We start from the raw sequence: 142,157 nt of genomic DNA on the forward strand, positions 1-142,157 counted from the left end.
GGAAGCCCTCATATGTTTCTTTATGCCAATTAGTTGGTTTCTTTTTTCAAAAAAATAATATTTGATGGATTGCTGTACAGGAGATTCGCAGCTTCCTTGGCAAACCAATCACACCAGGTCCTTTCAATTGATAAATTGAGAATGTAGTAGTATAATTTGTTACTGATCATGGATTGTGGATCCCTTAGTCGGATGATTTATATTGATATAGGTTTCTAGTGCAAGGCTTCGGCCAATTGGGAGTGAGAGACAGAGGAAACCGGTGTCATCATCTCCCAGTTCTAGTGCCTTAAATGCATCAACTGCAGTACATGTGGAGGATTTCAAGTCAGCTAATGACTTAACTCTGCCTATGGTTGAGGAGATGGAAGAAGTGGTTCGTGTTCACTTGTCATATTTTGAGATAAATCTTCTAATTTTTTTGAAGTCTCTTATGTTTGATGATAGATTAATCTGATTGCGCATAAACTATTTCTAGGAAAATTGTGAGTTCAAGGAGGTAGAAATGGAGGATCTAGAGGAGGAGCCTATTCCAGATATTGATAGCTGTGATGCCAAAAATCCTTTGGCAGTTGTTGAGTATGTGGAGGACATCTACAACTTCTATAGACAGACTGAGGTGAACTTTGACCCCTTCTGGATTCCTATTATGATGTTGGATGGACTGAATTACTAGTATTTCAAAATTTTCTTGTCCATTTTATGTTTAACACATGTTTTGGCATGAAAAAAAGGGTTGATATGATTAAATCCAATCATCTTAAGCTCCCTAATGTTTATACAACCAAGTTGAATCCATTTTTTTCTTCATAAGACAACCCATTATCTTGGGTGTAACCCAAGTTTATTGTTTGACAGAATGGCAAGTTTGCAAAAGCTATGAAAAGTTTAAAACTCATGAAGTTGCAGCTGAAGTGATTGTTAACTTGATTACCTAGTTTAACCAGAAGAACAGCTTAATATTTGTTAGACTGATTCTGGGAATTTCTGAAACCATCCCTTATGAAGTAACAGAAACGTTTCCTCATCATGTGTTGTGCAGGATTTAGGTTGTGTCTGCCCTAACTATATGTCAAATCAGTTTGACATCAATGAGAAGATGCGTGCTATTTTGATTGACTGGCTTATAGAGGTTAGATGCCTTTTCCTTATCATCAAATTCTCTTTTCACCTTTGAGTCAGTGAATTCTCCAGCTTATGAGATTCTTAATTTGCTGTTTTTTCCCCCTCTCTCACAGGTGCACTACAAATTTGAACTTATGGATGAGACGTTATTTCTGACTGTCAACATCATTGACAGATTTTTAGCACGTCAAACAGTTGTAAGGAAAAAACTCCAGTTGGTAGGAGTGACAGCCATGCTACTTGCATGCAAATATGAAGAAGTCTGTGTTCCTGTTGTGGAGGATCTAATCCTAATTTCAGACCGTGCATACACAAGGCAAGAGGTTCTGGAAATGGTAATGACTTTGAAATTAAATATAAATTATGCATGCGTTGGCTTGATGAAACTATATATCCTATGTTTCCCATGTCCTGCCTTTCTTAATTTATGGGATTACCTAATATTTGGAGTTTGCTTTCTTTTTGTTTATTACATACATCTACTGTAAATGTTTATGGATCTCTAGCCTTGTGCATATTGGTTCTGATTTCATCTCATTTTAATTCTTTTCATATTGGTAAATGCAACAGGAGAGGTTGATAGTCAACACCTTGCAATTCAGCATGTCTGTGCCAACTCCTTATGCTTTCATGAGGAGGTTCCTCAAAGCAGCTGAGTCCGACAAGAAGGTATACTTTGTTGGATAAACGACCCTCATGAAAAGGAAAATTTTCTGAATTTAGTGACAGTTCCTGACTCATAGTTTCTTTGCATTGAAACAGCAAGAATTTCTATCTTTTTTCATTATCGAGCTCTGCCTTGTCGAGTATCAAATGCTCAAGTTCCGCCCTTCATTGTTAGCTGCTGCTGCTGTCTACACTGCTCAGTGTACTCTCAAAGGGTTCAAGCACTGGAATAGAGCTTGTAAGCACCATACAAATTACTCAGAAGACCAGCTTTTGTGAGCTCTCTTTTTCCACTGTGTTCTGCCAGTGAATATATTAAACTTCAGTATTTTCTGTTTAATGTGCTACAACACTCTGCTGACATTTGTATGCTTTGGTTCCCATTGCAGAGAGTGCTCCAAGATGATGGTGGAATTCCATCAGAAGGCAGGACATGGGAAGCTTACTGGAGTATACCGGAAATATAGCACGTTTAAGTTTGGGTGTGCAGCAAAATCCGAACCAGCCCTTTTTCTGATGGATACAGGACCCTGGAACTGCTGATATCATCGGGGAGATTAATGACGATTAACAATATAGTTTAACTTCATGAAGTGATGTGCAATGGATGACTGCTTGAGTATGTGCAACATAAGTTGCTAAATTTTGCAACAGATGTTGCAGTAGAAAGCTGGAGCGGGTGTAATGTGTGTTTGATATTTTACCATGACATCTTTTTGCTGATGTGTGTTCCATAATTTAGAGAATTTACTGAATCAATTTACCAGATTTAAGTGGTAAAGCCTGATGTAGAGATACTTCATTGCATATTTCACCATGCCCAAGTGGCAAATAAAAAAAAAAAAATTCTTCTCTGGTTAAAATTACTTTTTTCTGAGGTAAATCTTCCGACTGCTGGTGTATATGCATGACAATTTGTCAATAGACAGCCAGAGTGAGTGTTATTTGTGTTTGATATTTTATCATGACATCTTTTTACTGATGTGTGTTCCATAATTTAGAGAATTTACTGATTCAATTTATCAGATTTAAGTGTTAAAAGTTGACGTAGAGATAATCCATTGCCATATGTCACCATTTCCAAGTCGCAGATAAAAAGATTTCTTTTCTGGTGTTCAATATGTCTAAAATTACTTTCTCTGAGGTAAATCTTCCGACTGTTGGTATATTCTTGACAATTTATCAATTTAGTATAGTGAGCAGATCTTACATTTCAATTCAGTTGACTTGTTGATTGTGTTCATTGAATCTTAATAAACATTATTACAAGAATATTAAGAATCGAACATCAATCACTCAGAGCTAACGCGCTATGGCAGAGCGGATACTTGAGCTATCAAAGCATCCAAATAGGCTACTTCACCAAATCAAGCTACCAATCTCAACTCGATCAAAGAAGTGGAGGGTAGGTGATGTGGCAAAAACAAACCTAATATAGCACAATCGTTTGTCCAAACCATAGCTGACATGGCAACCCTGCAATAGCCTAGTCAACCCTAATTGATCTGAGAGCTAGGCTAAGCTGACAAGATGCAACTTGCTTCTGAGGTCATACATTGCTTCGCATTCTGGATAAAGTCCCACGATTGGGCTAGACAGCCATCTAGCTCAGCAACTATTCCAAGGCAGCTTAAGCCCTCTTACCTCGAACAGCTTTCTTCCCTCCTTCTGCAGAAACGTACTCCTTTTATCACGTCCAGAGTAAAGATTATCATAAAGGCCCTAAGTAGTTATGTCATATCTTCAAGCTACTACAGTGCAATCCCAGATGGTTACAACACATCCCTCCATAGTTAAGATATGATCCTAGTCAATTATGATATGATCTCTGAAAGACTCCAAGGGGGTGTTTGATTCGTACTTGAAATCGAAATGAGAATGAAAATCTTAATAATTTGGAATCAGAATCGGAATGATCAAATCCTTCGAAGCGTTTGGTTCGTGATCAAAATCAGAATTGAAATGAAAATTTGAATCCATAAAAGAGAGTACGAATTGAATTTTATATAGATTGAGCCATTCTTATTTCACTTTGAAATTAGAACGAGACTCCTCCCAATCAAACAGTTGGAATGGGAGTCACCCATTCCAATTTCGATTCTGATTCCAGACCTCCATTCCCCCCAACCAAACACTCTTCAAATTCAAATATCTCTATTTATACCACCAAAACCTCTATATTAACGGTAAGAGAATAGAAGACTCCCATTCTCCAATTATTGCTGCCAAATTCCTTCTCCTTCCCATTTTTTTATAATTTAACCATGGAGGGTCCGGCCGAAGCCTGCTTTGACAAGTTCTCTTACCTATTGGTGTCTTGCAAATCAACAAAGGTGATCAACATCGGTGATTCAAAGATCTTTTGGTATTTGATTTGAATTTAGGTTTTTTCATATCACATTTTTTTTCTGAAAAGAAAGATGGTTTAATATATTGCATGAAATTTCCTCAAGAAAATGCATGGAAAAAGAAATATCATAGAGAACATGTTTAATTAACTTAACATATGGCCATGTTGCACATACACTTGCAACTCTTCAGCATCTTATATTTCATTTTTGGATAATTAAGTCAACTTTGAGATCTAAGAAAAAGATCATATCATTTTAGTAATGGGAATTTCGTGAAAACGTGGACAAAATATGCTAGAGATTCTACCATAAATTGAAGACTTCAATAAGATTTGGCAACTTTAATTCAAGAAAGCCACCCAATGAGATTTATTGAGTGCGGCGGTTCAATATACACAACGAGTACCTAATTTAAATATAAAGTGAAATACCAAGGAAATAATTTGTAAACAGAAAAGAATAATATGTACTTTTTTCATATATATGGAAAATTAACAATTCTTTTTTTTCTTTTCTTTGCTTTTTTTTTATTTGTTATACTGCCATAGAGTAAATTCAACCAACAAAGTTTAAACACAAGAGATCACAAAGCTGTGTTGGGATGGACATACATAGTTGACTGCTTAAGAAGTCATGGAGTCTACAGTATTATTAACATCTCTTTAACTATGAATAGTTTCAAAGTTCCCTGGGGATAAACCAACTCTCTAGATATCCAACAGAAGGGAATGACCATAACAATCGAGAATCTCATCCAAAAAAATTAGTCAGAAGGTATTTTTTGAATTTTTTGATCTTATATAAGTACTTAAATTTTTTCTAATAAATAATCTATGTGGGACTAAATATACATCCATGTGGGTCCTCACATACTCCTCCCATTTAAATTCCATCATTCTAGTCAGACAAAGGGTCCAAATCCATATATCTATTCATAAACAATATGATCGATCTATGGTTAGCTCCAATGAATCATGCTGCAATTTCTCCTCATCCATATACGCTATGGGCTTGGCCGATTCTAATACCATTTGTAACAACTTAAGTCCTCATCCAAAAAATCTAGCTAGAAGATATTATTTACGTTCTTTAGTCCTATATAAGTATCTAAGATTTTTTTAGTGAATAACCAATGTGGGACTAAATACGCATCCGCATGTGGCCTCTCATACTCTCCTGTTTAAGCCATATTATCTTTGTCAAACTAAGAGTTCAAATCTATATATCTATTCATAAGTACTATGATTGGCCTATGGTCAGCTCCTATGAACATGTGCTACAGTACCTCCAAGTCCACATGACTATGGGCTATGTTGGTTCTTATATCATTTGTAACAATCTAGGACCTCTCTCAGAAAAATTAATCAGAAGGTATTATTTGGATTCCTTGGTCCCGTATAAGTATACAAGATCTTCTCAGTAAATAATCAATATAAAACTAAATACACGTCCGCATAGTTCCTCACATATTTCTCTCATTTAAATCCTAGCATCTACTTCAGACTAAGGGTCCAAATCCATACATTCATTTATAAATACCATGATCGACCTGTGGATAGTCCTAATGAGCCCATGCTATCGTATCCCTTAGTTCACATAGGCTATAGGCTAAATCGGCTTTAATACTATTTGTAATAACTTAAAATCTCATCTGAGAAGACTAGATTGAAGGTATTATTTAGATTTCTTGGTCCTGTATAAATATACAAGATCTTTCTAGTAAATAATCGATATGGAACTAAATATACAGTCATATGGAACCTTACAATGACCATAGTCTATTTTGGTCATCGAGCTCATAATGCAGAAGATTACTATCTTTGAGCCTCCTTCCAATATGATATTAGTAATCGTTAATGTAGTAGTAGCATATACAATGTTGAGATTCATTGTCAAATCTCAATCCAATTAAGATTCTATTTTTAGTTGATCATTAATTTTAATGATTTTACAATTTTATTTCTAGTGTTATGCTATTTAATTATTTTGTTCTAAAGATTGTCAGAGTGTATGTTCTGATGAGTCTTTGATTTTTGAGTCAAGATAGGAGTCCAACTCCCACCTACATGGTGCTCTATTTAAAGAACACTTTTGTGTCTCTTTTAGCTATGGAAGACTGTGGAATCATATGTGAAAAATTATGGTGGAAAGGAAGAGAGATGAGAGATTATTTGTACGTGTGGAGACTCTTTCAAGAGACATCTTTATAAAATTTTAATCTTTATTCTTTTATGAATAAATTTATTTTTTTCTTTCAATTTTTTTCATAATTTTTTATAAATATTTTTTTGGAGTTTATTTTGGATTTGGGCTGGCACGATCAATTTACATCATATAGCATATCATTCTACATGATATCAGAGCTATAGATTTTAAGATTGATAGCTCCTACATTTATGGCTCTATGTGGTATTAGAACCATAGACTTGAACAGTGGTTGAGTGGTTCGTGACTTCCATCATATTTATTCGAAGCATAATTTTATTGAAGTGGTAACTTGATTGTTGATGATTCTTATGTTCATAACTTAGCATAGTTGAAGAACTTTCAGTAATTTATTTTATGGCAGTGTAAGCCTATGGACTCTTATTTGATAATTTAAGAGATAAATCATCATGGTCGATACTATTACTATCTCAAATTTAGTTATGAGATGTTTGATCTTACTAATATTAATAAAACTACTTTTACTACCATCACTTTTCTTCGTAAGTTGAATGATACTTGTTATACATATTAAAAGGCTCTTGTCAAATCTTATTTGATAGGCTAAGATTTATAAGATATTTTGAATGAGTCAAAGACAATGTCAATAGATGAGATTGCGAGAAGACAATAGATTTGAAACCTCAAAGGTAATGTGGATTCTTCAAATTTCAATTGATAAAAAAAATTTTCTCCATATTTAGGATGCAAAGGAACCGAAGAAAGCATGGGATATTTTTACGGCTGTCTACTCAAATTTTGATAATAGGAGAAATCATAAATGAAAATTATATGAAGCGTGGATTCTGGTTCCATGCTTCTTCAAAATTCTCAAAGAGGAACAAAATTGGTTTGAAGATGAAAATTTGAAATAGGGGCGACTTGATCGGTTACAGATGGAATCAATTTCTAAAAACTTAGAGTATGACAAGGTTGATTAGCTTGAGGATGAATCAAGTCTAAAAGAAAATTTGGAGCAAGAGTAGATTGATCAAATGCCTACTATATCAAGTTCAAAAAAAAATCATGATTAAAAGAATTCGTTAATTTTGAAATTATTCAAAAAGAGTCAAAGGATGATATAATTGATCCGGTTATAAAGATCCATATTGAAGAATCAAATCAAACGAAAGATTTTATATTGAAGCTATCCAAAATTTGAATGTTTCTTGTAGAGATTTAGTCAACTATGAAGATGAAAAACTAATTGATTTTAAAGTAGCTTTAGAAATTAAGGAATAAAAAGATATGTTTAGTGGAGATGATTCTTGTTATACCTTAGTACTAGTTGAATTTGAAGATACTCCAATGTTCGAGCTGCTAGAAGATTCTATGCATAAGGATTTGATTCTATATTCAAAAAAAGTCAATTATGGATAAATATTTGAAGCTTTCCGACCAAAGATATATGACTATGGCCAAAGGTTTGTTTTTTATTTTACTTGTATGCAAGTAATGTTCAATGCATCTCTGGTACATAATGAATGTAATTAGTAACTTAATGTTTGTTGAAATAAGTTAGATACTTGAAAAAATCTCAACATTATAACCATGTAGTCAATATCGAGAGAAAGTATTGTAAAATATCATCGATTTTCATATATGCATCAAAAAGGACGAGCTAGTGAAAAAATTATTATTAGAGCCAATAAAGTTTCATTTCTTAATTATTGGTTTGATAAATTATTACATATTATTATATCTGCGGTAATGATGGCTATGGCCACAACGACGTTTCATGACATCGACAACTTTTCAGCATCATCGGCATGGACTTCATAGTGAAGAAGAGTGTTGAGATTTATTACTAAGTCTCAATCCAATTAGGATTCTATTTTTAGTTGATTATTAATTTTAATAAATTTTCAATTTTATTTTTAATATTATTCTATTGAATTATTTTTTTTAAAGGTTATTAGATTTTATATTTTAGTGAATCTTGGATTTGTTGAGTCCAGATATAAGTTAAATTTTTACCTATATAGTGCTCTATTTAAAGGAACCTTTAATATTTTCTTCTACTATAGAAGATGCTGGAATTGTGTGTGAAAAATTGTGGTGTGAAGAAAGAAAGATAAAAGATTATTTACATGCGTAAAAGTTCTTTCATGAAATGTCTTTATAAGGCTTTGGACTTTATTCTTCTTCAAATAAATTTATTTTTTTTTATAATTATTTTTTTATAATTCTCCTTAAATGGATCTTGGACCGATATGATCAACTTATTCTATATAACGTGCTATTCTACGCACAAAGTCCTCCTGTATCGGTATGCTATACTATAATATGCTGAAGAATAATTCTTGTTAACCCTTTTTGACCACTGGTACAGGTTTGCTGAGACCCAAGAACAGATAATTTAGAAATTGGAGTTCTTTTTCTAATTAATATAAAAAAAATTTATTTACCTAAATAATCTAGTTTTTTACTTATTTATCAAATTAATGCAAAACCGATAAAATATCATTTTGAATGACGTTCTATCATCGCCACGTCACCCCCTATTTTTCACGTAAACGACGTCAAAAAAAAATTAAAAAATATCAAAAAATATGATATTTTTAAAAACATCATTTAGAATGATGTTTTTAAAAACACCATCCCAAATGGCATTTTTTCATTTTTTCTCCAAAAAAAATGATAAAAAATAAAAAAAAAATAAAAAAATTAAATTTATAAAAAAATAAAAATTTTAATTTTGATAAAAATAAAAATTATCATTTCAAATTAGTATCCCCATTTCAAATTATCTTTTTAAAAAAATATCTGAAAAAAATTATTGTAAATAAAAAATTAAAAATACCATAAAAAATCAAAAAAATAAAAATTATAATTTAAAATTTTAAAAAAATAAAAATTTTAATTTTAATTCAAATAAAAATTATCATTTCAAATTACAATCTATTTTTCAAATTAATTTTTTTAAAAAAATATCATAAAAGAAGAAAAAATTGAGAAAAAAATAAAAATTATAATTTTGAATAAATTTTAAAAAATAAAAATTCAAATTTTAATTCAAATAAAAAAGATAACTTTAAATTATTTTCTCCCTTGAAAATTAATTTTTTAAAAAAATATCTAAAAAAAATCTTAGAAAATTTTAAAATAAAGAATACCATAAAAAATGAAAAAATGAGAAAGAAATGAGAAAAACATAAAAATTATAATTTTGAACTTTAAAAAATTAAAATTTTAATTTTAATTCAAATAAAAACCATCATTTCAAATTAGTTTTCTCATTTCAAATTAATTTTTTAAAAAAAAGATGTTCAAAAAAATAAAAAATAAAAAAATAAAAGTGCCATAAAAAAATCAAAAATTTAAAAAAATAAAAAAATAAAAATTATAATTTTAAATTTAAAAAAATAAATTTTTTAATTTTAATTAAAATAAAAGACATCATTTCAAATTACTTTCTCCATTTCAAATTAATTTATTTAAAAAATATTTCAAATAAATAAAAAAAATATCTTAAAAAATTTTATAAAAATAGAAACAATGGTAAAAATCAGAAAAAATGAAAATAATAATTTTAAATTATAAAAAAAATAAAATTTTAATTTGAATTCTAGAAAAATAAAAGAAAAAAATGCCATAAAAAAGTGGAAAAAATGAAAAAAATAAAAATCATAAATTAAAATTTTTAAAAAAATAAAAAATTTAACTTTAATTAAAATAAAAATAACATTTGAAATTACTTTCCCCATTTCAAATTATTTTTTAAAAAAAATCTAAAAAAAGAAAAAAATTGGTGTAAAAAAACACCATAAAAAAAGAAAAAAGGGAAAAGAATTGAATTAAAAAAATAGAAATTGTAATTCTAATTTAAAAATAAAAATTATAGTTTTAAATTTAAAAAATTAAAAATTATAATTATAATTCAAATAAAAAATGGTAAAAAAATAAAATTTATAATTATTAATTTAAAAAAAATTAACTTTAATTTGAATAAAAAATTATTATTTCAAATTACTATGCCCATTTTAAATTAATTTTATTTATTTAAAAATCATATAAAAATAAATTAAAAAAATTAAAAAAACCATAAAATAAAAAAATGGTGAAAAATGCTAAAGAGAATGGTATTTTTGAAAACACCATTCTCTTTGGTATTTTTGAAGCATAAAATCCAAAAAAAAAAACCCCCTCTCTCTCTCTTCTCCCTCTTCTCCGGCATTTTCTTCTCTATAGGGAATTTGACTTTTAACAATGAAATTTTAGCGATGAAATTTATTTCATCGTAAATAATTAAACTTTTGCAACGAAATTTAAATTTCGTCCTCAAAAATCAAGTATTTGTGATGAAAAAAATTTTGTTACAAAACGTTATATCTTTTGCAATAAAAATTTTATTTTTATTGCTAGAAATTGATTTTTAGCAATGAAATTTTTTTTTTCATTGTAAAAAATAATATATTTTGTGATGAAATATTTTTTTGTAGTAAAAAAATATTTTTTTGTGATGAAAAAAAATTATCGCAAAAAAATTACATTGCTTGCGATGAAATTGATATTTCGTTGCAAAAAATAAGAGCTTTTTTGATCAATTTCATTTATATTTAGCGATGAAATAGTTTTGTCACTAAAATTTATTTTGTTAAAAAAATTTAAATATTTTGAAATAAAATTTTAATTTTCATTGCTAGAAATTGATCTTTAGCGATGAAAGTTTTTTTTATTACAAAAAATTATTTTTTTTATGATGAAAAATTTTTTCATTGCTAATTTTTTTTTTGCGATGAAAATAATTACATCGCAAAAAATTTGATTTTTTACGATGAAATATTTTTTTCGTTACAAAAAACTTGATTTTTACGATAATTTTTTTATATTTACGATGAAATTAAATTTTTATTGTAAAAAATTAATCATTTGCGATGAAAAAATTTTTATTATAAAAAATATATTTTTTTGTGATAAAATATTTACTTTTTGCAATAAATTTATTTCATCGCTAAATATTTTTTAATTAAAAAAATACTTTTGAATAGGGCAAAAATTTGCCCTAATCAAAAATTTGCCCATGCTGCTGCGGTCGTCAAAGCTCTTTCTCCCTCCCCGATCTCCGGCGACAGTCCTCCCTCCCCGATCGTCGGTCATCTTTCCCGATAAGTGTTCTCCCTCCCCGCCACCATCCTCTCTCTCTCTCCCTCCCGGCCACCATCCTCTCTCTCTCCCTCCCTGCTGCCATCGAGCCCTCCCTCCCCGCCACCGTCGCCGCTCGAGCCCGCCCCCCATCGCCGATCGAGCCCACCCCCCAGTGCACCGTCTCCCTCCTGCCTCGCCACCCTCTCCTCCGCGCACCGTCCTGTTTCTTTCTCTCCCTCTCGGTCTCCACTGTGTCACTGTCGGTCGAGTCCTCCCTCCCCACCACCGTCACCGGTCGAGGCCTCTCCTCCGCCGCCTCCACCTCCGAGAAGAAGAGTAGGCCCTCTCCCAGTCCCCCCTTCAGCGCAGAGGACCTCACGCCTGTCCTCTCCCTCCTCGCCTCTGCCGTCTCCCTCTCCCTCCGCTTCCTCTCCGACTCCGACCTCCTCCTCTTCCCCTCCCAAACCTTGTCCCTCGAATCCTCCCTTTTCTCCGCCTCCTTCTCCCTCTCTCACCTACTCTCCCTCCTTCCCTCCAGTTCCCTCTAATCCCTCGAAACCCTAACCCTAGAGCCCTCTCCATCTTCTTCCTCCTCTTCTTCTTGGTTCCTTCGCTTCCTCTCCTCCTCCTCCTCCCATGGCTTTGATCCTCGCTGGATCGAAGTTTTTCGCATGTCCAAGCCTTCCTTCTACCTCCTCCTCCAGCATCTCTCCCTGTCCTCAGTGGCTTCGCCCGGTTCTCCATTGAGGGAGAGTTGAAAGGGGGGTCGGTAATCGCCCAGGGGTTGGTGGATTCGGAAGAGAGGTTCCTTGATGTCTCACTCTCCCTCCCTCTCTTTCTCACACTTTCTCCCTCCCCGACGTCGATCGATCCCTCCCTCCCCGTCGTCGATCGACCCCTCCCTCCCCTGTCTCCCTCTCTCATTTTCTTTCTCAGTCTCCCTCCCTTACTTTCTCTATCACTCTCCCTGTCTCCCTCTCTTACACCTGGCTTGTCTGGTTTCATAGGGCCACCGCCGCCGCCACCGTCGGGCCGCCACCACCATCGTCGGTTGCCGTCACCGTCACTGCATAGCTATCGAATTCACGGAAGAGTTGAAGGTGAGAACAATTTTTTTAATTTATATATATATTAAATTTTTTTTCAATTAATTTTAGCCATTAGAAGTAATTATTTATTATTTTAGTAATTAGATATAATGTTAGATATAATTATTTGTTTGATATAATTAATTTTTATCATGATTTAAAAATATTTTAAAAATAAAAATAATTATAATAATAATATATTAATTGTAGCATAATAAATTTATAAGCCTTAGAATTTTCGTTCAAGGATAGCGTGCATAAACCAATATTTTTTTTATAAAAAAAATATTGGTGCTTTACACACTATTCTCGAATTATCCTCGTAGACAGTTTGGGCACATAAATGAATTTAATATTGCAACACATGTGCTTCTACATCGTAGAGTTTTATCGGTATTTTCGATCATGTTCTCTGGATACATAGCACAACTTTAATGCTTGTGTATCTGGAGAACTGCGTCGAAATGCTGCAGAAATTTTTTGATATAGAAGACATGTATTACAATATTAAATTCTTACGTTCTTGAATGGGATAGGACCATCATCCTATAGGTAGGAGATATAAGGCGTTAGTCAACTATTATTACATAAAATTGATTGTATAGTTTGCATCATAAATATGTAGGTATGGATCGTGGTTGGATGTCATTGCGTGTTAAGTTCTGTCCCGAATATATTACGGATGTGATGTCTTTTATGAATGTGGCGTCCAATCATACTAGAGAAGATGGAAAAGCTCATTGTCCATATTGTCAATGTAGGAATTTATTTTGGTGTACTTTATCGGACATTCAGAATCATTTATACGAATACGATATAGATGTGACTTACAAGAGATGGACTTGTCATGGTGAAGATTTGCCAACTAGCTCGAGCATGTTGTTCAGGAGTCCCATAAATCTGTCGTCAGTCGATGGATCATGCAGTCGTGAAAGACAAACACTCGATGCAGAAGATAGAAAAATTTTAGAGGATCTCCATCCGAAATTATTTGAAGTAAATGTAGAAGCGAGAGTAAAACATCAGCATCTCATTTCGAGACAAGAAGCTGAAGAGGACAGTAACATATCTATAAATGATAGATTCGAGCGTCTATTAAGAGATGCACAAAGTGATGTTTATCCTGGTTGTAAGAAGTACTCTCTGTTGTCCGCTGTAATAAAGTTATTACACATGAAGACACTTGGTAAGTGGTCAAACAACTTGTTTAATTGGTTGCTCAAATTTTTGAAGGACCTACTGCCAGAGGGAGAGTTACTTCCATCAAGTCATTATGAAGCCAAAAAATTATTGAAAGGACTCGGTTTGGGAGTCGATGACTGGGGCCTACGCTATGAAAAGATACATGCTTGTCCGAATGATTGTGTTCTGTTTCGGAAGGATAAAAATGATCTACAAGCATGTCCAATTTGTCATTCAAGCAGATGGAAAGAAAGTCGTGGTAAGGATAAGAAGAAAAAGAAAATATCATGCAAGATTTTATGGTACTTTTCAATTACACCACGATTGCACCGATTGTTCATGTCGAGGTATACTGCTTGTGACATGCGATGGCATAAGAAGGAAAACAATATCGACGATGATGTCATGAGACATCCATCAGATGGAGATGCATGAAAATATTTTGATCATGAACATCCATAGTTTGCAGCTGATTCACGAAATATTAGGCTATGGTTGGCAGCAGACGGATTTAATCCATATGATAATCTTAGTACTACTTATAGTATGTGTCCTGTTATGGTATTTTTTTATAATTTACCACCATGAAAGTGCATGAAATCACCTTTTAATCTACTGGCCTTGTTGATCCCGGGTCCCCGTGCCCCTGGAAGAGACATAGGCATATTTTTAGAGCCGTTGATCGAAGAGTTACAATATTTGTGGGAAGAAGGATGCGAAACGTATGATCATGTGTAGGAGGCATCTTTCGCATGCATGCAGCACTGCTTTGGATAGTTAACGATTTTTCTGCATATGGTGATATTTCTGGATGGTGTACAAAAGGATATAAAGTATGCCCAACTTGTAACGATGATATTACATCGGACCGTATTCGTGGAAAGATTTATTTTATCGGCCATCGACGTTTCTTGCCAGATGATCATAAATGGAGGAGAAATCTTAAGTTTAATGGCAAGCATGAACGACGTGCACAGCCAAGATTCTGGTATATGGATAATATTTTAAATCAGTTACCCAACCCACAGGATATCATATTTGGTAAAGGTCTAGCCAGCCAAGTAGGGGTGCGAACAAGTATCGAAAATTGGAGAAAAAAGAGCAAGTTGTTTGATCTTCCATATTGAAAAATGCTTCTTCTTCGACATAATCTTGACGTCATGCATATTGAAAAGAACATATTTGATAATGTATTTTATACTATTCTCAATATCGAAAGAAGAACGAAGGATATTGTGAAGGCTCGTCTTGACTTAGAGGATATGCGGATTAGAAAAGAATTACATTTGATTCGACAAGGGGATAGGCTGGTGAAGCCATTGGCATGTTATATACTGAACCGAAGAGAGAAAAATCAATTTCTTTCATATTTGAGATCAGTGAGGTTTCCTGATGGATACGCCTCAAACTTGAAATGGTGCATCAAGTCGAAAGATGGGAAGATCGTCGGGATGAAAAGTCATGATTGTCATGTGCTTCTACAACATGTGCTCCCAGTTGGTTTGCACGGATTGTTGCCGGATAATGTGTGTGATGCATTACTTGATCTGAGAACTTATTTTCGAGACTTATGTGCGAAGATATTGAGACGAAGTCAGATCGATATATTGGAGAAGAAGATTATCATTACTCTCTGCAAGCTCAAGATGATATTCCCTCCCGCCTTCTTTGATATCATGGTGCATCTTTCTGTTCATCTTTCACATGAGGCTAGATTGGGTGGGCCAGTACATACAAGATGGATGTACCCAATTGAAAGGTAATTGCATGATATTGTAATATTTATTATTCATTATTGTATTCTTATTATATGTGATATCAATTGATAATTTATTGAATAGGGAGATGTGAGAATACAAGAGTGCCGTCACTAATAAAGCACGGCCTGAAGGTTCAATAGCAGAGGTACATGTTATGAATGAATGTCTGACATTCTGCTCTATGTACCTTCGAAGAGTGGAGACCAAATTTATAAGGCCACAACGGAATATCGATGTTGACGAGATTCTGACCGATGGATTGTCCGTGTTCTCCAATGTTGCCTGACCATATGGTAAAAAAGATTTTCGAATGTTGATACCACAAGAAACGGATGACATGCATTGGTATGTGCTAAACAATTATGAGGAGGTAGAAGCATACATGATGTGAGTATATACATTTAATTTTTATTTGTTGATATATCAATGAATGTACGTGAACTCTAAATTAAAATATATATGGTATTACTGTATCACTTTAGTGAGCACGAAAGTGAGCTCAGAAGAATCAATCCTACATTAGCAGCGGCACGACATAAGAATCAATTCGCATCATGGTTTGACGAACGGATAAATTATGTTAATGTTCATCCATGATTAAAAGTTTGTTTATATAGTATTTATTTTGTCAAATTTAACCTACTTATTGTTCTTTTAATTGTAGATAGCTCAGTTACGTATAGACAATCCTAACTGTATCAGTAATGACTTAACCGCACTTGCACAAAAATCTGACAGATGTGTATCAGTATATTCAGCATGCATAGTCAATGGTATGCGGTTCTTAATGAAAAATCGCGATCGCGATCGAACCACACAGAATTATAGAATAAGCGTGGAGGACGAGCACAAGGGTGAAATAATAGATTTTTTTGGTGTTCTGCATGAGGTTATAGAGTTAAGATATAGTGATCTTCGATGGATTATGTTATTCAAGTATCGATGGTATGACTTAGGATGACACAGGCCAATTGTTATAGATCCTCAACTCGTCAGTGTCCACACTGGTCATGTATGGTACGAAAGTGATCCTTATATTTTTGCAAAGCAAGCAAGACTAGTGTGGTATATTGATGATAACAAAATGAAAGAGCCTTGACGAGTTGCAATAAGGGCTCAGCATAGGCATTTGTTTGATCCCGCACTTTTCATATGCCCGAACGATAAAGATCTAGAGAATAAAGTCCGTGCAATTATTGAAAACGAAGCATATCAAATGCAAGCACCAGATAACATATTAGTGCCAGATGACACGATTGATATAGGACAATTACAAAGAGATGACTATGAACCTGAGGATATTTCTATTATTGGATCGTCAATAAGGGCACGGGCACGAGCACGATCCAATAATGACTTCATTAACAACGATGATGATAGCACTTCAGGGTCGAAGTCTTCTATGACTCCCGTTGAAGACGACTATATGGACACGAGTTCAGAATCTGAGAACAATAATTAATATGAATAAGTAATTCAATTTATTTTTTTTATTACATCATGTAATACTTGAGTTTTTTTTATTATGTGCTGATTTAAATTATTTTAATCATTGCAGCATCATGACTGGTCCTGTACGTAGACATTCACGGGATAGGCAGCAGGCTCCACTTGATGATACACATCCTCACTTTAGCATTTTGCATGATGAGTCAGAGGATTTAGATGAGACTCAGTTGTCCCGATCCATAAAGCAGACTAGTGCTCAGCCAGAGCTTGCCCAGTCGGAGGTCATAGCACCGCAGCATCATCCCCTTACAGGTACATCTCTATCAATTTATAAACCGTATATATATTTTTGTTATAGGCATTTAGTGATACATGATATATGTTTATTTCATCAATTTTTACATGCAGGAACACAGCATCGACGTGCAGTGCGTGGTCCTAATAGAGGTCTTGTTTTGAAAAAAATATGTGCATACGCACAATGAAAAATTGAAGGTACAGATATTTCGAGATCATCCAGTTGGCACAGAGGCTAGTATCATCGCAAATGAGATCAGTTTGTATATGTGGAATCATTTTTCATGGGCTGGTGAAAGTTTCAAGCATATAGCTCCTCGATACCGTGATGCTCTAATCTCTCACATCAAGATAAGAATTAAATTTGGATGTCTTGCATATCATTACATGATCCATATTATTTTTGGTTATATAAATAAATTTGTTATTATATGAATAATTTCATGTATTTGCTTTTTGGTATGATGACTGTGTAGGATAATATTGACTTCAAAGATTGCACTGACGAAAAAGTGACGGCATGTATTCTCAAAATGGCTGCAAATAGATACATAGATCAGCGATGTAGGCTTTATAAATACTGCAATGAGCTGCAGGCGAAGGAGATTGATCCTGTGACCCAGCCATACAGAAATTGGGCTGGGTCTAGTGATGATTGGCGGTGGTTATGTGAGCATTTTGAAAGTGAGCATTTCAGGTATGTCTAGTGTTTTAAGTTATTTTAATTTTGTTATGTCCTTTATTGGTTATAATTGTATGTATTTTGTAGCGACGATCAGAGGCAAATAAGATGAATAGAAGTAAGATTGATTCTATTCACATGCAAGGAAGTGCCTCTTTTGCACAGAGAATGAAGAGGATGATACGTAACTACATTTGCAATCATACTTTGTAACTTCTTATTAAATATTTATATTATTTTGATATCTTTTTTCTTCTTTTTTTTTGTTTGAATAGGGACTATCCGGAGTCGACGCCTATGCTAAATTCTATTAAAACAAGAGTGGCGAGTTTGTGATCGAGGAGGTGAGGCAGCGTTATGTAAGTATCATTACTTTATATTTTGAATACTTTTAAAGAGTTTGAAAAAAAATTATGATTTTATTTGATTTATTGTGAAAGAAAAAATGTTACAATTAAGAGAGCAAGCGACGAGGGAGGTTGGATCTGACGGTGATACTGGATCGCAGTAGATTTGTTTGATGACAGATGATACGATTTTGGATACCATCCTCGGGCAGCAGCTAGGATCTGGTCATAGCATGCGGTCCAAAAAATCACGCAGTTCGTCATCCGACCGGTTTGATGATGCATCGGTGCCAGAGACAGTTAGGACATCCATGAGCATGATGCAAGATCAGATTAGTTACTGGATGAATCGTAGTCAGACGCTCGAGAGGATAGTGATTGCGATGGCGGGATGGCTCGGTATTGATGCTTCTAAGTTAGCACCTCTACAGTCACATGACACCGCCTCTGCACCACCATCGCGACACATATCGAGTCAGGGATCGACGCCTGAAGAAGGGAACGAGGCCAACGAGTCAGATCATATCTAGTTTGTAGTTTTTTTAAATTTAAAATGATGTATGGACTTATATTTTTATATATGACAATGATGGTTATGAAACTTTTTGTTACTTGGAATTGGTATTTTGAATTACAATATTTCTATTGTATTAATATATTGTTATATAAAATATGTTTCATTTGAGAATTTATATTTGAGCAGATTTTTTTTGATAAAAAAATAAAAATTAATTTTTTTATCCAAAATTTAATTTAGCAGCGAAATATTAATTTCATCAAAAAAAAAATTATGAACCCAAAAAAATAAAATTTTTATTATACATTGTGACGAACAAATAATTTCGTCGCTAAAAGTATCAATTTTTTACGATGAAATTTTTATTTCATCGTCATTATCATGATAAAATTTTTATTTCGTCGCCATTATAGCGATGAAATTTTTATTTCATCGCAATTATAGCGACAAAATTTTTATTTCGTTGCAATTATCACGATAAAATTTTTGCGACAAATTTTTTTGCGATGACTTTTTGCGATGAATTTTGTCACCATTTTTTATGATGAATTTTTTTTTCATCGCAAAATATTATGACTAAAGAAAAATTTCGTTACAAAAAATAAGAAGATATTTTTTTTAATCACTATATTTAAAAAATAAAAAATTATTTTTTACGATGAAATTATTTTTCGTTGCAATTTTAGCGATGAAAATTTAAGCTCTTGCGATAAAATTTTTTCGTCACTAATACAGCGAATACTTCGTCATCTAGGTTGACTATTTTTCACGATGAAATAAAATCTTTTCATCGCTAAGGTCTTTTACTACGAGATTTTCTCTACAAACTTTTAGCGATGATATATTTCATCGTAAATACTTTTAGCGATGAAAATATGATTTTTAGTGATGAAAAAATTCCGACGGTACGGCGATGAGCTCCCGATGGTGGTGAACTCCTTCCTCTCTCTTTCCTCTCCCTCTTCTCTCTCCCTCTTCTCTCCCTCTTCCTCTCTCTCTCTCCCTCTTTTTCCTTGGCCGTCGGTGACAAAGGGCCGGCGGTGGGCCGACGCGCCCCGGCAACGACCCCCCACGGCGGGCCTCGGCCCTCCCCTTCCCTTGGCTGACCCCCTCCTCTCCCTCTTCCTCTCTCTCTCCCTCTTCCTCTCTCTCTTCCTCTTTTTCTTGGGCCGTCGGTGACAGACGGCCGGCGACGGGCCCACGCGCCCCCAGTGGTGGCCCCGACGATGGCCCCCGACGGTGGGCCCCGACCCTCCCCTTTCCTTGGCCGGCCCCCTCTTCTCTCCCTCTTCCTCTCTCTCTCTCCCTCTTTTTCCTTGGCCGCTAGCAACAGACGGCCGGCGGTGGGCCCGCGCGCCCCGACGGTGGCCCCTGATGGCAGTCCCCGACCCTCCCCTTCCCTTGGCCAGCCCCCTCTTCTCTCCCTCTTCCTCTCTCTCTCCCTCTTTTTCCTTGGCCGCCGGCGATAGAGGGCCCGCGCGGCCCAGCGGCGGCCCCCCGGTGGCCCCCCTGGCGGCAAACCCCCGACAACGGGCCCCGACGATGGGCCCCGACGGCCCTCCGACGGTGGGCTCGTGCGGCCCTACGGCGCCCTTCTTTTTCGATCCACAGCGGCGGCCCTCCGATGGCAGGCTCGTGCGGTCCTGCGGCACCCTTCTATTTCAATCTTTTTAATTTTTATTTTTATCTCATTATTTTTTATTTTTTATTTTTATCTCATTAGATTCAGATTTATTTTAAAATTTGATTCGATCATAATTTAAAAATTTTAAAATATATTACATTTCATGAAAATGTAGACTTGTCAGTTGACCAATGTAGGATATTCTACGATATCCGTATAAAATATATATTTGATTATATATTTTTGTACGGATACCGTAAAATATATACATTGGTAAATTGATTGTCCAGTTTAGACAGTTTGAAAATTATATTTAATTCTATAAGTAATTACATTATTCGAATGATATGTGGAGGGTTCGAGAGAAATTTCGGACAGTATTTTTCTTTAGTTCTCTTCACACATTTTCAGTCGTGTGGGGAGAACTAAGAGAAAATACTGTCGAAGTTTCTTTCGATCCTTTTTGCGTATCATTTGATTAATATAATTAACCTATAGAATTAATACAATTTTTGAATCGGATAGAATCTGTCTGTACCTCTTTGTTGATGATATGATGCATTTATCATATAAATCTTTTGAAACGATAAAATAATTAGTAATACTAAATATTTTGATTTTGATTTTATCATAGGTTTCTCCGAGAAAATGATCAGTATTCGAGTTCGTGTACTATTGTATTATGATGGCATAATACAGAATGATGAAACTGGTGTGTAGTACAATCACCCTGTAAATCGGATGATTAGAGTATCTTCATCATTATCACGTCAAGAATTATTGGACTATTTATACAGCAGTATTTCTGTAGACAAAGAAAAATATGAAATAAAATTGAAATAAAAATCTCTTAATCTGTCGAGACAGTTAATGCAGAGCAATTATATCTTAGTTTCAATTGATGACGATGAAGATGTCGAAGAAATGCTGATATTTTTTTTGAAATATTCAGAATATCGATTTTTAAAATTATATATTGAAAAGAAAAATGTACCGAGTTTTGGATACTATAGTCGGCTTTTAACTCAAGCGGACAATAATGTTGGGCCTTCCTCACCTTTCGTAACTCTTATGGTGCAAACCGATAGTGTTGAGGCCATATTTGTAGAACAACATTCTACTACTGCCGGCCCTAGTTATCCAATTATTCAGAGTCCTATGGTGACTTCTCCTGTGTCTTCTGCTATGGTGATTTCTCCTTTGTTAGAAGTAGTGGTAAGTACGAGAGACGACACCCATATAGGAAACGATGACTGGATAGTTGGTGGAATAAATTCTGATAATCTAGACTTTGAGTCAGATGAAAGTGGAGATGAAAATTATTGGATGGATGAGGATAGTAGCAGTAATGATGATGATGGTGAAGATGAGAATGATGATGAAGATGTTCAAGCTAATATTAATGTGGGAGAACCTCAATCTCGTTTGCACGAACCTCCATAATTTTTAAACGATATAAATTTAGATGATGGTGGTTGTGTTAGTACTGATCGAAGATTAAACTCTGACTATCAGTTTTGGGATTCCTCGATGACTGAATTTTTTAAAAGTCTAATGTTTGAGAATAAAGATTATATAAGGAGAGCTGTTGATTTTTATCATATTATGAAGCATCGGACATACAATGTAGTTTAGTCGCATTCGAAATTATGGTCCGTACGATGCGCATCATCAGATAATGTTCAAAATTGTAAATGGAGGCTTCGTGCTGCATTGTTGAAAAAATATGGATATTTTCAAATCACAAAATATGAGGGTCCTCACACTTGTTTGTTTACGGGATTGAGTCGAGACCACAAATATGTCAGTGGAAGGATGATTGGCACACTAGTCCGACATATTGTTGAGAAAGATCTCGGTGTCAAAGTTGAAGCTATTGTGGCAATCGTTAATGATCAATTTTAATATACAGTGTTATACAAGAAAGCATGGTGTGGAAAGCAGAAGGCATTGGTTGATATTTATGGAGAATGAGAGCCGTCTTATGCTAAATTACCCTATTATATGGCTGCACTTCAACATGCAAATTTCGGTACAGTTGTTTCATGGAATTTTTTTCAAACTGTGAATTCCAATGTCCAAGTTTTAAATTATATTTTTTGGACTTTCCAACCATCTATCCAGAGTTTTACGCACTGCCGTCTTGTAATCAGCATTGATGGCACGTATTTGTATGAAAAGTTTAAAGGTAAGATGTTAATTACAATAGAAATTGATGCAGAGAATGAGATATTTCTATTAGCATATGCAATTGTGGATGAGAAGATGACTGCAAGTTGGAGTTGGTTTCTTTTCCAGCTCAGAACACATATCGTCAAAAATAGAAATGGAATATGCTTAATTTCTGACAGGCATCCAGATATATTAAATGCCATCGCAGATGAGTCTATTGGATGGAGTCCACCACGTGCCTATCATCGATACTGCTTAAGACATATCTACAGTAATTTAAACACTCATTTTTAAAATATGCAGCTGAAAAGAACAGTATGGCGAGCAGAAAGCACTCATCAAGTTTGCAAGTTCAACTTTATTATGGGTAGGATCAGAACAGTGAATGAAGAGGCTTGGAGCTGGTTGTCCGAGATAGAAAAGGAGAAATAGACGTTGGCACATGATGATGGCCTGCGCTGTGGTGTCTTAACTACAAATTTATCGGAGGTTTTTAACAGTGTTTTACAAGGAGCTAGAAATATGCCAAGATCAAGTTAAAGCTAACCAGCACCGAGTAACAGCATTCAACCTTCAAAGAGGTATATATGAAGTACTTACGAGGAGAGCAAATGCAGGGTTACGGGGTGGAGAAAATTCTCATACTGTTACTTTAGCTGAAAAAAAATATTCTTGTGAAAAATGGAGCATGTACAAATATCCATGTTCACACGTTTTAGCTGTGTGTCAAAAAATTGCTGTACATTTTAGTGTTTTTATGGATGATGCATATATAATTACAGCATATATGAATGCTTAGAGTGGTGACTTTAATCCATTACCACATGAAGATTATTGGATGCATACACGTATGTTCAAATGTATTCCTGATCATCAACATTTGAGACCCAAGCAGAAAGGTAGATCAAAGTCAACAAGATTAAGAAATGAGATAGTGTATGATTTTTTTGAAATTTATAGATTTGGGTATGGGAGCGTATGCCGACTATCAGTCCATTACGATGACAGTTGCTCGAGATACCATCAGAGCAGCATGATCCTGATATTCCATTCAGACTGGATGGATTATTGGAATATAAGTATAAAAATATTATTTTTTTTATTTAAAATTTATTATTTTAAATTCGATAAAATTTATTTAACATGAGTAGATTGTGAAATAGATAGAACGTTGAATTCAACATTCATCACGTATCGACGAGAGTGGCACGGGTTTATAGATGTCAGTTGGATACATTAGTTGATACATATAGACGGATAAATTTTAAATTTTTTATAAATATTATTTTACAGTATTCATAATTTATTAAAATTTTAGCTTACTACATTTTTTTATTTTAACTCTATCAATTTTTGTGAGAGTTGTATACAGATAAGATATTGGCTATATTGTACAGTTAGACATGACATATGGACTGATAGGGTGTCACTTATTTATTTTAATGTGGTAGAGTGGCATCTTTTCGATCGTGTCCTGCAATAGTTTGGTCAGATTCAGGGTATCCCAGAGCAGTTTGATACCAGCTAGGGACTTCATCGTATTGATCGACGAGGGAGAGCTCGTATTAACTGACGTATCAGACATGCAGAGTACATCGATATTTGGGATGCACGTCGAGATCATATTATTCATGATGATCCTATTTTGAGAGGTCGTTCATATACCGATGACTACATGGCTTGATTTTTTAGCATTACAGTGCGAGTCATTGGACAGCCTCGGTATTCAGTTCTCGGATACGAGGGCGAGAGTTCTGCTGTGCGTCTTTTGGTAAGACTACAAAAATTAGTTTATATTGTTTGTGTTATATTTTTATTTTATATTTTACAGTATATTGACTGTTTTATTTTTATTTTATAGACTGATTCTATGTCGGATCTTCTGTTAGACGCTCGTCGTGCTTTATCTACGACTGATGAGGACGAACGGATTCGGATATTGTGTGAGATAGAGAAAATAAGTTTCGAAACATTGGGAGCGATTGGTGTTGATCCATATAGCTGTGCATCTTGGTATGGAATAGTCGATGCGCCAAATATGAGATATACGCCGTCACCATATATTTGACATATGCCATCACCACATATTCCGTAGATGTCATCAATAGATGCTGCACAGATGCCATCGCCTTTTGATCCACAGATGGCAGCACCTTCTTCTTCCTACATCCTCCAGATGACATCATCGGGTACCAGTTGGCCACATGAGTATGATACTTTCTTTTTAGGCCCATCTGTGTATCCAGATGAGAGGGTTGAGCGGGTCGCTCAGTCCGTAGATGATCCGACAGCATCCGTTATTCCTGAGCAACATGACCAGCAGACCTCCTCTACTGATATAAGGGAGGAACCATCACAGCAGGAGTAGAAGCAGCCGTTGAGGACCTTCCTGAGAAGGTCCAAGCGACCACGAGCATCACGACGTCCTTGTGGGACTTAGTCTTTTTTAGATTTGTACTTAGTATTTTTGAAACTTTTATTGTACTATTTTTTGTACGCTTGATATTTTTATTCTATTTAATATTATTAATTATTGATTTAATTTTATATTATTTAATTTTAAATGATCGAATATTATGCTTTGTAGATATGGTTACACATACTCTAATATATCTCAGAACATTAGGAGAGAAAAAGCTATGGTAAAAGGGCTATAGAAATTATAATATAAATAATAATAATATATCAGATAATTTAATTATGAGATGAATCGGATCGCACTGGTACATCTCGATCTGGCACGAGCACGAACAGCTATGTACGGTGTGGTATAGAAAAAAAATTTGAATTAAAATTTTTATTTTTTTAAATTTAAAATTATAATTTTATTTTTTTTTCTCATTTTTTTATTATTTTTTATGATATTTTTTATTTTTTAACCCCCATAATTTTTTTGGGATATTTTTTTAAAAAATTTAATTTTAAATAAAAAAATAATTTGAATTTATGTCTTTTATTTGAGTTAACATTTGAATTTTTATTTTTTTCTCATTTTTTACTTCTTTGTTTGGAATATTTTTTAAAAAAAATAATTTAAAATGGAGAAAGTAATTTGAAATGATATTTTTTATTTTAATTAAAATTAAAAATTTTATTTTTTAAATTAAAAATTATATTTTTTATTTTTTATTTTTTAAATATTTTGCTCTTTTATGGTACTTTTTTTATTTTTTATTTTTTTTGATATATTTTTTTTTAAAATTAATTTGAAATGAGAAAAGTAATTTGAAATGATAATTTTTATTTGAATTAAAATTAAAATTTCTATTTTTTTAAATTCAAAATTATAATTTTTATTTGGCTCTCCATTTTTTCTCATTTTTTATTTTTTATGATATTTTTTATTTTTTAAAATTTTTAAGATTTTTTTTGAGATATTTTTTTCAAAATTAATTTTAAATGGACAAAATAATTTAAAATTATCTTTTTTATTTGAATTAAAATTAAAATTTTTATTCTTTAAAATTCATTTAAAATTATTATTTTTATTTTTTTCTATTTTTTTATTTTTTTATGATATTTTTTAAAAAATTAATTTGAAAAGGAAATTATAATTTGAAAAGATGATTTTTATTTGAATTAAAATTAAAATTTTTATTTTTTTAAATTTTAGAATTATAATTTCTATTTCTTTTCGATTCTTTTTTTATGGTATTTTTATTTTTTTTACACCAATTTTTTTCAGATATTTTTTTAAAAAGATAATTTAAAATAAAGATACTAATTTTAAATGATATTTTTTATTTTTATCAAAATTAAAATTTTTATTTTTTTATAAATTTAATTTTTTTTATTTTTTTCTATTTTTACTATTTTTTTCTTTTCTTTGGGGGAAAAAATAAAAAACATCAAATAATATGATATTTTTAAAAACATCATATTATTTGATATTTTTTTTTTTTTTTTTTGACATCGTTTATGTGGAAAATAGGGGATGACGTGATAATGATAAAATTTTATTCAAATTGACGTTTTATCGATTTTGCATCAATCTGATAAATAAAATAAAAATTAAATTATTTAAATAATTAATTATTTTTATATTAATTAGAAAAAAAACTTTGCAAATTGCTCCCTTGGTCGCTCGAGAATCGAGTTGTATTATTGCTCGCGAGTTGATTGAATCGCATGAGACAGTACGTAATGCTTAGGTGCCTGTTCCATGTGTACAGTACGCTACACCGATCACCAACTCACACTGATGACCAAGTAAGCTAATAGTGGACAAGCTAGGTTTTATGGTGACATTGATTTCAAGAATAAATGCAAGGGTATAACAAATAATGCTGAGTAGATCGCTAGCAAAAAGTACTTGAAAATAAATGGTACTCCAGTAACTCAAAAAAAAAAAAAACTCAACATATTTCAGTTATTACTACTACATATAATTTTATTACTCTTCCGAGGTCATGATCTTCGTATCATCATCGTGTTATTATTACTACTACTATCACTGATGTCACTATTATTAATACTATTGTTATTATTTTTATTATTGTTATTACTATTATCAGGCCTGCACTATTTCTCTATTTAGCATTCATTCTTCATTCCATGCAAAACAGATAATATATGGGAAAAAAAAAAAAAAGGGGATAGAGCGGTATAATAGGACCATGTGAGGGAACAGGATGGTGGCGACTAATCCAAGGAGGCGGTGGAAAAAAATAAAGCTGACCCAACCTTAACCAAAGGCCCATGTAGCACCTCCCACCACCAAAGAATTTGAAAGCACATGCCAAGACATAGCCGTTAAAGCCCCCGTCGCCCATTCGCTAGCCGTTGGTTTTAAATAAAGTATCCCTTCACCCCATCCAACGGGTACCATTCACTAGCCGTTGGTTTTGAATGGATCATCTGCGGACAGCATCCGTTGTTTTCGTTCTTCCCCCCTTCACACATCGAATTCCTCCGTTCTTTTTCGTCTTTTAATCCCCCCTTCTCGCCTCCCCTAATCGAGCTTACAAAGAGAGAGAGGGAGAGGGAGGGAGAGGGGAGAGGGAGGGAGAGAGTTCCATTCCTGGGGATCTTGCTTCTTTGGCTCTCTTTCTCCTCAGTATCTTCCAGGGGGAATTCAAGGAAGGCTGGGCTCAAATTTGCCCGAGCCAAGGTGTTCATCAGAGGTTTTGATCGATCTCTTGGAATAGTTTCTGGGACAGTCTTTTGGTTGCTTTTTGTTGGATCCTTGGTTATCTTTTCAAAATTTTCGGATTTAGGTTTAAAGATTCGGGGCTTGGACAGGATTCTTGAATTTGAAATATCTTCACTCACTGTAGATTTTAGCAATGGACGCAGTTGGTGAGAATCATAGAGTCATGATAAAATCAGCCAGTGCCCGAGGTATGATCGCAGTTCTTCTGGATTCCATGGTTTCTTTTATGGGATCAGTTCAAGATTTGGACTTTAGCTCCAGGACCCTAGCTGGGGAATCCCAAATGGGTTCTTTTTTATTTTATTTGATTATAATTTGGGAAAAAATTGCAAAGGTGTTCCAATGGAGGGCGTGAAATTTGGTGCAGACGTGGGGAATAACAATAGAAGAGCACTGAGGGACATTAGAAACTTTGTGGGCGTTCCGCGCTATCCAAGTGCAGTGAGCAAGAGGGGGTTGCAGGAGTAATTCACCGAATCCTAATCCTTTTTTTGATCTATTTGAATGCATCAAAGTCTAATTACTAAGCTTTTTTGCTTGATACTTTCAGTACAAACATTGTTGATGATAAAAATGCGCAAAATTTTGTGGGCCGGCGGCCGATGACAAGGTTGGAAGCCCTTTCTTTATGCCAAATTTTTGGTTTCTCTCCTTCTAAAAAAAAAAAAATAAACCTTTGGACTGCCACACAGGAGATTCGCAGCTTCCTTGGCAAACCAATCACACCAGGTACTTTCAGTTGATAAAATGAGAATGTAGTAGCTTAATTTGTCATTGATCATGGATGATGGATCCCTTAGTTGGGTGATTTATATTGATGTAGGTTTCTGGTGCAAAGCTTCGGCCAATTGGGAGTGAGAGACAGAAGAAACCCTTGTCATCGACTCCCAGTTCTAGTGCCTTGGATGCTTCTACCGCCATAGATGTGGATGATTTCAAGTCAGTTAATGACTTACCTCTGCCTATGGTTGAGGAGATGGAAGAAGTGGTTTGTGTTCACCTGTCATATTCTGAGATAAATATCCTAATTTTTCTTTGATGACAGATTACTCTGATTGCGGATAAAACTATTTCTAGGGAAATTGTGAGCACAAGGAGGTAGAAATGGAGGATCTAGAGGAGGAGCCTGTTCCAGATATTGACAGTTGCGATGCCAAAAATCCTTTGGCAGTTGTTGAGTATGTGGAGGAGATCTACGACTTCTACAGACAGACTGAGGTGAACTTTAATCCCTTCTGGATTCCTATTGTGATATTGGATTGACTGAATTAATAGTATTTCAAAATTTCTTGTCTATTTTATTTTTAACACATGTTTTGGTATGAAAAAAGAGTTGATCTGATTAAATCCAATCATCTTAAGCTCCCTAATTTTTTTACGACCAAGTGAAATCTATTTTCTGATTCATATGACAACCCATTGTCTTGGGTGTAATCCATGTCTATTGTTTGATAGAATGCCAAGTTTGCAAAAGCTACCTAAAATTTAAAACTTATGAAATTTGCAGAAAGGTGATTGTTAACTTGATTACCTAGTTTCACTCAAAAAAAAAAAAAAAAAAGATTACCTAGTTCAGCAAAGAAGAACAGCTTAATATTTGTTTGACTCTGGAACTTTCTTAAACCATCCCTTGTGACATAACAGAAATGTTTCCTCGTGTTGTGCAGGATTTTGGTTGTGTCTGCCCTAACTATATGTCAAACCAGTTTGACATCAATGAGAGGATGCGTGCTATTTTGATTGACTGGCTCATAGAGGTTAGATGCCTTTTCCTTATCATCAAATTCTTTTTTTACATTTGAGTCAGGTCATTCTCCGGCTTTTGAGATTCCTAATCTGCTATAATTTTTTCTTCTCTCGCAGGTGCACTACAAATTTGAACTAATGGATGAGACATTATTTCTAACGGTCAACATCATTGACAGATTTTTAGCACGTCAAACAGTTGTAAGGAAGAAGCTCCAGTTGGTAGGAGTGACAGCCATGCTTCTTGCATGTAAATATGAAGAAGTCTGTGTTCCTGTTGTGGAGGACCTAATCCTAATTTCAGACCGTGCTTACACAAGGCAAGAGGTTCTAGAAATGGTAATGACTTTGAAATTAAATATGTAAGCTTGCATGCATTGGCTTGATGAAACTATATATCCTTTTTTTCACATCCATTGTGAAATTACTCTAAATACCACCTGTTGTCTAAATTCTAGAATGAAATTCTGTCTGATCAGCGACGGTCATGCCTTTCTTAACTTATGGGATTACCTAATATTTGGAGTTTGCATTCTTTTTGTTTATTACATACATCTACTGTAAATGCTAATGGATCTCTAGCCTTGTAGCCTTGTGCATATTGGGCTCTGATTTCATCTCATTTTAATTCTTTTCATATTGGTAAATGCAACAGGAGAGATTGATAGTCAACACCTTGCAATTCAGCATGTCTGCGCCAACTCCTTATGTTTTCATGAGGAGGTTCCTCAAAGCAGCTGAGTCCGACAAGAAGGTATACTTTGTTGGATAAACGACTAGCATGAAAGAAAATTTTCTGAATTTAGTGACAGTTCTTGACTAAGTGTTCCTTTGCATTTAAACAGCAAGAATTTCTATCTTTTTTCATTATTGAGCTCTGCCTTGTCGAGTACCGAATGCTCAAGTACTGCCCTTCATTGCTAGCTGCTGCTGCTGTCTACACTGCTCAGTGTACTCTTAAAGGGTTCAAGCACTGGAGTAGAGCTTGTGAGCAGCATACAAATTACTCAGAAGACCAGCTTTTGTAAGCTCTCTTTTTTCTCTGTGTGTTTGCCAGTGAATATGTTAAACTTCAGTATTTTCTGTTTAATGTGCTACAACATTCTGCTAAGATTTGATTTGTATGCTTTGGTTCCCATTGCAGAGAGTGCTCCAAGATGATGGTGGAATTCCATCAGAAGGCAGGACATGGGAAGCTTACTGGAGTATACCGGAAATACAGCACGTTTAGGTTTGGGTGTGCAGCAAAATCTGAGCCAGCCCTTTTTCTGATGGATACAAGGCTCTAGAACTGCTGATTAAGAACTCCATGCAGATGTTTTAGCAGATATCATTAAGGGGTTTAATGATGATTAACAATATAATCCAACTTCAAGAATTGATGTGCAATGGACCACTGCTTGAGTATATGCAACATAAGTTGCCAAATTTTGCAACATATGTTGCAATAGCTGGAGTGAGTGTTATGTGTGTTTGATATTTTAATATGACATCCTTTTGCTGATGTGTGTTCCATAATTTAGAGAATTTACTGATTCAATTTATGAGATTTATGTGTTAAAAGTTTATGTAGAGTTAATTCATTGCATATTTCGCTATTTCCAAGGGGCAAATAAAAAGGTTTCTTTTCTGGTTCAATGCCTCTAAAATTACTTTTATCTGAGGTAAATTTTCCAACTGTTGGTATGTACTCGACAATTCATCACTTTAGTACACTGAGCAGATCTTACATTTCAATTCAGTTGACTTTTGTTGACTGTTGTTCACTGAATCTTAATAAACATCATTACAAGAATATTGACTCACCACACTGGATGGAAATGCTGATGAATGTACAATATTCAGATTCTTGTACTAGATTATAGTGATTACAAAATCGGATATTTTGCTTGAAGATTTGCTACAGGATATACATTAATTATAATATTAAAAAGGTTTTTAGTCAAGTGTTATTTAGCTCACTGCTTACATCGAAAAGGTCCTGTTCTTGCAACATTGTACTAAAAAATTTCACACACCTATAATTTTTTGAATGGTTGTGAGCAGAATTAATGGTAACTTAACAAAGAGGTTCAAGCCTTTGCTAGAAATAGAGGGTCATGAAGGTGGTCCATCATACCTCTCGTATATTATTACTGGGTGGTTGTAGTTGTGGTAATGGTATGCATAATTTGACATGTTCGTGCCACATTGTACTAATGAATTTGGCTGCTCTGGGATTTTTCCAATGTTTAATTAGCTTGTGGGTGGAAATGAATGTGGTGGGTAACCTAGTGAAGGAGCCCTTAGCTTGAGATTGAGGGTGATGAAAGTGTTCCATGAGACCATAGACTGGGCTGTTGTCGTTATGATAATGGTGTACATAATGATAACAGTGTGCGTAATTATACTGAATATGAAGTCAAATTTGCTTAACCCTATCATCAACTCCTTTCTCTTTTTAATTACTTCAATTGAATATATTACGCATATCTTTGGTAGAAAATTATGAAATAAGTGTTCAAAATGACAAACATAGACTGAATCCATCGAAACAGACCATAAGGTTATGTGCAAATACTTGGACACTAATCTCAGAAAAGAAAATATTGGAATGACAGTAGCAATAGTTACTGAATTTATGGAGAATTTAGATCCCTGCAACAAGAAATACATGGTAATAGAAATTGCATGCATGTGAAATGGCAACATTTGTAGTTGCATTCAGCCGAAAATTTTTTGTTTGGATGCATGCAACTAAAGTTGTTGATTGAAAATTGTAAGCATAGAAAGACCTACATATTCCTCTCAGACATTTGATCAAGTAATTCCTACAAACAACTTACAAATAAGAATGTCAGAGCATGAACTTGAGTGGTGCGGACCCTCTTAGTATGGATTCAATAGTATTGATATTGCTTACCAAGGATTCTCCTAGGAATGGTCAGGCAGGTTCGTCGAGTAGCACGTTGATAGTGAGAGGGAGATAAATAAAGGATTTGGTAGTGCATGATCAAGATCCAAGCCTACAGAAAATGGTAAGGTGCGATGCTATCACTATAAGCAGTATGACCATATTAGGCAAGTGGGTCCATAGCATGTACAAAAGCAAAAGAACAGTAGTGATTCTTTGTTACAGCAATGGGATATATGCCTACTGATGATAGTGATATCGAAGAGGTTCTTACAGTCGAAGGTATGAGCACTTTTGATGATGCTAGGATTTTGGATTAAGATATTTTTTACCATGTTTGCTCCAAAAGAACCTTTTTTTTTTTTTTTTTTTGACTTCTTTGAGATAAAGAAAGGTGCTATTTAGATAATCAATGGTTCAGTTTGTGAGATCAGTGGTGTTGGGACATCAAAAATCTAGATGTTTGATAAAGCAGTGTGGATTCGGGTAGGATGTGGTATTTCTCTAAGATCTGCAATAATCTAATTCTCTTGGTACATTTGACTCCAAATGTTATAGATGTTTACGACAAGGTGTAAGTTTTGAAGGTGCTATGTGGCATCATAGTGTTGATTGAGGCTGAGAAGTGCAGGAACATATACTAGTTGATTGGACATAGCTGCAAGTGGAGTTTGGAGATGGTGCATACAATGAACTGGAGATGTGATGTTGGGTTGGTATAGTCTCAGTTATACGATCATCAAGGGCCATTTTTACCACGGTGACAGATTCAGCTTACCCATGGAGTTCTAGAAAAGCAATGCTATAGGTGGCAGGACCCAATGCTCGGATTCAAGGCAAGTTAGGAAGTGAGCTTGTTACCCTGAAGAGGGGGTGTTGTTTAAGAGATGGTAGATTGAGGGCTCTGCTAGATCTCCTGGTTGGCTTAACAATAGAAGCCAAGTTGAAGATTCTTGAGAAAAGTGGTTTCTTATTACTAGATCATCACATAGAGTATGAGAGAAAATCAGACTTTACACTGTAGTGAAATGGAGTCCATTTCAGACGATGTTATAGGGTTTGATTAGGAAAAGGGACACCAGGACAATGCCTCACTTATAAAAGGTGGGGTCACACAACATAAAAACAGAAGATGCAAATCACAATGGCTTCCACAGCTCCAGTGGCCATGGGTGAATTGGAAAAAAAAAAAATTGAAAGGAGGGAGTAGAAGAGCAGAAGAGACAAAAGAAGATAGAGGCATAAGGAGAAGCAAGAGAGAGAAAATTACAGATGACCAGGCCAAAACTTGATGGCTTAAGCTTTTAAGTTGAATTGAGTTTTGATTTTTATATCAAGACCCTCTCTCAGTCAGAATCAAACTCACTCCATATCTCCCTAAGATATGGTATCAAAGCCAATGGATGATCATCCTGGACAAATCTCTAAGTTGTAAATGAATTGGAATTGGTGACTCTTATGAAAAATATAAACATGCTGGCTACTAGAGTGGAGTCATGGTAGTTAAGTGCGGCAAAGGTACTAGATGGAGTAAAACTGGGTTTGAGTGCAACCTTGAGCAAGTTCTTGAAGAAATGGACTCTTATGAGGGTGCAGGAAACCATGACTCTTGAAGGGCCAATAACTCTTGGACTTGAGCAGTAACACACAATGTCGAAGTGTAGTTCTTGAAAAGTGGGCTTTTGGACTTGAGCAATGATTCATGATGCACTCACGAAGAGCAATTGGCCACAGAGCTTGATCATATAGTCATGGATTGGACTTGAGTGAAAATTGAGTCAGCACACATGAGAAGGGGAGATTATTGAGGATCATGTATGAAATCTAGTCCCATATGAAATAATTAGTGGGAGGTAGACCAGGTCTAAAACTTAGTAACTTAAGCTTTTAAATTAAGTTGGATTCCAATTTTTACATCAAGGTCTTCTCCTGGTCAAACTCAAACCTCCATTTCTTCCCAACAATATCCGCTCTCCATACTCTCCTACATACCCCGATCTATAATGAAATAAACCATCCTTATTTCTCATTATATGTATCAATCACAAACAAAAAATCATTTATCAAATAAATTCATATCAATAATGTTGTGTGTACGTGTCAAGGGTCGTCGGAGGCATCACCTCGGACCTCACGAAGTATTGTCCGCTCCCCCCAGGGACGTTGCCACTTTGGACGCACGTGCACCCGGAGTCACGGTTTTGTCCTTCGGCCTGATTGGCAGGCAAAAGGCGCCTCGTGAGGAAATGCGTGCTCGTATCCCCTTAAGCACATGACACTCCAGAGTTTGCCCGATGTGGAACTATTAAGGGGGGTCCCCCCACGACCTGCCCACAACACAACCCCCCACTCAGGAGGGTTACTGTGCGAGGACAGGGGGCGCTTTGGTGTCAAGGGTAATAGCTATGAATAGTTATCGACTCCCGAGAAAGGGTAGAAGAATGGGACCTATTATGGGACATACAATGCATTACAGACGTATGATCATTACGCTTCAACCGGGTTATTCTATTCCACCTCTTATAGAGAAATTAAAGCAAAATACTTAATAATACGGCGATACATTTATATGCCCCTTCCTGGCACACCACTGTTGTGTGCACGTGTCAAGGGTCGTCGGAGGTATCGCCAGGAGCAGATTTGCAGCAAAAGTGAAGTTTTGGATGTAAGTGGCCGCATATATATAAGGCCCTTCAACGATCGAGATGAAAGCGTGCCGAACGAGGGCTTCCCAGATGCCGACACGTGGCAGCGCCTGAGTACTTCCTCGGTCCGACGGTTCGACGCACCTGCCCCCAGATCGAGCCACGTCGCCTCCATCCGCGTGAACGGTTCCAGCACAATAGCCCCCTGACACGTGGCGGAAAAACCACATCTCGGGATTCATTAATCGACGGCAGTTCGTGTTCCCAAAGAGACGGCGGTTCGTGTTCCCAAAGAGACGGCGGTCCACATTCCCAAGGAGACGGCAGTTCATGTTCCCAAGGGGACGGCAATTCACATTCCCAATGGGACGTCTGACACCGGATCGTTCGTTGGTACGGTCGCTAGAGTCGGAGCATGACATGATGGATAACCACTCCTTGCGCCCGAAGCCGTCGCCCACGTGGAAACGCTGGCCAACACGACATCCGACTCAGGAGTGGGGGGGGCAACTGTTGGGATATACCGACCGGCCCCTCTACGCTGACTTACCCTCGGACCTGTCCGACCGACGCCCGACTGTACCGACCGACGACTGCCGACAATGGCTGCCGACAATATCCGACCGAAGGTATGAACAGACCCATACTGTTTCCGACCAGCCAAGCGGCCGAGCCCAAATCATCGACTCACTGTCGGGGGTGGCAGCCGACGTCCGACTTCCACCAGGCACCAGATCAGCCGACGGTGTCTCCGGATCATTACCCGACGTCCCGACAGCCGAATACCGACGTATAGTCGGTCAGCCCATCCAAACGCCGTACGACCGCTATGGGCAGTTGTCCTGTCAAGGACATACGGCATGGCCGCCCTGGGGCATTGTCCTGCTAAGGACACAGATTGATCCCAGTGACTTAATAGCCCACGGCGATTTGACAGCCTTCGATGATTTGACAACTCCCCAGTTGTCTGCACCATTAATGGCGGGTCCATACCGCGTTCTACTATAAAACGGGGTAAGGCAACAGTATTGGTAAGTCCTGAGTTCTAAGTTTCGAAAAGCGCCTCTAAGCTTTTGAACTCTCTTTCTCTCTCTCCCGCTGAGCCTCTGATTTTTCACTGTTGCCTAGTCTCCTCTCTGACTTGACCGTCGGAGGGTTCCCGTCGGAGGCATCTCCGATCTGTGAGGACTTTTCTTACATGTGCGCGACACCGGCGATCGGACGACGGAGGGATTGGCCGCAACAAATAACATTTAAAATCTTCAATAGTTACACACAAGGACATCTCCACTTGTTTGTTATGCAACCACCATAGATAATATATTGAGGCTATATACAAAAACAACTATAGTTGTGTAATAAGCTCAACATGCTTTAACAAAAAATAATGAAAATAGCATTAGCACCATTAAATGAGGTCAATATATAATTTAAGGTGCTTAAGCGACAAAAGTATCATCAGTTAAGATTGAAAGATTCCAATGCAACATAAAATTAAACATGTTCACGAAGAACCAAAAAAATCTCTTGCTTTAATGTGTTCGAGTCCTGTGGTTCATCTTTTGCACCATAGAGGGCCATGTATGTTTGGATGAGCGATATATTAGGTTCTGGTTGAGTCGCCCATCCAAACATACACAGCCCCGTGCAAAAGATCTGACTCTGGTTCTAATTAATTAATCCCAGATCAGCGGAAAGATAAAAAAGAACATCACCTAGGGTTTAGGGTTCCAGAAAGCAAAATCTCCTCAATTTACAAAGAGTGGAGTCCACGGCAAGATCCTCTGATGCTATGCGGAAGAAAACAATCGCTCCATCCCCCTCAAAATCCCCTGGTACTCCTCCGAGTCCTCCATCGCATCTCCCCCACTACCTATCGCCATCAGCGCATCCGCCATCGGCCGGAAGTCCGCCAATGCCGTCCCCTCCGCATCATCGACCGCCACCGCCGCCGCCGCCTCATCCGCCGCCTCCGCCTCCGTCGCCGCCGCCCCAGCCACCGAGACCCACGGCTCCCGCAGCCGGGCCACCCGCTTCTCAGCTTCGTGGCACGCTGCCGCCGCGAATCTCCTCAGAGACAGAACCTCGTCTCCGCAGCACCGTGCCATGCATCGCCTCCACCGCTGCTCCTCCAGGCGGCCCCGCCACGATGTGGCCATCAGTTTCAAACAGCGGAACCGCACACGGAGACGCCTGATCGCGGTGGCGTCCCGGCTGGCGGAGGCTGCCTCCGCCGCCGCCTCGAGGGAAGCAGCGGCGTCCTCGATCTTGCCGCGACAGCGGATCAAGACGTTCACGAGTTCGTCGAGGGCGGAGAAAGAGGAGGTGGAGATTTCGTTGCGGGCGGCGTCGATGGCCCACGTCATACCGACGATTGCCTCCACCATGGAGCGCGTTGCGGTCAGAGAGTTCATGGTGACGGTACCACCTCTCTCCGGTACCTTTGGCTTCGGAAATTAGGGAGATTGGAGGGAATAAAGGGGTTTATATATGGACAAAGATAATTCGTAGCATTCCGTACCGATCACGGAGTGATTTGGATATGATACGAATCCCGGTCGTTGTGGAAGTCCCTGCCAGTAATATCTTTCCCCTTGAATTGGGATTCGTCTTGTACCCAAAAAAAAAAAAATTAGGATTCGTCCCCGATTCACTGAGAAAATATTTTATTCATGATAGGAAATATCTTGCTCATGGCGTTACACAACTCCAGGATTAGAAGTTCAAGTAGGTGGCTAGGGTCGCAAAATTTTTATGAATTATTTAAAATTTATTTGGACGGTGAAATTCAAAATTTTATTGAATTTATAAATTAAACTAGTACAATCAGTTAAGTTTAGTTGGATTAAATTTATCTTTATAAAAATTTAAAGAATCGTTATAATGGACCGATCCGTATCCACGTACAGAAAAAAAAAAAATCTCAATCAATTTTCGGACTGTACAATCTAATGATTCTCTAAATTTTTATATAAATAAATCTATTTTAATTTAACTTAATTGATTGTATTGATTCAACTCATAAATTTTATAAAATTTTGAGTCTAACTATCCAAATAAAATCTTACTTACTCTCAAAGCAAATTCATCATGGACCGATTCAATGGTATCGAACCTTCTTCCCATAAGTTAGAAAATATAAGATAGCTTCGGCAAATAAAAAATCCAGCATATGCAACAACACTACTCTGATATAATAATACCAATGTAGCTTGAATGGTATTGAACCTTCTCCTAATTGGTTAAAGATTGTGTTGCATCAACAAGAATAGTAAATTCTCATTGGCCATAGGTGCCACATGCATCTTTGGAGATTTTGGAATGCATAATTGATGAATATAAATATTGTATTTTCATTTTAGATATCTTAATAGAGGCTTGATAATTTTGTGGAGCTAGTGTAACTTGCAGCCCAACCATAAAATAAAAAGGCATAGAGTTAATCTAGGCCTATAAATTGGGGGAAAAAGATAAAGTCACTTGTAATTGAATATGGTGTTGATTGTTCATCTATGAAAAATATGATTCCAATTCTGGAAGTGATGAATGAAGAAAAAGTTAGAAAAAAATACAGAACAATATTAATAAATTATTGAAAACACAATAAGTAATGGCAACAATGATATGATAGCTAGTTTCAAGTAATTGTTTGTTATGATAGTCAAGCGGGATTAATCTTGCATACCCGCCTTTTGAAGGTTTTGGGTTTGGGTTTTGAATGATATATCCAAAAGTATTTGAACTTAGATAATTATAATATGAACTAGTCTTCCCAATTCCTCTCTCTCTAAAAAAGAATGATAGAAAAACATGCACACAATTTATATGTAGTTTTACACATACATGGCTCGACAGCTACGCTTAGGTCTAGCTTAGTACATGGGGTGTCTATAGATCATAAATTGTTTGCTACTAGCACGATTCTTTTTAGAGACTAAGCACTAATAAATTAGAAAAATGGAACATTAACACCCCAAATTTTGGTGATACCTTCATTTTTGAATCTAATACCATCCTTATCACATCAAAATTTTATACACCTAGGCCATCAGTCAAGTTACTCTTCCACTCATTTAAATGGTTGGTTGGATGTTGATTAAGCAGAATTACTTTCTTTAAGCCTAGATTTAAAATAGAGGCATGTGCACAAAATGTAGATCCAAAATTTGTATTTTATTCTCTAACAATATCAGTAATGATCTAACATATCCATTTTATCTCTCTCTCTCTCTCCCTGTGTGTGTGTGTTGATGAAAGGTTAAAGTTAGGGTCCATTTAACCACAATATTCTCCATTAGTGTCGGGTATGTCAAAAATAAATCGATCTCTAAATACATCATAGAATATCTTTCTTAAATAGACTTATTTCACCCGAATAAAGAATTGTAGCTTGCCCTAATGGCCACATATCTCTAATCGGCAATTATAAATTTTAGGTTTGACTTTTCAGTTGTGCATTTCCAAAGATTTGAACCAGATAATACAACATGAATGAGTCTTTCTCCCCCTTTCTTTCATAAAAAGAAAAACAAAATTTTAACTTGGCAAAAATTTGGTAAAACAATAATACTTAGTTGTCCCTATAGTTTATGAATTTAATGTCCCATACTTAAAATCACCTTCAAAATAAAATGCAATCTTATTCTAATTGGATGAATAAAAAAAAAAAATCTTATGTATGATAAAAAAGAATACTGTTCCCCTTACATATTTTGAAAAAAACAATAAAATTATAAAAGAATTTTTAAAAAAAAGAAAGAAACAAAGTTCATTGTTGCCATGAGATCAACAAAATATTTTATGATATTTTAGAATTATTCTTTGCATGGCTTACCATAACCCACTAAAGTATACATTCTCATTCTTCAACTTGACAATATTATTTTTGGTATTGTTTTATCTTGATTTTAATATTCCTATTTTGTAAGTAAATCATATGGTCATTATCCATACAAAGTTGCTAATTTGCTAGCTATTATAATCATGATGGAAGTATGTAGATGGATGAAAGATTATCTTTTTTATCTCTATCACCCCTCCTCTCCTCGTATGTAAAAAAAATTATTGTATGCACTGTATGCACGATCATACTAATGCACACCATCAATCATCGAGATACGTTAGCATAGTTTCCATTCATTTTGTATTTGTCTAGGTAATTGGCCCATAGCAATATATTGCGGCAATTGATGGTACATATGCAATGATTTTTTCATATGTCATACTCTCCATATGTAACATATCAAGAGCTTGCATTCTCCCTAGTTTGCATAGGAACTACGGAGGGCAAGTTGTCTAATCATGATCATCCATAACCAGCATGATGGCCATGGCATGACCCCAGTCAATCACAATCGTAGTGTCAATCGTATATGATCATGATTGGACTACTAATCATCCCCATTTTGCATATAGATCAAGAGGATCCCAACTTATATACTGAGGCATCAAATATAGAATAGCAGCTCCTATCCACTGTACATGCCCTCATTTCTACAGTGGTACAACCCATTAACATTGCCAACCATATCCTACTTTCTATTATTTTACTCCTACGTAGGATGGTCATGAGCCGAACCTCGGCCTTAAATTTATTTATTTTTAATTCAATTTTGAAACAAGCTTATATAAAATTTAATAAAAATAAATTTTGTATACTATTCGTAGTATAGAAAATCCAACGTGGGGTACATCGTTTCACCTTATTATGTCACGTAGCCACCGCTTTCCAACACGTATTTAATGTCTACAATTCTATTTTTCGTTTGAAATTTTGAACGATGAAAATATTTTTTTTCTTTCAAAAAAATTATGGCATCCTGCATCGATATTATGGCATCTTGCATTGAAATTATAATTTTTTGTATAAAATATCATAATTTTTTTATAGGATGTCATAAAGAGAGGAAGATATTTTCATTATTGAAAGATAATTTTTTAGAAAAGAAGAAACATTTTCATCGTTCAAGATTTCAAACGAAAAAAATAGAACTGCGGATATTAAACGAGCATTGAATCCGTATTAGAAAGTGATTACTACATGATCCAATCGAAAGAGACAGTACGCCTTATATTGGATCGAATTTTCTACACCACAGATGATGTACAAAAAATTTTTCGATTTAATATTGATTCAGATCATGACGAAACTTTCTATCATGCATCAAATGCCTCTTTAGACCCAAAATTCAGTGTCTAATGAGTTCGAACCAAGGGCGACTGGGGCCACCGGCACATTCACCCACCTAAACGGCCCTCGTTCAGTCATTCTATTAGTCACAAAATAATAGTAAGTTGTCCAATGTATTCATTCAGAAGGAATTGATTAAATCACCATTTATATAACCAGGATAACACTAGGATTGAATTCTTCCAGCGAAGCGGCACCCAAAAGCATTTACGAATGGCAATCGGCATTCATTTCCTTAAGGAAAATAAACGGTCCAGATGAGTACAATCAGACCGCATCGCCTGCACCTTGACACGAAAAGCAACCATATGTACCCCATGACGCGGAGAAGCCAACCTGAACCACCCGTCAACGATGTAGAGGTTCTTTGTAATTAAATCAAACAGCAGGCCGACTTGCATCTTGAGCCCTTTGTATAACACCTCTTCACCGCTTTCAAGTCCTCCCGCTTTCGCGTCCCCTCCTCCTCGCCTCGCTGCCAGCCACCGACCGTCCACTCGCTAGGTCCTCGTTACTCTCCGCAGAAACCCTAGAAATTTGGAAGAAGGCCTTCCCCTCTTGCGCCGAAGAGCGCTTCGGCGGGAGATATCCGGCCGATTCGCGACTCGTTAGGAAGTATAAAGACCGGGAGGAGGTGAAATCCGTTTCTTCGTTTTCTTCGTCGTCTTCTTCTTCTTTCTTCTTCGCCTTCGTTGTGTTCTAGTCCTTTGAAGATCTTTGCGATGGGGGGTTTGAAGCCGGAGGCGAATTCCGAGACCATGGTATCGTTATCGAATTCCTCCGTTGATCCCATTTGGGATGCCATCAGGGAGGAAGCCAAGTCGGAGGTAATCACCCCATGTCTTCTTGATAAAAATTTCTTCTTTCTTTATTTTGTTGAATGTTTTTTTTTGTTACTTCTGTGCCTTCTTGGTTCAAAAAAATTGAATTTTTAAGCAAATTGAGTCGCCGAATTAGTTCTTATTTATTTATAGCTTAATTTTCGGCAAGCAGGAGCAGGTTTTCTTCCAAGAACAATGTGAAAACGGAGTAACTTCAGTTTCAAGTATGTTTGTGAATTTCTACAGCAATTGGTTTATTAAGATATAAAAAATGTCTTCTTTGACTTGGTAGTGAAGACCGGGACATGAGTAAATTCGTAGAAGCTTCTTGATGGGGAAACATAATACAAAATAGCATTAACGATTCTTTTTATAAGCTGCTTACTGAGTCCTTGTAAAATTTGAGCATTTCAAACGTCATTAACGCACCAACAAAAATCTATTTATTTATCTTCTGTCGGTCATTTCTTATTGAAGCCTTGCATTTTAGGTGTATGTTTAGTTTCGCTATTGAATTAGTGTGTCGCGCACAATTATTTTATCTTATTGTCATATGTTAATGCTTTTCTGACTGTTCTTGTGGTCTTAAGTATGGTTTTGGCAGTTTACTTGATGTTATGTTTATATTCCATCAAGGTCTTCATGTTTCCGATTCTCTTTTGACCCCGCTCCTCTGCAGCAAGGGATGCCAAATGGGTGATACAAGTTCAGTTGGCATTTTTCCAATTCTCTAATGGGAACATCTAAATTTCTTTCAGGCTGAGAAAGAGCCAGTTTTAAGCAGCTTCTTGTATGCTAGTGTTTTATCGCATGATTGTTTGGAGAGGGCATTGGCATTTGTGCTGGCTAATAGGCTCCAGGATCCAACACTGCTGGCAACTCAACTAATGGACATCTTTGACAATGTGATAATGAATGATGGAGGTATTCAATGCTCCATTCGCCTAGATATTCAGGTGACCTTGTTGTCATGTAAATGGGCATCCAATCTCCATAATTATACACTATTTGATTAACTGGAAAGAATGTTGATATGGAGGACTATATGACAAAATAGATGTCTCTTATATTTGTAGGCATTCAAAGATAGGGATCCTGCTTGTGCATCTTATAGTTGGGCACTGCTGTATCTTAAGGTATGCCATTCTTTTATCATATATGACTATTTAAAATATACGAAGTGCTATTCTAGATAAATGCGGTATTTTGTTGATTGTGTTTAAGGTTGAAATCAAGGACTTAAGTCTTGACGGGATGTCCTATGGGACATTGGGATGGGATACCATCCAATGCGTCGGGATAGAACCATCGCACCATCATCTTAGTATCCCGATCGGTACGTCTTAGGATATCCTTTATCCCAAATATCCGGACAGAGTGGGACGGCGGTGTGCCCCATTCTATAGGAGAAATGAGACAGCCTCATTCCATGGGATTTAAAAGCTTGATTGAAATATTATATTCATGCCTATTTATGGATGCCTATTACTTATAGTAGCTTTAGAGCCCATTTGGTTGACAAGAAAGTCAAAGATAAGAGGATTAGAGAGGAACCTTCTTTCCCATTTTTGGCAATGAAAATATGATTTCAAGATAAAAAGAAAAACATGATTGTCTTTTTCTCTAAATGTCTCCTTTCTACGTATTTGTTTTTATAGAATCACAAAATGCAAATCCACCATGGTAAATACTTATATTCTAACCACTGTTGCTCCAACTTCTTTTTCCATGCACTTTGTTCAAACACATAAGGGGTTTCAATGGAAGTAGTTATATTCTAACCACTTTTTTTGGAGGAAGCAGCAAGCTTGAGGTGGGGTTTCAATGGAAGTCACCAGTTCCGTGTGTTCAGAAGAAGTAGTAAGCCTGAAGTGGACAATGAACTACCAAGATTCCTCCAAATGTGCCGACCTAACTTTGCCATGTGGAGGGGGGTGTCTAAAGTCATCCTGGGGAAGGGGACACTGTCACTCTTGAGCTCTTATGTCTAACCAAAGATTGAAAGATGTCCTAAGAGAAATATCTTTTTTCTCTTAGTAAATTTTCTTATTTTATTTTTGTCAGCATGCAAAACATCTAATATTGTTTTTTCCCCTTTCTAGCTGAAAAGAAAATCTTGATTTTTATGTTTATCCAACCCATTATTATTGATTTACTATTATGTTCAATGCTTACTATGGTTTTTTTATAAATAAGTTTTTTTTTAATAAATATTATCATAAGTCAATACTTTTTTCATATAATCAACTTAGTATTGATTCAATGCAACATGTGACACTTATTTAATTTTCTTTTAAGGGTTATCACTCTTTGCAATCATACCGTGTGGCACATGCCTTGTGGAACCAAGGACGCAGAGTATTGGCCTTGGCATTGCAAAGTCGTATCAGCGAGGTGATTCTTGTACAACCATTAGTGTTATATGATGTTTATATGTAAATGTTTGCTAGAGTTATTATAACTAAATTTCCCTTACTTATTCAGTTTCATTGTTCTTTTTTTTTTTTTTTGTGTGTGTGTGTTTGTAGGTTTTTGCTGTGGATATACATCCAGGTTTTTTCTTTTATTTTTTTTATTTTCAATTTTAATTGTTTGAAATCCTTTAATGCAGTAAAACAAATTCTTGTTCTGTTATGAAGTTGCAACTTTCTTAATTATGCGTCTTGTAACCTTTTCATAAATATCACATATATTTGTTTCAGAAGTAATGTAACGATGGGATGATGGGTGATATTGATTATTTGTCCTTATTTTCATGGAGTGATGATGGTCTTTTGTCTCAGTCTTGGTATTCTGTGTCAAACTATGTTGGTTGATTTACATTTGAGTGACATTTCTTGACAACCTTATGTTCACTTATAATTTCTAATTTTAAAAATTTTATCTGGTCAATTTCTTTTCAACAAGCTCAAATATATATGTATGTGTGTATGTATGTATGTCTGCATATGTATATATATGTATACATGCATGTTTTTTTCTCATGCACAACATTGTAATAAAGCTTGAGCTGTTTGATATACACATGTCTAATTGATCAGTCAAAAGACCATCTTTTGACATTTGGTGGATGCTAATTATTATCAATAAAATTGTTTTATTTCATCTTGATTTTATCTGATTGGTTGGTTTTGTAGCCATTTTCTTGTTCATAACTTCATCATAAACTATCACTTTGAGCATGCAGCTATTACCTATAACATTACCAATAGCACAAAACGTAAAAGAAAAGGAGAGAGCTCTATTGGCTGCAACCAATATTTCAACATGTAAGGGTCTTACCTGATACATACAATCAAGATTTGTCATAATATCCCATACCGCCAGGTATGGGGCATACCGTATATACCGTACCATACCAACACTACCATACCGTACCATACCACGTATCGATACTATAATAGGATTGTATCAGTACAGGGTCTAGTACCGAGATGGCAAATCTTGCATACAATTATAATGGGCCAATCACCTCTCTCTATATATAGTATATAAGGGTGGTTTAAACATGAAAAATACAATATAGTCTACTAATGTTCTATGAATTTGTCTTTTGATTCATGTTAAATTGGTTATGTAATGTTTTTAATGTGGATTTTAAAGGTGCATGGATAAGTTATGCATTAACTTGATAGAAGTGCCAAATGGAATTTGAATTTAATTTAAGCATGCATTTGCTAGTAAAGAATCAGCTCATTGGCTTTTTGGATAATAATGCATTACAACAGAGAATCTGGTAGGAAATGTGTCATTAATATTGAAGACAATTAGAAGAAGCAAAATGGATAATTCCTTCCAAGATCATACATCTCCTCTTTGACTAAGCACTTTGCATTGTTTTTTTGTCCTATTTTTTTGGGGGTGTGGATGGTGGCAGTGGGGGACCATGGAAGGTTGTTCCGTGGTTGCATGAGCTCAAGATTCCATAGCAATAATTTGGGTATTTTTTTCTACTAATTGGCATTCTTGGTTTCTTGGGAGGTTCCTTTGCTCGAAGCATCTGTGTGGTCAGGAATATGGAACAAACCTTTGGAAGAATGATGTTAGGGTGCGAGCTGCTTGTAATGTACTCTTGAATTTTGGTGGTTATACTTTAATCCATTAAGCTAATCTCACTGAATGAGATACTTGCTTTTTTAGGATTGACATAACCTCAACATTAGAAAACTAAGCAATATTTTCAGAAGTCATCATTGTTATAGAAGTCTTACAAGACTCATCCTACCTTATGCCTTTAATGTGAGACTCTGGAAAATAACACCCAAAATGCTGTAGTTGAGGCTACTTGGAGTTAGAGAAAGCAAAAGGGGCAAAAGATTTAGTCTAGTTGAGATTTTTTGTGAAGAGGATGAGTTTCTTTTCTTTGAGATATTGATCTGATCATCAATTAATTTGTTTTTGCTTGACAGTGGTATTCAATCTAGATCTCAGACTCTATTGTTGGAGGATCCATTTTTATCTTGGGTGTTGCATGGATGCTGAAACATTGTAATATTAAAACACACCCCTCTGAAAAAAAAGAAACATGTGCTCATTATCGAAGATGTTGTGCACTTCTGGAGCATGTAATATTGAAGTGCTAAAGTCCTAGACCAAACCTTCCTCAAGTACCCTAGAATTTGATTTTGATTTCTGATATGGGTTTTTACATTCATGCTTGTGCTGAAAAACTTTTCAGCAGAAGGAAGGCAATCATGTTATGGAGGTAATTGATTGATCCCTGGTTGACAGGACCAGTATTTATTGTTGTTTGTAGGATTTGAAATTGCATCTCATTTTTCACTCCTCCAAATTCCAAAATCCCGAGGAAAATAATCCTTGTGTAGCCCTATAGATGTTGGTCCTTGCTGTAAATCTGGCTGTAGGGATAAAAGAGGGGGCAAAGAAAAACTTTGGATAGATAGACATGAAAGGAAAAGTGGGCAGTCAGCATGCTAGGGTAGGCTACCCTCTGTTTTATTCTCCTTCTCTTCTTTCTTTTTATCTTCATTCTTTCTTACCATTCTCTCTTCTCTCTACCCCTTTCTTTTAGGCACTGAGAGGGATAACATGCTGCTTTCCTTGCATGAGGAGAACGTCTCTTCTCTTCTATCTTAAGTCCAACATAGGTCGCCAGCCTCTTTTGGTAGCTGATATGGAGGAGTTGCAGCCACTCTCGGACCTTGTAATTGTGGATCATATCTACAAAAAGGGTTCAATATGATCTTTAATGATCCCTGTTGGACCAAAAACTCCCAAAACTTATAAATGAATCCTACAAACTCTTTAGGGAAATAATCTGGTTACTTATAAACCAAAAAAAAGAGGTAGCTAAGACTAAATTGATGAACTGCTTCGTCAAAACTTATCCTTCCTCACAAACAAATTGTGTTCTTCAACTTGTCTGCATCCAATATGCAAGGGAGCCCTCTGTATGAGGCGCCTTGCCCATTTTAATTTAGAAAACCTTTCCCCATTGAACTAGATCTCTTATATATTTTGTTTATCGCCATCTCAGGCTTTACCTAGTCCATGGACAATATTGGTTCCTTCTGCTTTCCTTTTTAGCCTGATTTTTTCCCCATTCTTCTGATGATTAATAAAGAAGTTTCCATAGTGCTTATGCTTTGTGCATAGAGGCTTATGCTTCATTTCATCAGGAATAAGGATTCCCTTTGAATTTTGATGGATCATACTTTGGTCCATTGACCTGATAAAGAAGGTATGAAGCTTGCAGGTTATAAAGACCAAGCTGTTGAATGTATTTGATTTTCTCAATACTAAGTAATATGTAATCAAAATTTATTGCTTTCTTGGTTGCTAGTTTAGATTATAAAGTATGTTTGCAAAAAATTGGAGCATCATAAGCTTTCCACCAAAGATACAGCATAATTGGTACCATATGATAAATCTCTAGTGAATAATGGTGGAGCATGGAATGAAGAATATTAGTGGTGATGAGTTTTCCTGTTATCACAACCTTTTCATACAATTCAACAAGGGGCTTTCTTATATCTCATTCCTTCATGCTCATACTTCATAAAATTCCTCTTTTGTTATTTCAACTCTTTCTTCGTTGCTCAGAAAGAACTCTAGTTTCATGCTGTCATTGACTTGTGGAATTCTGTTATCATGCCTTTGTTGCTGTAATGCAACACAGCTGCAAAAATTGGAGAGGGAATACTGTTGGACCACGGAACAGGTTTAGTTATTGGTGAAACTGCTGTTGTAGGAAACAAAGTTTCTTTAATGCAGGTAAGCATACAACTTCTCATTCTTGGGTAATGCATAAACATCAGTTCGTGGATATTTTGGCTTTCTATTAATCCTGCTAAACTAGTATGACATGTCTTTTAAGGTGCATTATGTGGTTATTATCATGCCTTTTTGGTCTACAAGGCTGTATTATCATGCCTTTTTGGTCTACAAGGCTGTATAGAGATTAACTGATTAGCTTTTTGTGTAACTTTGTATATGGATTGGAAAAATGAGGCTAGCTACTTCAAAATAAAGATTTCTGGTGCTTCATCTCAGCAACTGAATTTCTGTTGTAGAAAGTCCAGAAGTGGGTCTCCCTCATCCACTTGACTAGGTTTCGAAAACAAATGGAAACTTATGTGACATTTACGGCTGTATTGGGAAGTTCATCGAGTGGAATTTATAGATAAGTGCTGAATTTATGTGTTTATCATTCACACAGGCATGCACACAATTAGTGTAACCATAACTCTAACCACTGAGCCTTTTCCCAACAATTGGGGTTTGGCTTCACATATGGATGCATTCCATAGTTTTTGACAAATTTTTATGGCTGGTTGTCAACCAAACTTTAACCCTTCATCTTTCTCATCCAACCTTGGGGCTGGCCGTGGTGATATTATGCAATCAGATGTAAGGTATGCATATACACATGTATGTATGCATGTCTCCATATATATGTATGCATGTAAGTATATGTGTGCTAGGAGTTCGTGTGTATATGCATGCATGCGTGCGTGCATCTTCACCTAAATATATTATGTTGTATTTTGACAACTTATGTTTTAGAGAATGTACTATTTTCATCAAGTGAGGAAGCATCATCTCATAATTTAGCATTCAACTGCTTTAGTTTATCTCTCCAGCACCAGCATTTTTGACTTGTCAAATATAATTATTACACTGAAAATATTTGTTTCTGCTCCAAAATTTAAATGTTCTTTCAATTCAATATGTTGAGGAAAAACTTTCATGAGTTAGGGGTGGTATGAGGTTGGTTTTAATTTAGGTAACCATCAACCTGGTATATTGAACTGTAAGGGGTTTGTGTCTAAATTCTTTTTGTCCATGCCTTGTCCATCCATGTTTAGGGTATCTCCAATTCCAAGTTGGTGAAAATTAGAAGGCCCACTGGGTTTATGGGTCAGGTCTGTATATTTTACTCCCAGGGATTGGATTGGACCTGGGTCCTGAGCAAGACCACTAGTGCAAGGAAAATTAAGAGGTGCAGTTACATGAATATATAACCTATTAAAAAACAAAAAGGGCCTATAGTATGTATGCGTGAAAATTAATGATATGAATTCTAGAACATATCGAAACCTTTTCCTTTGTTTTCATCTATGTGCAGGAATGGGAAAATGATACAATTTGTTTCCACAAATTGTATACCTATGGTCCATGAATAGGTCTGTCAGCTCTGGATTGAGGATCGTCACCTATTGGATCCACACCCAACTAAAAGATCTTCAGGTGAGATTGGGTCCGGCGGTATCAAGGAAAACCTTACCTGAAATAAGCTTCAACAAAGCTATCCTATATTTGTAATGTCTTGGATGGAAAATGAAGTGAAGCAAGATACACCCATGCTAGAATAAAGAATGGTACCAAGAAGTGACCAAAAAGACAGTAGCACTAACAGGGAAATGGCATTAGCATTGGAGTTCTTGTAGTTCTTACCTGCATATTGCTTGATGTTTCTTGGTGTTTACATTCTTTGAGAGTACTATGGTTTAATCTCCTTGCCTTTCAATTTGAATGCTTTTTCTCTGTTTTGCTTTGATTTATTTGATGAAGTTCTTACTATAATCATCCTTGCTCATATCATGCATCCACTATGTATATAATTTATATCTATCTATCTATATATATTATGTATCTATCTATCTATATATATTATGTGGATATATATATATATATATGTATGTGTGTGTGTGTGTGTATGTGTGTGTGTGTGTAAAATATTCTATTCTATTGTTCTCCTATTTTTGATCCTTGTATTTATTAATTCTGAAGACCTGAAATGCAATTAACACTTATCTCAAGAACTAGAAAAGTGTCATTTGCTGACATCTGGGATATCTGATTAGGGTGTTACATTAGGAGGAACTGGTAAGGAAGTTGGAGATCGGCATCCTAAAATTGGTCAAGGCGCTCTTATTGGAGCAGGCGCCACAATTCTTGGTAATATTACTGTTGGTGAGGGTGCTATGGTTGCTGCTGGTTCCCTTGTATTGAAGAATATTCCTTCCCACAGGTTGGCAAAAACTTGTCTGGTATTTCTTGATTAAAGAACATGTTATTAATGAGTTCTCTTTTCTTTTTTTTTTTGTTTTTATTAATTGCCATTGTATTATAAATCTTTAAAAAATGGATAGGAATATATATATATATATATATATATATATATATATATATATATATATATATATATATATATAATGGTTGAATGTGTGAAAGCTGATGCATATATCAATGGTCATTGGCATGTGCCTTGACATAAATGCTGCAATTAGTTACTGTTCTTCCTTAGGTTAAATTATCTGTGGTTTTATTAACTTTAATGAATGGTAGCATGTTGATAATAGTTAAAATTTTGAGATGCCTTTATTTTTGTGATCTAAAGCATAGCTGCAGGAAATCCAGCTAAGGTAGTTGGACATGCAGAAGGGGAAGATCCATCTTTGACAATGAAACATGGTTAGTGTGTTATGTACTGAACACTTATAGTATATAATGTATATTACATCTTGTGCTCTTATAAATTTATTTCTAATTTCTTATCTTAATTTCTGTGTCTTCTCTTAAATTTCAGATGCTACGAAAGATTTATTTGAGCATTTGTCTATTAGCTCCAAAGAGAAGAGATCAAATGGTGAGTTTTGCCAGATGGCTGTTATAAGAGATTATTGTGAAAATTTAGTTTGACCAAGGGGAGTTTTAATGTTGATGTCCTGCTTTACATGATGCAAATTTTATGAAATTATTCACAAAGCACGAAAAAGGTTTTCGATAGAATTCATCATGAGGATGCAGTAAATTACCAAGTAGCTCTGCTAAAAACTAATCCTTGGTGATTTTATGGAAAACTATCAAAGATGTAGCACAACATACAGTCCTGCACTTGCAAGTTGATTCTTCGTTTTATGGTGTAAGAGTGTGCATGCTGCATTCAGTCTGCCTGTTGGTTTGGAGTTTCAGCATCCTAATAAGTTGTTGAGATTCCATTGCCTTGTCTATTAAAGGCAGATGCCGTTTGATGCAGATACTTCATAACTTTCTTCATTTCCATGCATCTTGATCCAACAACTGGATTTTTTAAGAGAAATCTGAATTATTTTGTTTAGGAGTACTGATAATCCCATGAAAATAAATTTAATTATTTTTAGAGTGATAATAGTTTTAAGTAATGGCTGTTCACTTTCCATTTGTCTTTTGTTTCTTCTTTCGCATGCTTTCTTTTTAATTTGTTTGTTTTGTATATGGTCTTAGGTGTCTAATAGAGGGATATCCTAAAATAGTTCCATGAAGGCCTTGAGAATGGAGAAACAAAATTTATGAAACCAATCCTATGATTAGAAGACACCTTTTTTTTTCTTTTCTTCAAATGAGGCTGGTTATTTACATGGTTATAATGTGTTAGTTTATCTGGGTGCAGTTTGACTTTTAAAATTTCATGCATCTTTAGTCTTTTTATAGTCACTAAGAAATAAGTAGTTGAAAAGGAAGTTGGATAGTTTTGCTGTCATGTGAACCCATGCGATGCATTTGTTTCAGGTCTCTGTTGTTGTATATAATGGTATGTTATCATTCTCAGCATTTTTTTTGGACATCTGGAACATACATATAATATTGTTAAGTTGGATGCCTTGTTCTAACGTTGATTATTGCTTTATCCGGATAAATGTTAGCTTATTGCATCATATTTTGCAGTTGCGTCTGTGTCGAATGATCAAGAATAACTCTCATAATCATTGGCAGGATTTTTGTTTATCTTGTTGACATTTTTTGTATTTCTTGCTGTAACTGTAGGTTGTATGCTAAATTATCTTAATGGAAGCTGAAAGACACGATTCACCATAGTCATCATCGTCCCAAGGAAAATACTTTTTTCAAAAATCACTGGACTATTTTCTTCATATGTTCATCCCTTTTGCCGAGCAGGGAGATCTCTCTGATTAATGACTTCAGCACTGATATGGGAGGAACAATATATGTAATTTAAGATATTATGTTTAGATTTTCTTTTTATATGACTTCTTAACGATGATTAGCTACATCAGGTTCAAAGGTGTATTTGTTGGAACTTGTATTGTTTATAAAAAAAGTTTGTATACACTCTAAAATGCGGATATACGCATTTGGATGTACATGGCCTACGTTGCGTCGGTTCTGCGTGAGATCGTGGCGACCATCCTATCTGTTTTGAGTAATGTTACGATGCCCAATCTTGGTATCAAAAAATTCCCACCGTTTGAACTCCTCCTTGTGTCTCCACCATCCCCACTCGGCGCTCTCATTGGCAAGCCCATCACGGAGGTGACAACTCCGGCGGCCACCTGCTTCCGATCGACGGTGTCTCCTCCCTGATTCCCTTCCCCCATCTCTCCCTGCACGCCGGCGTCGTCCCCGTCATGGACGTCGACGGTGGCGGCGACGGCCGTTGGTGACAAAGCAAGCCCCTGTCCGCCCAATGTCGACTGGGGCAGCGCTTGTGGTGGAGGTATCCTCATTAAGAAACGGGAAGGGGGGCAAAAAAAAAAAAAAAGAACTTGGCACGTGCGTATGCGCCTATAAAAATATCGCATGTACGTGCGGATGTGCCCACAATTTTTACGCGGAAGCATGTCCGCATGGATATGTATAGAATAGGCGAGTGCGGACGCGCTCATAAAAATATTATGCAGAAGCATGTCCTCACCAAAAAAATATTGTAGGCGGATGCGGACGTGCGCATACAATTCCTATGAGGAAGCATTTCCGCATAAAAAGATATAGGTTAGGCTGCTAACGATGCGCCCATAGAATTCTTATGCAGAAGAAAATCCGCATAGAAGAATTCAATGAGTATGTGCGAGTGCGCTCATAAAATTGCTATGCGGAAGCAAATCCATACCAAAAAAAATACAAGGGGCATGTGCGGGTGCGCTCATATAAACCTTTTGCGGAAGCAATTCCGCATAGAAAATCCAGCAGGCCCACCATGCGACGCACCCATAAAATTCTTATGCGTAAGAGATTCCACACGGGAAATTAGAATGGGGACGAACAAACGCGCTCATAAAATTCTTATGCGGAGGCAGATCCACATAGAAAAATATACAACGGTCCACCAGGAGGTGCTCATAAAATTCTTATGCGGAAGTTAATCCGCATAGAAAAAATATACGGACATAAGAGTGCACCAACGTCATGCGGGGGTAAATCGGCATAGAAAAACTTATGGGAAAGGGCGCTCACACGGTTCCAGCATAGGCAGCGCTTCCGCTCCCACCGACGCCGCCGCCTCCATCAAAATCCGGCGCGCACCGTCCGGCCTGAATGCCCGCGAGCTCCACCACGAGATCCTCATCTCTGCCATCCCCGCCGTCCTCAACGAGTCCACCCTCTATGATCGTCCCATCGTCACCTCCAATACCTCCACCACTTCTACGGTCATCAGCTACCTTTTGGATCCAATTTCAAGCCTCCTACCACCACCAACTCATACGACTCCCATGCTGCCGGCGAATCCTTCCTCCGCAGTTCCGGCTCCGTCACTCCATCAGAAACGGCTCGTCGGGTGGAGTCGTTTGATGGGAAGGCGATGCTGCCGATCGGCAGGGAGAGGTGGTGGTGGTGGTGGTGTTTTGCTGCTGGTGGTGGAGGGGAAGGGTGGTTAGCGATGTCCGCCTGCTGTTCGATTAAATGCTCGAAAAAAAGACGGCCGCTTGGACTTCAGCGGTCTGGGGTTTTGTATGGTGTGGCCTCTCTTGAAAGAGACGCCCGAAGTTCACGATGAAGTGGCTGGAAGGCGAGGTTGATGGCTCTCGAGCCAGCGGTGGTCCCGTAGACGCAACTCTACTCTTGATCCTATTTGGCCTGAGATGAAATCAAGCAGCTGGGACTCTGGCACCCTGGCTCAATTTGCTTGGGTGCCTTTAAATTAATTTTAAATCTAGTTAAATGATGATGATGATTGTTATTATTATTATTATTGCTATTATTATCCTGTGTTGCAATTCTTATCTTCATGATGAGAGCATTTTTTCAGTAGACTGGTTTTGCTTAGTAGCAAACATATAAACGTGCCAACTATCAGGATGCAATGGAGTCGAGATTCTTGTGTGCATGTTTTGCACTGCACAAAGACGATATAAAATTGGATAGCCATAACATCATCTATCTCAGAGATGGATCACTATTGCGATTGATTGAAGAGGGAGGTGATAAACCACCCATGAGATTTATCGGGGCTGAGTATATGTACAAGAAGATTTGTACAGAGAAAAAGCATCCAAGATGAAGGGACTGTTAGGTGCAGTCCAAGAAGTTGAAACTCAGCATCCTATTAAAATACTCTGTTTCAGTGCTTCTAATGATGCCTCTCATTTATTTTTCAGTCCTTTCTACAGTCGTGAGAAACATGAACAAAACATCCACGTATTTGCGATGCTTAGACATTAGTTTTCTTTCTCTCATTTGTTGACCATCTTCAGACTGCCTAAACAAAAATGGAAGTTAAAGTTTTGTTATCTCCTTGTAATTCCGCAATCAACTCAATTATTTGTGTTTTTAAACTTTCCTTTGTAGCTTGACGTCCAGCTATGGAGTAGATACAAAACCTATTGAAATACAATATCTCGTGGCAATCGTCCATCTCCAAAATAAATGGTATCTATCTAAAGTTATATAGCACTCTACAATACAACACATGCATGATAAGAACATCAAATTCTCTCTCTCTCTCACACGCACACACACTCACTCACTCTCGATGGAGTGAGAAATACTCAGCTTAGAAAGTATGTGAAAGGGTTTACAGAATACAGATGCTTTTAGAATATCTTACATGCGTCCCAAAACATGGTTTAAAATAATGGTCATTATAATATTATAGCTATTGCACAATGATAATAGAAAACATGATAGCGTACAAATAACCGTTGTTACCTGATAATTGTAATATTCTTCCAACTTTTCAGGAATTCTCATCCAAAATAGCTTGTATCATCTTTACATGTAGAAAACAACGACTTTCAGAGATACCTCTACCACTTTTACGTTATTATATGCTGTTTTACAGTTACAAAACAGCTATCACAGCCGTCATGATGGTTAATATGAATAATTCAAAATTATTTTGGATGAGGGAGGTAATGGTCATCATAAGATTCATAGCTGTTAATAGTGATTTTGATGGATGTCAGACTGGTACAACCATTGTTATTATAACAATCAAATTTCGTTGGGGGGCCGTTATAATCGAGTAACATGATTATCCTTGACCTTGATCTAAATTCCAAAGGGTTGGATACGTGCTATAAAAAAGGTACGAGCCCTCTGCAATTGCCAAGTTTGAAGGTGGATTTACCCCCTTGTCTCCATTTTTCTTGGCCTATGGCCAAGGGTGCAAATCGATCGGATCGGATTGGTTCATGAGTGATCCCGATCTGATCTGATTTTTTGATCGGATCTAAAAATTGAACTCAAATTCAGTTCAATAAAAGATCGGATCGGATCCAGAATCAAATTTTTTGACCCAACAAGTCATTCGGGTTGGATCTGGTCCACATATAACCCGATCTCGATCTATGAAATATGGATCCTGTTCGGGTCCGGATCTAAATCGGTTCGAATCTGGATCATAAATAATAAGATCAATAAGTAGAAGATTTATAAACAATCTTATTTGCATTACAATTTTTGATAATAATACATGAGACTATTAGAGCCCTCATGTCCTAGACTCTTCACTCAAAAATCTAAAAAACCTACCACATTTTTCTCACTAGTCACCACTATCTCTGACTTGGTTAATTCAAACTCAAAATATTCTAGCAAAATTTTAAAAGATAAAGATCTAAAAATCAATAGAATATACTTTCAAGAGTAACAAATATTAAAGCGGTCTTGATCAAAATTAACATTCATATAATATAGGAACAGAGAGAGAGGAAGGATGGATTTGGATTCAGCAGTTCAAGTGAGTATTCGAATCTCGTATTGGATTCAGGTTGGATCGAGCCATTTATCTCACTATCCAAATCAATCCAAAAATCTTCACGGATCAAATCAGATCGGATCAAAATTCAGTAAATCTGGATCCAACTCGAAAAATAGAATGGATCAAAGTTTAGAACCCGATCCGAATCTATGGATTCTTTAAAATGATTCGAATCGAGTCTATGCGGGTCAAATTAGATCGAGTCATAGGTTAACCCGGTCCATTTACCGCCTTTCCTATGGCCTTCCCCAAGCCTTATCCTTTATTATGTAACATTTAAATAATATGACTAATTGTTTTTGATCTTGATCTAAATTTCAAAGAATTGGAGGAGTTATTGTCTATTATTGGTATATAGAATTTTGCTATGATGCTTATTTATAGAATTTATACAAAATAATTTATATAATTTATATTATTATTTTTATATATTTATTTTTTTAAATATAATATTTTATTATTATTATTTCTCTCTTTGATGTCACCCCCTGTCTGGTGCCGTGGCTCTTCTGCCGTCAGCCTCTCCTCCTCGGCCTCGCGTGCGCCGACGATTCCCAACTTTCATCTCTGGCACTCGGGGCTTTTGTGGCCCCTCTCTCCCCCCATCTCCCTTCACACGGATCCACGATTCCCACTGCCACCACCCCCACCTCCCAAGCTCTCCTCTCCGAGATGTCTGCGGCTTCTGTGATCGCCCCCCCTCCCCGCCCTCTCCACCCCCCTGCACAAGCCCCTCTCTCCGAGATGCCCGTGATTTTCCTACTTTCTGGCACCGACAGCTTCTGCAAACCTCCACCCAACAAGCACCTACTCCGATCCATAGCTTTTTTACACCACCACTGTCCTACCCATCATTCCTCTATCTAAATAGTTGATGGTGAAATTTTTTTGAAAAAAATTAATGCGATTGTAGTATAAAATAATTTTTATTTTTAAAATATTTACTGTATCAATAATACATATGGATGCTATAATTGATTGTGGTATGGATGATCTATATTTAATATGATGATAAAAATTAAATAAATAATAAAAAAATTAAAATATTTATTGGAGCACCAGTAAAACCATCGGTAGCTACGATAGAATCCAACGAAGAGATCTGAGAGATGGTGATTTATCCTACGATGGATGTCAGTGGTTCGAGTCCGCCCATCTCCAACCCTAAGTGCTGCGTAAGAGCTAGAAGCCTCCACAGTTTCACACCGAAACGTCTAGAACAGTGCGACCGAGTCCAGGACAAACTCGACCAGACCAAGCGGAGCTAACCACAATGAGAAAGATCCTCCGTTGCGAGGTGGCAGCATACAATAGATCACTGTCCACGTATCAATCGGACAGCCCGCAGTTCCGTGCGATATAACGCCACATACTAATTTTATTTCATTTTATTAAACAAAAATCCTCAACAGCTGCAGGTGGAAATTAGGAAAGCCGAAGCCGGCGGCGGCGAGAGCGACGGGGGGTGGAATCGATCAAAGGTCTGATATGTGAGTAAACTAATGGCTATTTCTCGATCTAGATGTCCTCGAAATCCATTTTTTTTTTCCGGTCATCTTAGAACAACCGGATTGATTCGTTTTCTCGTCTCTAGCATCAAATCTGAGTAAAATTTGAGGTGGGCTCGCTTCCGGAGCTAATTTTTTTTTTTTCCATGTTGTTTATCTTTTCAGGAAGATTCTGAGAAGGAAAACGAAGTTTTGTGATGGAAGTGCAGCTTTTTTCTTTTTCTTTTTATTTATTGGGATGAGATCGGGCAAAATGGATGTCACAATTAGTGTTTTACACAATTTCTTGTAGATAATGGAAGTGCGGGACCCTAGATTGTGGGTTTTAATGGCCACAATTAAGGTAAAAATTGGATTTTTTGGGGCCAGGATGCGAGCAATTATGTGGTGGGGCTATCCTTGGAAATGTTTTTGTAAGGGAATCTGGAATTCTAGGTCATCTAATTTATAAATTTTAGGTGGATGTGGTTCCACATCCATTCGCTCTCATTTATTGATGCCTTTATGTGACAACTCTTTGGGTTCTTCCCCCTTTTACTTCCACTGGTTTCATTAGTTACAGGTTGAGAAGTCTTTAAGGTGGGATATCTCTCAGGTTCTGGTGTAATGTCAACAATTTTTTTTTAAAAAAAATTTAGAATTCGATTCATAGAACATTTCGGGCAGAGTTGAAATGAGAAAGGAGAATATTTGAGGTGAGTTTCTCGCAAAATGACATCCCTACGAAAAAAATCTGGGTGTATTTTTCTCAGAAATTGATATTTGCTTCAGTAGTGCCGTCGTTCATTGAATTTTCGTCTTTGCATCTCTTTCATTCGTTTTCTTGGCAACAAATAATGGAATTTTTTTGTCAGAAGAGAAAACAGAAGAATATGGTTTTTTTTTTCCTGTGGTGGCACTTTTTCCGAGGTTTATTTAAATCATATTTGCCCTAGATATTTTCTTTCTACGGATAAGATCGATGCTGTTCTTGACACTATATATATTGGTTTCGTCCGCTGGAAACTTATATAGACTTTGTTTAGTGGGACGATGCTCTAACTTATCTGTTTCTTGCTATTCCAATGTATGAAAGACTCTCTCTCTCTCTCTCTCTCTCTCTCTTCCTGAAGTTTAATAAACGAGTGGGATTACTCCTTCTCTCTCCATCAAAAAGAAAAACTCCTGCTCTGTCTATTGCATTCCTTGGTCATCTGCTCAACTTTTGTTGATAAAAAGATAATATAATTATCATTATATTAGAAAGCACCAGTGGTTTAAATGATTCAACTGTAATACAGCATGTTTCTATCTGGGTAAGTTATTGAATGGAATGGCTTGGTGCTTTTCCTGTTGTTTATTATGAATGTGTTCTTTTTTCTTTTCATTTTGTGCATTTGAAATATCTCTGAGATACTATTTAGGAGATGGTAAATCAAGTTTTAAGGGGTACTGATTCTTTCTTTCTGGATTTATCGAGCTCATATTTGTATTGATTTATGTTTCTTTCACTTTCTCAGTTTAAGCAGGGAAAATGGGTGTGGAAAAACAGAAGAAGTTTCTTACAGTTGCTCCTTTTGAATGTGCATGGCGCGAGGAGCTGAGATTTAGGGAGGCTGGGCGAGGGTGTGTTGCCTTTGAAGCTTTTGCTCAAAATGATGTCACCTTGGTGTTCAGGGAGCAAGTGGGAAGCCAACATTACCATTACAAAATGGATAATGGTCCAAATTACACTGTAATTCTGGGGAGCCATAGGAATCGAAGACTGAAGATTGAAGTGGATGGGAAGACTGCGGTGGATGTTGCTGGTATTGGACTGTGCTGTTCCTCGACATTTCAGAGCTATTGGATCAGCATATATGATGGCTTGATTAGTATTGGCAAAGGAAAATATCCTTTCCAGAATCCTGTCTTTGAGTGGCTTGACTCAAATCCCAATTATAATGTTCAATATGTTGGGCTAAGCAGCTGGGACAAACATGTGGGCTATAGAAATATCATTGTCTTGCCCTTGACACCAAATCACAACAGGCTCTGGAGCCATATTAACTACAAAGAATATGATGTGGGGGATGATGAGGATGGAAATTTGGAAGATGCTACTGACGGCTTTGAAAAATGGGGGCTTTGGAATTTTTTGGAGAGTTGGGATCTTTCTGATACATTGTTTGTAGTTGGTGATGAAAGTAAGGTTGTTCCTGCACACATGGTTATATTGGGTGCTTCTGGGGATTTCTTGTCTAGATCAGTTGATGGTAACACCATTGTACTTCCATCGACAACATATCCTGTTCTCCATGCTTTTCTGGAGTATATCTATACTGGTCGGACTCAAGTAAGTTAGACAATTTTCCTGTTCATCTTTTGTCTGCTGACTGCTGTTATATTTGTAGTTCAAGTATAATTTTGCTGATCTGCATTACTGCTATCTTTTAATGTGATACAGATTGTTGAGTCGCAGCTTAACTCTCTGAGGGATTTAAGCATACAATTTCAAGTCTCCCCATTGACTAGGCAGTGTGAAGAAATTATAGATCGTTTTAAAATGAACAAAAGATTATTCGATTTTGGTATGAAAGTGGAAATTGCAAATGCTAGCTCTGAAGTTAGGCAGTTTAGCACCTTGCCCTTCGAACTCCCTCTTGATGTACAGAAGCTCAAGCATTTTTTTGCAACTGGTGAGCACGGTGATGTAAACATATATATAGAGGGGCATGGTCTTGTTGCCCGGTCACACAAGCTCATTATTAGTTTATGGAGCATGCCATTTGCAAAGGTTTGTTTGTCTTTCTCTCCGTATCTTTTTATACACTTGTATGCCTTGTCCAATACCTTAAGATGGTGGAGAACTTTTTTGCTTTCTGTTTTGGTTGATTGTTCTTTAGTTAAAAATGGAATTATATTGTGTTATCTATCGTGACACCAAGGACTTTAGGCATCTGATTCTTGCTTGTTTGTTCATTTTCATGTATATATTGGTAAATTAAAAACTGCTTTGCCAACATCTTGTCCTGAATTTTTTGAAACTGTTTATAATGCAGATGTTCACAAATGGGATGATTGAAAGTAATTCTTCAGACATTTGGCTCAGGGATGTCTCTGCAGAAGCTTTTTCTGTCATGCTTCAATTTATGTACAGTGGGGAACTTGAGATGGATAGCATGGAAACAAGTTCCTTACTAATTCCACTGCTTCTGCTGGCAGACCAGTTCGGAGTTACAAACCTTCATAGAGAATGCTGTAGATGCCTTTTGGATTGTCTATCAGAGGTACTCAGTCATTAGTGATTTCTTTTTCTAATTATTTGGGGCCATTGTTTTATCTGATTACATGACATTTTTTCTTTTTCCTTCAATATTCAAATGCTTTGTCCATATGGCAAGAATTAGAAGAACAGCGAGGTAACTTGGCTTGTGCATTTAGATTGTGTAAATTATCGAAATATGCTAGTTTTGAATCTTAAAGATCCAAATCATGGAGGCAAAAATTTTCTTCTGTTGTTGCCTCATCAAACTAATCACATAATCGAATACTTTAATCCCTATCTTGTTAGCTGTAGACATGAGGATTTTCAGTGTCAAACTTTAATGGGACCTGAGACACTGATTCTGAAATGTTATTTTTAATATTATCAAAGTCTTTCTCATTTATTTATATGTATAATTTAATAAAGAAAGAGTTCTATTAGTGTATGCCATATAGGCGAACGTACATGATGGTGGGGAAGATTACAGATGGGGCCGTTGAATAACTGCCTCTGGTGAAGAATATTATGTATTAATACATTTCATGTACATATATCTGCAGGGTCGGTGTTGTCCTACTGGAAGAAGCTCATCCAACAAGACTTATTTCTATTTTGCAAATTTAATGGACAAGGCCTCCGAAGATTTTGGAGAAGTTGCTAGGTGCTTGTGTTGAGACTAACCTCTCAAAGTTTGTTGCAGGATACAGTTTATCCCATTCTACAATCTGTTTCATCAATCCCTTCATGTAAACTGCTTGAAGAAACTTGCAAGAGGAACTTTTCGATGCACTTTGATTATTGTACAACAACCAGCAACGAGTTTGTGTTGTTAGATGAGGCAACTTTTAAGGACATTCTTCAGGCAAGTAGTACTATTCATGTTATAGAAACTAGTTTACTTGTTGGACTTCTTGGTTCTTCAAGTTACTTGCAGTCAAAGTTATACCAAGAATTTCTGTGGATTCTGACTCAAATTTTGGAAGATGGAAGCAGATTAGGTCACCTCTTGATCGAATGGCGACCATTGCATGTGTAAACGTTATGCACCATGTTGATGAGGTATAACGATGGTGAACATGCTGTTTGAAGAGCTGCATTTTAGCACATCATCTCACCATCTGGTCTGTGTCTTATACAGTGTGAAGCAGTTCTTTCAAGGTGTGACCTAATCGAATTCCTTCCTAGCACATGTTAAATTGAATTCAGGGAAGTCTGTGGAAAAATATATAGCTTTATGACTCGAAGGCTTCCTATATATTATTGTAGACTGAACTCGAGTATATTCAAGTAATCTCTTGATGGCTTGCCTGATTTGTTACGTGTCTTGTAAAATTAAAACATATTAAAGTGTATACTTTTTCTTTTTTTGAAGAATAGGAAATAAACGATCAAGTGACCTGATTATTTAACTTATTGGTGATGCACTTGTTTCTCATGTTTATCTGGTTTCTTGCATGGTGACTGTGAAAGGCACTTACACTGTTAACTCACAATGACCAAACAATTGATTGCTAGGTTTGTGATCCATGGTCCATCTCCAGCACGTGTTTCCTAGAATTTAGTTGTGTAAATTATCAGCTTATGTGCACATATCAGCTGCAAAATGTGCCAAGCTACTTCAAGATCCATTCTTGTTCTTTGCTTTGAACCATGATAACATTTTAAGTTTTAGAAAAAATCCATTATGCTTGTCTGATCAGTTTTTTGGCTAGAATTTTCGGAATATGGGATAGTGTGACAACCTCTGGACATTTAGGCAGTGCTTGTTGATGCAAACTTTTGGTCACATTAGTAATGGGTTTTGCAGCATGCTGATATGACTGTAACATCAGAAGAAAAGGTTCTGGATGCAATTTTAGTATGGTGCATGCAAGCCTCTGATATCTGTGGCTGGGCTACAGTAGATGAGATCTTGGGTTCTTCGGCTCCTGAACAACTTTTTGGAGAGAGGCTTCCATCGATTGATATGTTGTTACCTCTTGTGCATTTCCCTTTAATGCCATTGCATTTGCTTCAGAAGGTATACTTTGTAGATTATGCATATAAGGATGAATCAGCCTCTCTCAAGGAACATAGCTGTCTGATATTAATGGCACTTGCTTTGCATAAATACAGCTAGAGAAGAGCAGGCTTAGCAGTCAGATTCCTATATTTGAGCAGCTGGTGAGTGAATTGACAGTTCATTCAGGATTTGATATTCATGCTTGACATGGATTTTTGAAAAACCATCATTCATTATGACGTGGCAGGTGAAGGAAGCAATTCAATATTCTGGCATGGGACTTAAAATGCCAGTAACTGATCAGAAGTGAGTCATTTCTTGAATTATATATCAGCTGAGTACTTATATTGACTATTTTTCTTGTGATTTATGGTTTATCTGATCACAAATGTGGTGTTTGCCCTTTTAGTTTCAGATTCCAACACAGGCGGTCAAGCTATAAGGAGCTCCAATACATATCTGATGGTGATAACAATGGAGTCATTTATTTTTCTGGGACATCATATGGGGAACATCAGTGGGTGAATCCTGTTTTATCTAAGGTGAGTTTTGCAAGGCAATCTTCTGGTATGGTAATGTCTTTGCTTGAATTATGATTTTGACAACCCTTGATCCACTTCTTTCATTTATGTTCCAGAAAATTACTGTAACAGCAAGCAGCCCTGCTTCTAGGTACACTGACCCAAAGACATTGGTATCAAGGGCATATCAGGTATGGAAATCATATCCTTAAGGTAGTTATTGGACCCTGCATTACGGACATGGTTTTGAAGGCTACAACTTTGGAATTCTTTAGGGCACCTCTTTTGCTGGACCTCGGATTGAAGATGGCATGAACTGTGCATGGTGGATGGTGGACATTGGGCAAGATCACCAGGTTTCTGTTTGGCAACCTAGACTTCTGTACCATTGAAAGCAATGATGCTGAAAATTTCTTTACTACCTGTTTGGAATATGCTTTAAAAGATTATTTGCGTTGCAACAATTTGTGAATGTGTTGCATGCCCTACGAGGCAATTGCACATATGTGTGATCTAAATTTCTTTAGGAAGTAAGTGGATACAGAGAAGAAAAGGGGAGCATTTTTCACTTCAAATTAATTTATAACTGTGAGGAAGTATTTGCTGTTGCTTTTTGACCTTCCAAGATAAAGCCAAGGTTTCAAAAGTGATGTTGAATTAAAAACTACCTATAGCGATAACTAGTGATGAGTCCAATCTTTTATATGCTTGGACCTATAGCTAAAATTTGCTATGCTTGGACCTATCCAAAATTTCAAATTTATAGGCTGTAGCTTTTATGTGCTTGAGCCACAAGCCATTCTTGACATGAATCCAAGTCATGTCCAATTAAACCAAGGTTTACACCATACCATTACCGAACCGGATGGTATTGGGCGTACCGTACTGGTTTGGTATAGGTACACGTTATGAGGGACATACCGGTACTCAGTATGTCGAACTGGTCCGTACCAGTACATGAATAGGTTGGCACCGATATGGGGCCTGGTATCAAGATGGTGAACTTTAAATTAAACTAATTTGCTACATTTAATTTTGCCTTGTTCAAATATGTGTAGAATTCATTGTTTAAAAAGCCTTGCATTGCCTTGCATCGTGACTCAAGGCATGCTCTACTAAAGCACCTTGAAGCTGATGGTCAAGGCTATATAGAGTGGCACATATTGCATGGACTATGGAGAGCCTCATGTGAAGTGCTCTTCTTATGCCTTATACCATGCGTTATATGGGGATCAGCTAGGCTTTCATTGTTTCTATTTGAGGGTACTGGATATTCTCAATTTATTTTTTAAGTTTTTTTTTTTTTTAGCATTGTAAGTGCGCTTTTGTCCTTGCAATGAACAAATCGTTACCAAATTCTGGGACCATGGCCCAAACCAAATAGCTGGAAACTGCCACACCCACTTCAGAATCTCCAGAACCTGACTCTTGCATGACTTCATAAGAACTTTCTCATGTCCAATTTGTTCAAAAGGTCTGCAACCTTGCATGCATTCCCCAAGGCAAGCAATCAGTGGGCGTAACACACTAACACTTGCATCCATTCCATATAACTTTTCACAGATTTCCATATCGTTCACGAAAATGCATGGGGCTTACACCTTGCCTAACTGAATGCTTTTTGCAGGCCTCTTCCTCCATTAATTTAATACATGGCTCCAGGACTTCCTTGTTTTCCTTTTTATTGTCATTCTTATCATCTAGATTGTTTTCTTTGACTTCTCAGACAAGAATATTCTCTTGTGACAAAAAATGAAAAACAGGGAGTGATTCAAATTCTATAGGGAAGATAGTTCAAGTCTACATGATTTTTGAGGCTTTCGTTTCATCGGAGACACTATGTTTGCTCGAAAGTTGTTTTTAAGCATCATTTCAATGTTTTTAATCAGATTATATATTATTACTTGGGAACTCATTTAGCAGTTACATAGCACAAGTGACCCACCAAAGATACGTGCAATAAATTAGTAGTTAAACAACTCAAAACTAGGTTTCTTAATTAAAAGTTGCAATCTAAGGTTCTTTTTTATGTATGCTTTGCTTCCATTATAGTTACAAGAAGAAGTTCATTTCTCAGAATGACTCAAATCTCATCGTCACACTCATTGCCATCTTGGAATCCAAGCTATTAGATTGTCTCTTTTGGAGATTATCATGAGTTGCTTCATGTTATGTGGCTTTGATAGCCAATTAACTACATAATTTCTTCCCTGTAGCACAACAAAATGGTTTCAATGAATAAGCTCTGATGAAAAAAGCTAAAATAGACAGATATGAGAAAAACATTAGAAACAGATGCATTATGCATCAACTTACTTGGCAGTGGTTCTACTAACCATTGAATACTCACCTTAAGGATGATGTTATTTCTTTTGTGGCTTCATAGTCTCAGCTGATCGATCTGCTACCTACTGTGTTAATATCTCTTTGCCATTTTTCATATCAACAATGGTCCAGACAGGATGATCTGTAGTTGCTAAGCTTGCTTATCCTATTCTCCTTCACTGGACCTACATTGGGTTTTTGAATCACTTGGAGGTCCAGGAATTTTGCCTTTGTCATTCTTGGAAAGAACTTTTACCGATAGTGCGCATTAAAAGGTGTTGGAGTATGTTGGTCGCATAAGAAGAGATTATCTTGATTCGTGAGGTTTTAAAATTAGTTCATTTCTTATCAAAAGAGAGGTTCATTATAAGTGTATAATGTAATAACCATGCTAACCTCTTCCTGCATCTGTTTCAATGCTGGTTACTATGTTGGCATCGATTAGTTTATCATGATTGGAGAGATTTAGGAGTCTCAGGCCATTGTATGGTAAAATGTGCACATTCTCTTCGTGGGAGGAACTTAATCTGGAATGATTCGCTTGCAATGGCATGGATATCATCTGGAAATTCACACTTCTAATTGTACCTGTTTTCTGGTTGTCTAAGAATTCCTGTTTTCATCTTTTAAAATCACATTTGTATGGAGAATCGAAGTCAGCTCTAAATATTACTCTTCTTCTGGGTTAAAAAAACAGAGGTCACGGTAACTAACCGTCACACTATTGCTTTACACTGGGCAAAGCACAAGATACCAAATTGCATTTCTGTTTACAAATGAACTTATTAAAGCAGAACATTTGGTTTCTTTTGTTTTGTTATTTCAGCTCATGTGCAACTACTACACCTTGAGACAGGACGGCTCCACCACATACATGAGATCATGGGCTTTCCAGGTAGATTTCTTTCTTTTGTTGCCTTAGCTTTGAGAGGATACAACAATTATTACTAATATTTTCTTTATCAGGGATCTATGGATGGTGAGAATTGGACCAACTTGAGAGTTCATGAAAATGATCAGACTATCTGCAGGCCTGGCCAGTTTGCATCATGGCCCATAATTGGCTCTACTTCACTGCTTCCTTTCAGGTTCTTTCGAGTCATTTTGACAGGCCCTGCCACAGGTTATTCGAACGTTTGGAATCTCTGCATATGCTTCATCGAACTATACGGTTACTTCCGCTGATTGAATAATATGGAAATCCTGCTGGAAATATCCTTCAATGATCCATCATAAATTAATGTGTACCCTGTGCAAGTAGAATAAAAGGCATTCTAATGCCAGATGTTGTTGTACAAACTCACATGCTAGATTTTACATGCATCTCCAGCTCACTTGGTGCACTTGCCCGTCCATTCTGGAAGTCACTTTGTGATGCTCATCACCATTAACTGGCTTGAGAGGTAGGTTGATGATGAAGCATGCGAGCTAGCTATTTAAATTGCTAAAGTGTTTATTGGTGTAAGTTTGAATTCTCCAATGAAGGAGAGGAAGCTCAAACTGGTGAATGAAGGTCTCTCAAATCAAATATTCCATATCGAGAAGAAGATATGCCTTTTGGAATGGTTTTGACAAATCATACTGGACATTGTTGTGATTGCAAGTTTGGTAACCTGGGTTTATGTAAAAGAACAGAATGGTGGAAAGAAAGAAATTAAAGAACATTCCTCAACAAGCAACATGATTTAGTGATCATATTAAAAGTCTGTAGATATTTCTTACTGCTGGTTGAATATTGCAATTTTTTTTTAAAAAAAAGAAAAAAACAATGGCTGACTACTGGATCAAGCCTTCTAAGAGTCGTTGACAGCCAAGGTGGTAGCTGTTCTGTCTCTTTGTATTGTTTCATTCTCTACAGTTCACTTGTAACTAGTTAACTGTAACCAGTCAATGGTACCGGGTTGTTTATTAACAAAATAGGGTGGTTAACAGCTCCCTCAAAAATAAAGTGGGATAGGTACGACTTGACATTCTGAGTTAGCGACTGAGAACTTTCTGAGAGTGGTGGTGGATGGTTTGTTCTCGGTTCCCATTGTTACTACTTCTGTTTGATTTTTTTTCCTTGATTGTGGATTAAAATGAGCATGATTTTTGTGGAATTTCTTGATCTTTGAGCTGGTGGAACTCTCCCTGGAAAAGTTGTTCATTAAGTTTGCTGGTTCGGTTTAGAGAAGAATGACAAGAGATGGTGGAACAAAAATATTGGAGAAAGAAGAAGAATTTTTATTAAAAAAATTATAAGTCGAGAGCTCTCTTACACATGCACGCACCACCACACTACTACCAGACTTTCTTTCGGAGGGCGTCTCCACACCCTCACTTCCTATTTCAAAGCCAGCATACAACCACAGTTCTCGGACCACTCTCTCTCTCTCTCTCTATTCGACAGACAGGTACTTGATAAGACAAAAGGCTTTCGCAACATGATCATGTCCCAGTCCACATCCCCTGAAGGATAGAAGTTTGAGCCAAAAATCCAACTTAACTGAAATGGACTAGTTCTAAAAAATAAAAAATATTTTATAATGAGTTCGAACTCGTGATAATTCCAACACCCTTCCTTTGAGCTTTACGTGGACAAGGTCAGACTTATCAGTACCGTGAAACACCATTCCTCTTACTTTTTAGTAACAACAAATGCAATAGTTTGATGAATAAATAATTAAATGTTAAAATTTTTTATTGGTTCAAACAATATCTCTTTCACCAACTCTTCTTCTTCCATGCATGTTTTGTCGAGAATCATATGTCCTTTCAGTTTTATTTTCTTTTAACCCATATCATGGGCAGCAATGAGATCATAGGATGTGCATTATTCTTTTTCAAGCTCGTTCTTTCTAATCAAGAAAATTGAACTTTTTTTTTTTCGCTTGCTTGAGTCATGCCAGTATTTAAATGCTTTCATCATTATTTTAGTACATACCAAAATATAATATATTCTTGTATATTAAAATTATAAAAACTTGTCTGAATCAACTAACTTACTTGAAATTGCTTACAAAAAATTATAATTTTTTGATGACTCGACCAAATTCAAGTCAATCTAGAAGTATGGCTCATATTCTAACCAGACACATGTAATCATGTAGAATCAATTAACTCATCAACAGGTTTATAGAGAAAAGTGGAGATTTAGCTACAATTATCCTGGTCTAATTAAAAAAAAAAGGCAAAATTGCAGGCCACCTAAACTAATTCTTAATTACACAATTCTCGTGAATATATCATTAGCTAAGTGGTGTCACCTCCCTGCTTCCAAAATTAAGGGTTCGAGTTTTATGTTATCCTCAAGAATTTCCATCTTGCTCAGATTCCTCAGATGAATTGTTGGGTCAGAAATTACCATCTCGTCCACATACCTCTTCTTTCTCTCACTTTTTCCTCCACTTCTTTCTTGTTCTTGTTCTTTTATTTATTTATTTATTTATTTATTTTTGTTTTTGGTGTGTGTGTGCGCGCGCGCGAAGAGGCACAATTTTGATGACGGTTGGCATTTGCCACGGGGGGAGGGGGTACAAGCAAACGCAAATGACCCAATGCAAGTCCCTAGGGAAACGATATAAAAAATGGTGCGAAAAGAAACGGGAAACGAATTGCCAGTCCCTCAAATCACTGGTGCGGGCTCCCATAATCTTCTGAGAGTACACGCCTTCGTCCACCCGAAGCAAAGATCAATAGAGTTCCCTCCCACCTCCTCCTCTCTCTCCCCTGCTTCTCTTCTCTCGATTTCGATTTCGATTTCGATTTCTAACGCGTCTCAAACCCCAAAGAAAGAAATCGAAGAAGAAGAACTAATTAAGAGGGTTTGGATTCCTCTTTTTCTTTCGAAACTTGGAGATCTTGTCTCGGGATGCGGACCTTGCATCTGGGATTGGTGATCGCTCTGGCTTCTGGCCTCGCGGCGATCCTCATTTACATCACCGGAGTCTCAAATTCCAGTGAGAGAGACTTATCGTCGATTCATCCCTCGATCTTTTTCGTTGCTATCCTTTGGATCAGAGTTCTAATTATCATTTTTTTTTTTATTTTTTGGTTTTTTTGTGGTGTTTTCACTCTCCAGATGGCGTCTCTGGGGTCTCTGAGGAGGACTTGAGCGCCTTGATGGCACTGCAGACTGGCTTCAAAAAGTGTGTTGTGAGTGTCCCCTGTTTACTCCCTTGATTTCTTCTTTCTTCCCTTAGCTCCTACTTTTTCCTCTTTAGTTTCTTTTTTTGGATTTGGTAGAGTGTGTCCATTCGCAGTTAGAATTTGATCTTTTGCATTCGAAGTTTATTGATGTCTCGTTAAGTTATAATATAAGCTGATATTTTGAGACTTTCAATGATAATTGTTTGTTATTTTAAGATTTTCTCAACCCAGATATGATTCAGTACATTCTTAGTATCTCATTAATTGCTGGGATCAGTGAAATTGTTGAGATAGTTTTTGATTAGAAAATCCTTTTTTTTGATTTGGTGAATTGTACTCATGTTGTGGAAGTGCAGAAGGCAAATGGACTAGGCTTGCAAGCTGTAGGTGGCAAGGATTACTGTCAAGTTACTCTACAATATCCAAGTGACACAGTGCCTAAGTGGGTGAGTTTATCTATCCTTAAACTTAATGGATTTTACTGATTGTTGATATCAATAAGTCTGGTGAGCTGACTTTTATGTGCTAAATATGATGATGGAGCTGTCCTTAGAATCTGGTTTTCTGCCGCACAGCTTTCCTTTCTCATTCACCTAGCACCCGTCCAATTCATCTAGCGATGTGTTTCGTGAAAAAAAGTAAAGTCGAAGGACCATTTCGAAATGCAAAATTCAATAATGCCATCTTATGCAAGATATTTCTGTAGTTTAATTTAAAACAATGTTTTTTTATCTGAATACAATGGTGCTCTTCCTGCATTATAAACTAGCCAGCGGATGGATGCTCCTCTATTTGTTCAATAAGCTGGGTGCTTTTGGTACTTTGGCTGAAATTGCAGGAGCCAATGTAATACCTTTGGAATTTGTTGAAGTTTCAGTCAAAACTCTGAAACCAAAATGTTTCTGTCCAGCTGATTTAATATTTGAGCAGTTTTTGGATTTTCTCCAAAACAATTGTACATATGGTCAAGTTTTTTCTTTTTTTTGTTGGTTATTTCTTCATTTTTGGTTGCATTTTGGGAAGCATTTTCTCTTGATTTAACTTACAGGTTGCAAATTTGAAAAAAAATATGAAGCATTGTGAGGCTGAGTTATAAAATGAATTTTGAGGAAATGCACATTTTGTTTAACAAAGGTCTGGCTATTTAGAGATAATATCATGTAGATACTTAACTTATCACACGTTATATTGTCACATGTTATATTGCTATCGAGTAGGAAAATGATACATGGTTTGCCATGCCGCCCTATACCGTCCGATATGGGCCATACAGGACTGTATCAGTATTCGGTATGCTGTCTCATACTATACCGGTACTCAGTACGCTGTTTTATATCGTACTGAACCACGTACGGACACTATAATAGGATGATAATAGTATGGGATTCAGTATTGAGACGACGAATCTTGAAATGATATAGTGCACTTACACTTATACATTCAGATATAAATACGCTAAGTTGCACAAAAAATAGTTTTTTCATCATGCTAGAAAAGGATTTTCCAAGGTGAAGAGGGGTCTGTGGCGCACCTAATCGTTATGTCATAATAAATCCGAACATTTACCTCGGATCGACTTCAATATCACAATTGCTCTAGTGAATAACTAAATAAAATAAAATAGACAGATGGGGGATGGGAAAGAAAAGGACTTTTACAAATAAAATATCTATCTTTCAGCGGTTCACTAAAAACTTGATTGTTGGCAGGTTTCTTTGTATATGTTGTTTGGAAAGAGGACTTAATGTTGATAAGTTACATTTAACAAATAGCGTTTAACTGCTGTAGTGCCAGACCATTAAAATGATATATCCAGTGGTTATAATATTAAAATATACTTTCCAAATGGTTTTTAATTAATCTTCTCAAGTTATTTCATTGTCTTTCTTTTTTTATGTATTTCATCTGGTTTTTCCTAGTTGATTTTCTTGTAGTTTCTTATAAAACATGAACTGGATCTGTCTGACTGAGTCAAAATCAGCAAAACTGCTGAAACCACAAAATCCAAAACTCATTTCGTCAAAACAAAGCAAAACTGCATTAAAGTTTTTGAACCTGATTTTGTAATTGATTACTATTGTAATTTTTGTTAACTTGACAGAGGGATCCCAAGAATGGTGAACTTGAGGGTTTATCATTTGATTTAAATCTCTGTGATGCATTGGCCACATGGGAGCAGGTGAGTCTGCTAACTCTGTATCTTTCTGGTTCATTAAATATATAGAAGCACTGGCTGAGCACGCACAGTTCATTACTTAATTCAAACTCCTGTGAGCAAGATGTGTACTATATGACAACATTGTGGTTAGACAGTGGACATTCTGGACAGATTTTGGATGTTTTAGGGTCATGTAGTTTCATTTATAATGGTTTGTCTTTTGCTACCATTATTTGATCAAATGCTTGAGATCATAATATTTATGAGTCTAAAGACCTATGGTCAGCCCACTCACTATTTTAGCTCTGAATTCAGATAACTACATAGAATTTTATTTTCCAGGTTCGCAATAGTTCAACAATACTTACAAAGGAGTACATTGATGCTTTGCCTTATGGGTGGGAGGAATATGCATGGCGCAGAATCAATAAGGGAACACTTCTGTGAGTATACATTAATTAGGATAAGCAAAATAAATAATTTAGCTGGAAAAGCAATGGTTAAGCATCCTGCAATTACCTTGGGAGAATGCTATAGTGAATCTGATACACCGAATATAGGAGATGCTTAGAGATAAGGACATTTGCTTCTATGTTATTCTTTTGCTGATTTAGCAAGCCTAACATTATTCTTATTGTTTTTTTTGGTGCTCCAGCAATAGATGCGAGAATAAGACACTGTGCATGGAAAAACTTTCACTGGTACTTCCTGATACACCACCTTTTGTGCCACGGCAGTATAGCCGATGTGCTGTTATTGGTAATTCTGGTGATCTTCTGAAAACAAATTTTGGAGAAGAGATTGATGGTTATGATGCTGTTTTCAGAGAAAATGGCGCACCTATACAGGTCTAGTGAATACCATTTAAGCATGTTTTCTCTTCTTATTTTCTTTAGTAACACTTTTTTCTTGCTGATATAACAGAATTACACTAAATATGTTGGTAAGAAAAGTACGTTTCGCCTTCTTAATAGAGGATCTGCAAAGGCATTGGACAAAGTTGCAGAATTAGATGGTATGAGAACTACTCTATTCTCTTTTTAGGTTCTCCTTTCTGTGCCAAAATCTTGCTAAGTATTTGCATTGTACAGAAACTAAGAAGGAGGTGCTCATTATCAAAACCACCATCCATGATATCATGAGCAAGATGATTCGGGTATCTGTGTTTTCTTGCAGACTATTTTGATGCAAAATTTATGGCACATCTTGTCATGCAAGATATGTTCAAAACACAAATTTTTCCTGGTGCTTGGTCGATGTTTTGCATATTGCAAATATCTCTACATGTACCAGATCACTTGAAATTTCATTTTGGCTTCTTTGTAGGAAGTCCCAATTCGCAACCCGGTCTATCTCTTGTTAGGCACGTCCTTTGGCTCTTCTGCTAAAGGAACAGGACCGAAGACTCTTGAACTTGCCCTTTCCATTTGCGATACTGTCGATATATATGGATTCACGGTGGACCCAGGCTACAAAGAATGGTTTGCAGCAATATGAAGCCTTCAACTTCACCTAAAGTAAAAGGATTGTGGTACCATTTTTTTATTTGACCTATGTTTGTTTTTGTTTTCTTGTTAGGACAAGGTACTTTTCAGAGTCTAGACAAGGCCATACTCCGCTCCATGGCAGGGCATATTTTCAGATGATGGAATGTTTAGGAGTACGTTCTATAATTTCTTCTTTTTTCAAACCTGCCACCTTACAAAAATTTTTTGATCAAATAATTGTCTGATACCACTGTTCCCTTTCTCGTATATAGCTTATCAAGATCCATTCACCAATGCGGGCAGATTTTAATAGGATCGTGGAGTGGTTACCAAATAAAAGCATACTTTATGCTGCCAGAGTTGCATCTGAAAAACTGTTGAGGTAAGTAATTATGCCCGGTTCCTTTTCTGTCAAACTACCTTCAAGCACTTGCAAATCAGAGAAAATGAATATTTTAGCTAGCATAATTTGAACTATTTTTAATCCTGCTATAATGAAAGTCCTTTACTCACTGAAACAAAAAGCACTTCCATTAAGTTTCATGCTTATCATCAATATTTGATTTGGCAAAATTAGTATGAGGATATTCCATATCCTAAGTGATGTGCAAATTACGGCCATTTGACCTTACTGAACAGATGGATCTATAAATCCTATAGTAGTTAGTTGCTTTCTGATCCTAATTGAACTTCGTTCCTGTGAGATGCTTGTTCCATTTCCGAGCCTTGAACTACTTCTCATTAATCATTTTATTTACTGATATATGGTGATCTAGAAGTGGCATCCATCATTTTTGATTAAGCATATCAAGCTTCCTTTTGTAATTTTTGTGCATAAGAGTAAGACCACCCTTATCTGATTCTTCACTTGTGTTTGACAGTATATTATTCTGATTCCGCTCATTGTATAGTATAGCTAATCAATCTTTCTAATGTTTTGCGGCTCATAGCATTAATATATCCATAATTTTTTTTCCATGTGACACAAAGGTGCCTTTATGCATCCTTTTAGTTTTTCTCCCTTTCTATGTAGTATTTTGTTCAGTATTCCATTATTGGTACAACTTAAATTTTAGTTAGTCGACATACATGATATGTGCTTGTGTATTATTACCAGTTCTTTTGATGGGGTTATATGCAAAAAGCAAGTGCAGAGTGAGGAGAGTTAAATCCTCCATGCCAAAGTCAATTACCAAAGAAGAAAACTGAAAAAGCAGCTCTATGCACTTTTGGACATTCAGTGGAACATGTGGGTATCATGGGTCGGTTCCTTTACTTTCTTTTATTTGTAACATGGACTGTCTAGTCAGTACCCTTCCAAAATGGAATCAGGTGGCACAACTCTTTTTGCATTTTTTTTTCCCCTTGAATTCATTAAGAACTTGAAATAACAACTGTCTTGTGCATTTTCTTTGGAAGATTTCCATTGCAATAGCAGGATAAAAATAGCAGGCAACCTGAGATTGAGAATTTAAATATGTTGTTCCTCCATAATGGGAATCACTCAATATATGCTGATTATCTAGATGTTAATTAGAAATGGAATGACAGTTGATGAGTTCATGTATTTTGATGCATTTATTCTGACATATGCTTTTCATAAACCTATAGAAAGCATAGAAGTTCTTTTGTTGTTGTTCAATGATCAAAAATATCTGATTGCATTTATTTAATTGCTTTATTATTGTTTCTATCAGAAACATTGAAGTCTGATAAGGTGCAAAGTGCAATGACTTAACGATTAGTTTTTGAGTTCCCAGTTAAAGGCTTAGCCAGGGAGATTTAGGACCATATTTGTAGTATAGTTTATTTTAAGATATTCTGCTGATAGTTTTTAAGGATGCTTATGACAATAACATGTAGATGTGGCATTTTATCATTCATTTTGATGTGCTATGATATATGATCTGTGCTATGTCTAGGTTTGAGATTGACTGTTGGTTGCTAGAAGAGTTTATATATATAAGATGAGGATGGTGCAGAATGAAGGTTACAAGATGGATAAAATTTGTGCTATGAAGAAATGAATTATATATGTTTACATTGAAGTGTGCACTGAAAACTCATAGCATCGGAAATGATTGAATATGGAATAATGGCTTTGAGGAAATGGGATAGGACCTAACAAGTCAACAATGTTGTCTGGTTAATATTTATGAAGTAGAAACTGGCTTGAATGGTGACAAATGATCCGGGAATGCTAGCTATGATCTAGGTAGTAGCATTGGATTGAAACTGATACTATAATGATGGAGATAATTCATTAATCTTGCTTATATTATTAATTAGAGACATCGTCAAAGGATGATGGATATGCTTTGCTTCTTACCCAATTTAGGTTTGGCAATGTCAAGATAAGTGCTTTGTGTAGGAAAAATAGGTTTGCCCTGGTGCATCAGGGACAAAATGAAAGGGCACTAAATCATCCTTTGAGAAATTAGGATGCTGGAATATTTTGAAGAACATATGGATCCATATCTACCAAAGGTTTAACTTTTCTGGACCTTATTCTTGAAAACGACAAGTGTGAATAGCTTGACTTTCAAAAAATACTGCCAACTGGCTATGCAGAGGCTAGTTGCCACTTCTTTCCTCAGCCCTAGCACGGGGACAGGTCCCAAGCACAACACGGGATGGTGGCATTCCCACCACTATGCTTAAAATAGAAAATTCTAAGGAGTTACCAAGATAATATTCATCTTAGCAAACATAATATGTGTTTTGGCGTGTCTGATGGCAAGTTTCATTTTCAAAGTGCCATTTAATGTGAATATCCAAGATTACCTTTTATCATGACAAGAGCAGTGAAGAACAGACCTGACCATCTGGATTGAGCATAGGTGATTAAAAGCTAGTCAACAGGTTGCTCCTGGGGAATGGACTTCCAGAATTTCAAGAGGTGCAAGACACAAATCTAACAAAACTGAGGGCTCTGTTAACCGAATTGAAACTTGAAATATTTTTGGCGCTAATATTTAGTCTAAATTGCTGTTTAAGAGTGGATTTCATCAACCAGATATAATGCGCATGATCCACTGCAAGGAGATAATAATTAATGAAGGGTAATATAAGTAGGCATTTATGTAAATACACATGTCATAAGTAGTGGAAGACAGTTTTTAGTTTTTTTTTTTTTTTGATTTAAAAATATACATGATGCGAAACAAGGACATATGCATCATAGCAAAAAATCAAAAACTTGTGTTGGATTGTTCAAGTTGCTGGGAGATATTGGGAAGCGGATGCAGATTCAAAAACATGATTCTGGAACAGGTCAAGAAAACCTGGGGGAGAATGTCGGTAATAACGTCCCTTAAGCATCACTTGTCCTTTTCATGTTCAGTGCTTTTGGCCCTTCAACAGGATATGGTAAGCTGGCTTGCAGTTTCTATTTTCTTGTTTACAGTAAGTGTAAGAATACAGTAAAAGTTCCAACATGTGTTTCTTGCTCCACTCTTTTCTTGCATCAACTAATTCTGTGGTTGACAATTTAATCTATTTTTTCACAATTTAATCCATGTCTCTGCACTGCTACTTCTCAGCCCCCTTTTTTTTTTTTAAGCTTGAGTTGGCTGTTATAACCTTCATCTTGCGAATTCACTGTCATTTTATAATATCTAAAGTGCAAGGAATTTCTTATTCTCATCTCATACTGCTATTATGTTGTTAAATTAAGCAAATCATGGTCTGCTAATAACTACTTGTTAGATCTGTTATCATATACCTTTTTTATTGGCTAGTCTTAATATTTGGGCAACTAATTAGCTTCGAATCAGTAAAATTTTGCTTCTTAGATATATATCTTAAGCTCTACTGCATGCAGGCAGAGCCACCTTTTGTATTGGGGGTTCAATTGAACCCCTAAATTTTGGTGCAATACCCATTATACCCTTAGGGGTATGTAAATATTTTTCAGAAAATTTTGTATATATATATTTTTGAACCCCTATAGAACAAAAAATCTTAGCTTAGTGGTTTGAATCCCCACCCTCCATCCCCAATGTCTTAGGTTCGAATTCTTTCATTTACTTTTTTTCCTCTTTTCTTTCTCTCTCACTTTTAATTAATATAATATTATTAAGTTTATTTTTATTTATTTATTTATTTATTTTAATTTATATTGAATCCTCAAGGTGAAAATCCTGGCTACGTCACTGACTGCATGTTTTGTTTTTCCTTTTTCCCCCCTTATAGGAGGGCTGGAGCTGGAATGGCAGACCCATGGAGTGCATGCTCTATGATAAAGAAGCGTGACAAGGGAAAGATTCCATACAAATCTGGCCTCAGAGAGGCTGCTGTTAATCATCAAAAATATGTAAAAGGTGCAACAATGTATCCTCTAGAGCGAAACTTTGGAAATGGAATGCTATGTATGGTCCCTGACTGATGACCAGTGAGAATTGTGCATCTGCTGAGAGAAATCCTGCTTATCTGGTTGACAATTGATTAGTGTCATCTCCAAGCTGCCATGATCAGCCATGACGATCCCAGTTATATTCTAAATGCAAATTCTCAGTTATCCATTTTTTAACAGTGACGATCATGTAGGCAGGAGTTACAATGGTTTTGCAATTCAGATATTCGAGGATTCGAATGCTTCGAGCTTTCTGGTGAATTCTGTCTGGGAAACTCTTGAGATTGATGGAGAGGGTAGTGTCAGCACATGCCACTCCAATCTACATTTCTGAGTTGTTGATTTCAGTTTTTGTATATTTAGGTTTGATATTCAAATTTATTCTTGAGGTAATTTCAATTTTTGTAATTCAATTTCAATGATTTTGAGTCTGGAAATGAACATGCAGTGGTAATTAGTTTATTATTTTACAAAATCTTGTTGATGTTACACTATCGGGAGCCTCGTATCCAGCACGCCTGCAATGACAAGTGAGATGCAGCTATTTGGTTGGGGGGATCATTATTTATAATGCCTTTTTTTATCTCTGTATCCGCTTGTGCCTTGTTTGAATTTCAGATATTATGGCTATATTGTGTGGTAATTCCAAGCAATATGATGAGTATTTCTATGAAGTCATTGGTACCATCATTAAGTCATGTTAGCCTTGTTAAAGGTGTCCGGGGATATTCTGATCTTCTAAAGCTTTGTATGAGATATGCATGAAAGTATGATGCTAATGTTTGATCAGAGAAACCAATTGCTTTTTGAATAAAATGTACATGCCAATTCTATGGTTCTGGCGTTGATGTGGTTTTCTTTTTATTCCTTTTTGCCTTCAATTTGCTAGAAACTACGTGCATAAGTATTTTCAAAATCCAGATGCTCATTTATCTCCATTTGGTTCTAACATGTTTTTTGAGCCTCATGGTGGCTGTGACGGTAGATCTTTTGCTTTCTGCCAAGGCTCTGCAAAAGCCAAAAGTAAAATCGGCTATTGGAATAGTGGAGTTGTATTCGATATTGCATCTGTATGCCGGAAAAATAAAATGCAGTCTTCCACCTTTTTTTTTTTTTCTCCTCTCCATTTGGAAATATGGTAGCAGGAGGTTATTCTCCTCTTCGAAAATGTGCCTTGAGGCCGACACAGCGGTAGTTTAGTTGGAACAGGTCTTCATTTTTACGCAAGTGATCTAGGTTTGAACCATGAGTAAATGCTGGGGCTTGGGCATAGGTGTTGGAAGCTGCACTGATCCTCAAATATTTTAATAGTGATGGAATGACGTACTCATCCAATATAGATAATGTGGATACTGTCTATCGTGTTTATCAGTCGGATGATGTACGTGCTTGTAAGGTGGATGACGTATCCATCCGATAGACAATCTCTGTGGTTTCTACACAGTTCTTGCCTTTTGTGGGACTTGAGAATCCTATCGTCCGTCCAGTCTCGATCATACGGACGATAGTGGCCAATTGAGTCTTTCCACCGACATCTCATCATCTGCTGCCCTTTCTCGGTGTATCGCCCTTCGCCGCACGATAAGCGCGGCCTTTCGGTTTCTTAACTGCCTATCGTGCTCATCAGGCGCGCGACAGTCCCAGTGGTTTCTCCACATTTCTTGCCTTTTCCGGGACTTGAGAACCCTATCGTCCGTCCAGTCTCGATCATACGGACGATAGTGGCCAATTGAGTCTTTCTAATGACATCTCATCACCTGCTGCCCTTTCGCAGTGTATCGCCCGTCGCCGCACGATAAGCGCGGCCTTTCGGTTTCTTAACTCCCCCGTCGCTGATTGGGGGCGGAAGAGAGCCTGCTGCCACCGCGAATCCTCCATCTCCTGCTCTGCCTCTTCTTCCCTTCTGGATTTGATTTCTAATCTCTCTGCTTCTTCTAATTTTCTTCTTCCTTTCGAGTTCGTGAGGTTCTCAGATCGAGTAGGTGCGCCCCGCCGTAAGCAATTCTTGTCATCGTTCCGTAGTTCGACTACCGATCGGGTCGATTGGTTTGCGTTTGATGGGAGGAAGGGTTTTGGATTTATAGTTTCTAGGGTTTTTCAGCGTGCGCAGCGTTAAAACTGTAGGCCTCGCTTTCTTTATTTCTTTATCTTTTCTCTTTTTTTTTTTTTTTTTTTTTTTTTTTTTTGCACCTTGGAATCGGAGGTCGACTGTTTTTTGAGCTACGAACGGTTAGATTTTAGATTTTTGGAGGTGGGTGGTCGCACGTTTTCTTTACCTTTTTGGGTTCTAAGTTCCATCATTCTCTAGAAGAATTACTTGTTGCCTGGTGCTTTATGAATCTTGTGATTTCCAGGTTATTCTGAGGAATTATCGAGTGGGCTTTCCTCTAAAATAGTTATCTTTTTGATCGCTGGAGCTGAAAATCGCTTCAAATAGGGATAAAAACTGCTGGTTTTTTGGCTTTTGCGAATTCCTTTGGTCAAAAATTGTCCCAATGTTCTATTGACCATTTTCTCGGAAGCTTTGAGAGTTTTGGGCAAAAGACATGTATCTTATTCAATGAAGATGACAGAGCAATTCCACTTAAGTCTCTTGTCTTACTCGCCACCCATATGGGCCACACTGATTGCTGGTCTCTTTGTAGTCATCTCCCTGACGTTGTCCATGCTTCTACTATTCAATCATCTTTCGGCGTATAAGAATCCTGAGGTTCCACTTTGTCTCCCTGCTTCCGGACATCTTCTTTTGTGCGGTGCTTGAAAAAAATTATCTTTTGTTTGACGGTTGCTTTTACTTATGACTTACAGGAGCAGAAGTTTCTGATTGGTGTCATCCTAATGGTCCCTTGCTTTGCTGTTGAGTCGGTAAGATATCTATCACTCAGATATATTTGGTTTTTCACGTGAATATGTAAAAAGGCCTGACTTTTTTATGGAAGAACGTGGTTTCTTTGTCAGATGACTATAGTGTCCCCACCATGTTGCTTTGATGATTATAATGTATGCTAGATGTGATGATATAAGAACATTTAGGGTTTTTTTGACTTGTGAGAGTGCAATCTCTTTATCTTCTATTTTATGAATGCAAAATGTTAAAGCACCTTTTACAAACTAATAAATGGCTTTTATGCAATGCCCATGAATCCCTGTTTATAGAAGTACTCTGAAGAATCAGTGGATATATAGAATTGTAAACTTTACCACCTGAACATGGATTCATTGAACTTATATCCGAGTGCAAGAAGTTTTAGAATTGGGCTAAAAAAAAATTTCTGAAATGGAAGGTCCAAGAGTCGGGTCTTCTTTCCAGAATGGTATGGTACCTTAGGTCAAAGATTTTGGCTAGTAAAGTTGGTCTTTGTTAAGCAATGTGATAGCCATACTTTCCTTCTTTCTTTCATTCATGCGACTTGATTAATTTAAAATTAACAAATAAATGGTGATAGTTGATAATTGCTTCAACATAGCCCCAAAATCAAAAATAAGATGATGATTGATCAACCAAATTATGCAGATACAACTATTTCCAATCAAAACTTTATGAGAGTTCTTGTAGTTGAAATAAGTTATGCATACAGAACCAAAACTGTGGCAAGTTCTCTTGGATGCTGTTAAATCTTTAGTGTAACTCCGGGTGCTATATCATCTAGTTCATATACTGAAGTGTTGTAACTGGCACTAAAGAGTAAAGACCAGTAGTTTGTCAAGTCATGTTGGGTATGGTGGATAATTGTTGGTACTCCATCAGCATCAACTGCTAATGGAGCTAGTTGGTGGTGGATGCTTTTCTATAATTAATTAAATATCTTCTTGGATGATGTATATGCAAACCTTGTATTTTTTGCCCTTAAAATGCCAGATCCCAATATGGATTTTGCAGATGGAAGTTTCATGGAAGAGAAGTTCTGTCCAGATGTTAATACTATTAGGTGTACTCCTCTGTTTGTATATGCAATCTGCACCAATGCCATGCAATATCACCATTGGCGAAATCATATCGCCACAACAATCTACAGCATCGGCTAATACACTAATACACAGGGCATTACATGTTATCTCCCTTAATCTCGTCTATTGTTTTTGTACTTCTAAGGCAAGAGTGTATGATAATATTTTTCAGTATGGTATGCTAAGTCTACAAGGATATTTAGTAAATTGAGAAAGTCTTGCAAGTGAGACCTTAGTCGATGTCATATATGGTGACCTGTTGATTGTGCCATTTTGTCATGAATACAATGTGAGTAGGAAATTTGAGTATGTTATATTTTTTATATTAGCCACAATTAAGATCTTGCTGGGACCACCTGAAACAAATCCAGTGGTTTTGGAGGCCAGCCATTATATGGTTCAGAACTTCAGATTAAACGGTGCCTTCACCTACATGCGTTTTGTAGGATTTGTAATAGAAAAGGCCAGAGAGGACTTGCATCCACTGAAAAAATTTTAAGATTTTTTATATGTGCACCATCTTCCTCTTTAGCTTACTTTCATTAACGTAAGACCACAAACAAGGCTTTACATCAGGTTGTAAAAGACAAATAGCATGTTCCAATAGAATACTGCCTTTTATAGACTCGTAAAAGTGTTGGTGACAGCATAATTCCTTACCAAGGTTGCACCAATATCATATATTATCTCTTCATTTAGTTCAAACCTGTTGCCCTTCAACGGAAATTTTTTTGATTGCTTAAAGTAACAGACAACATGCAACTATAACTAAGTTTAATGTCCAATTTTCTCAGGCTGAAGTAATCTAAGAGCTTAAATCAGCCATATGACCTTAGCAGAATAAATATTAGAAATGAGATTGTATTTGCTTTCAAAATTAGCAGTGATTTTTTTGTTGTTGGAAAAGAGGGATTTTAGCATGAATCACTCAAAGGATGCAAAGACGATCTTTCCAAAAGATTGTGATTAGTTGAGACCCTCATGCAGGTAAAAGTGGTTGGTGCACCAAATGGCCAAAACAGGGTAACTTATATCTGTTTCATGTACCAATGTATAGGATCTGACTTCTACCAGCCATTTTCAAAGTTGTATAAGAAGTATATTGCCAGTTATACTAAATGTATATCCAATGTACCATTAGTCAAATTTGTACATACAGAAGCTTATGCTTCCCAATCTCTTCTATGTGATCTTAAATCATAAGCTTGGCAATTTGCAAAGACCTATTAAGTTAATTACATTTTTATTTATCTTTCTAATCCTTGTTGGATAAAGTCATACAACTGACAAAATATGTGTTTAAGCTCTTTGGATTTTTGATAATATGTGTTTAAGCACCATGCACATATTTGTAGTCTTTTCATCAATTGTGCAATAAAGATTTTCCACATATCGGTTTAGATGGGTTTGGGATCCCCAATTTGTCATTTTTTATTATATCAAAAGCATAGTTTCTTTTCATTGTGAGTGCTGCTTTATGACTTCTAATGCACTCACTACTAGATTTGACATCTGGAACTAAAAATAGTGGATTTTTTTTCCTTTTTTGTATGTTGCTGACAGTTTGACAGTTGTCTTCTTGCTTTGCTATCATTCAAGAAAACTTTTGTTACAAGTTTTCGTCAAAAAGAACTTTTGAGAAAAATTTTCTGTTCTTTTTACAAGTCTATCAACTGTATTGGTGGCTCTAATAACCCATTGAATGTCCATCATAGAAATATTTGAGTTATTTTAGTTGCCAGGCGTTGCATATAAAAGATTTGCTGAACCTATTTTTGTTTTTAATGCAGTATGTATCATTGGTGAATCCATCAATTAGTGTTGATTGTGAGATCCTGCGTGATTGTTATGAGGCCTTTGCCATGTATTGCTTCGGAAGATATCTAGTTGCTTGCCTGGGTAGGCCTCTCTTATGGGAGCTCTGATGATATAACCTTTATCTACATTTCTCTGTTTTTTTTGGTATGCATAAGATGCATTCATGTTAAGCATTCATTATGTGTTTACATTTTGCCAGTTGGTACACCCATTAATTTAGTTGGAGCATTTGATCTTTGATGTTTATCTTTATCCAAAATTTCGTTTTTTCATTGTCTACGTAAGACACATTCATGTTAAGCATGCCTCGTTTTTTAACATCTTGCCAATTGGTATACACAGTTATTTTTTTGCAGCCCAAATGCTCTATATGATCCAGGAAAACCTAAGTTGGATGAAGGTGCATTTATACCTGATGATGTTATTTAGAGTTGCATGAATGCTGTGTTTCTGCAGAAATTCACAAGAAATTGATGTTCTATTGGAGCATAAACTAGTAAATGGGCAAGAAAAGTTGATAGTTCAACAGATGCCTTAAATATAAAATTCATATATCTTTGTATGGTGGCTATGGCCATTTCATGTCAACTTGCAAATATCCTGGGTCAACAAATTCTTAGTTCTGGCAGTTCTTCTGCCGTCTATATATAAAAAGGACTACTTGGTTGGTTTCCATTAGTTTGAAGTTGACATTGTAGATCTTAGTTGTCACACAAGTGACATGTACTTTCACATGATGAAATTACCCCATCTTGTATAGTCAAGTTCCTAAGTGTTGTTTTTGCTGGTATATTGTAATTTGTTGCTATACTATATGTGCCTTTTCATCATGCTTACGGGCTCTTGATTATGACTTTGGATTGGAATCCTGCACTTAGGTGGGGAAGAGAGAACAATTGAGTTTTTGGAGAGGCAGGGTGGTTCGTGTTCTTCCGCGCCCCTACTTCAATATGCTTCTGAAAAGGGAGTTATAAAGCATCCTTTTCCAATGAATTATATTCTAAATTCATGGAAACTTGGTGAATGGTTTTATCAGCTTATTAAGATTGGAATTGTTCAATATGTATGTTATCCATTTGTATATGAAGAGTTCTCTACTTTTTTATATGAAGGCAAAATAAGATAATGCAGTCTTTCCTTTTCTGAACAGATGATAATAAAGACAGTCTCTGCCATTTTAGCAGTAGTTCTTGAAGCTTTCAATGTATATTGTGAAGGAGAGTTCAAATTGAGCTGCGGGTAAGATGATATGAAATTAACAAGATGGAACACGGATGGCATATTGGATTTATTGTTTATTTTTGCCAGCTGAATGAAATGAGACTCTTATTGCCGAAACCAATAGTTGGAATCTGGCTTTTGTCTTATGGTTATTGTTAATGATCTACCTACAGAATTTTCCACTCTAACTTGATTTTGATTTCATTTGCTTACTAGATCTACATCTTATAGCTAAAAGGTGCCATGATGCATTCTGTTCTTATCTTTTTCAAGCTTCCATTATTTGATGCAATTTAGTTTATCTATATCTTTAACAACATCAGATAGGATCATGAAATTCCGTACTGGCCGAATCGGCTGATACATCCTATACTGAGTCGGATTAGCGGGGAATCAGAATGGTTTGGTCGAGGAAAATGGTACATCAGAGGAGGGGAGGAAAACATGGCACGATACCGTTGGAGACTAGCGGTGGCCCGTTGAGGCCGTCGGAGGGCCACAGAGGCCTCCGTGGCTCGACGTTGCTTGATAGAGCACTTAATCGAGTGAGAAAGAGAGAGAGAAAGAGGGGGAGAGACATATCGGAGGGAGGCATAACCAGTGCAAGGGCTGTCGGAGCTTGTTGGGTGGCCATCATGGCCACCAAGTGATGAAAACCCTATGGGTGGAGCCACGGAACAGGGGCTACCGCCCCTATTCATGTGTCGACTTTTTCTTTAAAAAACGAAGATGAACAGTGAAGCCGGCAAAGCCATTGCCGGCTTCACTATTTGATATTTTTTTAAAAAAATTAAAAAATAGTGAAGGCGACAATAGATTTACTGACTTCACTCAATGGGTTTGCTGGCTTCACTGTAATCAGGATTAAAAAAAAAATCCATGAAATAGGGGAGATTGCCGGCTTCACTATAATGGGATCGCCCCTGTTTCACACATGCAGCACCAAAGGCTGCGATTGCACCGTCTGGAGGCCCTCCGACAGGCTCTCCGGTGGTTTTTTCTCTCTTTTTCTCTCCATCCCCCCCTCTTTTTCTCTCGACTGAGTGGCGAATGAAGTGGAGGCCTTCACGGCTCGCCGAGCGTGCCAGCAACCCGCTTGTGGCCGTCGTCGGAGTCTCCTCCAGCCACTGCCTCTCCACGTCTCCCTCTCCTTCCCTCCCCCTCCCCTTTTTTGCTCTTTTCCTCCTTCTAGTTCACCTCTTCTCCTCTGTGTCGATTCGCATCAATCCGGTCTGGTATGGTACGGATCCGTTCTGCCAGCCGGCACGGCTCTGGTATCGAGTCCGTGAATCTTGGATAGGATTATATGTAATTATTTTGATATTATCAGCTTGCAGAAGATTAGAACATGTTTAGACGTATTACTGTTGTGGTTAGCATAAGTATGAATATATCACGCATCAGTTACTAATTTAGTAAAAAGAGTTAAAATGTTTCTGGTATGGATCAGTTCATATCTGATTGGCTTTATTCTAATTTTGTTAATAATGGTGCTTCATGCTGGTGAAAATGGTTTTGAGGCCTTGAAACCTTAGTGTGATGTCATCTTTTTAGTATGGTTAGTATGGTAAAGCATATAGATTTATTGGTGTAAAACTGCTGGCAGTATATCTGTCATTACCATTACAAGCTAGGCATCTTGTCTTTAAACGGGAGGTTCAGAACTTGTATCATTGTAGAGGGTGCTCAAAACATGAAATATTACACTGTAACAATATAAAACCCTGATCTCCTATGAAATCTGTAACTTAAAGCCAGCTTGAAGCCTATAATTGTTTGGTTTAACCTTGCATGCCAAGTTATTGGTAAACATAATATCTGGAAAAATCTGGCAACAAGAGAGGGAGGGAGAGATTCTAATTTCCACATTTGAGAGTTAAATGGTTAGAACTATATGGATGACAACAAAAAATGATATCCATATTCAAGTAGTCATATTAACTCAAGTAGTGTAATGCCTGTACCTAGCCTTTATCCAAAAATTATCCCCAGTGATTAACCAAACAGAATTTCTTAGCCCTACCATGAGCCTACTTCTTAGGTAGTCCATGAAGCCTAAACCACTACGGCAATCCACTGGGATCACTCCAGCCAGTCCAGTCACACATATATGATCTATCCCACAAATCACATACTTTGCAAATGAATCCCTAAAATTGGACTTTATCCAACCACAAAAGCATGGTAAATGCATGTGATAATGTTTCTGAGTACTTCTATTGATGTGAAAAAAAGCCTCATTATATTCAAAGAACTTATTTGGTAGATGTTTATGAAGAAAGACAAATTTCTAACGCACAGCAATCTGCAGTTGGGTTCTATAGAATTGAAAGGGGCCCCACCGCACTACGAATATCTTGTAATGTGAGGGATGTCCCAAGGTTCGGAAGGGATTGGATTTTTCTGCACTTGAGTTTTTTCTGGTACTTATTATTCGCTCTTAAGTTGAGGTTCTGTGAATGCACTCAGTTATCTGAGATTCACTCTTAAGTTGAGGTTCTGTTTATGGATGAAATTATTATGTGATTCATGTTGGTGGTGCATTACTGCATTTCTAAGTTGTTAGGTTCATTTTGAGTGGATCATATAAATTTTAAGTCGAGTCCGGATAATTCAAAAGGTGTTGGCTGGTTTCATGTACTGCACAATATATCAAGGTAAAAATGGATTGTATTAGTTTGTGATTAGGAGTCATTTTATTAGCTGGAAAAGCATGGTGCTGTTTTGCAAGGAGCCTTCTATCTCCAAAAATATATGTACCTATTTGTTGATCCTTATTGCAAAAATCAGGAGAATTGAAAAAGATGATTCTCCAAACTTAGTAGGTGATGCATTGGTAATGATAAAGATATATTTCTCCTTAAAAAGGATATGAATTCTGTGATCTGATACTGCAAAAAGGATGAATCTCCTTCACATAAAGGGTGTTATAAACTTACCATGTAGAGGTTGCAAGGAAAATGATGGAACTCCCTTATTTTTTCTTTGCAACAATGGTTATGATGTTTTCGCTATTTGATAATAAAACCCTAACCAGAAAAGAAGTTTAACCAATATGATTCATCCTGTCCATTTGTTCTTACATAAGACACTACCTTTTTACTTAAATGGTTCTTCCTCTTCCAGAGAATTAATTAGTAAACTCTTGATTATTGTATGCAAATAAGTGTCAGTTCACTACAGTTTTTCTATTTATCTTTGAATTTGTGTCAAAATTTAATAATGCTTGAGGAGAATAAGAACCAAAATTATGTGAATATTGTTACTTTGTTGGCCATCTGGGAACCAGATTTTGTGCTTATTTTTCATGGCCAAGCATGTTTCGTAGTGACTTTAAGATCAGATATGTCACTATCATCAAACTAATATATTGGTTCAAACCCTCAGTTGTGGTGATCCTTTACCTTCACTATGTTCTGAACTTCTGATGGTTGTAGTTTAAAATCAATCTACCCTACTTTCTGCAGTTTATAAGACCTCAAACACCAAAATGCAAAGCATGGGCAATTGTACAACCTTTGAAAATATTATACTAATTTCCAAATGTTGATTTGTTGAGATAGATGATCACTGACCTTTTTATCATTCAATTGCATGCAAACACTAATTGCTTATTGTTTATGCAGTATTGAATTGATCGACTTGTGATTGCATTGTGCTAATATTTTTCAACTTTTAAGATGTATTGATCTATCCTATGTATATCTGAAATTTTTAGGTGTGTATCATTGTACCAGGTTATTTTGATCGATACAGAGATACTAGCTTGCTTTATGCAGCCATTGCACCGCATACAAGCATTCCATTTTTGGGCATGCCATTTTAATATATTATTAATTTATATTTGCACTGGATTTTTCTCTGGTAACTTGTTAATTCATTCATTTGAGATTGTAATTGCCAATGTCAGCACTTAGGAGTTTTTGTTTTGATATATGAAATTTTGTGTACCTATTGCAGTTAGAGTTCTCAGTTTCTATGATAAATTTTTGATAGAGCAGATGATGACAATTTGTATTCTGTATTTGTTTCATGTGAGGACTCCAGTATTCTTGATGAGACATGACCAGATGTTCTTTTTTTAATAAATTTTGCAGGTACCCTTACATGGCTGTGGTTCTTAATTTCAGCCAATCATGGGCATTGTATTGTTTAATTCAATTCTACGCTGCAACAAAGGATGAACTGGCTCATATAAAACCATTAGCCAAATTTTTGGTATTCAAGTCCATTGTTTTTTTGACTTGGTGGCAAGGTGTGGCAATTGCACTTCTTTATAGCTGGGGCTTGCTCAAAAGCCCTATTGCTCAGGGATTACAATTAAAGTCAAGCATTCAGGACTTCATTATTTGTATAGAGGTACTTAATATTTTGTTTTTCCTTAGTGTGAAATTCAGATATAACCTATTAGATAGGAACTGCTACCACAAACAATTGTATTTTTGTAATTTCCGTTACCCAGCTGCTGTGTCAGAGTATTATAAAGCATTATGCATACTTGGCTATGCTCCTGCTATGTTGGTAGGAGACAATTTTGTTTAAGCAGATATCCTTTTCTTACATGTTAGGATGGCGAACAATTGTTTATCTAGTATATAGTGCAATCTGGAATGTGTGCAGTGGAAAAATAATGGTTGTGTATAAGGACCAACTATTACTAAGTCATTTGTATATGACATTGATTAATCTTATTTATCTGACTCGTCCTATATTGAGGAGTCAGATGTCTTATCTAAAACGTGCACTAATGCTTTCATGTTTCCATAACCAAGTTCCTTGAAATGTTGTCTATGATTAGTTCATGAAAAATTTCTAAGATCCTGATGCTAGCTGAAGGTCTTAACAGTCACGTATTTCTTCCAGCGCAGATGGGTGTTGCCTCTATTGTTCATCTCTATGTTTTCCCTTCTAAGCCATATGAACTAATGGGTGAACGCTTTCCGGGAAGCATCTCAGTTCTTGGAGACTATGCATCTTTGGATTGCCCTTTGGACCCTGATGAGGTTTGGGACAGTGAACGGCCTACAAAGCTTAGACTTCCTCAGCCTGATGTTGATATCAAAAGTGGAACAGGTATCAAAGAAAGCATGCGAGATGTTGTCATTGGAGGAGGAGAATATGTAAGATCTCTATCACACATAAAAATTTTTATCAAATTTTACTAGTTCTTAATAAGGTTTCCTGAAGCGCGTTTCAATTGGCATACGACCCAATAGTTTTGATAAAACCACCGACACAAATTCCTTATTCTCCTCCTATAGACTTTCTTGCTCCATTCTTGGGCTTTCTCAGCCCAAATCTTTATAATGTCTTGGACCTGTGCAGGACAAACGGACATGATGCATGGATCTGAGTACTAATACCGTATCTCCAGAAGAAATCTGTGGTCATGTCTTAAAAAACCTTGATAGAGATCATGGAATAAAGAATCCTTGATTTGGATTACAGATATTTTTGGTTTCAATAATAAATCTATATTTCAGATCAGTCAGGATGTTGGGTGTAGATACAGCATTATCTGATTTTGATGGCAGATGCTGATTTCTAGTTTGGCATTTTGACACCAGAAAATTGCTAAACATTCTTCATGGAGTTTTAGAAACATCGTGGATTCAAGAATGCGAACATGTTTTTCCCTTTTTCCTTATTTTTGTTGAAAAATAAAAATTTGATTTATATGGATTGCATTGTAGAATTCCTAAGCTATTTTTTTCCTCCTGCAGATTGTCAATGATTTGAAGTTCACAGTCACACATGCGGTGGAGCCCATGGAGAAGGGCCTAACAAAATTCAATGAGAAGCTTCACAAGATATCTCAAAACATAAAAAAGCATGAAAAGGAGAGAAAGAGAGTCAAAGACGATAGTTGTATCAGTTCGTCATCACCAACAAGGAGGGTAATTCGTGGAATAGATGATCCACTGTTGAATGGAAGTGTTAGTGATACTGGGGCTTTCAGAGGAAGAAGACACCGTAGGAAATCAGGTTATACCAGTGCAGAAAGTGGGGGAGAAAGTAGTGATCATAGTCATGGTGGTTATGAAATTCAGGGGCGTAGGTGGGTAACAAAGGATTGAAGCCATAGAAGTAAATCCACTCCTCACAGTAGACAAGATGCATGCTGGTCTGAGCATATGGAGCATCAACATCAGTGGTTGCAGAGAGAATCTAATCACATTCTCTATCACAAGCCTGCAAGTGAAGGTTCTTGGTCTTTTCTTTGCACCAGCATTAGGCAAATTTGTATATGCCTAGCAGGAAGATTGTATACATACCTAGCTTCATCGGAGCTCCCTGGGTGGAGCAAAAAGAAATGGCCGAAATGGCCGCAGCTCCATCAATGCTCTGGTGCAGATTGCATTCCAAGAGATCAATTTCTTTGGGAGGGTTCTATTGATCAAAAAATCCTCATGTAATGATGAGACCCAGCAAGCTTGTGCATCCAATTGACACTTGTTGCAAGGGTAATGGATGTTATAAAGCTTTAATGGATGTTGTAAAGCTTCAATTTCACCAGCAGTTACAAGTATTGGGCACCTGCTCTAATGGTTGTTGTAAAGCTTCAATTTCCACCAGCAGTTACAAGTATTGGGCGCCTGCTCTTTTGGGTTGTTTTAATGACATCCAGAATTATTTCCTAAAAATGTAGCACCATGAATATATTGAATTTGAATACGCTACCAGGTTGTTACTTACCATCAAGTGTCCTTCCCAATTAATACAGAACCCTTGTGTACCATGAAAATGGTAAGATTGACTACCCCAGTATGATCCAACAACTTGTCAGACATGAACAATATGTGTACACCTAACTTTCTTGAGCACGAGTTTCTTCCACACTGGCAAATCAGCCACTAGCTATTTTCAGTGGGTCACCGTAAGTCAGTTGCCTGTTTGAAAATTTGGAGACTACATCTGCCAGCTCCAGGATCAAATGAGTAGCAGAGCTGCAAACAAACAGAGCTGTAAATAAACAGCTAAGGCTCAGCCAGGTAACAGACTCCTTTGATCTTGTTCAGCTAGGAAATAAATTGAGATTCAAAATTTTTTGAGCTTCGGCTCGTAGTTGACCTGTGGTTGGACACCCTAGGTTTACAAAAGTGTTTAGAAGCTCAGTAAAAAACTGAGTTCAGACAACAAAAAGAAAAGCTTGAACATATGTTGTTAACTTTCTTCAAGTTTGACTGCCCTTTTCATTAAGACAAAAAGGAGAAAAAAAAAAAGCAAAGGCTGAGCAGCCTACAAGCCGGCCTGACTCCGCTTGTTCGCACATCCAAGGGTGCAAGGCTGGTTGATAGCTGATTAACAGTAGATCAAAAATGCATGAAATAGACTTTATGAAATGATTTAAAATTTTATCCCAAGGTTCACTGACTAGGGTAGTAGAGTGTTGAAATACCATCTCATGCAAGGTATAAAACAAAGTTCTCTAATAATATCATGTTGTCAGTAGAACAGCTCACCTCACCGTTAAAATGCATAGCGATTCTAGTTACTTAAAAACGGTACAGATAAAGCATTTCCTACACCACAAACTTTATTGATAACTTAGAAGCGTTAACCCAACCAATTGGTTCCACTAGATTGGAATATTCACAATTTTTTGCCTCATCAAGGACAGATTGACCAATTTGTTTTTTTTTCCTTTTATTTTTCTGACTAATAAATTCCGACATGTCTCCAAACGACCGGGAAACCTGTGTTTAAATTTGTTATTCATTCAAACACACCCAATTGGTAAAGTTGATGCAAATTTGGCGTGACATGATTTATTGGCTCCACACCACACAAAAAAAAAAACACTGCAACAAAACACTGCATCTGCGACTTTAGCAATCAATTTAGGAACAACGCTGGATCAATAAAACGTTTGGAGGTATTGGTTGCACTGAAGAAAAATGCTGAAGGCCATAACAACAATAGATTTCCAAATGTCGCTCATCAGATGCCACAAGAACTTAAAGAACAGAAAACATGTCTTCGCTTACATCCTTTATAATGTACAGAGAGATTCAAAGAAATGAGTATATGTGATCTCCATGGCAGCAAGGTCTGAGCAACAAGGAAACAAGGGGCTCAAAGGTGACTCCCTCCTAACTGGCGGCACACCACCCCCACCAGCAGTAGCACCAGCACGACCAGCAGCTTGAGCCTGCAGCAGGAGAATTTTTTTTTTCAGAAAAAAAGAGGAAGGAGAAAAGCAAGAAGAGGAGATGATGATGATGATGATGATGTTTTGCATCGTGATACTAAATGAATTCGGCAATACTAGATGATAGTGGACTAAAAGGAACAGGTTTCTTAAAAAATAAAAATAAGTATTGTACAAGTGATCCAAGAATACTTTCATTCAAAATCGAAGAGCTCAAGCCTTCAACCAAATAGATGAGTCAGCTCAGATATTTCTACAAATGGATAAAAGGCAATAATGGTATATGTTGTCACTTTATTATGTTTTTTTTAAGTCTAATAAAAATTTATAACCTACATTATATTTTTCAAGTGTTCATGATCTTTTATTTTCACTCTGTATGCCTTAGCATATGCTAAAGTTTCAATTTAGGGGTAAGCAAGCTGCAAATCCAAAAGTAGCAAAATGAGTTGCAGGCAACTATTTGCAGGTGTCTGGTTGGCTGAAACTCATTTGCAACCAGCAATTGGATTGCAAATAAGGCTAAAATATTTGAAAAACTCTATCCAGTTAAAATTGAATAGTGGAAGCTAGTTCTTTTTCTTCTTTTTTGAGAACTATCTGCTCTCCAACATCACCCTCATAGTATTGATGGAGGGAGCCATTTTGTTTCTTTTCTCAAATCAGGGAGGTTTTACTCTGTCAATTCACAACATTAGCAGGAAGTGAGCTATGATATCCAAGAAAACTTTAATATCAATACTGTTTGGCAAGCTGATCCAATTACGAGTTTAGGGGATTTGAAGAGGGAAGCTCAATGCACATGATTAAAAAAATTCCCTTTGCCCTAGAAATGCAAATAGTCTCATTCTCATCAGATTTTCAGGAACCATGTTCCTGAGGGACTTTGCCTTTTTTGCCTTAAGTGTTCAGGACATCTTGGTGAGGTCATTGTTCCATGTCCTGAGGTATAGGGGATCACAAATAGGAGTACCCGGGTGTTGACCTCAACATACCAAAAAGTGCTCAATGTCAACATTGATCAATGCTAATATGGTAACACAAACTGATTCAGCTTTGTGATGATGGTTGAATCATAATGTGGTTTTCTTGCTAGTGATTTCAAACATGTTTGGTATATTGGTAAAAGCACTTATGGAGTTATGGTGAAATGCTCTAGCTCTCCCTGAACTACAGATTTGGGTTCCATTCTTAGGCAAATAGTCGAAGCCTACCTTGGAGTTGGAAGCTCATTGGAAGATGACATCATGTCCAGATATTACTTTGATATTTCCTAAGCAATTTAATACTCCTAATAAAAGTGTACCATATTACCATCAATGAAAGATATAGAGTTCCCTATCATGCCATTTCAATTATTTTCATTCTTTTATTAACCATAGGAAGGTTAGGTTATGGCTTCTTTCACAAATCTCACCTGACTTCTCCTTATGGAAGATATTGACATTTCTCTTTTCACAAAGCCCCCACAATGCTTAGGGTATTGTCATACAATCCATTCTCCCATTGCTCTCTACTTTTAGGAAGAAAATTTGAATGCATGATTGTATCACATCAAGCGTTAGCTGATGAAAATGTCCATATTTTAGTTGACATTAAATGGCTTATATTCAGTCTTGTTCAAGTAATTAATTTCACTAGCTCAAAAAATTGATAATATATGAAAATTTATCTGATACATGGGACAAGTCGTCACAGCAACTAGAATCATTATCCTGGGTCTCAACTCCAAGGACAGCTATCATCAAGCACAGTAGAGAAGTATGGCCCTTTCAAAGTCATGACTATAATAAATTATTTGGGCACAAGCAATATGAATCCTAATCTAAATAAAATTCTAAAATATGGATTTCAAACGTTGTGCAATTTATAAAAGTAGCTAAATACAATGCTAAACGTCAGACATTGTAGTGGTCAGAACATGACAGCATTAGCAATAATAAAATGCAGTATTCATGCATTCCTCATCTCATTTAGTCTTTGAGAAATTAGTTTCAGGTTCAATTAGTGTCTCATGGTTAATCTGAATTGTTTCTCAGGGTGATAACAAAGTATTATTGAGCCCATCTATGAAAAAAAATAATATATGGAGCCAGGGATAACCAGCACACTGGCAATGAAAGACCTTCACAAGATAAGGTGAGCAAAGAACATAAAAGGATGATGGAAATACAGAACAAGATTCAGTGGCTATTATAAAGTAAATAAACATCATAGACAACAAGATAAAGGTATGTCACAATCAAGCTAATAAGAACCTATAAGACAAGAAATTGCTTTATAAATATAAACAAACTATCTGGCAAAAGATAAACTTTTTCATTTTAAACTTGACAGATAATAAACAGTTTACAGGATAATCAGAAAAATTATTAAAACAGATTAACTCACCCTAGCTCGCATAGCAACTGCCCGCCCACGTCCGACTCCAAGAGCTGAGCCTTTGCTCTTCATGAAATCAACCAACAGATTAAAATCCAAGGAAAAGGCTTACACTATCAAAATAAGATGAGGAAAAAAATGTATTTCATACTCTGATCCTTGCATCCAAGCGTTTGGACATTGGGGCATTTTTCAGCATATCAGGAATGAGCATAAATCTGTAATTAAAATCATTTAGATGTCGATCTATGAAACTAACATATTGAAAAATGCAGGGCGTGATGAACTTACCTCACTTTGCTTCCTCTAATGAAAACATGCTCGAGTTGTGATACTTTGCCATCTTATCATAAATAAAAGGATTATGCATATCAAGACCCCCAATCATGATAAATCAAAAAGTATCAACTTGATGATTAATCCTAATGCATCAAGTATATGGTGTTTAAAAGAAGTGCAACAGTCAGCTTCAACACAATATAGGTCAAGAAGCATGGATGTTAAACCCACAGACCAATAAGACGTGGTGGAGACTGGCTCCACAAGTCAACAGACAATCAGCCTAGCTGTCGATGCCAGATTGGTTTAAAAGAGTCAAAGATAACAAATTTAACACTTCAATACTTCTGCTTGTGAACATAAAACAATTGAAACTAGCCTATTGTGCTATCTTTGGGCAACACCATGCAACTTTTGACGTACGTACTATTTCACATGTTAGACAACAATTCAAGACCATGACCAACCCCCTGTTGATACAAGAACAATGCACATTATTTAATTCCTTGGATTTTATTTTCCATCCATGTGCTATTATCAGATGGACAAAACTTTGCTTGATAATAAATATTTTGATCAAATAAGTAAGGACAAGTCTAAGATGCAAATCTTATCCATTTTGTCCTCCGAGCACAAGGTGATGCGGTACATGGTGATGGCAGGCAAAAGATCTAGGCTCATTGAAGAATAAATTATTTGAACCTTGCAGTTTATTTTACGCTCTTCTGAGCCATTTGAGTGACACTCTGTAGCTTTAAGAGCTATGCACAGCATTTAGAATGAGTTTGATGGAAGGCATGGCAAGTTTCTGGCTTCTCATAAATTGGATTTGAAAATCAGGTTCAACAGCATTAGCCTTCTTCCAAAGAATATATGCTTTAACAGTAAGCATGAAGGATTCGTGGAAGGCCAGTAAGTTTTATGTTAGCTGCAAAACAAGCAATTGAATAGTGCTGCTTCTAAATATAATTTTCAATATATAGATTTATCCAAGAAGATGATGTTATTAAAAAAAAAAAAACTTTTATAAAAGAAGCCTTTTTCTAGGGTTTCCCCAGTCAAATAAAAAATCTTTTTTTAAAAAAAAGCGGGGAACTGATTACAATATAAAAGAAACGAAACGAAAAGGAGCGACACGACTTCTATCTCATATAATTGGGAAGGAAAAAAAAGAAAGGGAAAGCATATCCAACCCTAAAGAAACCCAAAACGGAAGTGAAGAAGAACGAGAGAGTTCCCGTACCTTGGCGGTATAGGTGATGTTTTCGAGCTGGCAGTTCCAGTTGTCCTCGCAGTCGATCATGGTGCCACGGTAGAGCTCGCCGCTTTTCAGCTCCACCGTCACAACGTGCCCCGACGACTCGTGCAGCAGCTTCACCGGTATCCCCAGGCTCCGGCTCATCTTCTTCTTCTTCTTATTCTAATTCCTTTCTTTCCTCTCTTCTCCCCTCCACCCTGGGTCTGCCTCCAGACTCTAAACCCTAGTAGGCAGAGTGGAGGAGTTCGGGGTATTGGCTCTTTTACTGGAAATGTAAAAAAGATAAAAAAAAACAAGTCTCAGCCGGCTCACCCTTCACCTGACTCGGGTCAAGTCCGGCTCTGCAAATGTATCGCTATAATGGGCGATCGGGTGCTACAATTTTTCTGTCAGACGATTTCAGCCATAGTTATTGGTTCGCATTCATGAAATTTTATTTAGAATTCAGTACATATTTCGTTGATTTATACATTTCACTATTTCGTGACTATCAGAACTATGGAATGTCTTCATCCATCAGGCGGGGGTCTTTACTTCAATCAAGGCTTGGTCGAACACTAGAAATCTTCCACCCCAGCTTTGCACTCAATACCGATATGGCAGACTTGAAGTCTAATTTGGTACCCTGCTAGAACTCTAGGATTGGGAGATCTTTCAAGGTGAGAAGCAATGCCATCACTGATTTTTCGTTCAGTTTTGGCTTTGGCAAATGAGAACCCGAGTCCTAACAGAGAGGATAGCTTGATGAAGAATGGCGCATGGCGGCCCCACGGGATATGGGACTTCGGCCATTAGAGATCATCAGGGCCGATTCCTAATCGGCACCGCCATTCCATTGCAATCCTCCTCCTCCTCCCATTAGTTGACTGAACTGCTGCCAACGAGGCTTTAAAGACTGCCTTTTCCTAGAGGACATCAGTGATCAACCAGCACACTTCGCTAATCTGGTCTCCTCTGGGGCTCTGAGTCTCAGATGCTAATGTCCTACAGGAGCTGAGTTTATTAGTTCAGTTTGAGGCAAGTGGTTGATATCTTCCTGAAATGCAGCCACGCTATACTTCAACTTTGTAAATTGGGAAGTATTCCCCGAGCTGCTACCCCCCAAAAAAAGAAGAAAAAAAAAAAACTCCCTTCCAGTGTAACAAATCATGCTAGATGATAGAGAGACTCAAGTAGGAAATTTAAATTAATTCTGTAAAGAATCATTAACTGAGTGACCTGTCCGGTGGCTTCCAATGACAACCACCAACCATCATCAATTTAAATTTTGGCTGGCTACACTCCACTGACAAACTTTCTGATCTAATTCCACTAATTCATCCATCCATCCAACAATCTCAATTGAAAAGTCCAACCATAATATCATGAATTTTAAAGCAAAGCCAGCAAACCCCTGCGCTCGCCTATACTTAAGTGCTACTCTAAATTTATGGATTATTCTAAGATACCCAAGTTTTACAAGCTTTGAACTGGTCCTGTAAAGCTAGACCAAGATTTATTGTTTCACTGTGCAGCCACCGCAGAATTCACTTAAAATTGCATCCAGAATCTCCGGTCTTCCAAACCGAAGTCTTGTTTCTTTCTCTTCCAGAGAATAGGGAGGGTGCACTATGGCATACACTGCTTTCTGCATTAACAGTCAAAGTCTATGATCGCAAAGAACGAAATAATAAATTGTAGCAAGTGAAACAGAACTCCTACATTACATGAATAATTACATACCACGGGAATACAAAAGTAGCTTCATAGACACTTCATGTCGCTTACATCTTGGCTCACGTAGCTATGGATCAAAAGTACAACAACAATAGGGAACCAGAAATGAAAAGCAAAAATACTGAAATAAGTTTCTCCACTTAAATGATTCAAGTGACCAAAACCAGACCCTGTAGAATAGCAAAAAAAAAAAAAAGAGGGTAGAACTGCATCAATGACTGTATGTGATTTCAATCTTAGTGCAAAAATATCCAACAAAAACAGTCAAAAAGCAATTCAATGCAGATTTACATGGGAATTAAGGTTGCCAAGACACAGATGAAAGCTGTAAACAACTCGTCTCCATTATACAGGGTTCCGCAAACTCTACATTTGGATGGCTGCATCTGTTGAAAATAGTTGGCCATCTCTGTTACCTAGCAGATATGGGCCAATCACTGGTGCATGGAAGTTTCTGACACAAGTTGTACAACAAATGCTACTGTTCGCATATCATGCAACCAGAAAGAGAAATCAGAGTGAGGTGACAACTGGTCTAAAACAGGGCAGGTGCTTCTAGCATTATATGAAGGACTTGCTACTTGGAATACAACAACACAGTCAAAGACATCACTGCATATTTGTCAAAATCAATTTAAATATATGAGCAAGGAGTAGCATCAAATGTTTTTTTCAATGCAAAGTAAAATTATCCTCCCAACTAGTCTACATGTATCGATCAGGAATATATCCAATAAAGGAATCTTGGAAATCATCTAAGACCCAGAAGGCTACTATTAATGAGATACCGCTGAAATTATGCCGTCATGATCAAGTTGTTTTAGCTATCCCAAGAAATGCTTTCCGGAAATGCAACAACCCTGTTGCACAGGAAGGAGGATTTCCATAATTGAATGCTGCCCAATCAGCATGAGTCCAGGAACATGAGGATTTCTATCCATCTTGTTTCGCAATGTTACTTTAGTTAATATCTTAACATTTATACAAGGCAGGAATAGCACATGGCTATAAGAATGTGCATTGGCATTATCACTGGTATGTTAAATAGGGCTATAGGAGAAAGTTGAGCTCAGGGTTAAGCAATATGTAGCATAAATATATCATTTTTTGCCACTCTGAATCAGATTATCAGAACTACTAACTTTTAGACCTAAAGCAAGAATAAGTTCAATAGGAATCTTACCGGTTCTCAGAATAGACTCAAGAGTTTGGGCCCTCGAGTGAGCGCTTTAAATCCATTTCAACTTGGTGAATTGTCCATTGCATGCCTTCCAATTTCTGCAGTTCAATTGTTGTAACCAGAAGGGACCATCAAAGCTGACTTGATTGACAATAAACATTGCAAAGATAAATTTACCTTTACAATATCATGATATTGTCTGGCAATCGTATCAAAATGTGGATCCACACCTTGATACTCCCTCAAACGTGTAACCTGACAAAAGACAGGAACATCTATTGGTTGCAAAATAAAGTAAATTGAACTTCAGCACAGCAGAGGGCAGGCATCAGAATCAGATGTACAAAGCAATCCATATTTACCATGTGGCCCTCATTGTAACATTTAACCATTACCAAAAATTACAAAAGAAATGAGTTATAAGAAAAACAGATGACCTTTGCTGTAAAAGATTATTTTAAAAAACATCAAGAAATTTCTAAACAAGCCGTACTGCTTTATTATAGGCGATGGATGCTTCTTCTGTTGCTTCCAAGAGATATTTCCTGCAACAAGTGGTGAGTTTATTCACAAAAAAAAAAATCACTTCCTTAAATCCATAACCAACATAAAAGGTAATAAAAAATTACCGAATCCTATGCAGAGCCGGCACAGACTCCTTAGTGTAAGTATCCCGCAAGAGGAGATGCTCCAGAACGCTATAACCATAAGTCAGAAAACACATAAAGCTCTACAGAGCAGCAATACATGAAGAAGAAAGTTCACCCATATGCAACTAGACTAAACTACTTAATAAATACATCATAAGAGCATGCACGCTCTGGAGTTTAAGGTTGTTGCAAAACTTAGCATATAATTTACAGTGGAAATTCTATTTAAGGAATGATTAACATACAGAAGCTATAGATATTCCACTGCCATGTTGGAAAACCTTGAGCCAAGCTTGTCATATGCAATGAGTTAGGAGACATTCAGTGCGGTCATTAATACAGCGCATTAGTAAGTCAGATAAGAAGCATCAGGAGACACATATCTGATGTAACCAGGATAAGAGAAGATCAAATCTTTAATCTTTTTGTAACTCCTTATATGTAAGATAAAACCCTTGCACAAAAGAAGGAAATGGATTGCAGGTAAAAAGCTGTAACATTACAAATACAAAAAATAAACTATGCCATCACAGGACACTCATATTGGTGATTTCATAACTGACACCTATTTGACACATCCATCTCACCACATCAATGACAAGTATGCCCAGCTACAAACGTTTGTAATAAAATAATAGTTACTCTAAAAAGGGTAATGGCTGCATATACAATGATCCAATAGGCAAAGAGCTAGAATATGTTTCTTACCATGGATTATTGCTGAAGACTGTAAGGATATATCTGAACCTATTGAACCATCAGCTAGCACAGAAAAGACACAAACATACACAAACACACATTCCTTTTCTGTCCCACAAGGATAAGAAATTCAAAATTGAAAAAAATTCCAAATAACGGAAGACTGCAGCTTTATGACTACCTGTTAAGCAAAACAAAAAGCACTAGAGCAGAAAGGAAAGCCAGACATGCTGGAAAAGGACATAAAACGAGAAAAAATGGATACATAAAAGGTGGTCACTGTTTATTTGTTGAATTAAACAAAGCATGCATTGGCTATCAAATTGAAATTCATGCTTTTTAAACTTTTCAAGCTTGGATTTTGAACATTCTTGAAGGTGGAGCCAACCTCAACAGTCACAATAAACATCCAAAACATTTTAACAAAGAAGCATGCCTCCCAGATGCTCACCCTCTGCAACGCGCACATTGAGCATTACAACTACAATGGTACCATGTATGTACTTGTCTATCTAATGATACTTGCTCCATAATCAATATTGTTAGTTGGTTTTGATGTATCAACCTGAACTGAGACGGCATAAAATTGACAGGACCCATAGCAGTGAAAAAATGAAGAGTATAAGAGCATGAGTAGTGGAATGGCAACTTTTCGACCACAATTTAAGATTTTTTTTTTAAAAAAAAAAGAATGTAGAGACACACCTCAATTTTGCATTCATTGTTTGGCACCTCTTACAGAGCCAAGTTTTCCTTAGTTCATCCTGTTTCACATAAGAAAATAAAAGGAGCATGATCAAACATTGCACCTCAGGAATAAAAGAATAACTATCATACCTCATCTCTTATATTTGGCAGGAGATGGATAATTTAGCAGGCTTACGTATTGATGCTGATGTTGCAACTTTAGATCCTTAACAAACTTGACAAGAACCCCAAGTATCTGCTCTAGAACCTACGTAGATGGTCATACAGCCAAAAAAGGAAAGGGAGGGAAAAAACACAGTAGTGATGAGTGCAAAAGGCAAACTATAGTGCAAATTTAAATAAAAAGCTATATGAGTGACAGGGAAGTGAAAGGACGTGAAAAATAAGATAACATACATTATAGTGTTCTGCAAACTTCCTATCCATTGAATATAGATCCTCTAGCAAAACAGCCTCTTCTCTTTCAATCTCCTCAATAATTAGTTTTACCCTGACCATGAGAAAGCTTTTAAGATTAGAAGCAGCCAGGGACAACCATAAATCCATAACAACAGTGATGCTGACAGCCTCATAGTCAGAGAACGCGACATGATACCTTGGACAAAGATATGGTATCACCAATAACTTTAATATATTAAACATTCAAAATATGCTAAACATGCAAATATGTGTATAATAGCAGCAAGATAACTCAGATAGTTATTCATATCCCATAACCATAGGTACCCCATTCAATTCACCTGCCAATAATGATCAAAAACAGATCTAAACATCTAATATTTATAAATCAACAAATCAAAGTCCTCTGCTGGTGAAGACAATACATTACAACGGGGAGAGAGAGAGAGAGAGTATCTTCCTTGATCTAAAGAAGAACAAGAAGAAGAAAGAGGGGAAATTAAGGTTCGCCATTTCGGTATCAGACCTCATTCCAGTACCATCCTATTATGGTGTCAGTACACAGTATGGTATGGTAAGATTTGACATATTCAATGTCAACACAATACGGTTTGGCATACCAAGTATTGATATTGCATGGCACAATGTACTGATTCAATATCGGTGCAAGAAGGAAATAATGGTCGTATGATAAGAAACTTTCAGTTCATAAAGGGCTCTCATTTTTGGAAAGAGAAATTAAAAAAAAAATGACAACAATTTGGAAATGAGATGGACAGTGGACATTATGGCATTTTTAAAGCCATCAACACAAGCAACAGAACATCATATGCAAGATACTTGGTAGGTGAAGCAAGGAAAAGAGACATAATATAGAAGAGAGTGCAAAGGTTCACCTTTCTGGAAGGCGAGCACTTGCTATCTGACTAATGGAAGAGGAGTCTGCTGCACATAGACAACAACTTATACACCAGATGGATTAAATAAAATGCTCATAATTATATAAATCATCTTCCTGATATTAGTCAATTTACTTTGTTACCTATTTCATCCATTGCAAACACATCAGCTAATGTATCACACTTAGCTTCTAAGCGAGATTCAATTTCCCTAACAAGGGATCTCTGATATTCCGCCATATCCTACAGTGACAATATTACGGTGATGTATGGATGAGGGTTGTGCTATTGTAAATATTAAATCTTAGCAGGGACTGCACAATGCAAAAAAGAGCTCAGTTTATGTTGAACGTCAACTTCAAAACCATAAACTCCAAAGATACGTACCACAGCCATGGCAGGCTGCTCTTGCTGGACTTGCCATAGATAAGCTGGTGTTACTCCAAGAAAACGATTTGGCACTCCACCAACTCCAGGTTCAACCATATCACTATTAGGTGGAGAAGCAAGGCCCAACATACTGATATTGCTAGTTGCATAACTATTATTGAAACTTGTTGAGTTTGAACTTGAGCTGGGTGTGATACTGGTAGTTGTGCTATCAAGAGAGCTTCTTGATGTCATGCTCAATTTTTCAATCTCTTCCTCATGAATTTCCCCATCTTTAGAAAGAAGAGGAAGTCTCAATCTTTGAGCAGCCTCAGCAACAGCTAATCGATGCTCAAGAGATTCATAAACCTGAAACCATCAGACTGTTTCAAATCCACCTGCTCATTAGACACAACCAAAGAAAGAAACGGTATTCTAACTATGATATATGGCAACAAAAAAATATCTAGATGCTACACGTGATTCATAGTGACAAAATGACAGACCCACTTAGAGCATACCAACATCCAACATCAAGATCCAAGTTAATATAACTAGTTGGTTACTGGCAAAACAAATTAGATGACTTTTCAGAATCTTGATGTAAATCTCCGTCTTGTGCAGCAACCACTTGCTTTGAAGCTGAATTGGAGATCTAAAACCTTTGACCTGTATGTTTTGCTTGGTCAATATGGAACTTGAGACATATTCGCAGATCTGGTAAGGAATCATTATTAAAGTAGTTCTGTTAATGATGGGAACATTTTGGTTTAGGAATACTTTAAAAGTTTGATGGTATTGACCAGTCTTTCTTCCCAGGATCAACATCAGACATACTAAACTGAAGAATTTAAGAAGCCATTACCCAAAAAATAGGATGATAGAGAATGAGATGTACAAGTTCTGATGCAGGTAAACGAAATACACCAATATAAATTACATCATTCATCAGACTCTTGCATAGTTCTTCTTTTCCTAATTCTAATCATCAAAGTTCAGAGAATTATCAAAATTACACTTGCAGTCAAGCATAAACTACCTACTTTTACAATCACTCAAGTAATGACATTATATATCTAGATGTAACAACAGTTCCCAGGAATTACAAATAAGTTTGATTGTCTAATTCTCCAGTCAGATCTAAATCTTTTTAATCAAGTGCAAGATCAAAGCTTGAGAGGGGCAAGGATGGTGAACTCTAACACTGAAAGAGCCAAGAAGAAAAGAAGGAAACAAATAAAGGTTAGATCTTTTGACACTGGCAGAGAGAGAGAGAGAGAGAGGGACACCCAAAATACTAGAACAGAAAATTGGGAGCATACGCTGGTCTTGTAGGAGCCTCCCTTCAGATGCTCACTCATCTGTTAAACCACAGTTAACTCTAATGACAGATAGTCCCGGATCAATTGGGTGTAAAATCCAAATGAATAAACGACCAAATATTACATCTAAGAACTTCTCAATACCAACTACAATAAAGGTGATCAAACAATCTAAATTAAACGAATGAAAAGTTTCTGTAAATTATAAACAGTAACATACATAATGGAAGTGAACAGCAAAAAAAAGGGGAAAGAAGATCAGAATGTAGGCATCAGATGACGCAATCTGCGATGACTAGAACGCAACTTGCCTGGAAGATGATGACCAAGCTATTATCACTTGAAAAAGGAATGAAAACATTAAAAATCAAAAATCAAAAAAAAAAAAAAAAAACACACGCTATCACTTGATGTGCGAGAAGGTCCTCTAGAATTGGCAAATACATGCACAACCTCCTTCTCCCCTTCTCGTATAATTAAATATTAACATCCATATAAAACAAAAAATATATCTCTTGTGACATATAGACATAGGAAGCTCGATAAGAGGGTTGCTGACAATAAGAAAAATGGCAAGCTGGCAAGTTTTCTTCCCTCTTTTCTTGGTTAATATAGGCCACATCCAGTTCCAAGACAAAGACACAGACGCACTAAAAACCCTACAAAAAAAAATTGGGAGCATATGCTGGTCTTTATAGGAGCCAACCTTCGGGCCCTCATTGGTCTATTAAACTGTGGTTAACTCTTAGGAAAGATAGATACTCCCACAATATTTGTAAATTATGTCTAACAGCTTGTCCCTTCCAACTTTGACAAAGGTGATCAAACCATCTAAATTAGAAGGAAAAAAATGAATATTGTAAATTCTAAACAACAACACATGGAACAGAAGATAGTCAAAGACAATTGGAAAAAGAATATGCAAATATAGGCTTCGCATGATGCAATCTATGGTGATCACAGTGCAGCTTGCCTGGATGATGATTGAGCTATTATTAGTTAAAAAGAAAATGAAAACAAATTGATAGCCCTTAATGCATGAGAAGGTCCTCCAAAAATAAATAACACATGCACCATCCCTCCCCTTCTCATAGAAACCAAATATTAATATCCATATAAAACGAAAAAGATATATTTTTTAAGAACACATAGATGTGGGAAGCTCAGTAAGTGGGATGCTGATGCTAAAAAAAAAAAAAAAAAAGAAAAAGAAAAAACTGCAAGCTGACCAATTTTCTTCCCTCCTTCCTTGATTAATATAGCTACAGCCAGATCCAGCAATTTCAACACCAACACAAAACCTTGCCCTTGGTTCATGTTGCCCTAATCCTAACAACCATTATAATAAAGCATGCCACATAATATTGAGAGGAAACATAGAAAAACCAAGAAATGGAGAGGTGAAAAGATAGTGAACTCTATAAAACTGAAAGAGCCAAGGTAAGAAGAAGGAAAAGAAGAAAGGTTAGATCTTTTGACGGATAGAGAGAGAGAGAGAGAGAGAGAGAGAGAGAGAGAGAGAGGAGCATATGCTGCTTTTTATAAGAGCCAACCTTGGGACCCTTGCTAGTTTCTTAAACTACAGTTAACTCCAAAGATTGATGGTCCCTCATTCGTTGGGCCTAAACTCCAAATGAATAAAGGATCAAACATCAAATCTAAAAACCAGTCTCTTCCAACTTCCACAAACTTGATCAAATGATTCTAAATTAAAAGAACAAAAAGTTATTTTAAATTCTAAAAAATAACACATGGAACAGAAAAGAGTCAAAGAAAATAAAAAAGAAGATGCAGAAGTAGGCATTGGGTGATGCAACTTGTGGTGATCACAGTGCAGTTTGCTTAGATGATGACTGAGCTATTATTAGTGGAAAAAAAAATGAAAACATTAAAAATCGATAGTTCCTCATGTGCGACAAGGCCCATAAAAATGGCCAGAGAATGCACCATCTTATTTTTTTTTTCTCCTTCTCATATAAACCAAACATTAACATCCATATAACATAAATGATATATTTTTTAGGAATATATAGATGTGGGAAGCTCAGTAAGCAGGATGCAGACGACAAAGAAAATGGCAAGCTGACCATTTTCCTTCACATAGTTATTGGTTAATACAGCTACAGCCAGATTCGGCATTACACAATCAGGGCAACCCAAATCCCAAACCTCGGTAGATGTAGCTGTATTGTTAATAGCCAATACAATAAAATCCACCACATTATATTAAGAGGAAAACAGAGAATTCCAAAAATGGAGAGGGACAAGGATGCTGAACTCTAACAGTGAATGAGCCAAGACAGAAAGAAGAGAAAGGGAAAAGGCACTGAAAATCCTAGAAAAGAAATTGGGAGAATATGCTAGGCATACAATCAAAATGCACCACAAGTAACTCTAATGATAGGTAGTCCCACATCGATTGGGCATACTATAAATACCTGCTCATTAGATTCTCAACTAAACAAGGATATGGTATTCTAAGGATGATAGACGGCAACATAAAAAGATGTAAAAACATTTTCCTCTATCTTTATGGTACACATGATTCATTGTGATACAATGGGAGAACCAATTGGAGTCCATATCAACTGCCAATATTAATATGCAAGTCAATACAACTTGTGAATTATTGGAAAAACAAGTTAGATGACTTTTCAGCGTCTTGACATAAATCTCCATCTGATGCAGTAAATACTTGCTTTGAAGCTGAATAGGAGATCTGGAAATTCTGAGTTGTATATTTTGCTGAGTCAATATGAAACTTGAGTCAAATCCGGATCTGGTGAGGAATTGTTAAAGTGGTTCTACTAATGCTAGCAGCATTTTCATTCAGGAAAACTCTGAATGTTTGTAAGCACCGACTGGTCTTTCTTTTTCTAGTATAAACACCAGTACGCAAAGTTGAAATATTGGAAAGCGATTCCAAGCATTAGGATGTTAGAGTGCAACGTACAAGTTCTGATTCACGTAAACGAAATATCTGACAAAATAATACATCACGCTCTTGTGCAGTTCTTTTTTTCTTGATTCTAATCATCAAAAGATACTTTGCACTAAACTAATTTTTCCATAAATTATCAAAATTATACTTGCACCCAATCATATAGTACCTACTTTTACAACCGTTCAATCAATGACATTTTATATCTAGATGTCGCAAAACTTCTTAGGAATTACAGATAAGCTCGACGCATCGAGTGCAAGATGAAACCCAGGAAAAGTTTGATGCCTGATTCTCCAACAAGATCTATTTTTTTTCTTCAAGTGTGAGATCAAACCTGGGGAGAGCAATTCAAGCCGAGCTGTTGGTAGAAAGCCTGACCCTGAATATCTCTAAGTCCCCCGAGGTTCGCAGCAGACACCGCCTGATGGTATTCTTCTACCATTGAAATTGCCTCGCAATAAACCGCCTGTGCTCACACCCAGACGAAATCTCATTACATAATGATCATTCTGAAACAAAAGAAACATAGCCCTAAAAACCTAAACCTAACTCCATCGAAGGGGAGAGATCGCCTACCATGGCTTCCAAGTATCGCGTCCTCTCTCTGGCCATCTCCTCCCTCGCCTACGATTCAAATCGAACAACGAATCAAACAAAAAGGGCTGAAACCGAGATGTTGGGAAAGGGGAATGGATTAGAGATGGGATTACGAGCTGGAGATCGGCGTGGGCGGACTTGGAGACGTAGGAGCCATCCGGAGCGAGGGAATGGCGTTCGAGCTGGTCAATGAGATGGGTAACATCGGCCGGCAAGCTCTGGGACTGTGCGTTCTTCGCCATTGATCGCCGGCGGCGGCGACGAGATGGAGAGAGGAAAGCAGCGTGGTGAGTGAGGTGGGCTTTCCGTTTAAATCGAAACCGGTAGTGCGTCTCAAAGCCGGCCGTCCAAAAGTAATATTTTTTCGGCTTCTATGCGACGGTTTATACATGTTCGTATTTCCCACAAAGTTGAGATGAAATTATCAATTGGCTTGCTTCGAAAGGCAAATGGGGTTTTATTTAGTCCCTTCGTAATTCCACCATGACATCTGTTCGTCGCACCTTTAAGAAGATAAACAGCATCGCGAATTGAATTACATTCTTTATTATCAGGCACATCAAAACTGATCCCATGTCAAAACGATATTTATTTATGAAGCCTGCAAGATATTTTATATTTTAATTTTTTGAATTATATTTATATTAAAATAGTGGGATCGGCCGTTTGTATCCAAAATTATAAAAAAATAAATAAATAAATAAATGAGGATTGGTGTTTGATCTTGTATGTATCAAATTTTCGATCAATTTTTTTTTTGAAATCAAATTTATTTTTGAAGTAACATCGTGACGCAAGTCAACAAAAAAATTTTAAGTCATGAAAATATTTTTATTTAATTTTTAAAAAAATCATAAATCACCTATCATATCACTATTTGATTTATCGATCCACTATGAAAATTTATGATTGGCTAACAAGTGAGTAGGACTAACTAATACTACTAACTACTAGTGTGCTGCGCCAATTTCCAACCACCACCTCGATCTGATGAATTTCATATTGATAAGTCTGATAATTGATAGCAATATATTTGTTCTAACACTAATCTAATTGATTGTAACTACAACATGAAATGGCATAGGTAACGAAAAAAATATAAAAATATGTGAAACTAGGATAATTGTACTTGGGTTATCCTCTGAAACTATATATCTAGAATGAAGTAGTTAGATCATATATATCAAGCTCCCTTGATAAGTAGCAAGTCAACCAAATTGCGGCACTTGGATAGAGTTAAGTTGATTTAAAATATTTATTTTTTCTCATCTTAGTATTAGATCAAAATTTACCATGAACAATACTATTGGCCACAAATATGCCGCTAATCTCAGCCTAGGTCAAGTGAATATCTAAGCCCAACTCATCTCTCCAATCCACAAATATAATTAGGCACGTTTATTAGCAGCTAGCTGGTATCCATACTTGGTTAAGGTTTTGAACATGATGTTTGCAACTGGAGACCCGTTTATTGTCGGAATACATACCAATATCCACCTTTATGATTTCATATAATGTTCTTAGAACTCCATCATGAGATGTTTTATATTAATATACCTCTTACAACCAAAACCTGATTCAATGATCTAAAGAGTGCCAATTGATCTGTGCGCAAGAGGAAGAAACTTTTTAATTTGCATATAGGAAAAAAATAGAAAAGAGGTCATCAGAGCTGATCTGACCAAGGGCTCTTTGATGCTTCGGCCAGAGAAAGGATTATGTGGAATAATATAGGAGAATAAGATTTACAAGGATAGTAAAATGCATGCATGATATCATATGTTCTACATATCGAGTACATCAAGTTTCTTTTTATAGATCAAGAGATTTGACAGTGTTGGACTCTTGAGTCCTAATTCAAGTGAAGAAGAAACTCCTAACTTTTGTATTTAAGAAAAACTAGTTCAACTAAAGAAAGTTTTCATTTTTCTCTTGATACCACATGTTAGCTCATGATTGGTAGATCAGGTTCAGGCGACATCTATACCTATTTACAGATGTGGGTGCTTCGCATTGGGTAAGCACTAACCTGCTTGACCAAATCAACTTCTCTATATTCGAGAGTTGACCAATTAAAGTGCATCTAGAATTATGTGGTTATTTGGTGATTTTCGTAAGAATGAACATTTTCCCCCTCAATTTAATGGAGTCTGCTTGCATCCCATCCAATGGGGCACGTCAAGCTGAATCCATATTTATACTTCTAGGCCTCTACGTTCTCATCCATATGGCTGCAAGTTCGATATGTTTAGCTAAGTTTTTGACCAGCTCTAACATAACCCGAGCTTCATATCTTCACTCCTAATCCACCCCAACCCAAGATCTGGTTGGAATTTCTTTGACCCAACTTAATCCCTTCTTAGACTAAATTTGAGGAGGTCAGTATCAAATCAGGTTGGTTGGACTGCAATAATTAGATTAGAGAGGGTTGCATAAGAATTTTAAGGTAGGAGAAGGGTTTGAAATATTTATATTTAGTTCATATTTGTTGGTTTGAATTTGATGGCAACCTGCATAATTTTATTTTATATTTTAGAACTAAAGACATAATTGTATTAAACATATAAACAATCTTTATGAAACATTATAGATTATTTATTTATTTATTATTTGTTTATTCACCAGTTAGGCCGCGTTGGGGTGGAGATATGGTTGATCGTGTTTAACCTCAATCCTAACCCACTACGATCCAACTTTGTAACACTAACAATGAGCGGTTGGATGGTTTGGGTTTTGTTTGAGCCCAACCCATGCTGCGCTCCTTCCCACCGGAACCAGTCAGCCCGCTCCCGTCTCATTTCTCCCGTCCTCCAAAAGCCTCAACTATATTTCACAGCGTCAAACACTCAAACAGTTGACGTCTTACTCCAAAGCAGCAAAAGACTCGACTTTTTGAATTTTTTTTCTTTTTCTTTTTCCTTTTAGTTTTCCCTTATCGAATCCTTTCTTGCAATGTAATTAGACTGAATACCAACCGGCGCGATGCTGTCAAGACCCATCCAGAGGCTGATAGAGCACCATGAGGTAATTACGGAGAACTTCTTCAGAAGCTCCGCGAATAGAATCAAGGCTCTGTTTTCAACTAGTTCTTCTAGGCTAGCTGAGTATATTGAGCTCCCAAGGAGGCGCCGGGGATCAGAACGGAAGCCCCTTGCAACACCAATCAATGAGCTCAAACGGCGGGCGAGAGTGGAGCGGAAGATGAGGCGGGAGGTGCGGGAGTTCACGCTTCGGCCGCCCGAGAATGGGCTTTTGGTCAAGAGTCTGATTCCCGTTGCCCATGAGGTGTTTGATGCTAGAAAGGTCCTCTTTGCCTGCGTCTTGAGGGTGATGGAGAGCATCCCTATCCATGTGTGCAGGTAAATAATTCAACATGCTTCAGTTTTTACCAAAAAGTTCTTCTTTTAACGATTGAAGTAGATCATTAGCATTAATTGGTTAGTATTTGATCAAATTTTGTCACCTGCAAAAGATAACATAGAATATGGTGATGAAATTGAATTCAGTTTGCATACAATGTCTAAAACGGGTGCTCATTTTCATACTTCATTGCTTGCAATGTTGCGCAATCCAGATTTGAAAGTCATGCTTTAGTAATAACCATGAATTGGATGTGAAAATGTTGTTTTTTCCTTTCTTTTAATGAATTGGTTGTGATGTAGAGTATGTGGGGAAGTTCATGTGGGAATGGTTCCTTATCGGATACGCTCATGTGATGTTGTTGGGAGTTTGTCCACCAAAGATCACAGCTGGGCAAAGGGAGGAATGGAGCATGTTCTTCCACTCGTGGAATCCTTTCATCTCTATGACAGACTAGGTAGAGCAGTTTCACATGAAGAGCGGCTGGAAGTTGATAGGATTCCAGCTATTGTGGAGCTTTGTGTGCAAGCTGGCGTGGACATCCCTGAGTACCCGACAAAGAGACGAGCCTTTCCAGTTTATAATATAGGAGGGAAGATGATAGATTTTGAAAAGAAGTTTCCGCGAGATTACTCGAGTGGGAAAGATATCCAGCCATTTGGATTTTGGCAGTGGAAGAAGAAGCCTGGGGATAGTGATTCTCCATCATTCTCATCTAATGACAGTATTCAAGGTTTGTTGTCATATGATTTTTAAAACTCTCCTATACTTTGCATAAGATGCTTTATCATATTATGCTTATAATCAGATTAAGATGCACACCAAATTTCATTATTGTTTTTGCTATGAACTTTATATTTTTTTCTTTTTGCTTGAGGCACTTCATATCCCACATTTGGAGCTGAAGTTTGGGCTGTGTCGGGGCACTGATGGGGGATCTAAAATTTCAGAAGAAAATCCTGAGTTTGGTGCATAGGAGATGTGTGAAAATCTTCCTATTTCACTGCTCGATTAGCTCCTATGTCAGTTACACCGTGATCTCGAGATGTATGAAATTTCATACTTCACGAAGAATTGTGGGGTGTTCTAGAGTAGAAGGAACAAGATTATTTCTCACGAGGAATGGGTAGGAGTTGAAGAATGTTGAGAAATATTGGATAAAACATAAAACTAGGTTGAGGAGGATAAAGTCCTTTCCATTGAGCATGCTCTTTGTATCATTTCATCTGTTTGTCAGTGGTGGAGACAAGGGTAGATAAGTACTATCTAAGGACTCATGCGGGTGTGTATTTAGTCTTACATTAACTATTAACCAGGCAGATCTTGGGTATTTATATAGGACCAAGGAATCAAATAATACCTTCGGATCAGTCTTTTTGGATGAACTCCTAAGCTATGACAAATGGTATAAGAGCGAACCTGGCTCATAAATCATATAAACTAGGGGATACTGGAGTATAGGTTCTTTTGGGGTTGGCTATAGGCTGATCATAGTGTTTGCAATTGGATTTGTAGTATCTGTGCTTGAATTTGAATAGATTTGGATCCTTAACCTAACAAGAATACTAGGGCTTAAATGGGGAAAATATGTAAAGATTTGTGCAGGCAACTGTTTAGTCTCATATTGGGTATGCATTAGGTATATCTTAGGTACTTATATAGGGCTAAGAAATGCAAATAATCCTTCCGACTAGTCTTTTTAGATTCTTAGGTTGTGAGAATATGTACACCTTCACTCTTTTCCTATTTGATTTTTGTAGCAACTCTTTACTGCATCTAGATCTATTTTGTGTGCAACAGCACTCATGAATTATACATGAGCATATGATGCATGCACTCCATCTACCATAAAAATATATACAAGATTTTTGAAACAACCATAAAGATGCCATTGGCAATTTATGTTTCTTTCTCAGTATCACCTAAAAAATAACCTTTCCCAATGTCAGTTGTGATACTCTCTTCTGAATTTGTGCTGGTAGCCTCTTACATCTAACATGTCAAGGTGCATCTTTTGTAGATATAGCTGTGCAAGGCATGGATGCATGGGAAAAGATGCGATCAGGTGCTTTGAAGCTCGTGAAGAAATATCCTGTCCAAACTTGTGGGTTCTGCCCTGAGGTCCAGGTGGGGCCGAAGGGACACCGGGCGAGGATATGCCAGGCCTACAAGCACCAGATGAGGGATGGGCAGCATGCTTGGCAGGAGGCCACTGTTGATGATCTGGTGCCGCCGGTCTATGTCTGGCATGTGCCTGACCCGGATGATGGCAACCCGCTCATGCATGAGCTAAGGAGGTACTATGGCAAACTGCCTGCAGTGGTAGAGCTATTTGCTCAGGCTGGTGCTATTGTTGGAAAGGATTATTATGGACTGATGAGGAAGGATGTTGCTCTGCCTGCACTTGATGAGGAGAGTTTGGTTGTGTGAAATAGCTGACGCGAGTGATTGGATTACTGGAGCAAGTGTTATGATCTAACAGTACATATGCTTTACATTTTCATGCTGCTGCCTTAACAAGTGAAAATAGATACAGAAAGTGCACAAATAGCATTTGATATTGGTGTTTGCTATGTTCAGTTTTACGTGGAAGATGGTGAAGGAGCATTTTGGCCACTTACTCTATGGCTAGCGGTGGTCATGTTTTGGCTCCTAATCATAACAAAGAATTGTAATCAGTAGCAATGCCAGTGCTAACGTATGTAAGCTATAGGATTCTAATATTATTTTTTGTTGTACATGGGTGTTGCCCTCAACTTTCTAGAGCTTATAGCATGTTTGGAGACTGTATACTTACCCCAGGCTCAGTTCAATTCCATACATCTTATAAGTTTAGAGTAATGCCATGGAGCGAAGTATTCTTCATGACACAATGCACAAGCTGATTGCTGTAACTCATGGAAGTTGTTGCCAAATATGGAGTCTGTCTAGCATTCAGTTACCAAGTCAGCATTTGTGGGTCCTTCAAGCTTTTCCTATACATATTAAAGAATTTTCCAAAATTTTATTGCTCAACACTTTTCAAATGAAATTATAATCTATATAGCATGCACCACATGGCTGTGCATGCTGTCAATCACAGTCTCTCATTTTCATAGATCTATCTATCAAACATTCATCTTCATGCACCAACATGAGAGCGAGTGGATGTGATTGGTGGCATGCATGATCATCTGATCCATGCCGTGACCATTAAATTATCTCAAGTGAGAATCTTGATGCAAACAACACTGTCTTTGTACAGTGTTGCGGCCAATCCCCTCGTCGCCTGGTCGTCGGGAACGAGCACCTGCAAAGGAAAGTCCACACTGACCGGAGATGCCTCCGGCGGGGACCCTCCGACGGTCAAGTCAGAGAGGAAACTAGGCAATAGTAGAGAGGAATCAGGGGACTCAGCGGTGGAGAGAGAGAGAGAGGAATCCCCTCCTCAAGCTGCTGCCTTACCTCGTTTTATAGTAGGAGGTGGTATGGTCCCGCCGTCGGTGATGTAGATAACTGAAGAGTTGTCAAATCGTCGGGGGTTGTCACGTCGTTGACGAGCTGACCGGTCCTAGGAATTAATTTGCGTCCTTGGCAGGACAGCGCCCCAGGTTTCTGACAAGATAATGCCCCCTGGCGGTTGCACGGCATGTCTTTGATAGGACTGCAGCCCATGCCGCTCGTTCGGCATCCAGAAGGGCCTGTAGAGGTCGGACGTCGGTTGTCCAAACCGACAGGGAGTCGGTGGTGTCCCACCCGACAGGGAGTCGGTGATGCGAGATCGGCTTTCAGGCGATCGGAGGCAGTGTCGGCCTGTTAGGCCGACACGTTCCGGCCGGGCATGATCGGTAGTTACCGTTGGTGTTGTCCGTCGTTAGACGGACAAAGTCTGTCGGTCCATCCTCGAGGATGGGTCGGTATCGGGACCCGTCGGTGAGTCGGCGTCGAGGATGGGTTGGCATCGTGATCCGTCGGTGAGTCAGCGTCGGTGAGTCGGCATCAGGGTCGGTCGGTATATCCCAACAGTTGTCACCCCCACTCCTGAGCCTGATGTCCCGTCGGTCCGCATTTCCACGCAGGTGGGGCGTCGGGCGAAAGGAGTGGATTCTTTATTGTGTCATGCCTTGATTTTGCTGATCTCACCAGCGGACGATCCGGACAAATCGGTGTCAGACGACCTGACGTTCGATGATTCGATGTCAGACAATCCGGTGTCAGACGATCTAGTGTCGGACGATCCGGTGTCAGACGACTCAGTGTCGGACGATCTGATGTCAGACGATTCGATGTCAGATGACTCAGTGTCGGACGATCTGGTGTCAGACGATCCGGTGTCAGACGCCTTCTGGGGAACGCAAACCGTCGCTTGGCGCTCCCTTGGGAGCGCGGACCGCCGTCAAGCGTCCCATCGGGAACACGGATCGCCGTCAGCGAATTAATTCTGAGGCGTGATTTTTTTGCCACGTGTCGGGAGGTCGTTGGGCCGGAGTCGTTCATGCAAATGAAGGCGATGTGGCCCGATCTGGGATGGGTGCGCCGAACCGTCGGGCTGGAGGAGGGCCCGAGTGCTGCCACGTGTCGATCATCCGAGAGGTTCTCATTGGTGCACTCTCATCCCGGCCGTCGAGGGGCCCTATATACATGAGGTCACTTGTTTCCAAAATCTCACTTTTCACGGTTTTGCTGCGGAGACTCTGCCCGAGCGGTCCCCCCCTCCGTCCTAGGTAGCTGCTTCTGCCTTCATTCCTTGGAAGGTCCACCCGAGACTTGTGTTTCCTTTCGCCTTGTTCTTGCTTCCTTTGAAATCCTTTCTCCTTCTTCTTCTCTGTCTTTTCCTTCTTCTTCTCTGTCTTTTCCTCCTTCTTGGTTCTGGCATCACGGCCAAGACTTCTCCTCGGGAAGCTCAGTCGGGGAATCCGATCGATGATCTTCGATCGACCCTGGAAGTGGAGGTCTCCTCACTTTCAGGGCCGAACGTCGATCGGCTTCGGGATCAGTACTGTATCCCGGAGCAGTTCCGACTCTTCGCCCCTGGGGCCGGGGGACGGGTCAACAACCCGCCCGCGGACCAGGTGGCTCTATATGTCGAGGACCTCCGGGCTGGTCTTCGCCTCCTGATTCTGGAGTTTGTTCGGAATCTTCTAGATTATTACGGACTTTGTCCTGCGCAACTGGCGTCGAACTCAGTTCGGTTAATAATCAGCTTCATCCTGTTGTGTCAGCTTTTGCCGACCAACCCTCGAATCTCTCTCTTTCGGGCGTTCTTCGTCCTCCGACCCCACCCTAAAATCCGAGGGTGGTGGCTCTTCAATCTCCGGAAGGGTCTTTCTTTCATCACTGATCTTCCATCGTCCATTCATGGGTGGAAGAATCAATTCTTCTTCGTTTCCTCTTCTTCTCCTTGGGATTTCCCTTCCTGCTGGGGCGAGCCACGGACTGAAGCGAACGAGAACAGCCGAGTGGAGGCGGATGATCGGGAGGATTTCTACCGACTCAAAGACATGTCGGTAACGAAGCAGAGGGAGCTTGTTACCGAACAAGCTCTCTATGACGCTGGCTTGAGCCTGATCCCCCATCTAGGTACTGTCTGATCCATCGGTTATCTTTCCGCTTCGCGTTTGTCTCCGAACATGTACTGGCCGACCGACGTCGAGCTTAGACAATATGCGGCGAGGAACAGGTCGGCGTCCGGGGTCGGGCCCTCACGACTGTCGAAGAGACCCTCGACAATAGCGCCGACCGCCACTGCGTCGGTGGTCGATCAGTCAGAGCCGGTCATCGTGCTTTCGACTCCGACGGCACCACCAGAGGAGCAGCCGATGGAGGGAATGGCCGAAGGAGCGTCGGCGGTTTTGCTGATGGAGGAGGCACAGGATGTCGTTCGGGAACCCGAACGTCCTCCGTCGGCTCCCGCTGCTGCCTCGGGGGGTGCTCAATCAAGCTCGAGCATCCCTTCCTTCCCTGATCTACGGGCCTGGGCGGCCGATCGAGGGAAGGCCCCGATGGCCCCCGCAGGCGACTCAAGGTCGGGGGGTCGCGCCACGTCGTCGGGCGCCCGGGTCTCCGAGGGAGCGTCAGCCCTGGCCGACCATAACTTGGCCAGGAGATTATGTCAGGGGACCCTCCTTCCAGCCGACGTGGAGGTTCTGAAGGCTCGGCAGGTGATCGAGATGCTGTCTTCCTTTTACCCAACCATGATCGGGGTAAGTTTCGCCTCGCCCCCTTCCTCCATTGCTGTCTTTATTATTTCATCTTTCTGACGGTCGGTTTCTGTTTGCAGTTGATTTATACTATGTCCGAATTAGAGGCCGGATACCGGAGGTTCGGGGACGTCCGGGCAGCCTGGAAGGACAGAGCGGTGACTGCCGAAGCCGAAAAGGCGGTACTGGTCGAGCAGTTGAAGCTATCAACCGATCGGGAGGCGAGACTTGAGGATGAGATCTCTCGTCTCACGGACGTCTTGGCTGCCTCGGGGGCCGAATTTAAGTCGGCCCGCGGGGAAGCCAAGCGCAAGGGTCGAACCGCTCACCGACTGCGGCGTGAGCGGGATGGCGTCGTCGTCGAACTCGAGGCCGAATGCGAGCAACTCCGGGTCAGCCTGGAGAACCTCGCCAAGGCCGAGGAGGACTTGTCAATCGCCCAAGCCGACGCTGACATAGCGAAGGTGGAGGTAGAGTCGGCGAAGGAGTCATTTGATCGGGCGGTGGAGGAGGTGAGGTCGGCGAAGGAGTCCTTGGGTCGGGCGGTGGAGGACTTCAGCGGCTCCGACAAATATCGGGAGGAACTCCTGGAAAGCGGCTTCACGTCGTATCGGGTGGGGTACGAAGATGCTCGGGACGCAGTCCAAGCTTTGTACCCAAAGCTCGACCTCAGCGGCATCGTCCCCCCAGGATCCGAGGACCAAGCTACAGAAGAGGTGGCCGACCCATCGTCGGGAGACGCTACTGCGGTGGAAGAAACCGTCCCGGAGCAGACCGCCGAAGGAGAGATGGCCCCGACCTCCGACCCAGCGCCAACCAGGGCGGATGCACCGGCTGCCCCCGAGCTCCTCCCGATCGAAGAGGTCGACTCCGAAGGATGATCGGGGTCTTGTTACTTTTTTGTTTCGCTTTATATACTTGTAATCGGGCTTCGGCCTAATTTTGTAGACTTAATGAAATTAAGCATTTTCAGCTTTCTTCCCTTTGCATGTTAAGACGCACTCTGACTTAGAGTCGTAGAGTCGTAGACCCGATATACCATATTAGGTCACTCGATAACACCCCAAGTCGTTGGTCAAGACAATCGGTAACATACGCCATGGAAAAGGCAAGGTGAATCCCGATCACAGACCGTCCATTCCGGCAGAGGTCTGAGTTGAACATCCATCGCCCGGTGGTAAGTCGGGCATGTTCGTCGCGTCGAGAGTCAAAGTCGAGTGTGTGCCGCCCCGACGTGAGTCGGGCACGTTCGTTGAGTCGAAGGTCAAAGTCGAGTGTACGTCGCCCCGACGTGAGTCGGGCACGTTCGTTGAGTCGAAGGTCAAAGTCGAGTGTACGTCGCCCCGACATGAGTCGGGCACGTTCGTTGAGTCGAAGGTCGACCGACCTCCGGGCACACCCCGATGACCCGATCATTGCATAGGATCGAATGTCGTCCGATGTGATCAGTCGGATGGTGTCCGACGCATTCGATCGGGAGAATGATGGCAAGTCGAGTTCCCATTACCTAGACTATGGTCGGGTACATATGTCATGGCGCATGATAAACGGTGGTAAGCCGAATATCCTTCGACCGGTGGTGACCTGGTCGGTAGGTTGCGAACGCGACTTTGGTCGCGTTGGCGCTTGGCCTCTCTCGACTGGGGCCAAGTCGGCAAGTTAGCCGATTGTTTTGCCCGTCTGACTGTAGAAGGAGCGTGGCTCCCGTCGTCATGGATACATCGATCATCGTAAGTGTCCGATGCGTTGTCGGCGATCGGGTCGTTGATTTCCAACGGAATGTTGGGCCCAAGTCGGGGCGTCGGAGCTTGTACTCCTGGCGAGAGCCGACCCACAGTCGAAGAGTCGAAATTTCGGACTCCAAAGTTTTGAAACTGAATTTGTATTCCGGGCAAGTGGATACAAAGTTCACTGATAGTACAGCTTTAGATTGTCGGTATTCTAAGTCCGGGGGATGGCCGTTCCTTCTAGGGTCTCTAGCCGGTAAGCTCTCGGTCCGTAGGTGTCGGCTATCTTGTAGGGTCCCTCCCAGTTCAGGGACAACTTTCCTCGGTCCAGGGGCTTCGAGACTTCCACCTTTCTTAAGACCAGGTCTTCGGGTCGGAAAAGCTTCGGCTTAACCCTGTTGTTGTAGTATCGGGCCACCTTTTGTCGGTAGGAAGCCATACGGAGTTGTGCCTCGCGTTGGAGTTCGGGCAAAAGGTCTAAGTCGGCTCTCCAGCACTCAGAGTTGTCCGACTCACGATATTGCTCGACTCTGGTCAACGGTAACCCGATCTCCAGCGGGATCATTGCTTCCGTTTCGTAGGCCAAGTTGAAGGGAGATTCTCCAGTTGGGACATGGGGCGTCGTTCGGTATGCCCACAGGACGGAGTTTAATTCTTCGACCCATAGGCCTTTGGCTTCATTTAGTCGGGTCTTTAGTCCATGTAGAATGATCCGATTGGTCACTCGACCTCACCGTTGGACTGTGGATGCCCGACCGAGGTCAGTCGGTGCGTGATATGAAACCTCGCACAGAAGTCTCTGAAGTCTTGGTTGTCGAACTGTCGTCCGTTGTCGGTAATGATGGTGTTTGACAATCCGAACCTGAAGATGATGGACTTCTAAATGAAGTTTTCTATCTTCCGCTCAGTGATTTGCGCCAAAGGTTCGACTTCCATCCACTTAGTGAAGTAGTCGATCGCGACGACTATGAACTTCCGTTGATCGGACGCCAGAGGAAAAGGTCCGAGTATGTCGATTCTCCACTGGGCGAAGGGCCACGGGGCGACGACGGGAGTGAGCTGGCTGGCGGATCGGTGTTGTATGTTGGCATACCTTTGGCACGGTTGGCACCTCCGAACCAACTCAACCGCATCCTTCTTCATGGTGGGCCAGTAGTAACCCTGTCGCAGGACTTTGTAAGCCAAGGATTTGCCCCCCAGGTGATTACCGCAGATCCCTTCATGTACTTCTCTGAGGGCATAGTCCACGTCGGTCGGCCCCAGGCACTTCAGCAAGGGAAGAGAGAACGATCTTTTGTATAGTCGGCCGTCCACCATCACATATTGGGAAGCCGCCCACCGGAGTCGTTTGGCTTCCGCGGGGTCTTCGGGGCTAGTTCCGTCGGTCAGGTATTGAGCGATTGGATCCATCCAGTTCGGCTCTGTCGCTAATTGTAGCACCTCTTCGATCTTGTCGATGCTCGGTTGTTCAAGAGTTTCTATGAATGTCCGGCCCAAGGTACCGTAGTCGGATGTCGCGAGCCTGGAGAGTGCGTCGGCCCGAGCGTTTTTCGCCCTGGGGATGTGGAAGATCTCGAAGTACTTGAAGGGTGCTACGAGATCTTTTACTTTTTGGTGATATTTGGCCATGGTCGGATCCCGCACTTCGAACTCGCCTTTGACCTGTCCAACAATCAGTTGAGAGTCGGAGAAGACTTTGAGATGGTCGATCCCGAGCTCCAGTGCCAACCCCAAGCCCGCGACGAGCGCCTCATATTCAGCTTGATTGTTGGAGGCCTTGAAGTCGAATCGGAGGGCGTGCTTGGTAACCACTCTCTCCGAGTTGGTGAGCAGGAATCCGGCCCCGCTCCCTCGAGCGTTGGAGGCTCCATCGATGTGCAACACTCAGGTTGAATCGGGGTCACATTCGGAGGTCCCAACCTCTTCGAGGCTCCCCTCTCCCGACGCTCGGTCGGTCGTCGGGCATTCCACGATAAAGTCGGCCAGAACCTGGGCTTTCAGAGTAGGTCGCGGTCGGTATTGAATGTCGAACTCGCTCAGTCTCACAGCCCACTTCGCCAGCCGTCCTGATGTGTCAGGGTGGTGCAGGATTGCTCTTAGGGGTTGGTCGGTGAGGACCACGAAGCGTGCGCCTGGAAGTATGGACGGAGCCGCTGTGCTGAAATGACCAGAGCAAATATCATTTTCTCTACCTACGAGTACCGAGTCTCGGCTTCGTGAAGCACTTTGCTGACGTAATATATCAGTTGGTGAACTCGATTCTCGTTCTCTTGGACGAGCATCGAGCTAACTGCCTCTAGGGAGGTAGCCAAGTAAAGATACAGTACCTCCCCGACCTCCGACCTCACAAGTAGGGGTGGAGAAGTCAGATATTTCTTCAGTTCCTCGAAGGCCTGTCGGCACTCGTTCGGCCAAGAGAAATGCTTTGCCTGTCTCAGGGTTTTGAAGAACGGGAGGCATCTCTCGGCCGACCGAGAAATGAATCGGCTGAGCGCGATGATCCTTCCGTTGAGTTGCTGCACCTCCTTTTTGGTGTCCGGATGTCGCATGTCAACGATTGCTTTGATCTTCTCGGGGTTGGCCTCGATTCCTCGTTGCAAAATGAGGAACCCGAGGAACTTCCCCGAGGTTACTCCGAAGGCACACTTAGTCGGGTTTAGCTTCATCCGATGTCGTCGTAGAGTGCGGAAGGTTTCTTCAAGATCTTGCACGTGATCCGAAGTTTGCGCACTCTTCACTAGCATGTCGTCCACGTACACCTCCATGTTGCACCCGATTTGATCTTTGAAGACCTTATTGACAAGTCGCTGGTAAGTAGCCCCAGCGTTCTTCAGACCGAAGGGCATTACTTTGTACAGTAAAGGCCCTTAGCGGTCACGAAAGCCATATGCTCCTCATCCTCGGGTGCCATCCGGATCTGGTTGTACCCGACGAAGGCGTCCATGAAGCTGAGCAGTCGATAATCGGATGTCGCATCCACCAGCTGGTTGATCTTCGAAAGTGGAAAGCTGTCCTTCGGACAGGCCCGATTCAAGTCGGTGTAGTCGATGCAGATCCTCCACTTTCCGTTGGCTTTCTTCACCATAACGACATTGGTGAGCCAATCGGGATAGGTAGTTTCTCTAATGAAGCCCACCTCGAGTAGCTTATCCACTTCCTCATCAATGGCCTTCTATCTTTTGGGAGCAAAAGACCGCTTCTTCTGCCTCACCGACCTCATTGCTGGGTCGATGTTGAGTCGGTGTGTCATCGTCTCCGGAGGGATGCCCGACATATCCGCTGTCGATCAAGCGAATACGTCGGCATTGGCCTTCAGCAGCTTCGCTAGCCATCGTCGCTCGGGGTCGGGTAATTGAGACCCGATCCAGACCACTCGTTCGGGATTCTCCGTTATCGGGATGGGAACAAGCTGTTCGGCTGGTTGACCCTGTTCTTCTTCTTTCTGTTGGTCCAGCTTGTCGACCGTCAGGGAGCCCTTCGGTTCATCGCTTTGAGCAGAGATCTGAAAGCATCGTCGGCTGAGTTGTTGATCCCCGCGCATCTCTCCGACTCCATTTTTGGTTGGGAACTGAACCAGCAGATGATACGTTGAGACTATCGCCCTGAGGGCGTTTAGTCCAGATCTTTCAAGTATGGCATTGTAGGCCGAAGGCACTCGGACGACCACAAAGGTCAAGTGGATTGTGCTCTGTCGTGGTTCAGTTCCAGCCGTCACGGGCAAAGTAACTTTCCCTTCCACCGTGACAGCATCTCCAGCGAAGCCTATCAGGGGCGTAGAGACTCTCTTGAGCCGATCGGTCGACAGTCGCATCCGGGAGAAAGTCGAGTAAAACAAAACGTTCGTTGAACTTTCATTATCTACAAAGATTTTTTTTTACATCATAATTTGCTATTGTTGCCGAGACAACAACAGCGTCGTCATGGAGAGTTTGGATACCCCGAACATCTTCATCTGTAAAAGTAATTACATCATCTGGGTGCAGCTTCTTCGTCGGCTCCCCTCCAGCAGTCGTCCTCGGGCCCAATCGTTTGGAGATCATATTGATGACCCCAGCCGTAGGCTGGTTAGTCGTTGCTTCTTCAGACGGCTGGAGTCGTCGGTCGGTGATGGGTTGAGTTGGCGGGTTCCTCCAGAATTTGTCGAGATATCCCCGGCGTATGAGAGCTTCGATCTCATCCTTGAGTTGGATGCACTGCTCGATATTGTGGTCGTGACCCCGATGGAATCTACAGTACTTTCGCCTGTCGAGGCCCTTTGCCTTCAAAGGCGGGGGCCGTCGCAGATATTCCTCCCCTTCGATTTTCATCAAAATCTGCGCACGAGGAGCAGAGAGAGGGGTATAGGAATCATACTGGGGGCGCGTCGGCCTCGGACTCCACCGTCGAGGTGATCTGGGGCTCCGTCGTGGGGGCGAGACCCGTCTGTCGGTCGGGGGCTTGCTAGGCTCGGTAGGGGCCCGACCCTTCCTTCGCTTCTCTTTCGGGCCCTTGGACTCGGTCAGGCATCGGTCGGAAGCTCCTTCGTCTGCGCGCATATATTTGTACGCGCGCTCCAGCAGTGCGGCGTACGTTCGGGGGAGGGTTTTGTCCAGAGAGTATGTGAATCGGGATGCCTTCAGCCCCTGCTTCATGGCTGAGATAGCCATATCCTCGTTGAGATCCCGAACCTCCAGCGTGGCCGCGTTAAATCGCACCACGAAGTGTCGGAGCGTCTAGTTTTCTCCCTATTTGAGGGAGAAAAGGCTGTCCGAGGTTCGTGGTGGCTTCCGACTGGTGCTGAAGTGGACCACGAAAGAGTGCTCGAGCTGCCCAAAGGAGTGGATACTTCCTGGTCGAAGATCGGAGTACCAGGCCCGGGCGGCTTTGCGAAGCATGGCGGGGAATCCGACGCAGAGAAGGGCATCGGTTGCCCCTTGGATCGTCATGAGAGCCTTATAGCTCTCCAGGTGGTCGACAGGGTCAGTAGAGCCGTTGTAAGGCTCCAGATGTGGCATCTTGAATCGACCGGAGATCGGTTCGTCGAGGATGAGTCGGGAGAAAGGTTGGGCGGTCTGCAAGTCGACGTCGTTCGAGGACTTCTGTCCATCCACCTGTAGCTGGGCAAGCCGACGGTCGATTTTTTCAAACCTACGTTCGTAGTCGTCGGCCCGTCGGTGCTGAGAGACTCCGAGGGTGGAGTCTCCTAATGAATCCGAGAGGGAGGCGGACGGTGTTCGCGGCCGCTTCTCCTTCCTTGCTCGTTCCAGCTGGGAAGGAGACAGTCGTCGAGACCGGCGGGCATCATGTCATAGCCGCCTCTCTTCCTCTCGGTGGGAGTGCTGCGACAGCTGCTCCCGAGGAGGAGACGGAGACCGACGCGGGCGTCGGCGGCTGCTCCTGGAGGGCATCGGACGCGCTGCTGATTGCTCCGCCGGCGAGCGCGGCAACCGGGTGGGTTGAAGGCTTTTGACCGCGTCCGTCAACACGGTCATCTACCGCATGATCGTTGCGATCTGCGCCTCCGTGGTCACCGCGGGATGGGAAGAGCTAGGCTCTGCGGCGGGGAGTGGTGGAGAAGCCTCTCCCCGACGGAAAGATCGTCTCGCCGATCCGGTGGTTCTCGACCGCTGAGCCATGGTTTTTGTCATCTCGGAAAGATTCTTCGAACTCTATGGAGGTCGTGTGCCAACCGCCCCCCCTTCCTGGCGCGCCAAACCTGTTGCGGCCAATCCCCTCGTCGTCTGGTCGCCGGGAACGAGCACCTGCAAAGGAAAGTCCACACTGACCGGAGATGCCTCCGATGGGGACCCTCCGACGGTCAAGTCAGAGAGGAGACTAGGCAACAGTAGAGAGGAATCAGGGGACTCAGCGGTGGAGAGAGCGAGAGAGAGAGAGGAATCCCCCCCTCAAGCTGCTGCCTTACCTTGTTTTATAGTAGGAGGTGGTATGGTCCCGCCGTCGGTGATATAGACAACTGAAGAGTTGTTAAATCGTCGGGGGTTGTCACGTCGTTGACGAGCTGACAGATCCTAGGAATTAATTCGCGTCCTTGGCAGGACAGCGCCCCAGATTCCTGGCAGGACAATGCCCCCTGACGGTTGCACGGCATGTCCTTGACAGGATTGCAGCCCATACCGCTCGTTCGGCATCCAGAAGGGCCTATAGAGGTCGGACGTCGGTTGTCCAAATCGATAGGGAGTCGGTGGTGTCCCACCTGACAGGGAGTCGGTGATGCGAGATCGGCTTTTAGGTGATCGGAGGCAGTGTCGGCCTGTTAGGCCGACACGTTCCGGCCGGACATGATCGGTAGTTATCGTTGGTGTTGTCCGTCGTCAGACGGGCAAAGTCGGTCGGTCCATCCTCGAGAATGGGTCGGCATCAGGATCCGTCGGTGAGTTGGCATCGAGGATGGATCGGCATCGTGATCCGTCGGTGAGTCGGCATCGGTGAGTCGATATCAGGATCGGTCGGTATATCCCAACGTACAGAAAAGAAATCATCTTAAAAAATTGATTATTCTTAAATTATAGGAATTGGTTATGCTGCCAACATTCTTGATCCGTCGTAATCACTCTTGAACCTTAAAACAGAAAAACCTCGAGCTTCGAGAGATGCTTGTGGGGTCATGCCATGGGCAAGGAAATGCTCCACGTGGACGGACCAGGGTCCGGGGACAGGGGTGGGCCACGCTGATACAATGGGGGACAGCTCTGGGCCACACTGACGCGATGGTTCAAGAGAATGAATCCGTCGAACTTGGGCGATAGGGTTGCGCGCGGGGCCTCAACTGTCCGCTTTATCCCGAACGTGTCGAGGCTCCTGCCCTCGGACCACTTTAATTTAAAAAAATCACGCGTACCTTGCTTGTTTCCAGCGAAAGCCCGAGAGCGAGAGCCGAGAATCGAGGGCCCCGGGAAACTAACATTATGTGAGGTGGAATCATTTCCAAGCGATGGAAGGCTGTGACGAGGCTTTTGGTACTTGGCAGCACCGGCGAGAAGGCCGTCTCAGAGAATAACGAGGGAAAGGGAAAAAAAATGTCGTGCTCGTGTCCGCCTCTCTCTCTCGCTCGAGCTTCTTTGAACTCCAGAAGGAGTTTCAGAAAGGCACGATTCGTTTGCTCTCTCTTGGAATGGATTTTTTTAAAATATTTGGGATTTTTTTTTTTTTGAGTCTTAAAGACTTTGTTGCTTCTCCATTTTTTTTTTTTGAATTTTTTTAAGCTCTCTGGTGCTAATTTGGTCTTATTTAGGTTTTGTGTGTGGGTCTGTGGAACAGTTTAGCGTGATGTTTAAGTTGTCTGTTGGTCTTTTTATCTCCTTTCATCTTTTGGGGCATTCTGTGCAGTTTGTATTCCTGTGAACTTGTTTCCTTATTTAGATGGCCATTTCATTTGATCTATTGTCTCCTCTTTTCTCTTTCTGCAACAGTCTTAGTGTCCTTTAAGATGGTTTATTATTTGGGTAGGTGGTCATAATGTTCTGTTTTTATTTTGTTTTAACCGTTAAATTGTGCTGATTGATTTGATTGTTGTAAGTAGTGTATGTATAGTCTGTGTTTTTTCGGCGGAAGGGTCTTCTTGTGATGCATATGTTTGGCTAATGATGCAGTAATGAATTATGATAACGCCTAGATGACTTAAAAGTGTGCCTTCCTATCTAGTTTTGCACGAAAAAGTCATTGATGCCTCGAGATAATGTTGTATGATGAAAAGAATAAGATGGTTTGTAATTTAACAAATAGACTAAGATCATGCACAGCTAAGCAAGTAAATTGGGATAGAAACTGGGAACTAGAACAGATGTTCATGTCAACTGAATATGTTTGTTTTTTGTGGAGGATGCGAAAAACTGACATGCTACCACGAGGCTTCTTGGTTGCCAACCAGCCTTATTTTAGCTGGTTATCACCCCTCTACCTGGGAGAGGTTCAGGGTTTGAATCTTGGTGGTGGTGTTCCCACCATATTTCACAAGGAAAGATTTAAAACAAAAAAAGGCGATGACGGTTGTTTGTTATGGCTATTGAAATAAGCTCTTGGTTTATATATGCTTGATATTTTGGTTGTATTTTGTGTACAAAGACATATATCTTGAGTTAAAAGTAATGAATCAAACAGCTGAGTGGTCTAAGTTGATAATGCCATTTCAAAGGGGATTGGGAAAAATTTGAAGTTGACACTAGAAAAGCATCATGGATGTGTCAGTCACCTACTTAAGAAGAAGTTTGAAATTTTATAATTGCAAGGGATTTAGGTTCCCTTATATATAGTTGTAACTATAAATGATGTCTCAGGTTTGTCAGTATGCTTAACTGCCATCTTATGCTTGTGTTTTGCTTCAACACATGTAAAGTACACTTGCTATGCCTGTTATCTCTCACTTGCAGGCTTCAAGCAATCAAGATCTTGGTCAACCACATTCATTTTTTCTAGCTGTTGGATCCAAGAGATCTCGCTGGCAATATCCTTTTTCATGCCCACATAGATTATCAATAAATCAGAAGGTAACTGATTCTCCTGGAAAATTATGTTATTGGGAAAAAAATGGCTGACATCTTTGCTAAATACTAGTCTGAACTTGCAATAATATTATTATCTTTGACTGCTATAAGCCTATAATTACATGGTTTTCTTCTCTTACTGATTCTTTTTTGTACCACTACAAGCCTGAGCATGATTTTGCACTCTCAACGATCCTGAAAGACAACTCAGCTATGACCACCGTTGAGGAAGATGCTGAACATCTTGGTATCTTCAATGTGGATCCATCTTTAGAACAATTTAAAGACCATTTTGTCTATAGATCCAAGAGATACGTAGAGCAAAAATCATTGATTGAGAAGTATGAAGGGAGTTTGGAGGAATTCACTCAAGGTGAAAATGTATTTTTGAAATGCATGCAGTTATCATCTACATATCAGTTTTAACTCTCTAGGTTACCTTATGCATGCATGAGTGATATATTTGCCAAGAGAAATTATCTTACTGGCCATATGCTCCTTTCTTTGTTTTTTTTTTCCCTTCTAAGGTTATCTGAAGTTTGGATTCAATAGAGAACAGGATGGGATCGTATACCGTGAATGGGCTCCTGCTGCAGAGTGAGTTTTCTGGCTATCTTTCAGTTGCCTAGCTTCCGGACTGCTTTTAGCTCTGCTTGATTTTAATTGCTTATATGGTCTCATATTCATAGCATGGTCCATTAGGTGCTAGTTATGTGTCAAGGATCACAATTTAAAAATGGGACTCTTATCCATTATCATAAATTCTGAAATTGTTTAATTGAACTGATTAGTGTTGGCTAAAGCCAAAGGCTTTACTTCTGGTTGGAGGAACACATTTCAGAAGTAAAGAATGATAGAGCCGAAAAAATGGTAAGACCGCAAGAACATTATTTTAGTGTTTTACTTTGAAGCGGTTCATACAAACTCCCAAATGATTTCCTTTTGACAAATTTCTAAACCATGATTACACATTTAAGAATTTTCAATATCAAGATAAAAATGTCACACTTATCCTGAAAATCATGAGAAATAAATCGGTAATTCTGGTATTTTACTCCTCCACTGCCAGGATAACTAATAAAGTCTTGTATGTACAAAAGTTTCTTTTTCTAAATCGATATAGAAAGCTTGTTGACTAATGATTATTGGACGTCACTGCAATCATTGGATATATAAAAGAGGAAGTTTCCATTTGCTGATGCAGGGAAGCACAACTTATTGGCGACTTTAATGGGTGGGATGGGTCGAACCACAGAATGGAAAGAAATGAATTTGGTGTTTGGACGATTAAAATTCCAGACGCTGATGGGAAGCCATCCATTCCTCACAATTCCAGGGTTAAATTTCGCTTTAAGCATGGCAATGGAATATGGGTTGATAGAATTCCAGCTTGGATCAGATATACAACTGTTGATCCTAATCGATTTGCAGCTCCATATGATGGAGTTCATTGGGATCCACCACCTTCAGAAAGGTCTGAGGTCCTTTTTTCTTTTTCGTAAACCTCAATCTCAGAAATGATTTTTTGTTTCATATTGCATTTTCACAGCTATGACTTGTTTGAGAACAAAAATTCTAAATTAATGGCATAGAACACTGATGGGCATTCGTGCAGGTATGTTTTTAAGTACCCTCGCCCTCCGAAACCTGCAGCTCCACGCATATACGAGGCTCATGTCGGGATGAGTGGTTCAGAACCACGCGTGAGTACATACAGAGAATTTGCTGACAATGTTCTGCCTCGCATACAAGCAAATAACTACAATACAGTTCAGTTGATGGCTATTATGGAACATTCCTACTATGCATCTTTTGGGTATCATGTCACAAATTTTTTCGCTGTTAGCAATAGATCAGGAACACCTGAGGACCTCAAGTATCTGATTGACAAAGCACACAGTTTAGGTCTGCGTGTTCTGATGGATGTTATCCATAGCCATGCAAGCAACAATGTCACTGATGGTCTTAATGGGTTTGATGTTGGACAGAGTATTCAAGAATCTTACTTCCATACTGGGGAGCGTGGTTACCATAAGCTGTGGGACAGCCGACTATTCAACTATGCTAATTGGGAAGTCTTGAGGTTCCTTTTATCTAACCTCAGATGGTGGTTGGAAGAATTCCAGTTTGATGGTTTTCGATTTGATGGAGTCACTTCAATGCTTTATCATCATCATGGTATCAACATGGTATTCACTGGAAATTATAGTGAGTATTTTAGTGAGGCAACTGATGTGGATGGTGTTGTTTATATGATGCTGGCAAATCACTTGGTTCACAAACTCTTGCCAGATGCAACTGTAGTTGCTGAAGATGTTTCAGGGATGCCATCTCTATGTCGGCCAGTTTATGAAGGTGGAGTGGGTTTTGACTATCGGTTGGCAATGGCAATTCCTGACAAGTGGATCGACTACTTGAAGAACAAAAAAGATATGGAATGGTCAATGCAAGAAATTGTGTGGAGTTTAACCAACCGGAGATACAGTGAAATGTGTATAGCATATGCAGAGAGCCATGATCAGGTAGCTGAAATGATGTCCATATGTTAATCATTCACTAATTCTTTTGGCACAGTGCACACTGGTGATAAATTAATATTTATTGCATCTGTTGTCTAAGAGTCTAAAAGTTTGAGGTAATGTTGCATCATGTTAACACTTGCTGTTTTCCTCAAAGTCAGGGAATAGATGATCCTATGGCTTTATTTATTAAATTCTTAGATTTAATTTTCCAGAAAATAATTCTGCAGGGGAAGGAGATCCTCTATCATTTAAACACTGTACCAAATAAATAGCTGAACTGCCAATCTTTAGACTTAGAAATTCTGGAGATTTCATGTTATCAATTTAAGTAACTTTCTGAGGGAAGCACTTTATTTTCTTTTTGGCAGGCCATTGTGGGAGACAAGACAATTGCCTTTTTATTGATGGATAAGGAAATGTACTCTGGAATGTCTGATTTACAACCTGCTTCACCTGTAGTTGAACGAGGGATTGCACTTCATAAGGTTTATGCCTATGGCTTTTATCTTAGGCATTTAAGTAGAGGTCTATGAAGGTGGTCTTTCATAAATTTTAATGGTTATCTTTGTAATGTTAAAGCGACAGCATTTTTTGGTAGCTTTATGGTTTCATGTGCTATTATCATTTCAATTTTAGTAATCACGGAGTATCTGCCTTCTTTATGTCTTTTGTTGAAATATTGCAGATGATTCACTTCATAACCATGGCACTAGGAGGTGAAGGTTACTTAAATTTCATGGGAAATGAGGTATTGTTATTTTCTGTGCTTAATTCTCTGCTGATTATATTATAAAATAATACTGAGATTTGAATATCATTTGTCAAGCAGATATTTGTATGTCTGTATGTGAGGAAGAGAGAGAGAGTCTCTTCCAAGAAACCATTTAAATCTATAATCCTTTCTAGAAGAATAATCTAGTTAACGAACTTATGACCTCAACAGCTTCTCCAAGAATAGATATTATGTTATTATCATGAATAACTATCATAATCATAATCTGAAATTTTACATTTGTTTGTGCCCATACGCACAACTTGCTTTGCTTGACTTTTCCAACAGGATATGATGGCACATATTACCTGAAAAAAGGAAAAAAAAAAGGTTAAGAATTGAAGCAATCAAACAAATACCCTCTCTTAGTCTTACTTCTTCACTTCAACCTCTACTTGGTAAGATCATCAGTTGCATGGCAGTGCATATGTCCATTATTTGCCTCAACATTTGATCTTAGTTATTTGTGCATTTAACTGTTTCTCATCGTCCATTAACTAGAACATCGGGCTTCCTGATGTACCTGTGCTATGGATCAAAACTGATAGAGTTAATCTCACTATACTATCCAAATATAAGTTAGCATGAAGTTCTTTGAGTTCTTGGCAAGGTAATTTACAGTACAGTGGTTGCTAAATTGTGATCAATTTTTACTACTCAGTAAAGTGTACATCCTATTTAAGATAGGGGACCTCATTTTCTTCTGATAGACAAATGATTCTCGGGGTTGTTTTCTCCCTGTTTCTCATACTAACCTTGCTTACATGGTGCAAGACTATTTGATGCAACCACTTAGTGCTTTTGCATATCTGAAACAATAGTGTGAGATATTTAGTTTTATAAATCTGGGTCTTTGAAGAACAGGTTTATAAATTTGAAGGTGGTCAAAAGGGAGAACCAAAATCAAGCTTGTCGAAATTAAATCAGCAACCATTCTCTACTACCTTCTTCTGTTAATTTACTGATTAAATTAAAGTGGTCAGCAAGCCTGTTTCTTTCATGATTAAAAGAAAGTAATGGATAAGCTGTGAGCACATAGATACTCATGTCTAAACTTATAATAATGTTGAACAAAGTGGATTTGAACAAACTTGAATTCATGCTGGTGTTTAACAAAGTCATAAAAGCAAGGTTCGCCTAACCGGTACCGAGCATCATACTAGCTGGTGACCAGTTCAGTATGGTATCAGTACTTACTGTGTCGACCTGAGCTGTACTATAACCAAGGGAGGGAGAGGGAGAAGGAGAGGGAGGGAAGGAGAGAGAGGTGAACGAGGAAGGGAGCTGAGGCTTCCTTGGACAAAGAGGGCAAGAGAGGAGAGATAGAGACTAGAGATAGAATGGAGAGGGAGGGTAAGAGAGAGTGGGCATGTACTGGTTTGTCATTGTAGTTGTTGGTGGTGGCAGTGATGATGCCCTAGCCCTAGTGAGAAAGACGAGCAAGGTGAGTGAGAGAGTGAGCAAGTGGAGGGTGCACGAGAGAGAGAAGAGAGAGAGGCAAGTGAGAGAGAAAAAGAATGGAGAGAATGAAGAGGGTGAGGGATTGAGAGAGAGAGGGATGCGTATTGGTCCATCATTGTCGTTGCTGTCATCATTGGTAGGGGTAGTAGTGACAAAACCCTAGTGAGAGCGAGGTGAGTGAGACGAGCAAGAGGGTTATGTAAAGCCCAAACCCAAATCAAATTGGAAGGTCGATCCATCTCGATAATCGATTGGTTTTGGTCAATATGCCCTGAATAGGGTGTTTCAAGATGGTTCACCCATCTTTGCATAAAACAAAAACTAGAAAATTTTGTTAATCTTTTTTTTTTTTTTTGCTACTTATAATTTTCATGAATGGCCCATGCATCTATTTTTTTTGTGTATGTTTTTTTAAAAAAAATTTGGTAGGCAGAGTTTACATCATCTTTTTCTCCCATTCTTCTGTAATGTAATTTAGTTATATTTCACGGACGAGATATTCATCATTCTAAATCAGTGCATGAGAATGTGATAGACTCAGTAGAGTATCAACTTTCGCCATTTTAGTTGCTTTTTATCTGTGGCACTTGTGAATTAAAATTTGAAAATTTTATTTCCCTTAATAAAGTTTTTATGTATGTCCAACAATGGCAGTTCTAGCTATTTGCTCGTGATCATTTCATCTTCCCTAAATATATGTGAATATCTTAACCACCATGGCATATGATCGTTATAGTTCGGTCATCCAGAATGGATTGACTTTCCAAGAGAAGGCAATGGTTGGAGTTATGATAAGTGCAGACGCCAGTGGAACCTTGTTGACACTGATCACCTGAGATACAAGGTTTGTGATTGCCTTCATAAATATATTTTAAGAAAGTTATTATTCTCTAGATGGATGGATGTCCTCATCCATGTTTGCACGCATGCTTGCGTATGCATCTGTGTGTATATGTTTTCATGCTCATTTATTGGCATATTATTCTCAAGAATTGCATTGGTGATATATACTGACCCTTATCTTCACATTTTCTATCACTTCTTGCATTACTTCTGCAGAGATTTGAATCATATATTACGATTTTGAAATTTTGTGGATGTGTCTATTTTAGGCTATTGCATCAATGATAGGACTGACTGTTGCCTTCATACTGTAAAACTGGGGCTTGCATTTGTTGTCATACCTCTCTGCTTGGCAACCAGAGGTTCTGGCTTCTAATTTTAGATTGTGAATCCCCAAGTGTTGGAACCTAGCTAGATATAGCATGCCACATCTGCAAAATCAGTATTGGGAACCACACTGATATGTTACTGCTTCGGCACGGTCAATATGATACAGTATGCACCCTGTATCGACACAGATTCCTAATGCTTTTTTCTCACTCTCAGTCATGGTACAGCCCAAAACTGGATGGTATGGGTTGGTATCAGGTGGTACAGAATGGTTTTGCTTAGTTCGGACCGGTTTGGACTGGTTTTGTTAATATACTGATCCAAACCTAGAATTCATCCTAGTTCTGCATTGGTATGGCACAATATGCCCCAATACAGGCAGTTTGGGATGGTTCTGCGAACCATGATGGTGTGGGCGGGTCCTTCTCCCTCCTTTTCTTTCTCTCAAAAAAAAAAAAAAAAAGGTTGGTTGTCTTCGTATCATCAAACCTATCAGTTAATTCCATTAATACCTTTCTCTCAAAATCCAATATCCTATCAGTTAACTTAATTCCACTAGTACCTTCAAGATTTGATTTACACGCGCAAACCATATTCTAAGTTGCAATCGACAAGTCATGCTCATACTGAATATAATACATTTTTTTTCTTTCCTTGAATATATGTATTTCAGGAATTTTTAGCTGCCTCTTGGTTCATATTGTATACCATCGGAGTGTACTTGTTGCAACCTTTTTTACAGCATATGTTTTTCCCTGTTCTATGCTAACTAACCACTAGACCCCAAAAGTCTAAGTTTTCAGGAAAGGGGTCAACAATACATATCAGGTCTTAATGCCTGCCCCTGACATGTGCTTGGGACCACACATGCGATGGCATGAATGAGTCAAAAACAACTTGTTGATGAATCAAGAATGACTTGGTAACTAGCTGAGAATGAGTCAAAAAAGAAAATACTCGAGATAATAAATGGCTGTATGAAGAAAAATTGGCTTGAATGGGGATTTGAACCAGTGGCCTTTTGCTCTGCTACCATATTAACTAAGCACTAGATCCTATGAGCTTAATCTGTTTGGGAAGTGGTCAACAAAGCATATCAGATGTTAACATTTTGTCTATTAGCTCATGCATCACCCATCTTTTTTTAATTTGAGCTTTTCTTTAATATCTGAACTATCTGTCTTAACTAAGCATATGTATTCTTTGTTTACTGAAACCAGCACTTGAATGCGTTTGATAGAGCGATGAATTTGCTTGATGATAGATTTTCATTCCTTGCATCAACAAAGCAGATTGTGAGCAGTGTAAATGAAGAGGACAAGGTAAACATGTTGCAAATAATGGGTTCATATATGTCATTTTTGCCTTTGCGTTTTTATGTGCATGTTCATGCACCTTGCGCAATTTTCATTCACGTGTAGTTTTATTGTGGTATACCTTGAGAGGTCAAAGTTTTTGTGTTATGCTGCTAATGAAGCTCTTTTTGATGACTTACCAAAACATCAAATGCTTATCAACTCCTTCCCGAACCATCTTATGTGTTTTTTGTGTGTAGACAGCATTGCTAACTCTCCCTGAATGCTCATATCTTATGCCCGAGATGCCTTAATTTACAAATACCAAATTCAAAAAATGCAAAAATGTCTAGAGAAATTAAGCTATACCACATCGGTCTGTTTCTTCTCTTCCTGATATGAGCGTTCAGTTTTTTGAAGGACTGATATGAGCATTCTCATAGTAACATAAGTGTTCACTGATACTGAATTTGAAGTTAACACGTGCATCGTTTCTGAAAATGATATACATGGTCAAAAGACTTGCTGCTCCATTTCTGTAATCCAGCAACCCAAGAATACTTGCTAATGGTTAACGGGGCTTCAGCCAGTTGCTCGACACCTCTCAGTGCTTAATTAGGCAAGAGGTTCTAAGTTTGACTCAAAAAGATGGCACTCCAGCCATTCTTCTCAAAGAGGGAGGGACAAGGCAATTATCTTGTAATTGCTAAAGTTAACTGGATCATGTGCGGTGCCTTCTTACCTTAAGCTGCTGGCTGTATGACTCACCCATATGGGTCTTGGTCTGTATGTAGAGACACCTCTCCATTTGGGATGACCTTGGTTCAAATGCGAATATCAGCAATTTTATCAACATTTTGGAGGGGGAAAAGTACCTTAGGCTCATCTTGATTTGCTGCCTACAGCATCTCTAAAACAAGAGTTAAATTACTTTCGTTCTACTTTTTAAATCTGAAAGTTACAGCTATTAGCAAGATGATAATTCAATTTTTGAACAACTATAGTTTCCAAATTCGCCTGTTTGTTGTTTCAGAAGTTTAATATATAGATTTGTTTTTTATCCAGAGATGCTACCCAATCTCATAGAGGATTATTCTGATAATAAGCCTCCTCTGGCCTCCACTCTAGACTTATCATTTCTCTGGTCATCATAAGATTTTTAAGCGAGTTCTTTTTATTTGCAGGTAATTGTTTGTGAACGTGGAGATTTGGTTTTTGTGTTCAATTTCCATCCTGAAAACACCTATGATGGGTAATTTGTTATCTATTTAAGACAATTACTGAAGATTTCATTGCTTGAACCTGGTATCTAATTATTTTCTGAAACACAGGTATAAAATTGGGTGTGACTTGCCAGGAAAGTACAGAGTTGCACTGGATAGTGATGCTCTTCAATTTGGTGGACATGGAAGAGTAAGATGCCATTGCCATACATGACAATTTTTTGTTGGTGTACATTTCTCAGCTCGGATTAGGTCTGCATTGTTTGCTGCAAGAGTAGTTTGTGCCTTCTATATCATAAATTGATACAGATGCATGACTACGTGTCTGCATGTTACATTTTGACTACTCGTATGACATCTTCCAGTATGGATGTTTTAGCAGTACTCGTGGATCAACATCAAATTTCTAACGTTTACACCAAATATTGAGTTCCATTTTACAAATACTCACTTCTGAGATCACATCCGCTTCACCATTGTTTTGCTGCAAGAACCATACCGATGAGACACATGACTAGGTGTTAGATGTTGCATGATTAGTTTCTCATTTATCATCCTCCAACACTGGCACGTAAGCAGCACGCATGAGTTACATTAACTTCATAGGTCAGCATGAAATCATTGTTCCATTTTTCTAGAAGTTTCCTCAATTCCTTGTCCGTCATATCCTGATACCGGTAATCTATTGATATATTTCCTCTGATTTTGCATTGCAGGTTGGTCATGATGTGGACCATTTCACGACCCCCGAAGGCATACCAGGAGTACCTGAAACAAATTTTAACAATCGGCCAAACTCGTTCAAAGTCCTATCTCCTGCTCGCACTTGTGTGGTATGATAATCATATTCTTCTATGTTTTCTTCTTGAAATTGTAGATTGACTCCCATATTGATTGAAATATCCTTGTTTACAACTTTAGGTGTATTACAAAGTTGAAGAAAACCCTGAAGATTTTGATGAGGAGATGATGGATGCTGAGGAGGCAGTAGCCAGAGATGAGGAACCTGAGAAGGGGACTTCCAACCAAGCTGCTGATGAAGTTCTGGTCCCATTTGGAATGCCAGATGAAGATGAAATATAAGGTATGGGAGATGCAGAAGCTGATGGTTGAAGTTAATAATCGCGCAGGGTTATAACTAGTAGTTGATAACATGTGGTAAATGCCAAAATGACCTCCAAGTTGGTTAAAACATGTCCATATTTGAATATTTTATCATGTCCATGATGGAAAATTGGAAATGGCATTGCTTGGGGTCAGCTTGGTTGTTTTTATGTTGAAGCTGCAACAAGCATGTTCTTTTGATTCTCCTCAACCATCACAAAGAAGTTGCTTTTGAGCTCAGGCAAGTTAAATAACTTTTGAGATCAAACTGGTGAGGCAAAACTCATGATGGTCTAATGACTAAAAGGACAAAAAATAGTCTCTTTAAGAGATAATATAAGAGAATTTTACTATGAACTAGCTTGAAAAGATATATTAGGGTAAAATTAAACCTTTGATATTGTTATTAGAATTGTGGAACGATTAGCACAGAGATGTGAATGAAAGATAATGTATAATTTAAGAACATAAGACAGGTAAACTGTGGCGATGTATGAACCAGTCGTATAGAAGCTTATGGTCATATAAAACTCGAAGAAACTTTGTTTCCTGGATGGTTATAATTATTTAATCCGCTGTTAGCCTGGGGCACCGGAACAGTAGAGGGCGGGTGAAAGGATTGAGGACGTCTTGGATGAAGCGCCAGCCAGATCCAACAGATAACGTTCTACTATATCAGCTTGTTCGTTCAAGTGCTGAGGTTCGATAAAGTTTGATACTTTTCTGTAACCTGTTACAAATAATTCAATCTGAAAGCTTAACAATGAACAACTTTTATTTGCCATCATACAACCTGCAATCCTGCATCACATGAATGAAAAGATACCCGTCCATCTCTAGCTGTAGACTATAGGTGTAATCACATAATTCAATCTTTTTTTTAAAAAAAAATTAATCATAGTGGTTTTCTCCCTCTGCAAATTTAGGTTCTTTAGGGCGGTTGAGATCCTCCTTGATCCCGAGAATTTTCAATGCTTGGGTTTGGTAGACCTCAACAACATTTAATACGTGGCAGGGGCAATACAAGTGGCAAAATGACTAAAGGTGGCAACGGACCGGATATATATCGGGTAGATTAATACCCATATTTATTTTATGAGAAAAAAAAAAAAAAAAAACTCATATCCATATCTATATTTATCTCGTATACATCTTGGATCGGATTGGATGGGATTGAGTAAAACAGAGATATAAGGATGGATTAGATCATGTTAGATATATTCAAAATCCCTCTTTTGATTAAAATTTTTTTTTGATCTTCGATCAAAAAAAAAAAAAAAAAGAAAAAATAAAAAATAATCAATTGAATTAGTGTATCCTATGACTTCAAACTAAAGAACTTTTTAGAAAAATTTTTTCTCTTCTGATGTGATTATAAACTTGGCTCAAGGAAGAAGAAGAAGATCAATTATTTGTAGTCAAATTCATTACATAAAGAAATATGCCCATTGCTTCTGAATCACTTCAATGTTCTTCTCTAAAACCCATCCCTCAAGAACTCAAGAAAAAAAATCAAGATCAATTTGAGAAAAATAATTATAAAAATTCAAACCCCAGAATAAAAGTTAAATCAACGACTCACCTCTTCGATGAAAACCTTGCTGAGGGTGGTCGACGACCCAATCTTGGAATCTTTTTCCTCGGACCCAAATACCCTGCTAACCATCAGATGCTTTTGCATACTCAAAGGCTTCAATTTCTACAAAAAATCCACTAAAAAAATTTAGGAAAAGCCTTACGGGGAAAGCAAAGACGAAAGAATCTAAAGAGGTAGGAAATGAGAAGTCTCAAAAAATCGAAGATTTGGAAGGAGGTGGGAGGGCCCCAGATGAAGGATAGGGCTTGGAGGAACTCAGGATGAGCTTCTAAAAGCGCCATCCATTGAAGGGGGGAGAAAAAGAAGAAAGGCAAGAGAAGCTCATGACGGCGTAGTCCTTCAATCTCTACTCGTCATGCTCAGCGCCTCTGCCTCTATGAGCCGAATAGGGAAAACGATGGCTAGGATTTAGGTTCTCATCGGATGGGAGGCTTGGACTGGCCGAATAAGTAAGCTTAGACGATGGTTAGGATTTTGTGTTGGAAATTTATATATAAGTTATTGAATCGGATTCGGGACGGAATATACTATTACTCATATCCGATCTAAATCTATTTCAGATTTTTTTTTTTTTTAAATCCATATCCGTCTCAGATTTTAATTGGATCAGATAAAATTTATCATATTCGAATTAGATCGGATCAGATACCCGATGGAGCAAAATTGCCATCCCTGAAAAATGACTCTTCATGGAGCCTCCATTAATTACCTTGACAAGCACAACATTATAAAAAATAATAAAATATTCAGCATTCCAACTCAATCAGATGCTATCTTGGAACGACAAACCAATACATCACAAGGTAGCCAAAGCAGTAGTACCAATTCCCAGAGACCGCCGTTGATCAAAGTGAAAAAGTAACGGTATTAAGAGTATCCAACTGGTGAGGAAAAGAAGTCCTTGGTGAGTAACCTGATAAAATATATGTCTTTGAAGCCCCTTCAAAGATGCAAGATAGTCAACCAACTTTATAGTTTGATAAAGCTGGTCAAACAATGCCATGACTTAAAATCTTTTTACTAAGAAATGTACTTTTCCATATGTAAGAATCAAAGTCATATGACACAGCGCAGCTCTCCAGTGTTCAAGGCAGACTTTCGGTGTTGAGATAGGATTGAATGCACCATAACTCCTTTAATTCTTGACAAAATGCCCTCCTCACTGGACGATGCATGTTCCTTCACTGCATGGAGAACTGTATGCAATATTTGAAGTGGATCACCATGGCTGACAACAACAATTGAACATCTGCAAACAAACATCTGATGTTCGTTCAAAGATGACCAAGTGTGTCTACTGACTGCAGTAGGGAAGACAAACATACGAAAGAAAAATGGGAAGGCAGCAATATAAACATTTTTGAACAAAAGGTATCCAGTGGTCACTCGATAGAGAAATGTCATTCAGAATACACCTAAGCAGTATTTTGGTTATGTTGGTAAATATAAGTATCAGCATTAGATCTTTTAGCTAGCAATCTTCCAAACTAATATGGATGTGGATGGTTAATTATGTTTTGATAACTTTGAGCCTTCTAATTACAGTTTATTCCATGTATGGCACTTTCAGTGTTTGTGTTGGCCAAAGGATCAACCGTCCAGGATAATCTGCTTGGAGAAAAAAGGTAACTCACAATGACTTTGATACTGGGAAATCTAGCAGAGTAAATCTTATAGAGTAAATAATCAGGAGGTTTTGCATTTTTGCCTATTGCTCTGGCAAAATCTGCTAAAATATTCATGAACACCATATAGCTTATATCATATTCCGAGTCCATCATGATGCAGATGTACAGAATTAAACTATCCAAGATACTCAGATCCCTCAGGGCCATCATAGGTATGATGTGATGTGGACCAAAAAGAAAGTTCTTAACTTCATTCACATGACTTGCATCCATGTCAACCCAAATGATGCAATTTCTTATCTATTCAATAAGTTTCAATGTTACCCATCATCAGCTAATAGAAACATACTGGTTTAATACAGACATTTCCCATTGAAAACTCTTATAATACAATCTTAAAAACTATGATACTGTTGGGTCCATTGAAATGTTCATGTCTAAATGTCTGGTTTTTAATAAGAAAAGCTGTTGCTGTTAGTCCATATGAATATGAACAATAAAACATATCATGGAAATCCCAAAAGATATTTCATTGAAGGGAGGGTAAATAAAAATACCCTTGAAACTCTGCCTCTATTGCTGCAACAGCAGTTGCAAGTCGAGAAGCAACATCTGCAACACTTTCTCCACCTTCAGGTGGCATGAAGGGATCCTTTTCATCAAGTGCCCATATCTCTGAATACTGCAAATTAAGTTTTGTTAATAGTTATGATAAAATAATTTAAAAATAAAATATGAAAAATCTAAATTTATATAGTCTAACCAAATTGATTGTATTTCAATTTTCAACTTAATTGTAAGAATGTACATCGATGGCCATAAAAATAAAATGTTAAGTCTCCTTCAGATAGCTGGGATTCTGAAGTATAAAAAAAATGGAGCAAACTCAGAGACATGGCCAGCATCAATAAATGGCTACCATGACCAGAAACTACAGGGGATA

The 142,157-nt window shown here is 38.4% G+C and overlaps 10 protein-coding genes across 32 annotated transcripts in view; 8 read left to right on the plus strand and 2 right to left on the minus strand.

Moving 5' to 3' along the window:
* LOC105055211 (cyclin-B2-2) overlaps positions 1-2,631 on the plus strand; it is a 3,468-nt gene extending 837 nt beyond the window's left edge. The window contains exons 5-12 of the mRNA XM_010936969.4: positions 81-117; positions 212-376; positions 479-619; positions 1,043-1,132; positions 1,239-1,460; positions 1,696-1,794; positions 1,888-2,066; positions 2,181-2,631. Coding sequence (XP_010935271.1) covers positions 81-117; positions 212-376; positions 479-619; positions 1,043-1,132; positions 1,239-1,460; positions 1,696-1,794; positions 1,888-2,066; positions 2,181-2,334 — 1,087 coding nt within the window. The 3' untranslated portion in view covers positions 2,335-2,631. The remainder of the gene's footprint in view (positions 1-80; positions 118-211; positions 377-478; positions 620-1,042; positions 1,133-1,238; positions 1,461-1,695; positions 1,795-1,887; positions 2,067-2,180) is intronic.
* Positions 2,632-27,392: 24,761 nt separating this feature from the next.
* On the plus strand, positions 27,393-31,240 carry LOC105055210 (cyclin-B2-2). Of its 7 annotated transcripts, none has more exons than XM_019854100.2 (12): positions 27,395-27,676; positions 27,770-27,893; positions 28,073-28,169; positions 28,256-28,315; positions 28,398-28,434; positions 28,529-28,693; positions 28,783-28,923; positions 29,373-29,462; positions 29,569-29,790; positions 30,107-30,205; positions 30,297-30,475; positions 30,596-31,234. In XM_019854100.2, the coding sequence occupies exons 2-12, from the start codon at positions 27,839-27,841 to the stop codon at positions 30,738-30,740; spliced, it is 1,290 nt and encodes a 429-aa protein (XP_019709659.1). In that variant the 5' UTR covers positions 27,395-27,676; positions 27,770-27,838; the 3' UTR covers positions 30,741-31,234. The 7 variants fall into 7 exon arrangements, with proteins under 7 accessions (XP_073102619.1, XP_019709659.1, XP_019709660.1 ...); XM_019854101.2 differs by having other exon boundaries at positions 27,830-27,893; XM_010936968.4 differs by having other exon boundaries at positions 27,396-27,676; positions 27,830-27,893; positions 28,040-28,169; positions 30,596-31,231.
* Positions 31,241-41,629: 10,389 nt separating this feature from the next.
* LOC105055209 (probable serine acetyltransferase 2) lies at positions 41,630-52,633 on the plus strand. Of its 2 annotated transcripts, XM_010936967.4 has the most exons (10): positions 41,630-42,006; positions 42,759-42,956; positions 43,077-43,136; positions 44,299-44,394; positions 44,529-44,553; positions 48,140-48,234; positions 50,328-50,494; positions 50,864-50,937; positions 51,053-51,112; positions 52,270-52,633. In XM_010936967.4, the coding sequence occupies exons 1-10, from the start codon at positions 41,902-41,904 to the stop codon at positions 52,299-52,301; spliced, it is 912 nt and encodes a 303-aa protein (XP_010935269.1). In that variant the 5' UTR covers positions 41,630-41,901; the 3' UTR covers positions 52,302-52,633. The 2 variants fall into 2 exon arrangements, with proteins under 2 accessions (XP_010935269.1, XP_073102752.1); XM_073246651.1 differs by lacking the exons at positions 51,053-51,112; positions 52,270-52,633 and having other exon boundaries at positions 50,864-50,942.
* A 5,132-nt stretch (positions 52,634-57,765) lies between these two features.
* Positions 57,766-67,769, plus strand: LOC105055208 (BTB/POZ domain-containing protein At2g30600). 7 transcript variants are annotated; one of them, XM_019854094.3, is made up of 14 exons: positions 57,780-57,933; positions 58,117-58,646; positions 59,451-60,265; positions 60,377-60,706; positions 60,972-61,199; positions 61,878-62,039; positions 62,985-63,197; positions 63,293-63,340; positions 63,427-63,485; positions 63,589-63,721; positions 63,817-63,891; positions 63,976-64,056; positions 66,852-66,920; positions 66,992-67,769. In XM_019854094.3, the coding sequence occupies exons 3-14, from the start codon at positions 59,465-59,467 to the stop codon at positions 67,208-67,210; spliced, it is 2,418 nt and encodes an 805-aa protein (XP_019709653.1). In that variant the 5' UTR covers positions 57,780-57,933; positions 58,117-58,646; positions 59,451-59,464; the 3' UTR covers positions 67,211-67,769. The 7 variants fall into 7 exon arrangements, with proteins under 7 accessions (XP_010935267.1, XP_019709653.1, XP_019709654.1 ...); XM_019854095.3 differs by having other exon boundaries at positions 57,781-57,924; XM_010936965.4 differs by lacking the exon at positions 58,117-58,646 and having other exon boundaries at positions 57,766-57,933.
* A 1,775-nt stretch (positions 67,770-69,544) lies between these two features.
* Positions 69,545-78,571, plus strand: LOC105055206 (sialyltransferase-like protein 4). Its single transcript, XM_010936962.4, has 12 exons — positions 69,545-69,963; positions 70,086-70,159; positions 70,510-70,599; positions 72,255-72,332; positions 72,654-72,754; positions 72,967-73,159; positions 73,236-73,326; positions 73,403-73,467; positions 73,638-73,792; positions 73,890-73,971; positions 74,071-74,180; positions 77,993-78,571. The coding sequence occupies exons 1-12, from the start codon at positions 69,876-69,878 to the stop codon at positions 78,183-78,185; spliced, it is 1,320 nt and encodes a 439-aa protein (XP_010935264.1). The 5' UTR covers positions 69,545-69,875; the 3' UTR covers positions 78,186-78,571.
* Positions 78,572-79,792: 1,221 nt separating this feature from the next.
* Positions 79,793-91,834, plus strand: LOC105055205 (protein LAZ1). Of its 4 annotated transcripts, none has more exons than XM_010936961.4 (9): positions 79,802-80,403; positions 80,507-80,862; positions 80,961-81,017; positions 83,891-83,999; positions 84,797-84,981; positions 85,069-85,157; positions 89,237-89,498; positions 90,008-90,259; positions 90,863-91,834. In XM_010936961.4, the coding sequence occupies exons 2-9, from the start codon at positions 80,713-80,715 to the stop codon at positions 91,214-91,216; spliced, it is 1,458 nt and encodes a 485-aa protein (XP_010935263.1). In that variant the 5' UTR covers positions 79,802-80,403; positions 80,507-80,712; the 3' UTR covers positions 91,217-91,834. The 4 variants fall into 4 exon arrangements, 3 of the variants coding, with proteins under 3 accessions (XP_010935262.1, XP_010935263.1, XP_073102620.1); XM_073246519.1 differs by having other exon boundaries at positions 79,802-80,134; XR_002165867.3 differs by having other exon boundaries at positions 79,793-80,862; positions 90,003-90,259; positions 90,863-91,135.
* A 1,163-nt stretch (positions 91,835-92,997) lies between these two features.
* On the minus strand, positions 92,998-109,101 carry LOC105055203 (AUGMIN subunit 4). Of its 6 annotated transcripts, none has more exons than XR_012135790.1 (17): positions 108,807-109,101; positions 108,673-108,720; positions 108,431-108,562; positions 103,849-104,199; positions 103,605-103,704; positions 103,459-103,507; positions 102,560-102,653; positions 102,339-102,410; positions 102,161-102,219; positions 100,736-100,804; positions 100,600-100,651; positions 100,284-100,361; positions 100,110-100,204; positions 99,218-99,312; positions 98,933-99,096; positions 97,196-98,837; positions 92,998-93,291 (listed from the first exon to the last, which is right to left on the minus strand). XR_012135790.1 is itself a non-coding variant. In XM_010936957.4 (14 exons), exons 1-13 carry the CDS (start codon positions 108,933-108,935, stop codon positions 100,127-100,129), a joined length of 1,311 nt encoding a protein of 436 aa, XP_010935259.1. In that variant the 5' UTR covers positions 108,936-109,098; the 3' UTR covers positions 98,885-99,096; positions 100,110-100,126. The 6 variants fall into 6 exon arrangements, 1 of the variants encoding a protein (XP_010935259.1); XR_833679.4 differs by having other exon boundaries at positions 99,218-99,407; positions 108,807-109,100; XR_012135792.1 differs by lacking the exon at positions 99,218-99,312 and having other exon boundaries at positions 103,459-103,504; positions 108,807-109,098.
* Positions 109,102-111,390: 2,289 nt separating this feature from the next.
* On the plus strand, positions 111,391-114,816 carry LOC105055202 (APO protein 3, mitochondrial). 2 transcript variants are annotated; one of them, XM_010936956.4, is made up of 4 exons: positions 111,391-111,546; positions 111,656-112,052; positions 112,356-112,786; positions 114,074-114,816. In XM_010936956.4, exons 2-4 carry the CDS (start codon positions 111,676-111,678, stop codon positions 114,481-114,483), a joined length of 1,218 nt encoding a protein of 405 aa, XP_010935258.1. In that variant the 5' UTR covers positions 111,391-111,546; positions 111,656-111,675; the 3' UTR covers positions 114,484-114,816. The 2 variants fall into 2 exon arrangements, with proteins under 2 accessions (XP_010935258.1, XP_010935256.1); XM_010936954.4 differs by having other exon boundaries at positions 111,412-112,052.
* Positions 114,817-126,810: 11,994 nt separating this feature from the next.
* LOC105055201 (1,4-alpha-glucan-branching enzyme, chloroplastic/amyloplastic) lies at positions 126,811-138,227 on the plus strand. The gene is made up of 14 exons (XM_010936952.4): positions 126,811-127,044; positions 128,326-128,442; positions 128,605-128,812; positions 128,967-129,036; positions 129,644-129,913; positions 130,055-130,961; positions 131,330-131,446; positions 131,647-131,709; positions 133,931-134,038; positions 135,588-135,689; positions 136,847-136,914; positions 136,994-137,075; positions 137,602-137,718; positions 137,807-138,227. The coding sequence occupies exons 1-14, from the start codon at positions 126,976-126,978 to the stop codon at positions 137,966-137,968; spliced, it is 2,460 nt and encodes an 819-aa protein (XP_010935254.1). The 5' UTR covers positions 126,811-126,975; the 3' UTR covers positions 137,969-138,227.
* Positions 138,228-140,259: 2,032 nt separating this feature from the next.
* The window catches only part of LOC105055199 (uncharacterized), a 5,982-nt gene continuing 4,084 nt past the window's right edge, over positions 140,260-142,157 (minus strand). The window contains exons 5-6 of the mRNA XM_010936951.4: positions 141,772-141,896; positions 140,260-140,835 (exon numbers count right to left, since the gene is read on the minus strand). Of these exons, the coding sequence (XP_010935253.1) occupies positions 140,643-140,835; positions 141,772-141,896 (318 nt within the window). The 3' untranslated portion in view covers positions 140,260-140,642. The remainder of the gene's footprint in view (positions 140,836-141,771; positions 141,897-142,157) is intronic.

Source organism: Elaeis guineensis, chromosome 12, assembly GCF_000442705.2.
Source record: "Elaeis guineensis isolate ETL-2024a chromosome 12, EG11, whole genome shotgun sequence".
NCBI lineage: Eukaryota > Viridiplantae > Streptophyta > Magnoliopsida > Arecales > Arecaceae > Elaeis > Elaeis guineensis.

What these genes read in the sequence shown, in the direction of transcription:
- LOC105055209 (XM_010936967.4), top strand. Translation starts at nt 41,902, where the DNA reads ATGGGGGGTTTGAAGCCGGAGGCGAATTCCGAGACCATGGTATCGTTA. An exon ending in GGGCACTGCTGTATCTTAAG is followed by an intron (nt 43,137 to 44,298) that starts GTATGCCATTCT and finishes TTTTCTTTTAAG; the next exon opens with GGTTATCACTCTTTGCAATC. An exon ending in ATCTTTGACAATGAAACATG is followed by an intron (nt 50,938 to 51,052) that starts GTTAGTGTGTTA and finishes CTTAAATTTCAG; the next exon opens with ATGCTACGAAAGATTTATTT.
- LOC105055206 (XM_010936962.4), top strand. Translation starts at nt 69,876, where the DNA reads ATGCGGACCTTGCATCTGGGATTGGTGATCGCTCTGGCTTCTGGCCTC. An exon ending in GTGACACAGTGCCTAAGTGG is followed by an intron (nt 70,600 to 72,254) that starts GTGAGTTTATCT and finishes TTAACTTGACAG; the next exon opens with AGGGATCCCAAGAATGGTGA. An exon ending in AGATGATGGAATGTTTAGGA is followed by an intron (nt 73,972 to 74,070) that starts GTACGTTCTATA and finishes TCTCGTATATAG; the next exon opens with CTTATCAAGATCCATTCACC.
- LOC105055201 (XM_010936952.4), top strand. Translation starts at nt 126,976, where the DNA reads ATGTCGTGCTCGTGTCCGCCTCTCTCTCTCGCTCGAGCTTCTTTGAAC. An exon ending in CCAGAAGGAGTTTCAGAAAG is followed by an intron (nt 127,045 to 128,325) that starts GCACGATTCGTT and finishes TCTCACTTGCAG; the next exon opens with GCTTCAAGCAATCAAGATCT. An exon ending in GATTATCAATAAATCAGAAG is followed by an intron (nt 128,443 to 128,604) that starts GTAACTGATTCT and finishes TACCACTACAAG; the next exon opens with CCTGAGCATGATTTTGCACT.
- LOC105055203 (XM_010936957.4), bottom strand. Translation starts at nt 108,935, where the DNA reads ATGGCGAAGAACGCACAGTCCCAGAGCTTGCCGGCCGATGTTACCCAT. An exon ending in TGCAACATCAGCATCAATAC is followed by an intron (nt 102,220 to 102,338) that starts GTAAGCCTGCTA and finishes TATGTGAAACAG; the next exon opens with GATGAACTAAGGAAAACTTG. An exon ending in ACAATGAATGCAAAATTGAG is followed by an intron (nt 100,805 to 102,160) that starts GTGTGTCTCTAC and finishes TTATGGTTATAG; the next exon opens with CGTTCTGGAGCATCTCCTCT.
- LOC105055208 (XM_010936965.4), top strand. Translation starts at nt 59,465, where the DNA reads ATGGGTGTGGAAAAACAGAAGAAGTTTCTTACAGTTGCTCCTTTTGAA. An exon ending in CATTGCATTTGCTTCAGAAG is followed by an intron (nt 63,198 to 63,292) that starts GTATACTTTGTA and finishes GCATAAATACAG; the next exon opens with CTAGAGAAGAGCAGGCTTAG. An exon ending in TGGTATCAAGGGCATATCAG is followed by an intron (nt 63,892 to 63,975) that starts GTATGGAAATCA and finishes GGAATTCTTTAG; the next exon opens with GGCACCTCTTTTGCTGGACC.
- LOC105055210 (XM_073246516.1), top strand. Translation starts at nt 27,839, where the DNA reads ATGGACGCAGTTGGTGAGAATCATAGAGTCATGATAAAATCAGCCAGT. An exon ending in TGGCAAACCAATCACACCAG is followed by an intron (nt 28,435 to 28,528) that starts GTACTTTCAGTT and finishes ATATTGATGTAG; the next exon opens with GTTTCTGGTGCAAAGCTTCG. An exon ending in TTGAGGAGATGGAAGAAGTG is followed by an intron (nt 28,694 to 28,782) that starts GTTTGTGTTCAC and finishes AACTATTTCTAG; the next exon opens with GGAAATTGTGAGCACAAGGA.
- LOC105055205 (XM_010936960.4), top strand. Translation starts at nt 80,713, where the DNA reads ATGAAGATGACAGAGCAATTCCACTTAAGTCTCTTGTCTTACTCGCCA. An exon ending in GAGTTCAAATTGAGCTGCGG is followed by an intron (nt 85,158 to 89,236) that starts GTAAGATGATAT and finishes TAAATTTTGCAG; the next exon opens with GTACCCTTACATGGCTGTGG. An exon ending in ACTTCATTATTTGTATAGAG is followed by an intron (nt 89,499 to 90,007) that starts GTACTTAATATT and finishes CTTCCAGCGCAG; the next exon opens with ATGGGTGTTGCCTCTATTGT.
- LOC105055202 (XM_010936956.4), top strand. Translation starts at nt 111,676, where the DNA reads ATGCTGTCAAGACCCATCCAGAGGCTGATAGAGCACCATGAGGTAATT. An exon ending in ATCCCTATCCATGTGTGCAG is followed by an intron (nt 112,053 to 112,355) that starts GTAAATAATTCA and finishes GTTGTGATGTAG; the next exon opens with AGTATGTGGGGAAGTTCATG. An exon ending in ATCTAATGACAGTATTCAAG is followed by an intron (nt 112,787 to 114,073) that starts GTTTGTTGTCAT and finishes CATCTTTTGTAG; the next exon opens with ATATAGCTGTGCAAGGCATG.